The sequence below is a fragment of the Malaclemys terrapin genome, chromosome 2, assembly GCF_027887155.1.
Source record: "Malaclemys terrapin pileata isolate rMalTer1 chromosome 2, rMalTer1.hap1, whole genome shotgun sequence".
NCBI lineage: Eukaryota > Metazoa > Chordata > Testudines > Emydidae > Malaclemys > Malaclemys terrapin.
Window position 1 is genome coordinate 264,272,024 of NC_071506.1, and position 135,913 is coordinate 264,407,936.

Consider the following 135,913-nt stretch of genomic DNA (forward strand, 5'->3'; position numbering starts at 1 on the left):
CTAAGCTACATTCTCCTCTGCCAGAGGGAACAGAGCCTGCTCTACCTCCTCAGAAATACCCCAAAGCCCTGCCCCTCCATGCCAAGAGTGCTGCAATAGTGAGCGAGAGGGACAGTGTGTGTCTCTCTCTCACATGACTACCCTGCTCCCCTTGGTGATTTACATCTCTACCAGCTGCTCTGAGTGCCCAAACCAACCTGTCTGCATTGCCAGGGTGTAGGCACATGATAGCTCTTGCGGCTTCCCTTTGCTTCCCAGTCAGAAGTCACTTTTATGCAGGTACGGGAGCCATGAATTCTGAGCGCACGCAGTGACACAAAATTCCCCCAGAAGTAATGTATGGGAATTTCCAGCAGATGCTCTAAGGCAAGAGTATTAAAATCAGTAAGGATTAAAACAGATCCTTGGGGAATCTGGTCCCAGATATAAAAGTCAGGTAAAAAGATAGGTGGCAATGTAAAATATAGACAATTGCTGCCAGCTGGCTTTGAGGAGGGTTTGGCCTGTCTCACTTAGAAGGTAGATCACAAACTCAGGAATGGGAGTAAGAAAGAGTACAGGCAGGGAAAGTTGTAGATGAAGGGTTTGTCTAGCAGTTCTCCATGTCTTAGTGGAAAAGTTACGTTAGCTAACAAGAAATGTTCATGAATCTGTACGAAACCAGTCAAAGTAAAGGTGTTAGACAACTTGTTTTTTCTTAATTGGTATTTGGCCCAAGCTGTTTGTTGTTTTTGCGAGCTTAAGAGTTAAGTGCAATTCATATTCATATTAGAGCAGTGGTTTTTAATCTGCAGCCAATCAGCACACAACTGCAGCCCACATGACATCCTCAGGGCTGCACAAGTAGTATTTGATGTGGCCCACAAAACACAATATGGGCCACCTATGTGGCTTAGAATGGTAAAGAGGTTGAGAACCACTGTATGAAAGGTTACTTCCATCATGTGCAATTTAACTAAGTTATGGCTAACAAGAGAAATCCTATTTCCTTAATCAGTAAATTGAAGTCCAGGAGCAAGGGTCTTCTACTGCAAAAGGAATCTTATCAAGAAGAGATTAGACCTAGTGTGGAAAGCAGGAAACTAAACACAAGTGATGTGAAGAGGTGGTGGGGCTCTAGGTTGAGTGGGGGTGCCCCCCCGTTAAAGGGGAGGTGGTGGGGGGCTCTAGGTTGAATGGGGGTGGGCCCCCGTTAAGGGGGAGGTGGTGGTGGGGCTCTAGGTTGAATGGGGGCGGGCCCCCGTTAAAGGGGAGGTGGTGGGGGGCTCTAGGTTAAGTGGGGGTGGGCCCCCGTTAAAGGGGAGGTGGTGGGGGCTCTAGGTTGAGTGGGGGTAGCCCCCCCGTTAAAGGGGAGGTGGTGGGGGCTCTAGGTTGAGTGGGGGTAGCCCCCCCGTTAAAGGGGAGGTGGTGGGGGCTCTAGGTTGAGTGGGGGTAGCCCCCCCGTTAAAGGGGAGGTGGTGGGGGGCTCTAGGTTGAGTGGGGGTAGCCCCCCCGTTAAAGGGGAGGTGGTGGGGGGGCTCTAGGTTTAGTTAGTGTGGGGTGACCCCCATTAAGGGAACGTGGAGGCGTGGTTTAGAGCTCCCTTTTCCCACGGCTGGCCATGCTAGTGAAGGAGAGGTTAAGCGTGCCCGGCCTTTAGGAAGGAGATGGGGCTGGCAGCCGTTAGCTGCCATGGCCGCTCTCCCCAATTAAAGGGCGGTAGCGCGCCCCAGTGGGGAACACTATGACTAGTTCTCTGTCCATACCGGTCCCTTTAATTTTCTGGCTGCACCAGCAGCGAGTGAGGGCGAGGGAGCGATCACATTCCTCCGGTGGGCGTGCTCGCTGCGGGGGGGAGGGGGAAGAAGGGGAACTGCCCTCCCCCCTCCGCGCGCTCATTCAGGGCCGGTGACGGCACCTGGTCACGTGCCGAAACGCGTCATCCCGCGCGCGGGGTCCGTTCCGCCAATCATAGGCGGCTGTTGCGGGCTGGGGAACCTTTAGCGACGGCCAATATCTTCCGCTGGCGAAGGCGGGACTTCCGCCGGGAGCCGGAAGCGGGGCTGTGGGTCTCTCATGCGAGCGGGGTGTTGCTGCTTCTGGGATCAGAGACGTTTTGGGCCCCAAGTCCCGCCGCCGCCTCCTTCTCCACGCGCCCCCTTCCTCGCTGCTGCCGCCGCCTCCTCTCCCCCGGGCCCCGCTCTCCATCCTCCTCCTCCTCCTGGGATCCGGCAGCAGCGAGGCCCTGGTGGTGGCGGCGGCGGAGAGAGGCCCCGGCCCCCGCGGAGACCCCGGCAGGAGTGAGAGACCCCGCCCCCCGGAGACCCGGCAGCGAGCGGCGAGAGGCCCGGGCGGCAGTGGCTGTTGGTGACAGGTGAGTTCAAGGGGCCTCCCCGGGCCCACTCCCTCCCCTTGGCTGGCCTCGCTTCGGCTCCTCCCCGGGCTGCGACCCGCCACCTCCTCTCACCGGGGAGGCGGCCAGGGCCGCCATCTTCCTACCCGAAGATCCTGCTCCTGGGGGAGTTGGATCCCGGCACCGGGCACTATTGGTTGCGGCGAGTACGAGTTCCTCGGTGTGGGGCCGGGCCGGGCCCCCGAGCTGTGTCGGCTGCTCAGAGCCCCGCACTGCAGCTGCCCGGCCTCGCTGAGGAGCGCCCTGCGAACTCCCCTACCCGCGGGCTGGATCTCCCGGTCTGGAGCTGCAGCCAGTCCCTGCCTAAAGCGGCTCTGCCTCCCCGCCCTAGTCTGGCCTCCCTGACGGGGAGTCTCAGCGGAGATCCGGCCCCGCGGCAGAGTCGCTCCCTTCGAGGTCGGGATGGGGGCGGGGGTGTTGTGTAAAGACACGAATAGCTCCATAAAGCTTTTGCAAATCGTCACAGCCGTGCACTGCCCTTGGCGGGCGGAGAGGTGGGGTCCTTGCCCGCTCAGCCTGACTGGGACAAGGTACAGAAACAGCATTGCCCCACTCAGCTAGGCGCTGCTGCCTGGATTCCTGTAGGCAAATCTCCCCCCGGACACAAATGAGTTAACATGTCTAGGAGCTTCAAAGACATGTGTATGACCAGGCCAAAAGAAGCACCAGCAAAAACTATTGCTTTCCATCAAGAATGGCTGCTGTTGGTTCCTCCATTTGCTGCTTCAGCCAAGTTTTCCCCTCTTAATTTTAGTTTGTACGTATACTCAAAATTACTACTCAGTGTTACAATGCACATTATGTGTTCAGTACTTTCAATCACCATGTTGCACATAAGTCCTGTGAGGCAGAAGAGTAGCATTATTTCTACTTTGCGGGTGTGGAAATTGAGGCAAAGTGAAGTTGAGATTTGCCTGTGGTTACAGGGAGAGATGGTTTCAGAACCAGCTTGAGTCACAGGTGGGGTTAAAAATCAGGAATTCCGACTTCCAGTCCATTACTTGCTCTCCTAGATCATGTCTATGGTCTAGTTTTGCTGGCCTTCATCTGAAAGCCCCGTAACATTTGGCTAAGAATCTAACTTAAGTGAAGTCAGAGAAGGGGGTTGCATGTTAGAGCCCTTCATGCAACTTTTTCCAAACTTCACTTTGTGCTGTGAATCTGATTGGGTTTGTTAGAACTACTGTTATTTCCCAAATAATAATTTTTTCCAAACTTACCTGTGGAGTTCTATCTCCAGGACTCTAAATCTGACATGTCAGTTACTGTACACATCAAATCAGCTTTCTAAGAAAATGTGTTCTGAAATATAATCAACTTGCATTCATCAGTAGTTTCACATCTTTGCTATTAGAATAAGACTTTAGCTTTCTAAATGTTGAAAGAACTGGGATGATACCTCAGAGGTGTAAATGTAAATTGTGCTTTATTTTTCTATATAGTATATAAAAGTGGATATTTTTCTCCCCCAGGAATGCTGCAACTTGTATTGTGGTCTAGCTTTTAATAAAACAGAAATTTTTTAAACATTTTAATTGTTTTAATATATCTGGAATGATTACCCATATGGAAACTCCAGTAAAAAAGCTAGGTTAGTGTCTTTTTAAATCCATATTCGAACAAGAAAATGTTTGTGTTCCCACTTGTGCTAAAGTTAGTGTTTTCTTAATTAGTGGTATATTTTCAAGGTATATCGCAAGTGCATTACCACCTTAAAACTTCTAGTACCTTTCCCCTGGTTATTCTTGTCTTCATGTTTCCACACTTGTATATTGAAAAAGAAGGCTTGCATAGGAATGTTCTATAACTCGTATCGCTTGCTTTTAACTTCATACAAGAATACACATAAAAAGGTATGGTTTGATGTAAATATCGGGTTCATGCATCAGTTGAAATAAATTTGCTTCCATGGTTTTACAGTTGAGAAATTTATTTCTAACTGTGCTACAGAACAACATGGAGGTGTTAGATAGAGCAGGACCCTTTCTTCCTTTGAGACACTATAACTATTTAGGTCACTCTCAGAAGTTGTCTTTAAACTGATGAGAATAGAGTTAAATATTAACTACTTGCCTTCGTTACAGAAATGAAAAGTAAATACGTTTGTCTAAACTAAATGTTTTGTGAAGAACTGCAGTTCTTTGTCATCATTTTAAATCTCATAACTGGGAATAAGGTTTGGCTTTAAATCAGTTATGAGCTTAATGGGCATGGTAATTTAATGATAAACTTGTATAACTGTTCTATTAAATATTGAATATTTGGCTGGTAGTAACTCTGAAAATGCGATATGTTGAAAACACGGAGGGAAGGCATATTTACATAATCCACATAAAGTATATGCAAACCAATGACAATGAAAGGTGGCAGGGAAAGAGGTATAAAGTACAAGCAAGATGATCGGGTTTTGATTATACGTGTCTTATCAGTATCAATAACTAAGGGACCTTTAAACTGAACAGATTTCTCTCCTGTTATCCTTCCACCATTCATCACCTTTATCTCCCCAATTTTGATTCTAGTGTCCTTGTACCACATTCCCCACCTTAGACCCTTCCACTTTTCATAAATTAGCAGATTGACTTTTCTTGTAAGCTATCACATGATCAACTTGTTTCTTGTATTTGTCCTGGAAGAAATAGGTCTTGAGGAAGGATTTAAATGGAGAGGGTAGTGACCTTGCTGACCAGCTCAGGTAAAATATTCTGTGCTGTGGGGGGAGGACTCCACAAATCAAAGCAGAAAGGCGGTTGTAAGAAAAGCTAACAAATGGAGTATCAATGCTTGGCATCACTGGCAGAAAAAAGATGGTATAAGAGACACGGTTGGATAAGTAAAAGAAACATATTTTCAGGCTTGGGAAATATAAAGCCATACTTTTCAGGCATGACATGATGCATCATTATATCAGGGAGATGTGCTGTCAAAAATGATAGGCTCCAAATGGGAAGTTGTAGCATTTTGTTCTTTAAAATATATTTTTAAGTGTTTGCTGGTAGAATAGCTGGTACTAGTCAAATGTAAACAGATACAAATGGTCCTTGTGGTGTGTGTGTGTGTGTGTGTGTTTTTTTTTTCTTTTTTTAATTCCTATATATGCAGGCAGTAATGTTAAACTAACAAGTCTTGTAGCTGTCTTGCTGCCTGTACAGTCAGAACACAGACACAGGTCGGAAACTAAGGATATTACAAAATGGATAGAATTATAAGGAAGAACATTCCCTGGCCTCCCCTACAGTTTTGTAAGAGGTGATAAAATGGGTTGGCTAGGAGAATTGTGTAGAACAGCAATAAAAGAAATATTTGAAGTGAAAGCCTAAGAGGACGTCTTAACAGGAGAGCTTCCCAATGCAGGCCATGCTCATGCTCACACTAATGTCGTTTTTTAGTTAATAGGAACTAAACAAGGCATCACATTTCACAAAACAGGCAAAGTCAACAAAGGTGGTAGAATAAATGGAGGAAACTGACTTAAAACTTAAGCTTCCAAGTAACACAAAATTAATTAGCTGGTGTATTACTAATTTCACTTTGTCAAATTTAGCAGTTACAAAGTTCAAGAAGATACCTGTTCCTTCTCAGTTGAAACACTGAGGTCCTGTTGGAAAGGCTCCCTTTTCCTCTCTCCCACGCCATATTTCCCTAAAAGATAGTTTTATGTCAGAATTGTCTCAGCTAAATTCCAGGCAAGATGAAGTCCCATAACTTTCAAGCAACATGAAAAATTGAATTTTAACTTACTTACTATTCAAAACATAATTGCCCTCAAATATAAAATTGGATGGTATTTCAACTGGCTGGCTGGGTGATAAATTAGTTGTTGGATGGTTAATGGAGACCCAGATAATTCAGTACTTGGCAGGTCTTGCAGTGAAAAGCAGAATCTTTGTGATTTGTGATTAAAATTTTATCTGAGCCCCCAACAGTTAACGGGAATTGCTAGGAAGGGCTTATTTCTACTTTTACCGTAAGTTTAAATTATCTGCTTCCCTTGTAACCCATCACTTCTAGAGAGAGGCTACTAATTTACCTTAAACTTTGGTGACTTGTATAGATTTTAGCGGAAAGCCGTAGAATACTTCAGTGCAGTGCTATTATCTTCACCTCTTTTGTATCTCTACTTCCTCTTTCACTATCTTTCTTCCCCTCATCTCCTCTACACCTGTCAATGTTGTCTTCTTTCCTGTCTGATTTCTCCTTTTTAGGGGGTCTCCCACTTGGACAGCAGAAGCGCTCTGACTAGCGGAACTGTGTGATCCTAAAACAGTTTAATTATGAATTTAAAGTGTTCATGAGTACAGTTACTTTGTGATGTGTGCTGCTGCATGTTCTTCCATTTGATCTGTGTGGCAATTAACTACTAATTTGGATGCCAGACAGAGAACAGTTATTGTATGGTAAGCTTCTTACACTATTTAAGTGTACTGCACTATTACAGTGCATTGAGGAAGCAGTGTTTTGGCACTCTGCTTCATCAATCAGTTTCTCCCTTATCTTTGAGCCTTAATCTTTCCCACTATTCATCTGATTGTGGAGGGCTGGATTGTTCATGCTCTGGAGCCTGTCAATACAACTCAATGAATAGTTGAATGATTTCATATATAAGGAATCATGTGTTCATAAGATGAAGGGATTGCCATCTCAACATATCCAGACCCTGTTGTTGCTCACATAGCACTGTTGGTGCGCAAGGACCTGTAGTCTGTGGAAATGAAATCTAGAATAAGAATTTAACCTGGATTGTTCTCATGGCAACACAGGGTTCTGAAGACCTGGAAGTCAGGTACATTCATATCTGTAACTATTACTGTGGTAAACATCACTTTTGGGTTCTAGCCTGCTGCAGGTAACTTTTATGCTCAGAGTTGCTTATCCATTTTGAGCTGTGTTAAGGAGTGCTTTCTCTGATTTTTCTCAGATGAAAATAGTACATATAAAAATGGTGGTAAAACTAGGCTTTCTGTCTGGGGGAAGGGGTAAATAGAGGCACTTGAGTGCCAGGGGGCTTAAGCTGTTTCATGTACAGCTTGTTCAAGAACTGACTGACTTTGATAGTAGTTGTAGACCTCATAACCAAATTATTGTGTCCAGAGCATGTTGTTTGCTTTGGGGTCCTCCCTCCCCCCCACCCCCCGCAAATACTTAGTAGGTGCTAGACTTCTCAGGATTTTGTCTAGTATATTTAGTTGTTGGCTTTGTTGCATGTTGTTTGTTCAGGGAATGACACTATACTTGGATATATGTTCAAAACTGTTGAAGAAATGACAAGGTATTGCTTTTAAGAACATCAGTCATTAAAAGTGTTAATGGAACAAACTGGCTGAAACTGTATCCCTGACCAAATAGGGTCAAAGTTACTAACTGGTTTTTAAAGTAGAATTCAAAATGTAATTATTTATAATTGTAATAACTGTTTTATCATGGGTGTTGTAGGTCTTTAAAAGCCATTCATTTCTTCTCTCCGTGCCCAATCAATAACAAACATTTTAAACTAATTTTTCCCTTTTCTCTAGAGTCAAATTCTTCCCTCAGATGCTAACTCATAACTTTCATACCAGTAGAAGATCTGCACACGTATCACAGGGTGGAATTTGTTCCTTACTGCTTTTTTTCTCTCTCTCTCAATAATTCATCATGGTGTTCCCCCTAGCTACTATTAATACATCTTATCAATCTATTTTCTATGCCTTCTCAAGGTGAAGTGCTGCCATAAGGAAACAGTGATGAAAAGTAAATATTTTATCCAGTCAGCACATAATTGTATCTGTCCAGCTGTGCTGGGTGTGAACTCTGCTGCTGAAAAAAAAATTACTTGTGGATTTTATCATTCTAGGAAAGATAAGACTTTTATGAAACAGTGGTGCTTCCCTGGCGGTTCTAGTAATATAAGATATTTCCAAGCACTTTGTAAGCTTAGGATGTTGCTATTCTAGTAAAGTCCGGAGAAACAAGATATTAACTAAATAGTTATTTGTGGTGTTTAACCTTTTTTAACTAATTGCTTCATCAGACACTCCTATTACAAAGCTTAATCTAAAAATTGTCTCGGGAAACCTTATACTGAAGTCACAGTAAAACTAAAATCTTTAATCTTTGTTTAGTGTTGGTACTCATAATGATACTTTTACAGGTTATGGTGCTGTCTCAGGTTGCCCCACAACGGAGCTTTGCTAGTGCTGACCATTGTTCAAACAAGGAATGGATGAATCAACAGGCCAATGTCCAAAAGCAGTTTGCTTACTCATACCCAGTGGCTGGAGGGTTTTATGCTTAAATGAGTCAATACCGCCTTCTTATTTCAAAATGTCTCACTCTAAGAAATCAAAAGACGAATAGAGTAAAATTATACAGACGGTTAAAATAAGTGTCTCGAACTTCCTGAAACAAATTAATTATGGCTGTTAAATGGAGTTATGATATATATTGTGTTTTGCCATCTTCAAATGTTTTTGAGAATTACAAGCACTATGCCCACACTATGGCACTCTTTTCTCCATTATCACCAACAAAAATCAGCCATTAATTGATAGTCCTACTCAGCAGTTCAGAGACAGGAAGTGAACAGTAATTTTTCCAGTTAACACAGCAACAAAAGTGGGCAGATCCTAATTCCCCACAATGGAATTTGGCCAGGACACTGGGATGGGTGTCCTTAATCCTGTTTACATTGCCATCCAGTTTCTGATAATTAGTCATGTTATCCCTGAAGGGATGGCACAGTGAATTGCACTGTTCTTCCTACTCTTATTCTAGGTAGCTGAGAATAGCACTTCTTATTTTTCTGTCTAATCTAAGTATTCACCTGATAATCTTGTTAAATGTCACAAGCCAAAGTGTATCCAAAGTGTTATGGTTAGAGCTGGGTGAATAATTGATTTTTATTTTTTATTTTTTCAGTTCAGTGGCTGAACTGAAAAATCCCTGAAAAGGTTCATTTTGGTCAGACAAAAACTGCCATGTTTTGTTTTTTCTCACTGAAACAAGAAACAAAATTTTCAATTAGGGTTTTTTAGTTTGTTAGTGTTGTGGGGTGTACATTTTAAACAAATGCATCTAAATTTCAAAATGACGTTATTTTGAAACAAATATGTGTTTTATTAAAAATTGTAATGAACAGCTAAAACTTTTTTCAAATTTTTTCATTTGTTTATTGGGTTGAAAACTATTTGTGAATTCAACAAATAGTTTTGTCCAAATCAGAAACTCAGTGAGGAATTGGGGGAGGGGGGAGTGGGAGGAAATTGAAAACATTGAAGTGGTTCACTTCAGTTGCGCCAGAACCACATTTGTGGGTGAAAACTATTTGACCAAAAAATTCTGAGTTCTCATGCAGGTTGAGATTTTATCTTGCTCCATGATATCAATATATTGACAAGGTTTCAGAGCAGTATGGTAGTGTGCGTTGTGCCAAAGTATTTTCCCTTGTGGGGGAAGTTAAGAAGGGAGTATTAGATTTGAATCCAGGCTGAAATTTTGGAACAAGTCCATCCTTTAACAATGAGCCAAAAAACCTGAATTACCAGTAGCTCTGATTCCAACAATGCATCACAAGTGTGACTGTCAGACTAACTATAAATAAAAGTGCACTACAGAAGGTGTGTGTTTCGTGTACCAGTTTGCTTATTTTTAAAAGGTTGTGCATTATTGTTATATTTTTGGGCTGGAGCATGGATTAGTTGCAAAAAATAATGTTGAAGTGATCAACCTCTATTGAGCTATTTTTTTTTTTTTTTTTTGTCAAATATAAAATCTTACCTAATCATGGTCAATAATTTAAGGTAGAATGTCCGAAAAGTGAGGAAAATGACAAGTTTAATGAACATACATTTGTGACCACTTTAAATTAGTATGGTTTATGAAAACTTGGATCTTGCCTTTAGGACATTCGTAAGCATAAGCTAAAAGATTCTTAAGTTACATCGAAAAAGTTTTTAAAGTGACCTACAGGGAAACTGACTTCAGATTGTCCTGTAAAAGAAATGTAACCATTTTTTATTAAAAGAATTTGAGCTGACATTTTCATTGAAAGAAAACTGGTTCTTAAGAGCTTTTCCTTTCATTACCTTCACTATCAAATCTATTTGATCTGGCTCCTAGTATAACTCCCACTTGGGCGTTGAATGTGTCAGCACTTTTTTTTTTTTTTTTTTTGGGCTGTCATGCTCCAAAGATCTGCTCTGGCTGAGGAAAACATGTTGTGCCATTACTGCCATAGCTGCCCTGCTATATGCTCTGGTCAGTCCTAACTAGCAAATATCCCAGTGACTTTTTAAATCTTTTTGATTGCCCGTTTTAAAAACATTAAATATATACTTGGTCTTAAACTAAGCAGGCCTTCAAATTGGATGGATAACCTCACTTTCTTAGAAAACATGATGAATAGTGCAAACTGCATGTGTAGGTTAGAGACTATTTCTCAAAGCACTAAAATTCAAATGCTCTCCTAATGTCTTAAACTTCAGTGAAATGCTTTTACTTAGATAAGGAAACTGCTTGTTGTGGACTCAAAACATGCAGCTTTAGAATATATATTTCTATTGTTAAGAATATAAGCCAATGAATTAGACCAGACTTTTAACCTAAACCTTGGTAGTGCCCATTAAATTAACTTTATAGCTTCAAGATGAAACTTTCTGTCTTGTCTCTGGTTGCTAGCACAAGAGCCAGTGTTTCAATCAATACCTTGGTAGTATCTGGTTCATCAAGGGAAGGTACTATAGGCAAAATGTCAGCCCAGAGCAGACTTCTTTTTCTTTTCTTGTTGGGTTAACTCCATGCTTTTGTTTTAGTGGTTTATAGTTGTACTGCAATATGAAACTACAGTATCATAGACTAGAGGTTTTCATATTGGAGGGGCAGACCCCTCTGGGGTGTGTGGAATATACTTGGGGGTGAGGGGGGTGGGGTGAGGAGGAGGGCATGAGAAGCTTTGGGGGACAGGGGGAACTTACTGCACACATTTTACCCACAGTAATGAATAAGCTGAAAAGCTGATTCCTCCGGATCTCTCAGGTCCTCAGATGGTGCTGTGAATTTGACTTTAGATGGCGCTGGGCATTTTGACAGTTTTCTGTTAAGCTTGCATAGCATTGTACAAAGTCGTTGCTATCTGTAGTTGATCCGTTTGCTATGAGATGGTGTCCCCATTTAATTGTAAGCGTGGACCACAATCGCAGTTTTGCTTTTGCTCTTATTACAATGGATTGTTGGCTCATTTGTGCAACGAGGGAGAGGGGAGTGAAAATCAGAAACCGAAACTGATTTGACAGACGCACCGCCACACCCATTGGTATATGTATTTGTGTTGCTGGGGGGTGGTAGGCACTGTAAACTACTACAGACATGAAGACGGGGGGCATGATCATATAAGTTTGAGAACCACGGTCATAGACCCAACTAGAAGACTTGCGTTCTGAGAAGCTAAAGTATACTTCCAGTATACTCTCATTTCCATTTTAACTTAAAGCAAATTAGTGTTTTTGTGCTAATCTCAGTTCTCATGTGGATTTACCTTCTAAAAAACTAAAATTACAAAAAGTTACATTAATTCCTGTATATGTCTCCTTCATAGTATTGCTAAGCTCTCGAGCTTTAGAAAGTTAATGGTGTACTCCGTGGTTAATTTGGATCTGTTGGGTTCTTATGGATAGTTCTGATTCTGCTGCAGTCTCTGGTGTCCCCTTGAAGCTCTGGGTCACCCTCAGAGGTGGTGCTGGTGTTCTTGTCCCTGGGGCCCATGTCTGGGTGGAGAGAGCACCAGAGGGTGGTCTTGCATCAAACTAGCATATGTTAATTCCAAGGGGCAATGAGTACCTTAAACTTCAAGTTGAAAACTGTTTTTTTTTCCCCCCCTTAGAGTTTCTAGCAGAGTTCTCACTATTGCAATGAGTACATTACCAGCCTTCTTGGTGACAGGAAAGGGGAATGGTGAGGAATGTCATCTTTGTAAATAAGGAAAAGGAAGTAAGATATAGTGGTTACAGAACAGGGAATTACTGAGTTCACTGTTCTAGTCCCAGCTCTGCTAAATTGGCTGTGGCTCTGAGAAAGACACTCTATTATATATAAAATGGATAAACCACCTTGCCTCCTTCAAGGGTGTTGTAATGAATCACTGCATCTGTTAAAGGCTTTGAGTCCCTTCCAAGGAGCTCTAGAAGTGTAAATGAAATATTGGGTGATATTGGCACTGGCCTTAAACATTGCAGATCTACCATTTATTTTGAGGACTGAAGTGTAATTTCTAAAGTGACCCTATGTCAAAACCCTGTTTGCAATGATATTGGTAAATTAAGATGTGCTGCGTTGCTTAGCCCATAAAAACATTCAAATTTCATATGTTTTTCAGTTTCAAAAAACTGTGTGTTACTCAGAAATAGGAATAAAGGCTTGCATTACAAGTCAGCAAAAGTTTCAGCATTAACATGAAAGCTAACTCCCATGACTGAGTTGGTAAGAAACATAAGCTGCTTGCCTTGGCTATCTTTACTACTGTAAGGTGGGAGAGGTTTTCTTAAGTCTTGTTGATGCAGCAGCAGTCTAGATGAGCTACTTTAAGAAACAGTTGGGTTCTAGAGGGGGTCATAGACACACCTCTACCTCGATATAACGTGACGCGATATATCACAAATTTGGATATAATGCAGTAAAGCAGTGCTCCGGGGGGGCAGGGCTGTGCACTCTGGTGGATCAAAGCAAGTTCAATATAACGCAGTTTCACCTATAACGTGGTAAGATTTTTTTGGCTCCCAAGGACCGCGTTATACCGAGCTAGAGGTATAATTATTTCTACTGTCACAAGAAGCATAGAGTAGCATTAATTTTCTGGACTTCTGCATCCTTGAAAGGGATAAGTACTAAGAGTTGCAGAGGTGAGATGGAAGACAAATTGTGTAATCAGACAGTCCAATAAAAAAAGCAATCCCCCCCCTTTTTTTAATTTGGGTCATCAGTAAACCCCTTCAGTTGTCAATTATAGTTAAGTTTTCCACTACAAGTGGAAAAAGTGACTCAGCTCTCATGCCCAAATTTTCAGACTGTGGACACTTACTGCTGAAGGCAAATTTCAATCTTAAGATTCAATAGCTTTCTAGAAACTAACTACAACTTTTATCATACCCTATAAAAATCTGTCGTATATGCACTTAGCTGAATTTCCCTATCATAACGCTTTTTTTAGTCATGTGAATCTCTCATCACCTTCACGTGACCATTAGGAGTAATAGCCATGTGAAAAATGTAGAGAAACTTGTCAATTCCTTCCCGACACCCCCAATTCACTCTTAGATTTAGATTTATTTAGAATGCATTGTGGCTCACTATCTGGCACCTGGAATTTTCTAAAAACTATTTGGTATTTCATGCTATGGTTTTATAGTTTTGCATATGTAGTGACTGAGAAATAGAAGAGCAAAACTACCAATCCTGCTGCAAGTGTAGAATCTTTGAAATGTCCAAGTGTGGGTTTTTGTGTGTGGGTGTTTTTTTGGCCTTAAGTGGTGAACCTTGGTAAACCTCTTATTGAACCTTTTGTTAGGTCACAGGGTTAAGTGTGACCATGACTGTTACTTAAAACTGCTGACGAAGAGTCCTGTGGCACCTTATAGACTAAAACTGCTGACTAGCTTGGAGGGCAATACTGCAAAGCTGTGAGATTACTTAATGCTGTCTCCTTAAACTGTATTGTTTGGTGCACCATGTGTGTATGTGTATAAATAAATCAGCTCATACTTTCACTTAAATCATTAGTAAACCTGTAAAATCTTTTGATGTGACTGGAGGCTCTTGTTAGCTGTTTTCTGAACCACTTCTGCTTAGGAGTTTAAATCTTGTGATTTGGCCAGCTGAGGATCATCTACATGGATGTAACACAACCATAGCCCTCCAAGTCCAAGACGAGCTTTATTTTTTCTGTTCCTGGAACACATTTATTTGTTCCAGTCAGTGTGTGTTGATAACTTGTAATGCCTTTCTGTGTACATACGTAAAGGGATGGGGATGGAAATGTTATGCAGTTTGTAATCCAAATGGCCTTCATGGAGACTATGAAGGCCAAAATGTTGTAGCAATTGGGTGTTAGTGAATTAATCTATTCTCTTTAATGTGGTCTTGAACTTTCAGTAGAGCTGTAAAACCATTTTCTTTCCTCCTGTGTAAATGTGCTTTCTTTAGCTCTGCTTAAAAGCAGGACTTGTTTGTTGCTGTAGGAAGAGCTAGCATAGCCATTTGATGGTTGTAGGCTTCGAATGCTGGAGACTATAATCTCCCAGCCTGTTCTTTCTATCTAAAGATGGTGGAGAAGCTTTGTTTTAGATTTGAAATTTACAAAATTGCATTTTGACAGAGGATTTTGAAACGTGTAGACAACTACAGTGAAACTAGACAGCCTTTCAGGGCTCTAATCAAAGTGTTTACGGTTTTCTTCTTCGGAGTAGGTGAAACAATAATAAAACCGAGCAAAAAAGTTAATACTTATCTAGATCATTTTAATAAATGCAGAAAAGTCAATTGATTCCTCTCACCCGGTTCTGGTTTTTTAGTCCTTGACCACTGAATGTGTAGGCATTAATAAACTATGGCTTCGTCTTCAGCAAGTGACACCTATTTTCCACCCATCTCCAAACTTGTTGTCAACAGGTACTGAAGTATGTGATATAATATTTAGAGCTCTGCTTCTTCAAATGCTGTACAAACACCCCCTTAGCCTGTGAGGTAGGAATGGCAAGTAGTATGCCTGTTGTACAGAATGAAAACTGAGGCAGAGATTAACTGATAACTTAAACAGACCTGGGATTAGAACTCTAAAGCACCAGACTCCCCAACCAGAGGTTGACCCCACCATGTTGCATGACGGACACTTGACAAAATTACCGTACTTAATAATGGATATTGGGGGGGAGGGAGGGGTTATGTCATTCAATCATTTGTTACTTGAAAAATTATCAGACTTCAAAATTTTTACCACAGACACTTGTATCCATGTACGGATTGTTGCCGACCCCTGCTCCTATCCCTGTGGGTTGTTCCTAGACTATGTTGCCTTTTATTCAGACAACTATTCTGTTTCTGATTCAAGATGTAAGTGATCACTGACCAACCAGGTCACTTCCTTGGTTTCAATGCAGGAGTTCACTTGAGACTGTTGTGGGAATTCTGCATCTTACAATAAATGCACCCCCCTAACACGACTTTGTTGTCTGACAGTGGGACTCAGCATCTGCCCTGCTGTACATAGCCCTTCAGAAAACAGCAGAGCGGTAGCAGAGTGAAATGGAAGCTCTAGCACCCAAAGCAACATTCACAGAACTCTACTTACAGTACTCTGCTGCTGCTGAGGATGCTCCCTTGGGCTGGAGGAAGGAAGAAACAAACCCGTATCTCTTCCTCCCATCTTTTTTTTTTTTTTTTTTCCCTCCACCCTCACAAATGTTAATTTCGTTTGAGTTCTTCATTGTGCCCCCTAATAACAGAAGATAACACTTATGTGCCTGCAACTCCTGCACAGTTGCCTAGCTGACAGGAATTGCCTCAATTAACTCACTGCTGTTCTCATTGGTGAAATACTATTCGTAGGGGCAGCAGTAAAATTAGGGAGGGAGACAGTATGGGTGAATATATAGTCACAAATTGTGTTCAGACGAAAGTGACAGCATAGTGTTGTAGTGACTACTCTATTTTGGATGCTCTCCCATTTTGTCTGAGATAGCAGAGGCTGTGAACTCTTCTTCGTGAGAGAGGGAATTCCTGGTCTAGCTTTAGCTGGTGGTTGACCTAAAATTAAGACATTTGCCTAGGGTGTGAGAAGTCTAGATGTGAAACTTGAGCAACCCTCTGTCCTCATTTAGAGGACTATTTAATAATAATAATAATAATTAATAATTAATAAAAAGTCAGCCCTGAGGTGAAAGGATATTCCCTGTTGTGGAGGGACTCTGGGTGTGAGGGGCATATAGGGGACACTGACAGACACGCCCTTAATGTAGTATTTCAGATTCTAATATCTAAACTGTATTCTTAAATTTATTCACCTAATTTTAGGTTATTGCTGATTATGTACTCTATCATATGACTTTTTAAAACAAATATATTTGTAGATAATCTAAGCACTATACCCAGATGTACAGACTCTTTTTCTCAACCCGTGTATTATATAATTTTAACATTAGCTTTAATAATTTTTAAATCTGTTCTCTTCTGCAAAAAAGCAGGAAAGGGACAGGTTAATACAAACCATAGACCACAATACTCACTGGCAGAGTGAAGTCTGGTAGTAGTAAGGTGTGTACCCGTGGCTGGCAGGAGTTAAAGGGTGTGTGCTGTTAAATTGGCTTAAACTTGCATTGCCTTTGTCTTGCGGTTTTGTGTCAGGTATATTATGTATAGTAAACTTAATTGTTTAGCAGTTTTTGTGTGTATCATTATGTACATAGTCTTCCATGCTTTGTCAAGCTTGAAAATAGATTTAGCTGAAATAGCATGAGAAGCAAATCTAAAACTGCTTATTGCAGGTGTAGGTTTTCCTTATTGACTTCCAGGCACAGAGTGCTGTTACCAGACACCTTAAACAAGTATGTATATGGTCTCATCCAGGCAGTTCTTTCTCTGGCATAAACTTCTGGGTCTCCTCACCCAAAGGACCCAAGTGTGGCAGTATTTCTTGGATCTTGGAGTTGGAAATTCTGAGTGTGTTGCCCCCAGAGAAAGATGGGGTACACAGGTGTGCAATATAATTGAAATTAACATAATTCAATGCACTAACACCTTTCTCCTGCATTTTTTTGTTAAATGTGGCATGCAACAGAAAACCTAAAATTGATCTAACTACAGACATGCTGAATACGGCTGCAGGTGAGAATGGGTTTCACAACATAATTAACTTACTAGTATATCTTCTTCTTGGTCTTGTAAAGACTCCAGCTCGGCCTGTGTTTGCTGTTGGCACTTTAGAATGTATCCATTTGGGAAGTCAGGCACACTCAACTTGCTGCATCTCTGAGCTTAAAGGAGCAGGACAAGATGCACTTTTTTATTAATTTTTCCAAGTACTACAAATCTACCAAAATACCAGATTCTTCATAATATTCATAGTAAATAAAGGAGGTTGGGATAAAGGGAGAGGAAGCAACATATCTATCTTGAGGGTCTGCTTTGATCATAGACCTCTAAAGAGTCAGCCCAAATTGCTTTGAATTTTTCTGGCATTTCCTTTCTGTGGAGTGCCAGTTCATTAGCTGTGCAGTCAGCCATGGCACTGAGCCAGGCATCAGTATTTGGTGGGGACAGACTTCTCCATTTTTGCAGGATTAATCTTTTTAGTGACCAAAGCTGTGCAATTGGAACCAAGATGCCTTGTTAATGGGTAGCCTCCAGGTATCAGGAATGTATCCAAGAATGAAATTTAGCATCTAATATCAAATTTGGTATGAGGTGGGTCATAGGACAGACATTCTTGATACAGGGGCACTCCCAAAACATATGTACTAATGTAAAAGGAGTTGCATTTCTAACAGAGGTCCTCATTTATGAGGCCCATTACTATTCGCCTATGTGGGTGGGGAACCAGTATGTTCAAAAAAGCCATTTATGCTGAATAAGCTTTCCTCTCAGGTCTATAGTATTTCAATATTAGATACAATTATATTCCATTGGTTGGAGATAGTTCTGTATCCAAATATCTATTCCAATCAAATCTCAAATTGTCAATATTTAGCAGAGATTTTTTCAGGCCAGAAAATCATAAAAGGATACAGCTGGCTGAATAAATCCAAGAAGTTTTCTCCAAAAGTATGGAACTCCTGGTGCATACAAGCCAAAAACATCTGTCATTAAATGCTTTAGCTGGAGATATTTCCATGCTCCAGGGCAGGGCAAGCCTGATTGTTGCTGAAGATCTACAAGTGGCTTAAATTGATCATTGTTAAGGCTACATTTTAGTCACAGGTACTTTTAGTAAAAGTCCTGGGCAGGTCACTGGCAGTAAACAAAAACTCATGGCCTGTGACTTGTCCATGACTTGTACTATATATCCCCTAACTAAACTTGGGCTAGGGAGCCACGGGTGCTCTGGGGGAGGGGTGGCACTCTGGGGATGCCACTGGTGCAGGGGTGTGTGGTGGGGCTGGCAGGCACCCTATCTGGCTGTGTGCAGCAGCTGGCATGTTCCCGCAGCTCCTGGAGGGGGAGGTCGTGGGCTCCACACGCTGCCCCCACCATGAGTGCCGTCTCTGCAGCTCCCATTGGCTGGGAGCTGCAGGGGTGGTGCCTGCAGGCAGGGGCAGCTCGCAGAGCCCCCTGGCTGCTCTGCCTAGGAGCTGCAGGGACATGCCAGCTGCTTCCAGGGAGGCCCCCCGAGGTAAGTGCCACCCCAGCCATGAACCCCCTCCCACACCAAACTGCTGCTGGCCCAGGGGCTGCCTGAGCTGGTCAGGCAACCGTGGAGCCAGCTGCACAGGCTGCTGCAGAAGTCGTGGAAAGTCAAGGAATCTGACTTCCGTGACAGACGCACAGTCTTAATCGTTGTCAGTTATCTGCAACACAATCATAATTCCTCTCTCTCTCCAATCCTTCTGTATCAAGGTTTTGCAGTCGACTTTAAGGCTAGGATTGGTCCATAGGACTGCCTCTGCAAAGAAGAATGGATGGAAGCAGAACTTTGTAGCCAAGTTTGACCAACCTTGCCTTGCAGCTGCTATTGTGTGAGCTCTGGAGCTGCCAAATTTATAATTCAGTCCTACAATGCCTGAAGCAGGGGAGATTGAATAAATTATTCGTATGCTATCTGTGAGGTCCTATCTAATGGCGATAAAGATGCCTGGCTTAACAAAAGGAGAGAATTTGCCAGGTTGGAAAACAAAATCCTTTGAGATAGGGGGAGCTATAATTTATTCAGTCTAGATTTCTTACCTGCACCCCTGAAGAAACTTCCTTAAAATAAGTTTGAGGAATAGAAATAGGGAGACTGCTCAGGACATTCAAAATTCTGGGAAGGACATTGATTTTCAGTATATTAATTTTGCCCTACAAACTGAGCGTTTATGAACTCAATCTCCCTAAAGTGGGCAACACTTGGTTCTATATTTAACTTAGAGATGTCTTGAATATTACTGGGAATCAATATTCCTAAATTATTTAATGCAAGAGGATTACCATTGAAAGTCCAGATTTGATGAAAACCCTTTGGGCATCTATGTTAATGCCTCAGATTTCTCATTTACCCCCAATTAATTTTGTGTCCGGAATGGTGTCCAAACGTATTAATAGTGGTTAGAAGATTGGGAATAGCAGTATCAGGCTTAGAGACAAATACAGGAGCATCACCCACCGTAGCGCATCAACTTGTTCTCTCTTTGACCCATTGTATCAGGATGGGCATGTTGATTTGCCCAGATGGAAATGGCTAAACATTGTAAAGCTAAACAAACAGAATAGGAGAAAGGGGGCAGCCATGCCTCAGACCTCTCCGTAATGGGAATAAGGCAGAAATAATACAATCAGTATTACCCTGTAAGTCAGGCTAGAGCAGAAAAGCTCCATCCAAGCAATGAATTGGTTATCAAATCAAAATTTTGATATTACATGAAAAATTAGTCCCAGGTTATGCAGTCCAAGGCCTTATCGTCTTCTAAAGAAATGACAGCTAAGGATTCTTTAGAATCTCTCAAAGCGGCAATAATATCAATTGACACACATTATCTGAGCCATGTCCCTTACAAAGGAAGCCTACCTGATTTGTGTATTACATGAGAACTTTGTCCAACTGCATAACAAACTTTTGCTTAAAATCTTAGTATCACAGTTGATTAAAGAAATTGACCTATAATGACTGCATAGTCCAAGGTCTTTTCCAGGTCTAGAAATAACTGAAATTACAGCTTCTCTAGAGTGGTAGGAAAGTTTGCTCATTCCTGGCCTCCTTGACCATATTTGTTAATCTAGGAGTTGAAGTTTAAGAGAACTTTTGGTAAAATTCAATAGGGGACCAGTGTGTGCCAGTAGTCTTTCCCACCTTTTATTTCTTTTATAGCCTTGGTCAGTTCTGTGATTTCTAGTGGGGTGTCTAGAGGTTCCTTCTGAGAGTTAGAGATGAGTAGCATAGGCAATCCACTAAAATAGTTACTAAGTCATCTTTACCAATACCCTCTTCAGCTAAACATAGCTTTAAATAAAACTGTTTTAATTGTTTAATATCTGACTGTTGTATATAATTTGTTGCTATTCAGGACAGTAATCTCATTTCTGTTAGCCTGTGTGCCAATAGCTTGCCAGCTCTCTCACCAGATTCCCAGTAATTTTGCTTCAAACAAAATAATGTAAATTCAGCCTTTTGGGGCAGAAGTTTGTTGATTTCATACCTTTTTGATGAGGGTTCTGAGTTTCTTTAGGCAGAGGGCAGAAGCATAGTTTTCATCCAAGGTCTTAATTTCCTTTACTAAGGGTATCAATTCTGTGTTATTTCCACTCCTTTTTATAAAGGTCGCATAATAGTTGATACAGTCTCTGATGAAGGCTTTAATGGCTTCCCAAAATGTGGCAGCTGGTGAAGTAATGGCAACATTTGTTTAAAGGAAGGGGAAAAAAAAGTTCTTGCTCTCACTGGAGTTGCCAAATGATATATCAAATTTCAGAGGTATTCAATCTCCACATCTTAGTTGGAGTGTACATACCCTGTAGGCCTAAAAGACATGCATAGGGGGTATGGTCAACTATAACAACATAACAGTACTACAATAAGTAAGAAATAGTCCAATCTTGAATGTGTTGAATGAGCTGCTGCGGAAACAAACAAACAAAAAAAAACCAAAACACAACTGGGCAATCCTAAGGACAAAGACTATAATTGCCACATGTCTTGTAAGCCAGAATCAGCCATGTTATATATGAAGGACCTGACAGGTATTGGTGGTATATAGAGATGGAGAAATTTAACAGACTAGGTCTAGAGTTTCATTAAAGTCTCTAACTAATAATTGGATCTGACCCATGTAATTTATATTCATCAAAAAGTATCAAAAAATTTGGGATAATCTCTGTTTGGCCCATAGAGATTGGCAAAGATAATTACAGAATTGCCAATTTCAGCCTTCAGGACAGTGCATCTGCCCTTATTGTCAGCCCTTGTGCTCATTGAACTTTTTATGTATTAATATAGCAATGTCTCTCACTTTAAAATTAAAGCAACTAAAAAATGAGGCCTATCCAATCTCTGTTCAGATTACTATCTTCAAGTTCTGTCAAATTCTTCTGGAGCATAGCAATGTCAGCGTTAGCAATGAGTGCATTTTGTAATAGGGTTATTAAAACCCTTTATATTCCAGGAAACATTTTTAATTATGGGTGCCTTCACTGTTAAAATGTACCAGTTAAAGTATAAAGTCAGTTTGTGAATAAATGAGAAATTGCAAATTTTCTTGAGCAGTGTATGGTTCTTGCATAGCTAAATAGCAAAAGTTATATAATCCAGGGGTAGAGTGTTGCTTCCCAGTATATATTCAGCAGGAGTGGGAAGGAAATTTCCAGCATGGGAGGATAAAGGGAAGGGGGGAGAAAGAATTAAATAAGTTTAAAAAAACAAAATGGAAAAGAGAGTGGAGAGAGAAATAGTAGTAATTAGTACCATACAATCAAAAAAATCTGTTTAAACATCCAAAATACACACTTGACATGTCGGGGGTGAGGGGTTGCTGCATGAGGTGAAACTTGGAGATCCTCCGAGCCCCCGGGGCCCAAACATTACAACTATAGTAATCACCTTTTACCAACAGAGTCTTGATACATTAGTCTATAAAGAAGCACCATCTAATAAAGCAGTGATATTTGCTTTATTAGATGGTGCTTCCTTATGGACTACTTATTTACACAGTGCACAGTCAACCTGTGGAACTTGAGGGCCAAAAGTATAACTGAGTTCCAAAAAGAATTAGATAAGTTCATGAAGGATGGGTCCATCAGTGGCTACTAGCCAAGATGTAGTCCCTAAACCTCTGACTGCCTGAAGCTGGGCCTGCATGATGTGGGAGGAAACACTTGAAATTGCCCTGTTCTGTTCATTCCCTCCCTTCTGGCCACTGTCAGAAGATCCTGGGCTAGATGGACGATTGATCTAACTTGGTATGACTGTTATGTTCTTAACAGCTCCTCTTCCCCCCTCTGGATTTCTGCAATATGAGCTCCTTAGTGATAAATTTCAGGAACTTCAGCCAGTGCTCTAGGCTGACCTTCTGGAACTGGTTTGGGGGCAAGGAACTGGTGTGCCTGAGGCATATCAAAACAAAAATCTTAAGGCATGTTAGCAGTTTGGGAACAAATTCAGAAAGTTTACCTTTTTGTATTCCCCCAATCTGGATATTACATTGCCATGGATGGATGTCTTGATCAGATAGCTTGGTTTTAATAATCTTGATATCATTCCAGTTCTTCATAACGTGTAGTTGGTTGGTTTGAAAACATCATCCACTTCAGAAATTGTTCTGCTTCACTCATCCATCTGAATAGAGCTTGTAATGCACTATGAATCTCAGTCATGGTGGTCTGTTGGGTAGATGCAATTTCAACAGTATCTGTGGCCACCGCTTGCAGGATCGCCATCCACTTACGTTCCATCAGGCTCAGGCAACAGTTTGTAGAAGGTGAGAAGGTAGATCTCCTCAGGGGTGGGTGGCGGGGAAGGGGCGTGGTGTGCTTTCAGATTTTGGAGAGGAAAATGCTGAGCTAAAGGGCATCTTGGGGGTTTCAGTAGTTGGATGGTAGGTTTTAGGAGACAATGTTTGTGGATTTTCTGTGGACTGCTTCAGAACTCAAGCAACCTGTAACCACTTTGATCATAGTGCCCTCTGGTATTTAATTTATTATAAAAACTAAAACTTCCATATGCAAAATCTGTGGTCCTATGAGCTGGGCATCTTAATGTATTAGTAATGTTTTTTTGTTCTTCCTGGAAATGATGCAGTCCACAGTGAATCTGGAACTGGCTAGCAGTTCTGAAAGATCTAAAACTAAAAAAAATCAGTCTAAAATTATTTGTGTGCTGAATCCTGAGTCTGGTGAGTTCCAGGGTGTAAATCAGCCTAAATGCAGAACCCATTTTAAAAAGAACATTAAAGGCACACTGTCTCCTTAATTCCTAGATTCCAAGGCCAGAGGGACCATAGTGATCATCTAGTCTGACCTCCTGTATAACACAGGCCATAGAATAATTCCTAGAGAATATCTTTAGAAAAACATCCAATCTTGATTTAAAAATGGCCAGTGATGGTGAATCCACCATAACCCTTGGTAAGCTGTTCCATTGGTTAAAAAAATTAACAGCGAGGGTAATTAACACCTTCATCTGAATTTGTCTTGCTTCAACTTCCAGATGTTGGATCATGTTATACCTTTCTCTGCTAGATTGAAGAGCCCTTTATTAAATGTTTGTTCCCCATGTAGATGCTTAAGACTGTAATCAACTCCCCTCCCTTAACCTTCTTTGTTCAGCTAAATACTCAAGGAGCTCAGTCAAAATAAGGCATATTTTCTAATCGCTTAATTATTCTCAATGGAGTCCTGTGGCACCTTTAAGACTAACAGATGTATAGGAGCATAAGCTTTTGTGGGTGAATACTCACTTCGTCTGACCCACGAAAGTTTATGCTCCTATACATCTGTTAGTCTTAAAGGTGCCACAGGACTCTGTTGCTTTTTACAGATCCAGACTAACACAGCTACCCCTCTGATACTTAATCATTCTCGTGGTTCTTCTCTGAACTCTCTCCAGTTTATCAACATCCTTCTTGAATTGTACACACCTGAACTGGACACGGTATTCCAGCAGTGGTCGCATCAGTGCCAAAACCAGAGGTAAAATAACCTCTCTACTCATATTCGAGATTCCCCTGTATAGGCATCCAAGGATCGCATTAGCCCTTTTGGGTACAGTGTTGATTTGGGAGGTCATGGTCAGTTGGTTATCCACCAGACCCACAGATCTTTCTCAGTCACTGCTTCCTAGGGTAGAGTCCCCAATCTTGTAAGTATGGCTGACATTCTTTCTTCCTAGATGTATACATTTACATTAAAACAGTATTGTTTATTTGCACCCAGCTTTACCAAGCAAATCAGTTTGCTCTATATCAGTGACCTGTCCTCATTATTGACCATTCCCCTAATTTGTGTGTCATCTGCAAACTTGATCAGTGATGATCTTATGTTTTCTTCCAGGTTGCTGATAAAAATGTTAAATAGCAAAAGGGCCATGAGCGGTTGCCTCTGGGTCCTCACTAGAAACACTGCTGGTCATTGATGATTTCCTAGTCACAATTACATTTTGAGACCTGTCTGTTTAAAGCATGCCGTGTTAATTTTATATTCAATTTTTTAAAATAAAAATATTGTGAGGTACCAAGTTAAACACTCCCTCCTTTAATTGTTTATTAACAGAGTCCCGTGTCAGCTGCTCCAGAGTCAATGTCAGACTGACAGGCATATGATTACTAAGGTCATCCCATTTACCCTTTTTAAATATTGACACACCATTAGTTTTCTCCTAATCTTCTGGAACTGCCCCACTGTTCCAAGACTTAGTGAAAACCAATATTAATGATCCAACGAGCTCTTCAGACAATTCTTTTGAAACTCTTGGATCCACATTAGCTGGACCTGCTGATTTTAAAATGTTTAAGTTTAGTAGTTGTTTAAATCCTACTCAACTTTATCAGCAAGTAACATGCAAAGACTTATGGATGAAAAAGAATCTATCTTCCATTTATTTTGTGCATTTAAGACTTGCATATAGCATCCCTGTCTTTGCCTATATAGTTGGTTTTACTTTGCATGGCTCTTTTTTACCGCGATATAGAAAAGAAACCCTTTAAATCAGATGGGGAAAAAAGTAATTGTAAAACCACAAAATAACATGGGCTCAGGAGGAGGTCTAGTACCTGAACCACTTAAAAACAAAAAACAAATAAATGAGTAAACTTGAGCTGATGGCATCCCTTTAAATTAATCTCTGGCTAGTATGGGAAATGCACAAGTCACTACTATTGATTCCATCAGTAACTAAGCTTTCATCTGTTAGGTGAAGTGTGCAAGTCAGTTTAACCTGAAACCAGAAACTTTAACCTGCGGTCATTCATTTATTTTTAAAAATAACAAAATACTGTATTAAAAACTTTAGTGTGTGTGTGTGTGTATTTAAAAAAAAAAATCTGTTGAAATAACATTAAGGTTGCTCCAAAGTTAGAATTGAGGTTGCCTTTGTAACCTTAATCTGTCCCCTTTGTGTATGTGCATTATGATGTATTCTTGAATTACATGGTCAGACTATTTTTTTCCATGAGCCTCGTCTTCATCAATGCACAGGATGGCCAGTGCTTACTTAAGTTGCTGTTCAATATTTTTTGTTTCTCCTTATTCTGGATGTATCCCCCGTGCCTTATCTATTGCACGCTCTTCAAATTCTGCTCTTAAGATAGAATTATTTTTCTCATGGGCTCTTCTGTAGTGCACAATTATAGCATCTACCTACTTCATGCACCTTAATGAATGGTTGTCATCCTCTGAACCAGCTCTAAAGAGGATGTGACACAAATTTTGCTGGTGGGTTTCACAGTTATTTGCTGACAGTAGAAGACTAGTGAAACTTGGAGATCTTGGGTTCCATTCCAGGTTCTCGGGGGATGTGTACTCTATGGGCAGAAGTGTGTGTCCACTTTTCCTTAAGCATGACTCCTTTTGCCCTTTGCCTTACAACCTGTAGCTGTCCCAGTTCTCTCTTTTCCCCCACCCCTAGCTCTTTGTCCCAGTCCCATTCTCACCTAGCCAGTCCCAGTCTCCACTCTTTTGGCTTCTCATCCTAATCTCCTTGTCCAGCCAACCTCATTTTCCAGCACTCCTAGCTTCTATCTTGCCTCCCACCCAGGTCCTGCTCTTGTCCCTATGCTGTTGTCAAGCAGCATCCTGCTTCATGTTGCCTGGGAGAGAGGAGTGAATGATGGAGGTAGTCATCAAAAGCATAGGAGATCATAGTCTATCAGGTTTGGAAGGGACCTCAAGAGGTCATCTAGTCCAACCCCCTGCTCAAAGAAGGACTAATCCCCAACTATTTTTTTGCCCCAGGTCCCTAAATGGCCCTCTCAAGGATTGAACTCACAGCTCTGGTTTTAGCAGGCCAATGCTCAAACCACTGAGTTATCCCTCCCTCCCCCCCCAATTTTGCCTGTTTTCCCCCGTATGGGCGTAGCTCTGGCACCCCAGAGCTGCAGGGAAAGTTCTGTTTAGACCCAGCCTGGATTATGCCCATTGTGCACAGAATGTTTGGGAGAAATTTAGCTGCTGAAACTTGTCTCCACTCAGCACTTGCAAACTATTTGCCGCCCCCCCCCCCCCCCCCCCCGAAACTTGTATTTTGGCAGACTTTCACAGGGATGGCAAAGAACACATCCCTGGTGGGGCCTTTGCAAGATTAAGCTCTTGCTCCAAAGCATGGTGACTCTAGATGCTTTCAAGGTAAAGGTCTCAATCACTAGTACAGTAGAAAAAATGCATTGTTTTGCTTTGCTTCGTTGAAAAGTTTTGACTGAAATTTTCTAAAATTCTTCAGCCTAACACTGTCTGCACTAGCACTTACGTCGGCAAATCTTTTGTTGCTCACTGGTGTCCTCCTGTGGTGGAAGAAATAAGGCAGCCCTCCCCAGAAACCTTCTACAACAGATTTCAGAGTATTTCCACAAAAGTTTCCTGGAGATGTCTATAGTGGATTCCTGGGCCATCCCTGTGTATATGAAGAGTCTTTTCTATCTGTCTAGCTGGTGCGGCCACTGGGAAGCAGATAGGCACTGTACTGCACCTTGTTAACTTGAATAAAAAATATAATATAAGAACATGTCACCCCAGAATATAACTTGAAATTGCATACTCACCAGAGGTTCTTTCCCCAGCATCACACTTTACCACAATGCTGTTCTGTGACTGGCTGGACTGCTCTGGGGGTTATGAACAGCTCCTGGCTCTTGGAAAGAATGGGTACCCTGCTCACCTGTCTCCCATTATTTTTCTCCTCTTTCTTGTCCAAGACTACCACCTCAGTGTTGCCCATGCTGGCCTGGGACTGACTCCTCAGAGATATCCAAGCTGCTCTTGGGGGTCATGATGGGGTCGCTGCTGAGAATCGCATGCGGCTACTTGTAGAAGTGGCAGAGCAACTGTTCACCTCCCTTTCCTTCTGGTACACCTGCCGCAGTTCCTTGGTTATTTTTTTTCCTTCTTCTTTTTCTCTCTTCCCCCCCCCCCCCTCACCCGGCACTGGTGTGTAGCCCTTGGCCCTCATGCCCTGCACAATCTGCTCTTGGATGTCTACATTTCTGTGGCTGAACAGCCTCTTCTTCTCATAGACCAATAAGATCCATCACCTCCTGTGTACTCCAGTTTTGGAGATTGGAGCTGCCATGATAAGCTGTGCAATTGTGCTCCCCACCGAAAAAACAGGAAATGGAAATTCAAAAGTTCCTGGTCCTTTAACCAGGATGGGCTTTTTTTCTGTGTACCTGGCTACTGTGCAGCAGAGTTGAACATGTTTACCAGAGCAGTCACAGTGGAGCATTGTGGGACATCTTCTGGAGGCCAGTTAGGTCAACATAAGCAATGCTACGCTGCCTCTATGTTGACCTAACAACATTGAATTAAGTTCCAAGTCTCTTGTGGAGGTGGAGTAATTAAGGCTATGTCTACACTAGCACTTTTGTCAGTTAGCGGTATGGGGGGGGGGGGAACCCTGACCAACAAAAGCACTGGAGTGGACAGCTCTATGTTGACGGGAGACGCTGTCCTGCCGACATAGCTACTGCCGGTTGTTAGCAGTGGAAACTAACATTAAAGCTAGATAACAATTCTGGACAAAAGCATGCTCAGTGGAGAGAATGACGCGCACTTGAAAATAATATTTTGAGATGAGTAATCATTTCTTCTTATTCCCAAAATAGTCTTCCCAAGCGTGTGTAACTCTCTGCTGTTTTTAAATGTAGTATACTTAAGTCCCACTCAGAGTATTGCCAACCTGAAGAGATCCCAAGAAATCAGTATTGGCCCCCAAAACGTGGTTATTTATTTACAAAGATGCTTTTTTTTTTTTTCTCCCCAGTTTAACGATTGGTTAACTGCCCAGCCTATCTTTGGTGTGTTTAGTGCTGCCTATGTTCTCAAATGTATTGGGAATGAGGATTTTGGCCCCTGCTGCAGGTGTTCTCACCCCTACATCTGCCCACCCCCTGCCTAGCAATGAATTCTGCCCCACAATCTCCAAGTCAATTCTGCTCTCTGGCCCCCATCAGTTCTATCTCCACCCAGACGGGTTGTGCCTCCCTAATTCCTCCACCTCACAACCAGCACCCAGTTCAACTCCTCTGCTTCTCCTAGGGTTCTTCCCCTTTCCCAGCCCTGGGGGGCTGCAGCAGGTTCTCTGCTCCCCTTCCAGGTTGGCGTTCAGGACCTCTTCCCCACGGCTGGTGGCTGCAGGAAGGGGGTGGGGGGCAGAGGACAGGACCTGTTGATCACAGAAGGGGAGGGGAGAAAGATTGAGTATGATTGGTTGCTCTTCCCCTGGAGGAGGCAGGGCAGTGAGGCAGATTGCTGATCAGAAGGCAGCTTCCCCCTCCCGTGCCTCCACTCCACAGGACTCAGATTTGCTATCTTACACTCCGTTCCCCAAAGTGAGGTTGACTCATGCATAATAATGAAAGGGGTCTTGTCCCAGAGAGCAAAAGCACAGAATGTGATCCAGCTCCCATACTAATTAAAATACAAGAAGGCTTTTTGGTTCTCGCATGTAGTTTTTCAAAAAATTCCATGGCACACTTGTTTGGTTCTGATAGCACATTAGTGTGCCACAGCACACTGGTTGGGAAACACTGCTGTAGACACTGCACTACGACTAACTTCCTAGAGTGCAGTACAGTGTGCTTTCACAGGAGATGGAGAAGCTCCTGCAGCCATGGTCCCCAAACTTTTCATGCTGTGCTTCTCGTGCCACCTCCCCACCCCTCGGTCCAGGAGTCGGTCTGCAGCTCCTGGGTAGGTCTGGGGTGACAAGTGGATTTGGGGCTGGGAGCAGATCTGCAGCCAGGGCTGGGTGGCACCCCCTCCCCATTGTGGGGGCTGGCCCGGGAGCAGAGCTGCAGCTGGGGGCAGAGTGAGGCTGGGTGGCACTCCCTGCCCCACCCCCCTGAATGATCTTCCATGCCCACCCAGGATGTGCACCCCACAGTTTGGGGACCACTGACCTAGCTGCTAATGCAGTGGTCTAGTGCAGAAGCAAAGGCATGTGAGTGAATATAGTGTCTGTGATACATACTGTAGTGGGAATGTAGTAAGGGCTTTCTGACTTGCAGGTGGGAAGGTAGGAGGAAATCTGGGGACAGTTTTCTGGTGGTAAAAAAAAAAAAAAATTAACACATGCACCTCTTGAAAGGTCTCAGCTAGAGCATTCTTATATTAAGGTAACTAATGGAAGTGTGCTTCTATGTTGAAGGCTTCTTTTGAAAAATTTCCCTTAACCTGGTTTCAGACTAGTTTGTGAAGAAAGGGATTTATGCAAAGAGCTAAATTCAAATATATATTTGTTTACCTTTGCTGGAAGAGCAATGAAAAGATCTTTTATTCTAGTGAGCTTTTTTGTTTTATGGTGTTGCTGTTTGCAGTGCTAAAGTTAGTTGTCAGCATTTGCATTATAAATTTTTTTTTAAGGGCTGATTACTCTGGTCTGAAAACTGGCATGCAAGATTTCAGCCTTGGAGCATTGTTTTGCGGTTTGCATGTTTTTTAAATAACAAATCTATCTGACCTGATTGTGCACATGTTAAACTCTTACACATCCATGCTCATGTTTACTCCAGATAGTAAAACTGACTACATACAAGTAAAGTTTACAGCAAAGATTAGAGGGGAAAAAGTAGGTTCAAGTTTTCAAGTTAATGGTAGTTCAGTGTTAAGGGTCATATTCTGAAATCTGTAAGTAGTTCATTCAGCATTATTCAGTCCTTGCCTTCCTGCAAAGACTGCTAATAATGTAGCTGACCTTTTGCACGTGTTATGTTGACTTGCAGTTCTTGAGTAGTAAAAACTATAGATGGTTGAAACTCAAGTTTTATTACCACCCATGTTTTCACTTTGTACTTGGGTTCTCTTTTTCAGGTGAAATGCCTGCTTTGGTTCATCCCAAAGGTGAATTGTTTAAACTTAAGCAAAATCCATTTAGCTGTTCTTGGGTTAGGATAGTGGAGATTAACATGAAAAGAGCGGGCTTATTTTGAAGATACAAAATTAATGTCACTATTTAATTTTAGCATTTAACTAATGTCTAGTTTTTGCTAAAATAAGCCCTTGATAAATCTGAAGAAAGTTAGATAACTACGTAAGTACTTACAAGATTTATAACCTTTTCTAATTTGACCTTCAATTATTAAAATTAAGGCACAAAACAAGATTAAACTAGTTAGGGACATCAAGAGTAAAAAAAACATTTTACACATACATTAGAAGCAAGAGGAAGACTGAGGACAAGGTAGGCCCATTAATCAAATGAGGAGGGATAGCCAATATTGGAAGATACAGCAATGGCCAAAGTGTTGAATGGTTGGGGATGTTTTGGTTTTCATTGAAAAGGTTATGAGTGATCAGATAACTAACACAGTGAAAAACAGCATAAATAGGGTAGGCTCTGAGACTGAAATAGTGAAGGAACAAGCTAAGAATTACATAGGGCTTGTCTACACTTGAAATGCTGCAACGGTGCTGCTGTTGCACTTCAGTGCGGACACTACCTACACCAACGGGAGAGGCTTTCTCATTGGTGTAGCTAATCCACCTCCCAGAGAGGTGGAAGCTAGGTCAGTAGAAGAATTTTTCCATTGACCTAGCACTGTCTACATGGGGACTTAGGGCAGCTTATCTGTATCACTCAAGAAGTTTAGATTTTCTACACTAGAGATGTAGCTGGGTTGATCTAACTTTCTAGAGTAGACCAGTCCTTAGTAGACCCCTTCCAGTCAGCAGGGCCTGACTACATACATCCTAGAATACTTAAGCAACTGGCTGAGAAGATCTGAGCCATTAGCAATTATCTTTGAGAACTTGAGGATGGGAGAGATTCCAGAGGACTTGCAAAGGGCAAATACAGTAGCCATTTACTAAAAGGGGAATAAGCTCAACCCAGGGACTTGCAGACCAGTCAACTTAACTTGAGTACCTGAAAAGATAATGGAGCAAATCAAGCAACCAGTTTATAACCACCTAGAGGATAATAATGTGATGTGACAGTTGGCATGGATTTATCAAGCACAAATCATATCAAACCAACCTAAAATCCTTCTTTGATAGGGTAACAAGCCTTGTGGATGTGGGGAAGCAGTAGATGTGATATATCCTGACTTCAGTAAAGCTTTTGGTACTGTCTCCTATGACCTTCTCAAACAAACTAGGGAAATATAGCTTAGATGTACCCACTGTAAGGTGGGTGCACATCTTGTTATCAGTGGTTCACAGTCAAAGTGGAAGAGCATATCAAGTCGGGTCCCACAGGTATTGGTCCTGTGTCCGTTTCTGTTCAATATCGTGTTAAGTGATTTGGGTAATAACATAGAGAATACACTTACAAAGCTTTGAACAACACCAAGCTGGGAGATGCTGCAAGCCCTTTGGAGGACAGGATTAGAATTCGAAATGGCCTGAGATAAATAGGGTGAATTTTAGTAAGGACAAATGCAAAGTACTGCACTTAAGAAGGAATAATCAATTGCACAAAAACAAAATGGGAAATTACTGTCTAGGGAGGAGTACTGCAGAAAAGGATTTGGACATTATAGTGGACCACAAACCCAATAAGAGTCAGCAATGTAATACTGTTGCAAAAAAGGTGAACAACACTTTGGGACGCATTAGCAGGAGTGTTGTAAGTAAGACATGAGAGGTAATTCTCTTACTCTACTCAGTACTGATAAGGCCTCAACTGAAGTACAGTGCTGTGTCCAGTTCTAGGCAACACACTTCAGGAAAGATGTGGACAAATTGTAGTAAGTCCACAGGAGAGCAACAAAAGTTATTTAAGGTATAAAAAAACATGACTTGCGAGGGAAAATTGAAAATAATTGGGTTTGTTTAGCCTGGAGAAGGGAAGACTGAGGGGGGTATGTAAATGGTTAAGAAGAGGTAGGTGATAAATTGTTCTCCCTAACCACTGAGGACGGGACAAGAAGTAATGGGCTTAAATTGCAGCAAGGGAGATTTAGGTTTGACATGAGGGAAAAACTTCCTAACTGTAAGGGTAGTTACGCACTCAGTATAACTAAGTTGCTCAGGGGTGTGAAAAATCCACACCGCGGAGTGACACAAGTATACTGACCTAACCCCCATTGTAAACAGCGCTATTTTGACGGAAGGGCTGCCCTCTCAACACAGTTACTGCTTCTCAGGGAGATGAAGTGCCTATGCCAACCGGAGAAGCTTTCCTGGCAACATAGCATCTTTGCTAAGCACTATAGAGGCACCGCACCTCCAGTGCAGCTGTGCTGTTGCAGTATTTTAAGTGTGGACAAGCCCTGGTCAGAGATGATCTAGATAATACTTAGTCCTGCCTGAGTGCAGGGGACTGGACTAGATGACCTATCAAGGTCCCTTACAGGTCTACAGTTCTGTGATTCCATTGTCTTGTAGTACTAGAGTGCAAAACTGCATGATGCATTAGCTAAGTGTTTGCTACTGAGTAGGATGTCTGTGGAGTTGTGGAAAAATCATCCAGCTTTATAGTTTGTGATAGGGCATGGTTTTTTTTATATCTTATTCCTGCAGTCTATGGAATTGAATTCTGTGACACCCTTGTGCTATGGCTGGCTATCTGTGTTTTAAATGCAAAAAATTACATTACAATATTAACCTGTAAATTTAAAGAGCAATGGTCCAAATGCTGATGTGCCTTCAGGGCTTCTATTGACTTGAGTAGAGCCCATAGGGACACTTGTATGTAGCAATAACTTGGCCACACTGTATTTATGCGATTGTTATGATCACTCATCAGTTTAAGATGCACAATTAACAATGGATATTCCAACATTGCTATGAGAATCTTAAATATTTAATTAAAATGTGTTAATGCTACATGAGCATAGAAATTTATATATTTATTATATTGAGCATTAACTATTTTACCTATTAAATTGATACTATAAGGCAGGGGTCGGCAACCTTTGAGAAATGGCGTTCCAAGTCTTCAGTAATTTAAGGTTTCACGTACCAGTAATAAATTTTACATTTACAGGGGCCCCCGACAGAACCCCAGACTGGCAGTGGGCTGAGTGGGGCCGGCGGCTGGGACCCCAGCTGGCAGGGGCCAGCGGATGGAACCCCAGACTCGCAGAGGGCTGAGCGGCTCATCCCGCTGCCGGTCTGGGTTCTGTCTGCCACCCGTGCTGCCAGTTGGGGTCCTGGCTGTTGGCTTCGCTTGGTCCGCTGCCGGCCTAGGATTCCGTTCACCCAGGCCGGCAGCGGACTGAGCGGAGCCAGTGGCCAGGATCCCGGGCCAGCAGGGCAGAGAGCAGTCAGCGCGCTACTGGTCTGGGGTTCTGAGTCGCTCAGTCCGCTGCTGGTCTGGGGTTCCATCCGCCAGCCTCTGTTAGCTGGGGTCCTGGCTGCCGGCCCCGCTCAGCCTGCTGCTGCCCGGGGATTCCGTCCATTCAGGCCGGCAGCGGGCTGAGCAGGGCCGGGACCCCCGGCTTGCAAGGGGCCAGCAGCCAGAACCCTACACCGGCCGCTGGCTGAGCGGGGCTGGTGGATGGAATCTCAGAACGGCGGCGGGCTGACCCAGCTGACTGTCTGGAGTTCCAGTTGCCGGCTCCTGCCAGCCGGGGTCCTGGCCGTTGGCCCCACTCAACCCGCTGCCGGCCTAGGATTCCGTTCACCCAGGCAGGCAGTAGGCTGAGCGGGACCGGGACCCCGGCTGGCAGAAGCGTGCCAGTAAAAATCGGCTCGCGTGCCACCTTTGGCACACGTGCCGTAGGTTGCCGACCCCTGCTATAAGGTGATTAACTTACTTTCAATAGGTCACATTGAGTGGTCAAATTGTCATCTAGAGTATTGTATGCAGTGTGGTTGCTACTATGTTGGTCCCAGGATATTAGAGAGTCAGAGTGGGTGAGGTAATATCTTTTATTGGAACAACTTTTGTTGGTGACAGACAACCTTTGAAGTTTACACAAACCTGAAGAGCTCTGTATAAAGTCGAAACCTTCTCTATCACCAACAGAAGTTGGTCCAATAAAGATATCTCCCCCACCTTGCCTATCTACAGTATTGTCATTCTTAGCAAGGTTGTTGATACCAGTACGTAGCATAATTAATAAGAAATCTTTAAATCTACAAATGTAGCAAATTTCACTTTATAGTCTTCCACAAAAGTACTAAGGGGGCATTTGACACTTAACTCGCTTATAATTTTCATTTAGCTTGTCCTGAAGTACCTGTGTTCCACTAAGGTGTATCCAAATGCATTATTCTGTGACATGGCTAATATGGAACCCTACCAGAATACAGAGTTGGACTACAAGGTACTGGTAAGTGGGGACTTTATTATAATGGTGTGGTTTTGAAAAGTTCATTATAAAGTAAGTAACTTTCCAAAACGGTGCTTTATAATAATAAAGCCACTTGACCCTGTATCTTAGCTCTGTAGTCAAGTTCAGTAGTATCTGTGATGTCGTAACACAATTTGGGATGTTTCAGCAGAGCTCTCAGGAAACATGAAATGACCTTATAATTTTAAATCGTGTCAAGTGGCTGTGGCATTCAGCACATGCGAATATGGTTTACTTAATTGTAAAATTCTTACCCAAATGAGTGGCTGGTATGAATAACTCGTAGTATGTATTGATGCAACAAATAATGGAAATGGCAAGAATATTTATATGGCTGAGTACAGAAGCTTTCCTACCTGTCCTCTGAAACCCTGCAGAAGCTCCCAGACTTAACGCAAGCGTTCCGTTGCAGAATGTCTTGCGTAAGTCGGGAATGTATCTCTGACAATTACGGATACAAAAAAAGCTTATGGAACTTTTTCCGTAAGTTGGGTTTGTGTAACCCGGGGAGCGTCTGTATTCCAAATGAAATTGTCACCGGTTAGTTCTTGACAAAAGTTTTACGTAAGATCCAACATGACACATCAACTAAGGGCATATTTAAACTACAACCACTACAGTGGCACAGCTGTGGTGCTGCATTTGTGCTGCTGTAACATCATAGTGTAGATGCTTCCTGCATTGATAAGGGGTTTTTCCTTTGGTGTATTTAATTCATCTTTTTGAGAGGCAGTAGCTAGGTCAACAGAAGAATTTTTCTGGAAACCTAGTTGTTTCCTCTAGGGGTGAGGTCCACTAACTACGGCTCTCAGCACGCAAAATATTTCGCATCCCTGAACGACATAGCTAGGTCGATCTAACATCTACATGTAGATCAGGCCTTAGTGTTGGAGGTTGAACACTGATTAGTTATGCTATTTTTAATTGCTTGTATGGCCATTGCATTTCATTATATTGTTCATGACGTTGTTAGCCATCTAAGAAGTTTACTACTAACTTGTCTAATGTCACCCTAGAATAATCAATTAGCTGACTACTGTGTGATTGATAACAGGTAGTCAGGAAGTGCCAAAAGGGAACCTCAGTGCAGTGGCGCTTTACTCATGGTTGTTAAAATCGTGTCATCCTACTTGTTTTTCCTCCACAGGGCTTTACATGTATGAAGTACTAGTGCTAACCCTTCATGTTCTAGAAAGAACAAGGTGGGCGAAGGGGGGTAATAGAGAGATTAGAGGGAAGGGTGAAAAAGCTCCAAGGTGGAAGGAAAATAGACAAGAAGATGCATAGGCAGAATGGGGAGGTATTGCATACCTCATGTGCAATAATTTTTTTAAAAAAACTAGCTGTCTGTTGTGAATGAGCATGTGCCCTCTGCCTCCTTGTGCCCTCATTTGAGTGCTTAAAGGGTAGGGCATCTGCAACTGTCCCCAAGTTCCTTCTAGCTGGTCCACCCCACTAGATTTTACCTCAAGCTAAACTTCTCCAAATTCTTCTCGGAATCTTCAGATCAAAGTTACTTTTATTTTGGCACCTTAGTCTGTACTAGTGCTTGTCAGATTGAAAGCTGCTGATCCAGACCCCTTTGTCCTATCCTAGACCACAGGAGACTTAACACATATATGGTGTCTATTTTAGGATGGCAATGCTTGCCTCCGTTGCTTCAAGCTCATGACTGCTTCATGGCTCTCAACTTGCATGGTGTCTACAGTACTTCCAGGTCACCATCCGCCTGGCCCACAAGAAGTCCTGGAAGCAGCAGCATATCCCCTCTCCCGCTCCTATGCCTAGGTGTGGCCAGGTGGCTCTGTGCACTGCCCTGTCCACAGGTGCTGCCCTGAAGCTCCCATTGGCCACAGTTCCTGGCCAATGGGAGCTCCGGGGGCGGCGCTTGGGCTGGGGCAGAGCATGGATCTCCCTAGCTGCCCCCACATAGGAGCCGGAGGGGGGTCCTGCTGCTGCTTCTGGGAGCCGCAGCATGCGGAACAGCCCCTGACCCTGCTCCCTGGCTGGAGCACAGGAACGGGGCAAGCCCCAGAGTGATAACTGTTGGAAATAGTTGGCTGGCATATTTCTACCTTTCTACCCCCCTCCCCCATGAGATTTAGTCAGGGGAATATAGTAAAAGTCAAGGACAGGTCACAGGCCATGCATTTTTGTTTACTTCCCGTGACCTGTCCGTGACTTACTAAAAATACCTAGCCTTAATTATTCACTTGGTTATGTCTGGGCAGATGCCAAGTTCAGAAGAATGGTACTCCAACCTGGTTGATATAGCCAAGACTCCTCATGCCCACAGTCCAAGGCAGATTCTGCTTTGCAGTCACCTAGAATGGGATCCACACTGAATTGGAGAGAAGTTACTTACCTACATTAACTGTGGGTCCTCAAGATGATGTAGCCAGTGTGGATCCCATGACCTGCCCTCCATGCCCGATTTTCAAAGTCCTCGGCTACCCGAGCTTTGAATTGCAAAAGAAGTGAGGGACAGTTGTGGCCTTCCAGTCCTTACTACCCTTGTACAGGATTACAAGGAACCACAAGATGCATGTGTGGCCCCACTGGACTCTGCTAATAAAACAAACAAACAAAGCACTGTGCCTGAGGCATATGCACATTTAGTGAGATCTACCCTGACTACAGCATCTCAAAGAAGCCCATTAACTATAGCATAAGTAACCATTCATTGTTCGTTTCCTGTCATGTTCTGTGAGAAATCAAAATATATATTATCTGAATGTACTTTAGTAGCCTACATGCTACCTTATTTTTTTTTATAAAAATCTTCAGTTAATTAGTGTGGGTGCATGTTTTTAAAGAATACTTTCAGGAATATTTCCCAGGTACCTAGATATCTTTACTCTGTTAGTGTTTCGACAAATTCTTCCCACCTTTGAATTCTGGGGGAGAAATGTAGAGAGAGAGCAGTTAGGAATACCTAATGTATTCAAACAGTTGCATTTTGAAGTAACTGGTGGTGAAACTGTTTAGACTGTATAAAATCTTAATATATAAATAACAATGTTTTCTGACACCTCCATGTGCCAACACTTTATTTGACTGTTATGGTTCTTAAGTCCTTGACCACCACAATTTATTTTCTCTATCCTTCTGCTTCCTCGTGTATTTATTTATTTATTTTAAAGGCGCTACTTGTCAAGAACTGGATGGGTAGAAGCAGTACGCTGGTTTTCCAAAAGAATGTGCCCAAAATATTTTTCATGCTGTCTGGTCAAACCACCACTTTTGCATACTTAGTATGATAAAATAAACCAGGGTTCTTTTAAACTAAATGCTTAGTCTTGATGGGGACTTAAATTTTGGTTCATTGAACAATGCCAGTAAAATGACAGATCTGTTGAATGAGCTAATGAGTCAGATAATTGAACCTAGATCTTGTAATTTTGAGTTCTTTGGTTACTTGTCGATTTGAAAGGATTTAGTCTTTTTTATTGGTAAACATCAATTTCACCATATGTACACAAACTGATGAAGAAAAATTTCCATTGATAAAAATGTACATGTAGGTAAAGTAAGAAAAATGCTGCTTGAGAATGTAAGGATATTTACTTTGTATATTTTGACATGTGATGTTGACAACTTGTGTTTTAATGAGCAACAGAGAGTCCTGTGGCACCTTTAAGACTAACAGATGTATTGGAGCATAAGCTTTCGTGGGACAATGCTTTAATTTTATGAATCTCAATATTTATCATTGTCTGATCCCCATAACTTTGCAAAATTGTGAATGTAAATAGATGATAAATTAGAGAAAAGCTTTAAAATAAACATTGATATTTATTGAAATTATTTTTAAAAAATGATTCTCCCTAGCCTGTTTACTTGGATCTGCCATAGCTATATACGAATATCTGGGATATTTCACATGTAGAACACCTCACATTGTGGGCTCCAAAATTTACTTTCTGTATTTGCAATACATTACTCTAGTAATATTTTAAAGTTTCACTTTCAGTTCTAACTGTAGTTTCTCTAGCTACTGGCAAAACCTCTTGATTGAGTTCTTGAATACTTGTGTCCCTTTATGCTGAGTGAAAGGGCTAAAGTGTCCTAAATGTGTCCTAAAAACCCCAGTCCTATCTGGGGGAAAAACTTCCCCACAGCAGGTACTGAGGTAATGGCAGTAAGGGTGCCTCATTGGACCCCCTTGCCAAGCCCTAGTTCAGTGGTGCATGTGCCTGGACAGGTCTGCAGTGCTGTGGGGATTCCAGGCAGTCCTGGGACAGGGCTGTAACTTACAAAGGCCACAGGGGCTCTGAGTTAGGCTGGCGACTGCTCCATCCTCCAGAGCAGCCCAGGGTTTGGAGAGTGCAAAGATGACTTAAAGCTATCCTAGTACAGACCCCAATCTCTTCATTTCCCTGGGATGCGTGTCTGTGCTTCCTCTTACAGGCACAACACTACATCTCACCCCTTGGATTTAGGGGTAAATCTGATATGTTCAAGGTGATATCTCCCACATACTGCACAATTTGTGTGCGTGTGTGGTACTCTAGGGCTAACAGTGGGATTAAAAAAAATACTAACAATTAAAAAACCTCCATTTGTACTCAAGGACTTTAAGGCCAGAAGGCACCATCATGATCATCTAGTCTGACCTCCTGCACATTGCAGGCCATAGAACCCTACCTATCCACTCCTGTAGTAGACCCATAACCTCTGGCTGAGTTTCTGAAGTCCTCAAATCATGATTTAAATACTCCAAGTTACAGAAAATCCACCATTTACACTACTTTAAACCTGCAAGTGACCTGTACCCAATGCTGTGAAAGAGAGGCGAAAACCCCCAGTCTGTGCCAGTCTGACCTGGGGGGAAATTCCTTCCCAACTCCAAATACGGCAGTCAGTTAGACCCTGAGCACGTGCACAAGACCCATTAGCCAGACACATGGGAAAGAATTCTCTGTAGTATCTGGGAGCCCTCCCCATCTAGTGTCCTATCTCTGGCCATTGAGAATACTTGCTACTAGCAGTCGCAGATTGGCTACATACCATTGTAGGCAGTCTCATCATCCCATTCTATCCATAAACTTACCAAGCTCTGGCTTGAAGCCAATTAGGTTTTTTGCACCCACTGATACCCTTAGAAGGCTGGTCCAGAGCTTCACTCCTCTGATGGTTAGAAACCTTTGTCTAATTTCAAGCCTAAACTTGTTGATGGCCATTTTATGTCCATTTATTCTTGTGCCAACATTGGTGCTTCACTTAAATAACTCCTCTCCCTCCCTGGTATTTATCTCTTCGGTGTATTTATAGAGAGCAATCGGATCTCCCCTCAGCCTTCTTGGTTAGGCTAAACTAGCCAAGCTCTTTGAGCCTTCTCTCCAGGAGGTAGGTTTTCTGGCCATCCTAGGTGGCCCTTCTCTGAACTTGTTCCAGTTTGAATTCATCTTTCATACACATGGGAGACCAGAATTGTACAGAATATTCCAGATGAGGTTCTGCCCCTCCACCCAAAAAATTCTCATTTACATTCCAGTCCTCTTTTTAAAAATGATGTGATGTATACAATGACTTCGTCTTTTTTATGAAACACCAACTGCTTACTAAGATAGAGGTAGTTTAATAGCTGTAAAATTTGAAGACATACATGTCCTGCAGATTTTCACCCCCCCCCCCCCATTCTGCGTTCTGCCCATCTGGTTGGATAAAGTAACTTTCAAGCATGACCAAATAGAATGACTTACTAAGCCCTGCTAACGTAGAAAAGCAATTGTGATGTGACATCTTTTAAAAATTAAGATGAGATGTTAGAACACTTGGGAGCCTGAAAATCCATTTGTACTGAAACTTGGAATCTTTTTAATCAAATGGGGGAATAATTAGCTGCAGTGGTGGCAAAAAGAGGTGCTGCATTGTTGGAAACCAACCTGAACGCGTCTCAAGGTGGATCAATGTAAACTGTGCTTATATCTGTTTTCCACTGGAAAACCCATAGTAGAAACAGTTGTAGCTGTTCCTTTTGCCATTGTTCTACAAAACAAAATTGCTTATGAATTCTTGAACTATTTTAAGTCACTTTTATAACACCTGTATCTCCTTGTTTGCAGCTTACCAAGGTGGCCAGTAAAGTTCTCTCTGAGGAGCCAAAAAGCAGACAGCTCATGACTTCTGATCAGGACACTAAAGTTGTGGCTGAACCGCAGGTGCAGCAAGTACAAGAAGTTAAAGACAGTTCTCACCTAGTAAGTATTCTAGTAAAAAAAAAAAAAAAAAAAAAAACCCAAACATTTCACTTAGTTTGAGGTAACTATCTAGTGTAGTCTTTGTTTTGTATATTGAACAAATACGCACTTTTGTTTGGTAGTCTTCAATACAAATTGTATCCCAGAACACTCTAATACAGGACATGGGCAGTACATGGCACCGCCACCAAAACTCCTGAGAAGTAGCTGTCTAGGTGGCTGCATTTCCACAACTCCTGGAAATTCACCTTCATAGTACAAAGTTATTTCTCTGTCTTGAAGTAGTATGCGTCTTTAGTTAACATGTTAGGCACTTACTAGTATGCGAAAGCCAATTGGAGAAGTGTTTAATTTTATTAAAAAAAAAAAAAAAAGCTGCTAACCCTCAAGTTAGTCAATAGAGAGTGCTAGAACCTACACATGAGTAGAGATTTTGCGGGAATAAATCTTGGCATGGATAGCTTTAGATTAAGTGTTGATAACTTGTGTAAAATGGGAATTTGCATCCCATGTAATGAATTTTGCATAGTCAAAACACTCTGGCAGACGGCACAAAATACATGTTGCTGTGCAGGATCTAATAAATTGCATTATGGGGTTCTTGTGGCTTTTGGCAAAATGCATGGTAAATGCAACTTGTGTACAGATTTAGTAATAGTAGCAAATGTTCCAAATAACTTAGACAATTGGGTTTGAATTTTTTATTAACTAATGGAAAATTTAACTTCTTGCATAAACGGTACTTAAATGATTTGAGACTAAAATGAAATAATGCTTTAAGGAAAATATTGCCTTTGGGACTGGGTGGGGGGTGAGTGGGGTAGGATGGGGGAGGGGGAGCTGCACTTGGGGCAGGAGCAGGGAGCCATCAATACCTCTCTCGACTGAGCTGTCCCAGAGTGCTCCTCCAGGCTCCAGCAGCAGCTGGTCTTCCCCTCCCCTTCTGTATAACAAACAGTTCACTAGGCCACTTTAAACTCTGCTTTTCTCACTTACACTAATTAAACACATGTATTCTCCAGGTTGTCCTAAAACATGGGTATATGTGGAGGTTGGGGACCTTGTTTTTTTTTTTTTGTTTTTTTTAAGTTGAGTGACTTCCCTGCCTCAATTCGGTTCTGCTTCAAACTCAAATGTGGATGTTTCTCTTCTCTTTAAAATCAGACAGGAATATGTTGAGCCAAATTCAGAGTGGCATTATTTCAGATGTGCAGAGTTTTTGTTCCATGCTAAAGTTGCCTCTCTTCAGAATATCTGACTCTAGGGAACAGTCAAAATACCAGTAATTTTCAGTGCTACATCTGGACCTAATAGGTATATCAGTTGTTCTAAAGAAAAGGGTGCCAGCTTATTTGCATTAGTTTCCCACTCTCACAGAGAAGCCACTCACTATGCTTTTTGTCTAATGCTAGTTCTTCTAAACTTAAGTAAAATATCCTTAATTAAAACGCGTAATGCTAGATGCTGTCTGGGAAAAACTGGACGTATGGTAACTCTACTCTAGTTTTCAGCTTTTCTCCCTATAAAGTGTCATTATTTTTCAAGCTTTTCATGAACTATACCAGTATCGTGGTTCTTAGGATACTGCTCATGTAGAGCACCTGTCAGTGACTTAATATATTGACCTATGCTTCTAAAGGGGTTTCTTTAAAAGCCATATGTTCCCTCTCATACAAAATGGCTGAATATTTTATTAGTAATTATTTTATGCTCCTGTACAAAATCTGGCAATATGGCTGTAGATTCATGAGCAAAACTTGTCTCTTCAGTAGAATTCAAGAAACATACAAAGAAGTAGGTAATCTAATTTTTAATCTAATTCCCGCTGAGGTCCTGGCTAAAACATGATTAACAAGAAAGCACTGTTTTCCCCAGTTTATTTGAATTACTTTTTAAAGGTTATAAGGCCATATTTCTGCAAACTGGTGCAGAAATGTGCAGATTACTTCTCTGGACCTCTGTGCACTGGGGGTATTCAGCAAAACGTGTTACTGCTTGTGGAGGCCCTACCAGAAACCCTGAGAGCACAAGAGCCCTTCTGCCAGGAGCTTATTCGAATGCGTTGAATCGTATTCCCTAGCCATCCTGGCAGTGCACCTCGAATGAAGGTTAGGCTGTCTGCTTTCTGCCAGTTCCGCCACCCCTTCACAGAATGTCTGTTGGGAGGCTTCTGGAATAGATATAGACCTTGGCAAATGTAACTCCTTGGGTATTTGTCTGGAGCCTTGAATGAACCAGTGAACCCACAGAAGTGTGTGGATTTTTGGGGGGGTTTTTTGGGGGGGGGAGGGTGTTTTTTGTTTTTTAAATTTTTGTAAAGGATTAATCTTTTTCTCAATAAAATGTAGTGTCAGTCTTCCTCTGCGAACATAGTAAGATCAAACTTACAACACACATTTAGCCATTCCATAGTTTGAGCAGCTAGTAGTCCGCCTAGCAGTAAGCAAATTAAGACTAATTTTTTTTGTTAGGACTCCTTTGTCCCTACCTAGAAATCTGGCTGTGTAGACAATGGCTAAGGGTATGTCTACATGAAGGGTTTAATGCAACTTTTTAGCTGCACATTTGGTAACTCACAGTATGCAAGTGCCACCAATAATATGCACCCAATATGCTTGTTCTGTTTTCAATTTCAACATGGTGTGAAAACATTGGTAGTTTGCTGCAAACTGATGGAGTATCATTCTCAAGAGGATGTGGAATATCCCGTGGTCCTTTGCTGTGTGGCTGAGCAATGTATATTATGGGATAGTTTTCACTGTGAATTGTGGGATGCGAAGTGGAAGTTAGGAGGATTCAGATTTTTAAAACCCCATATTCTTGCTGTTTCACGTCATGCTTCCTTTTTGGATGAGCATTTTTGCCATTTTGCTTTCTGCCAGCATAGACCCAGAAATACACTATGCTGCTGTGGTGGCAAGTGAGAGTATGCAGAGGCTGACTGGGCTGTATTACAGTGCACAGAGCCACACATTCAGCTTTGGACTTCACCCACCTTACCACCAAGCAGAAGGAAGGAACATGTTAACTGAGTAGTTGCAGGAAGGTGATTGAGTGCATTTGGCTGCCTTGAAATGCAGATCGTGCTGCTTATGGAATCATTTGGATGCAGCAGAAAGAGTCTATTATTGTAGTTGTGTTCTGCACGATATTTGTGAGACCCAGGGGGGTAAGCCTTATCAATGGGTGGAACCAAGCTGCAGAGACTTGCTTAGCAGTTCGAGCAGCCAGCAAGGCATCCTGTAGAGAATATTAACACAAAGGAGAATACTTTTAGGGATGCCTGTTGCTCATATTTTGAATCTCCTGGTTGAATGTGTCTGTGTATCTCACTGCTAATCCATGGGGGGCAAACTGGGATAGGTTTGAGCAGTGCAGTTTAAGGCTGGTGGAGGTGGGGATATTGCCTATATACTTCTGTAAAACTTTGAATTATTTTAGCTTTATTTAAAGAATTTTGTGTTACATTAGTGATGATTGAGAATGGACCAAAATGGATCTCACAATTTTTATTATGAAACAGTAACAAAGCTAAAAAAAAATTAAATAATACATAAATAATATACCTTTTTTATTTGAAAATACATTTTCCAAAACACTGTTTTATTTACAGTTTTTCTTTTTGTTGGTCAATGTGAACCAAACTAAAAGTGCAACAGTGTAAACAGAGCAAATATAACAAGTTTGCAGGGGGAAGGAGCTTAAAGTTAGTGTGCATAGGTCTTGCCTCTTGTACTCAGTTGTTCTGGTGCCCGGGCTCCAAAGTTCTGGACTTCTGGAGCCGGTGTTCCTGGTGGGCAGATGTTGGACCTGAGAGGGGAGTGGCCTCTCCAAGTACTACATGTCTATGGCATGGAGGAATTGCTGCTGGTGCCAGTAGCCAGTATTGTGGCCTAGCAGTAGCATGTTTTGTAGGAGAGCATTCTGTCTCAGGATTGTGTTCGTGCATTGCCTCTCTCTATTTCTGTCTTTTTCAGTGCTCTCCTTAGCCACTGTGATGCTTTCCTTCATCATTGCCACAATCTCCTGGGAGAGCTGGATTTCTTTCTTCCTCTGAGTCCTCATGTACAGCTTCCACCTATCAGCCAGTGTGGTCTTCATTTGGGACTCTGCCATGAGTTCGCCAAACATTTTGTCCTGAATCTTCCTTTTTTGCTCCTTCTGGTTGGCCAGCCTCTCAACAGTAGCTAGAGGCCCTGTTCTTGATGGTCTGGCTGTTGCAGGTGCTGTGGTTGTGGGAGTATTGGAAGTGGGGAGGGGACATTGAGTCACTTATTGTTAATATTTCAGACTGGCCATGGTAGCATTTTCATTTATTATGCGTATGTGACTTTACCTCCTTAAGATACTTGCCGTCTTGGAGAACCGCAGAGATGGTAAGTGGCCTGCATGTGAGGTGGTGCTGCGTGCACTAGGATTTCTATATGCTATGTTTGCTGCTGTACTTTAGTAGGTCGGTGGGGTGGGTTGGGTTGAGTTGGAATTCTGTTCCCATTTTGGTTTTGCAGTTTTGTTTTAGGCCCTCTGGTGTTGGAGGGATTGGGGATGCATTAGAGGCCGAACAGAGAGTAATCCCCTGTGGATCCCCATTAGGCTGTCCTCCCTCTCAGTGATGATGCACTGAGGCAGGTGACTAGGAAGCAGAGAAGAGTATTACTTAAAGGAAAGGCCAGACCAGCGGGAGATTCTGTGAAGTTATTCACCAGAGTGGGCCACTTCAGAAGTACTGCAGGAGAGGAAAGGGCTTGAACGCTATACTGGGAGGGCAGCAGAGGGGAGAATGGGTTTGCTATACTGGGGACAGATGGGCATGTAGCTATTCCCTACAGTGTGGAAACTAAAATCGAATAATTCCTCAGTCTTAAATTCTGTGTTACCTCCTTTGCAAACATGGAGAGGGTGCAGATGGGGTCCTGCTGTGATTGTCAGTGGACCCTGTATGTTACAGGACATTGAAACCTCATTAGGGAACAGTACTGTTTGTACCTTTTTCTGGGCATGCAATGTCCATTTATTCCTTATGTAAACTCTGAACAATAACCAAATTTATTTTCCTGTAACCACGGTCTCAAAAAATAGTAGCATTTTGCAATAATAAATTGTTTTCATTGATCAAATGTGCTCTGGGGTGGGGTAGATGCTGTGGCTGCACCATGCAGCCAGATGACATTTTGGGCTGGTGAATGGGTGGCATTTTCTAGGTAGGACAGATGAGGGAAGGAGAAATGAAGATTGACAAATGGCCTCTGTGCCACAATCCTAAAGGTTGTTGATAGCTGTGGCTTGCAAGAGATAGAGGATAGTCACCTGGGCGGAGCAGCTGCCATTTTGGAAACTCATATGGGGAGGCTAACAGGTCAGCATGGACTGATGGACAGAGGGAGGCAGGGGCTAGCTTCTGGCTCACATCTGTCTAAAATGGCTGTGGGGCACCCAGAATAAAATCATAGACTTTACTGTCATAAGGGACCATTATGATCATCTAGTCTGACCTCCTGTATAACACCGGCCACAGAATCTCACCTATCCAGAAGACAAAAGGCATTATATTATATAGCACAACAATAATAAATTGTAAAGATAGGTACTTACATGCTGAAATTCCCTTCAGGGAATTTGACACTTCGGTTGCAGCATGGCTTTCTAGCAGGGACTGAGCCTCTGTGACTGCAGCTGGCTTTCCAGCTGGATAGCATTAGTGTTCGGGGTCCCAAAAAGATCTTGACTCTCTCAGGAATCAGCTCTTTTCCAGCATCCTCCCAGTCATCCTCCAGTGAGTCTTGCTGGTCATCTGTGGTGGTGGGGAGAGCAGGTTCCACATGGTGTCTTGGATGAGTTGTGCAATAATTGTGTAGGACCCTGTCCAGTTCATCATAAAATGGACAGATCACATGTCCTCTGCCAGATTATCATTGTCCCTCATTTCAGTGTACGTCCTCTTAAAATGCTTGCTCTTTTTCCTGTATTTCTCCTTGTCCCAGTCTTGGGTCCAAAAGGTCTTTATTCTAGTGGCCAGCCACAAGAGCGTCCTGTGCCAATACTTTTCTCCAGATGGTGATGGAGATCCAGGGTCTCAGTATGGCTCCAAGAATAATGATACTGTGGGATTCAGGAGCAAATGAGAATATTTTGTCTCTGTTCCAGCTTTAAAGGGAGAAGGGATTATGGGAACTTGACACCATAGCAGGAGGATGACACACATGTGAACAGACAAGTCAGTAATGGGCAACCTGCAGAGCACTGTGGGATAGCCTTTGGAAGCATGGAGGCAAATGCATGCACGTGAACAATAGACTGCACTAATTTAATTTTGCAGGATTCCTAGTCCACTTGGCAAGAGGATTCCAGAGTTTATGGCAAATGAGGAGTTTGTGTGCAGCAATGGAATGAATCATGTATACATCCATTTTCAAACAGGATTAACTTGGTTTGATCCACTTTAAAACTCCCATGTAGACAAGCTCTAAGTGAGGCAGAGGGATTTCTTCAATCTTGTATCTAGGAAACCTCAGTGAATGGACACCATATAACATTTAATGACCAATCAAACTACTTACTGTGTTAGGCTCTCTGAAATAGCTTGGAAACCCCATTGTTGGATGCTATTAAAACTAGACAAAGCACATGCAAATTGGCTGTAAGAAACAATCCTACTTTGGCAGAAAACTGAACTAGACTGAACATTTGCCATCTTTAATGTCAGCAACTTTGAGAAACTCCCATATCTAAAATAATTTGTTTTTAAAACCTCAATATACCCTCATTTAAAAAGTAATAAAATTGCAGTGGTGGAGTCAAGTGATTCTTATCTTCTGGGATCCTTATTGTCCAGTCCCAAAGTTTTCTTTGTTCCTCTAGTACTAAATTACTATCAGTTCTTGATGTCACTTTTTTGATTTTGTATTGTTTCTGTCTGTCATCGTACTTGGGCCATATCCCCATTTTACAGATGAGGAACTGAGGCACAGTAAGAGAAAGTGACTTGCCCAAGATCTCACAAGCTTAGACAACTGTGAATTGAATTTTCATCTCCTAAGTAATTTCATTCTTCAACCACAAAAGAGGCTGCTTTCGATAGTGGGGAGTGTGTGGTTTTTTTTTTTAGGTGTTCTAATAGCAGCCCTATGACAATACATTTTACCATTCCTAATTTGATTATTCTGTTGCTCACTGTAGAGAAGATCTTTAACTTGGGCACAGTTTGTCTGGTTCATCTACTGCTCAGATAATGCGTCCCTGTCCGCCAGAGTTACGTGGGTGTACCTGGTTCATACGTGGACTGTCAATCTGACAAACAAGCAGTTGAAAATTGCAAAGAACTTGCTTTCATAGCAGCTGGCTGAGACAAGGACCAGTTTTAGAACTTGCTGATGGAAGCTTAACTTGAGATGAATGAGGTCCTTGTTACCAAGTGAAGGCAACTTGAGGAATAGACTGGGATTGCAACTGTTGCATCTATTGGTGCAGCAGGTTCATCCCTTACTGAAGATTCAGGGTTTACTTCCAGACCCTCCCATGTGCTCCTGCGATGCAGTGGTGGCTCTACTGCTTTTTCATTTACACTTGAGCTTAACTGAGGTTGCATTTCCTCAGTGTAGACCTTTCCAGTCATTCATGCCTTGCTCATCTTTAGGTTGGACTTGAGTGGTATACTGTTCTTGGGTCTACCTTTTTGAGTCTACCACTCAGAAGCCTCACCTGATGGTGAATGATATCCAACCTAATTAATGGGGTTGGGGCAGTGTGAGCACATTAGCAGTGCTCCATGAACTGCCCTGGTTTCTTTCAAAGTGCAATTAAAGCAGTTGATTTGGTAATACTAGGAGATATGGCTATTTTATTGTAAACCCTTGTGGGTTCCTTTTCCGGGTTATTCATGGTCTGGTTGCCCCAGGTGACCTGTCCTACCATATTTGTCCATCTAGATGACACTAAATAGTAATTATTACAAGATTCCCAGAAAAAGGTAGGGTGAATAGATTGGAGAAGAGACATTAGGAAGATTAGAGAAGGAAATGCATGAGGGAAAGGATCTTGCGGAATAGTTGTTAATCAGACCATTCCTCGACTGATAAGGCCTCACTGACTTGTTTCAAAGGCTGGCCTCTAGTCTAGAATCAGGTATAGCCAAAACCTCCATTTCTGGCATCACTCTGATGGATAGAAGTGTCTGAGTCATCCTCAGCAAAGGTTTGTTATGAGCAGCTACTGGGCCGGACCAACAGACTTCTCGCATATAGTTATTACCCATACTTCTCGCATTTGTATGTAGGCATCTAAGATACTGGTTCGATCTTGCCTCCCAGTTTTGCCCTGACCCTCCTTTCTCTCTGCCATTATAGCCCACACTCCCTCTTGTTTCCGACCCATCTCCCAGGTCTCCATGTTCCCCACTTACCTGTGGGCTTTGCTCACCTGTCCTCATCAGATGGTGCCTGTCTTTTCTTCCCCCACCACCTTGATGGTTGAGGTCACTAGCAAACTATTGCCCTTGAAATAGTCAAGTCATTTTAAAGGCTACAGTTTTTTTAAATCATGGTTTAAATCACTCTTTAAAAATATCAATTACTTAAATCAGGTTGAAGCTTTGTAAACCTAATATTCTTGAGCTAATGTAACTTGAAATTTATAATGCTGGTTCTGTTTTGTTTTTGTTCAAGTAGTGACATTATCTTATTTGTGTGGTGTAGGCAGAAAATAAACTCTGTTCCTGCAAAGACTAAGTAGATACTTGAGTCTTCTCACATAGTTAATCCCATTCACTTCAGTGGGAATGCCCATGCCGAAGTGTTTGCAGGAACTAAACCTGAATTTATTAAATTTTTGTTAATGGTATTAAAAATTTTGTCACTTTGAAACAAAATTGCTTCACTGGCAATGCAAATGTACTTAGATTTTTCAAAACCGTAGCACAGATATTGTGAACTCTCTTGTATACACAGACCAAAACTTTCAAAAATAGGAGGCTAAATTTAGGCTCCTTTGCTTTTAATAAAAGCCCCTGAGTGACCTAAGAGACAAATCCTTTTGATTTCAAAGTGAAAACCATGATGGAGGGATACAACCTGGTCAAAGTACATCAGCTTTATCGGTTTGCGAAAATTCGGTGTATCAGAAGGTGGTGGTGGTTGCAAATATAGCATGGTTATTTGCTTATTAGTGTTCTCCACAGGGTGGATTTGATTTAAATCACTAGTCAGGGAGACTTGATTTAATCATGGTTTTCTACATAAAAGTGCATTCTTGTGGGTTGCTGTAACCTTAATACATATTCTTTACAACTCAGAGAGATGTAGGTTTCATTTTTAGAAGGTACACGCTATACGTTTTTAAACAGTGATTTATTTTGAAAACTTTTCCGATTTAGTTTTACAGCTATATCGGAAAATGAAAGATTGGTTATTTCATTTACCAAAGGTAATTGAAGCAGATAGTTCACCTCCCAATGACTTCATAAATATCTCCAATTCAACAGGTTAATTATTAATATTTGGAGGATTTTCTTGCCATGCTGTATTAGGAGGAGAACCTCACCAGACAGACATTTAAATTGTTTTATTTAACTTCAACAATGTTATGTATTCTGGATTTTTCTTCAACAGCAAACATATAATATTTTAACAAAACAAGCATATGTCCCTCACTTCTCACATTTATCTCCAAACTTCTTCTCCTTGTCCAGATCTATTCTGCCCCCAACCATCTTCTATTCATTTAATTTTTTGAAACTTTGCATTTTTAGAGAGAGGTAAGGGATTAACTCTGTGAACACAAATTTGCAGAGACCGCAGTCCTCAACTCTATTGTATTGCTCACCTCTATATATTATTTATTTATTTAAAAACATTTTTTGCTGCTAACAAGCATGTTATGTCTGGAGACACAAATCCACAGTTTGAGAACTGCAAAACTAAGCATCTCTGATGGTATCTTCTAGACTGAGCACTAAGTCCCATTGGGTAGATAGAAAGATGAACCTAAATAATCTATACAGAAGCGGGTGGGACCCCATAAGATTGGGTCCTTAATCCATGAACTATTGGAACTCATTTACAAAACTTTGCTTAAAAATTACATGACTATATTGTCTCATACTATAGAATTTATAATCCCTATTCCATGATGAGATATCTTTGAACTATAATATGTCTTAATTAAAAATATCTTTAGATAAAATGCTTTTTGAGGAAAAAATCAGAAATCAAAAAATCAGATTTAAATAAAATCCGTTGTTTTTTTTAATCATCAATTTTTATCCACCCTGGTTCTCCCAGTAAGCATCTCAATGAGGCCTGTCCGTCTTTTCTTTTGTTTTTCCCTTCCTCCCCGTCCCAGTGTAAATGAGCATTTTGAGAGAGATTTCTTAGCAGGAAAAAAATCTCTGTAAAATCTGAATTTTATTAAGTAGGAAATTTAAAGAAAGTACAAAACGTTCTGTTTAGCAACTTAAGACTAAATATGGGCAAGAACTAAACTTGCATCCTATCAATAAAGTTATTTTTCATATTTTTTCTCCATCCTGTCTTAGAATCACCAGAACATATATAAAGAAAATGGTATGGTAAAGCCACAGCAAGTTACTTCTTGGCCACAGAATTTTCCATTTTGTTTTCCTGTTAATGTAAATAGTAGAATTGCTTGCCTGTGAGAGCACTAAATGAAAACTTTCAGATCAGTAGGCAAACTCTAGTTTTAATGGTACTTTGCTCTGTTGTAGCAAGCTTTCTCTTCACATTTCATTATGTCTGTGACATCGTTTCATATTCTGTATGAAAATATGCTTATAATATGAATGACATAACTGAGATATACTTTATGCAAGATGGCTCATGTGAAATATCCTTGGAAAGGTTACTACTTACTGAATGCGATTATAGGTCTGTCGCATCTTACGCTGGGGTTACGTTCCGCAGTCAGTGCGTAAAGCGAAAATCGCGTATAGTCAAAATTACATTGAGTGTAATGGCGGGCAGAATCACCCGCACTACAGGTACAGTATTAAAATTGTTTTTCCTCTTTTTGTTTTGTTTTTTTGTTTTTGCCGATCGCATAAAGCTGAAATCACACATGTTAAATGTGCATAAGATGCGACAGACCTGTATCCAATTTGTATGCCTGTATCATTTCTGTATCTAAAGTTAGGAATATTGACTATGTATCTGTATTTCAACTATGCTGCTCTGGGTGATGCCAAAGGCTAATACTTCAGGTACAACAATGGAAAAGCCAGACTGGGGGGATGACCTATCTCCGAAGACAATGAGCTGTGAAAAACGTGGCCTTCCTGTGGACGCTCCATGCTGCCTCTGACTCATGGATGCTGTGATGCTACAGAGTCAGGTGGTCTTGTCACCTGATACTAAACATTACCTGGGACTTCTTGTAACTTTCCACTGTAAAGGAAGGGGGGGGTCAAGTTTGGGAAACAAAGGATTCCCACCTCATGTAAATCCTATTTAAGGATGGCGAGGAAGGCAAACAGGAGTCCTCTTCATGGCCGGTCTGCCCAAGAGGAAAGACTGCAAAAGGGAAGGCAAGGGGGGAGTCCAGACTGAGACAGGGGTCCAGTCTGAAAAGGAATATGACTGGAACTCTGAGCCACAGAAACTTTGCAAACTGCCTGCAACAATATCTAGGGTGAGAAATACTATTTGACCTTACAAATTTTTGGATCATTCACACATGTCATATATTCAATGAAATGTATTCTAAATGGGGAGGAGAGACCACCAGTTCTCCTTTCCAGGAAATGTAGTGGAAAAATGACTCAGAATTAAATCTGAGTCAAGTTAGACACAAGAATGTTGAGAAACCCTGTCCTAGGAGAGAATTTAGGGGGGGACAGAAGAGGGGTGGGCAGCAGATGGTACCAATGATGCATCAGACTTCCTGTGCTTAAGAACAGTTCAGCTATAGGGACTTGTGACATTGTTCCCAGATTTGGTAACTTGGGCCAAGATAGTCTCCATCTTCTCTGTTGCTGTGAGTCTCAAGGCAAATCTCTTGGAGATTTATGCCTTCTGCCAATTCAGCAATGGTGAGAGGCTTAGTGTTGAATAGTTTCTTCTGAAAATTGGCCAGCTTAACTCTTTAGCATGTGCATGTTTGAGGTTAGAGAGTTGGCTGTCCGTTTGACTTAATGTATTTTAGCCTTTAAGAACTTGAGGCAATGAGTAGCACTTCCCAAATTCAGGTGTTGTTTTTGTTCTGTGGATAGAACAAATTTTAGTCTGCAACAGACTAGTACAGTGGCATACGAAAAATCAGTTGCAAAAAGTTGCTACAGAGAAAACTCTCTTCAAACAAATACACACTGTGTACAAAATATGGGTAGGGAACCATTGGATATGAAATCACTTGAAACACTTCCTACAAGGTTTGTGGAATTTTATGAGAACTGGGGACTTTAGACAGCTGATGAACATTGATTTTTGGCCTATAAGTCTTGCTGCAACCACTTCACAGTGCTGCTCCTCAAGGTAAAAAGAAATCAAACTGGCAGAGTTGGTGTTTGTTCCTACTGTATCTCTGCAGAGAGATTCTGTCCCAGGAATTGCAAATAGATGCGTGTCGAATTTCTGTGCATACACACTAGTTAATGCAAGGACTGGCTCACTTGATACTTATTCTTCTAGGAATACTTTCTCCCACAATGGCTCACCTGCAAATTCTTGAAATGTTTTTTAAAAAAATCATCTGCATGCTCAATTTTTATAGTACGATTTCTCTCCCCAAGTACAAACACAAGCTCCTGATCCACCTTGGGGTAATTAAGATTTGTTCTGATATCCTTTTGTACCTTTTCCACTTAGTCTCATCTATAGGATGTCTCTAGATAGTGTGGTTAAATGTAACCCCTGCTCCTTTATTGTTATGGCACTGGTATGTTCATGTTTCCTACATTTGAAACCTGCATGTTGCAATTTTTCCTTGTAAATTTCTTACTAATAAATAGCATATTACAAAGGGATTGAAATGTTTAGTTTTTGGAGATGGGACTTTTTACTTTTTTGTATTGTCTTTTTCTTGAAAGCAGTCTGTGTCTCCAGGTGTTTGTAGGTCTTATGCTGGCCACTGCTGATAAAGTGCATCTCACTGGTGAGTCATCTTCTCTTTAGAGTTCTGAAGATTAAAGCTTTCATGTTAGTCACAGTCTGGAAGTGCAGGCTCAGTAGTGGGAATCCGGTAGAAAACATTTTACCAAAATAAAAGGATTATAGGTAATTCTCCATACTGACAGTCTTTCCAAAAGTTTACTTGGGGAGAGGGATAGCTCAGTGGTTTGAGCATTGGCCTGCTAAACCCAGGGTTGAGTTCAATCTTTGAGGGGGGCACTTAGGGATCTGGGGCAAGATCAGTACTTGGTCCTGCTAGTGAAGGCAGGGGGCTGGACTTGATGACCTGTCAAGGTCCTTTCCAGTTCTAGGAGATAGGATATCTCCATTAATTTATTTTATACTCCTTGTTTGGCACACATTAAATTCAATGAAAAATAGAGCAGAAATTAATAGCAAGATATTTGCACAAAGATCTAGTGGAACACCTGGAAGACTGTTGTACAATTTTGTACCCCATAGTACACTAAATAGACTGGAAAAACTTACCATCTTCTTTGCCTTTGCCACAAAGATAAAGAAATAGCTCAGGCAATAGTAAGGTGGGGAAGTTGTAAAGAAAAAAAAAATGAATCTGAGCTGTATAAAATTGGGAATAGACAAGGTAGAGATAGTTGAGTAATCTGAGAGAAATGTGATTGTGGCCTTGTTTAAACTGAAGCTGAAGGATTGTGTATTTAATACAATTTTGGAAACTTCTTTCAGAACTTGAAAACTGTTTGCCCAAGACAAGTAAGAATCTTTCCTAGACAAGTGTCGTCAACTTAAGCAGCTTGTATTCTTTGCTTTATTTATTGATTTGATTGATAGTGCTCAGGTTCCAGTCTCTATGGTTGCACGGAGAATCTTCTAAACCTGAACTAAGTGTGAAATAATACAGGGTCATCTTCCTGAGTCTGCAGGCATGGGACCATCACCTGTGCTGCTGTTCAGAACTTGTTACGCAGCAGCAGAATAAATGTTAATTGCAGCAGTTGAATTGACAAGACTTGACTTACAATCTCCTAGGTGGCAATGAAACTTCTGAATAGGTGACTTTCATGCTGATGCTTCTTGGGAAAGGTCTGAGCAACAGCAGAATAAGACACTGTCTGTTTTCCAAGTAAAACTGAAAAGATGCTGGGAGATGGGTAACTTGGTTAGACTCTCACTACCCCTTTTGGAGAATCTTGGAATTTATGAAGTGGATGAGAGGAATACACACTGTTCCTTTCAGTATCCAGAGGAATTTTTGTGGTAACAGTGGAGGCACGTTTCACATTAGTCTCCCATACTAGCCACAGGCTATAAAAGATAGGCATTCCCTAGGCTGTACCAAGAGTATTTTGGTTGTAAGCCAAGCCCTGATGATGGGAGGTTGGTTCTGTTCATTATTCCTGGACAATTAGACCTGGAACACTTAATCCTGGTAAATGTGTCAAGCCTTATGGAAAGGATAAATGGGAGAATGGGCAGATAGAAGAACGCCTAGTTGTGGATGGGAAGTAGGGGAATTATTGTTGGGGTAGATAGAAAAGATAAGTAGAATGAGTGAGCAAGCGATTTTTGGCAAAAATGGCATAGACAAATAGAGAAGGAGGTAGAACTACCATGTAGGTAAAGGGGGTGGGGGGGAAAACAGGAAATAGACACTGAAAACAGTGCAGGAAAAATTCTCTCGTAGGAAAGAAGAGTGAAGTGAAGTCCAAGAAGGGAAAGCAAGAGACTATTTAAAATTAAATAAACAAACCTACTCCTTTAAATTACAGTGGTGTGGTGACAGAGGCAATTTTGCTTTATGATGAGGACAACTAAGCTTTGTCAGAATTTGAAAGCCCTGAAGAATGGAAGTAAAAATTATGTAGATAAGACTAGAACAGATATCTAGATATGTTGCAGGGCTTTTTGTTTTAGAAAATTAATGCATTTAGTAGAGCACTTAGAGTGAACTACAGTAACAATGAAGCATGCTGTGGTATTGGTTCATTAAATCTATTTCCCTTTAAACCTGCAAGCCCGTCAGATATATTGGAGTTGTACAAGGGGGAATAACAAGTTGCCTGAGTAACTACTATATTTATTTCTACTTTTGGACAAGCGATTGTTTTGTATTGATACATTAATTTAAAAAAAATTGTTTGGAGGAGAGGAATTTTGGATAGCTTATGACTCTTGATTACAAGAGTTGTGACCTTTAATTCGCTTTTCTAAAAAGTAGTAACTTAGTATATATTCACCTTTATAGAAACACTTTTGGAATATAGTAATGTGCACAACAGCTTCAGTAATACTTTTTCTCTTTTTTTTAATTTGAATCAAACTTACATGTAGCTCTGCTTTAGATACTCTTGTACAAATATTGATGGTAATCATCTGCAACTTGAAGGAAAACCAGTTTAGGGCACGCTTGCACTTTGGTAAAGACATAGTTAAAATAGTTTTGGTTTAAGGTAGGTTGACCAGATGTCCAGATTTTATAGGGACAGTCCTGATATTTGGGGCTTTTTTTAATATGGGCTCCTATTACCTCCCACTCCCTGTCCCGATTTTTCATGCTTGCTATCTGGTGATACTAGTTTAAGGAAATCTCAGGAAATGTAACAATTCAGTGGTCACAGGTCTTAAAATATTAGCCAAGTCTGCTATGTTTTGGTTAGGAAAACTCTTTGACTAGATATTACAGTGCATATAATGAAACATTAAAACATTGCTCTGTAACTGGGATTTGGACTTTGAGTGGCAATGGCATATGAGCTCCCTGTACTATTTTTGGCATCTGGGTGTTGGCTTGTCTTTTCAGAAGCAGTAGAAAGTTAGTTTAGATGTGCAAGAAGGCAATTTGCAATGTGAGCTCTCCTGTAGTACAACTTCTTGAAACATGGGTTGCTGCTTCAGTAAAGAACTAACTACCAGCAAAAATAATGAAAAAACTGGCCTGTTACAAAAATCGGTGGAAGAGGAGGCACCAGAAAACAGGATAAGTAAAACTTTACCTTCAATTTTAGAAACTGTGGAAAGTAAGGAGCTGCACGCAGCAGAAAAGACAGCTAATGGGACAGCTGCTTTAGTCAGCATTGAGTGCATTCATACCGATAATTGCATGGAGTCAAATCCTAAACGTGGGTTCTGGGGTAGAAAAACAAAGTATCGTTCATACAGAAGTGTGGAGAACACTGACAGTAAGCAAGTCACTAAAAGAAAGTATAACAGACCTTTTAACTTTTTTCTTTCATTTAGTCATATCCTAAAGGTCTTTAAAAGATATGAAAATTTGGAAAAGAGTAAAGAAAAGGAAGACTGGGATGGCAGTGAAAGAATAATTGAGAATACCAATAGGAATACTCAGTGTGTGAACAATACAGAAATCTCTCAATGTAATAGTCATAATGGAAATAAATATATTCTAGCCAGAGAGCCATGTTCATTGGATTGTATTTCTCCTTCATGGGAACCGGTGACTCTAGACCAAGGCTCACAGGAAGAAAATTTGGTAAATATGAGTTATCTGGAATATTACCCAGTTAAATGTGAACATTCACAAACACAGAATGAAATAGTGGAGAATGTTCAAGACAACAGTCATGACAGCCATAGAAAGATTTCAGATACATCATGCAGACAAACAGCAGTTCCAGCTTTTACCTATATTGATATAGACCATAGACAACGTAGACGAGAGGAGTTTTATAGTATTTGTATTGTAGATGCTGAAGATCTGAAAATGGATGAAGAGATGCCAGCTACTGAGCATGGAGCAATTGCAGCAGACGTAGATAATTCAGCTGTTACAGTTGAAGGAATGTGCAATGTGGTATGCCCTCTAGATACTAGAAAAGAATTTGCAATCCTGCAGTCAGCACAAGTAGAAGCAGAGTTTAATACACAGAAAGAACCCTCTGTAGGTGAAGAGGAGCATAGGTCAAACCTGCAAAAAAATGAAACAAAGGAGTGTCGTCATATGGACGTCCAATCATCTTATAACGACTTACTGGCTAGCAGCTGTCAGACATATAAGCTAAATATGGACAATATAGCAACAGATGGTTTAAGAGCACTGGTATATGATGAGTTTCCTGAAAATAGAATTCAAGGATTGGATACACTAGATAGTAGTGTCAGTTTAAATGAATCAATTAATAGAAACAATAAGTCTGTAAAATTTGTGAATGCTCTTGGAGAAGAACGATATTCTTATTCAAAAAGTGTGAAATGTGTTGACGGCTCCACTTCTGACATCTTATTGGCTTTAAATGCTAAAGAATATAATTCAGGAAAGACTAAGAGAAATTGTAACACTGAGACCACACCATTTCATTTAAGTGAACCTTTACTGAAAACTGAAAAGGAAGCAAATACTAAACAAAAGTTAGATGATACAGGTAACTTATGTTTCCACTTAGAATGTCACAAAATAGACAGTGATTCCTTTTCAGTGAAACAAGATCTGGAAAACCTTAGCCAAGAGGATTCCCTACTAAAGCCAGAAAGTCAACTAAATTCTAGTGAGAAAACAAACAAATTTCAGACAATGTACTGTGAATTTAGAAAAGAGGCCCCTTTTACTATTTGTCAACGTGACAGTAAATTGGAACAGCTCCTGGAAGATGAAGAGAAATACGCAGATGAAATTTTGTGTAACTTGGAAAATGCTTTGGTTGCAAACATGATTAAAGTACCCTCAAAATTGAAGAGTGTGTTAGATTTTCAAACTGATATGAAAGGCAGCACTGAAACAAAAATGTCAAATGTTTTAAGTTCTAATACCATGGAAGATGACAATCATGTGAGCATCATTGGGCAAACTCCCTCATATCAAGCAGATAACATTCGTGTGGAAACTGGTTGTCTGAGGACTTCATTAAGGGTAAGAAATCATACTTTAGCTTCTTGCAAACCACATAACATAAATACACATGCAATAATACAAAAGGAAAACTGTCTAGAATGTCAGCTTTCACCAGCACTGCCAGAAAATAAAAGTAAATTATATGACTATTCCAGTTCATTTAACAAAAACAGTATTTCCTCTGTATCTTTTCTGGCATATTCAAATGTGAATCAAATGGACTTTAATTATAAACAAGATGAACTATGGGATAAATGTTCATTCCATGCAATGGAAAATGAATTGAGTGCTGGGACTGACCCTGCCAGATTAACAGGTGGTGGTGTAGAAATGGTAAAACAGCCAAAACTAGAAATGCTTCAACGGGAGACCGTTAATAATGAAACAGAAAATAGTGAGCCAGATTCTGAAGTTACCATTTTTGATCGTGACAGTAATACACTAAGTCTCAATAGAGACTTAATGCACAATCAGAATGTTTTCTCAGTTATGCATGATAGACCTGTAACTTTGGAAGACTGTACAGATGATAGATTAAAAATGGGGAACAGTTTCAGAAATCATGAAAGAGCTAGTGATCAGATATTTGAATCTCAGAGCTGTCTGTCTCCATCAAGTCAAAGATCCTATTCAGACGTTCTTCAGAAACAAGTGAGAAAGTGTGATGTGATAGGTAACTGTGAGGACACAGAATTAGGATCAGTTTACGTTAAAAGGCCTCCTGAACCTTCAGCTGCAGAACTTTCAGAAACTTATGAAAAATGTGTTTCAGATCTACAGGAACCAGAATTTCAAAGGGGTGAAGAAAATCTGTTTCTCAATCCATCAAAGGAAGAAAATGTTGATGTTTCTAATACATCAACTGACCATGAAGAAGCACAAACCAGTGAGAATATAAAGTGGTTGGGAACAAAGAACACTGAATCTGAAAACAGCAGTTACATTCTAGATGCTGAGATGAAAAGTGTGAAAACTATTTCCACCGCAAATCACGAACAGACTGAAACTTGTGATCTGAACACAACTGATAAAGATTTTTGTGGGGTTTTTACTGACCCAGGGCAGGTAGATAGATATGCTGCTACTCCTTCATATGAATTACCTAATGTCCCAGTTGGTGCTAGAGAACTTCAGCAAGGCAATGAGAGGTGTGTTTTAGATCTGATGGAAGATATTTTGAATGAATCAGAAAATACCTGTAAACTAGATACACAAAATTCCCAAGATGAAATGGGTTCACAGTTCTTAACTCTGCAGACTGATGATGTTGATTTAACAAGTCAGATTTTTTCTGACACCATTTTTAGTGGTAATAGTGAATATCTGATGGGCTATTTATGGAATACTGCTACTTCTAATACAGTTATGGAGAATGACAGACAACACGTAACTAATGAGAATTTCCAGAACCACCCTCAAGATTTGACAGTTTCTTCATTCTCTATAGAAAGAGATCCTTATCAGTTACTAGTAGCAAAAAATGGTGGTATTTGGGGATGGCAAGATGAAGAATTGGTAAGTATTTTTATAAGTATGATTTCATCATTTACAGTATATTAGATTTTAAAATATGGCTGTTGAAATTGGGAGTTGGAGTAAATCTAAGTCCAATTTATGATTTGACTAAACAGCACAAGTTTCATATACTCTTTCAAAAAGCATATTGATCAGTTTTGGCTCGATAAAATGAAGCTTACGTCATGCTGATTTAGTCCAAAAATGTTACTGAACATTGTCAAATCTAAATCAATGCTGTATTTTGCTGTTTAGAAGTTTAATCCTTGCCAAAGTATGTGAATTTCCAGAATTGAGAATTGCTGTACACATGAGATCTTGCTACATTTGTTCATCACAAGTAAGGAAAGCTATCTGAAGATTGTCAGTAGTCCCCTTCAGTGTGGTATCTAAGAACTATATTTATAAACACAAAATAAAATGACATTTTCTATTTTAATGTATTCTACATCAAGTATATTAAAAACTGGTGAGAGCCTGCATCACTTAGTTTTAAATCTTAAATCAAACTTTTTCAGAGTAGTTCAGATCAGCCATGCAAGGCGTCCATTTATTTCAGTGGGAATGCCTCATGTATGTCAATATTAATTAGATTTTTAGAACCAAGTAAATCTTGTGCCTGCACACTTCACACCAAGTACTCCTTCTCACGAGGAAGGATGGTACAGTGGGTAGGGGCACTAGGCTAGGACATGGGAAATTAGAGTTCAGTTTCCTGCTCTGCCACAGACTTGCTATATGAACTTGGAGAGGTCACTTAGACCCATACTTGAAAAGGTAGTTAGGCATTGCAGTGCTGAGTGGAGCAACATCTAAATACATGTAAAAACTCTGCGCCTTAGTCTCTGTTTCCTATCTGCAAAATGTGATATTAGCACTTCCCTTCCAGAGTTGTTGAGGATAAATACATGGAGAAATTGACAGAGGTACAATAGTGATGGGGATAGATACATGTGCTATGCATCAATCTTGCTAATTTACCCCATCCTCCCCACATAAATCTCTTGTAGCATGAATCATTCCCACCATTCCATCACTCACTTCAGCTCATCAGTTCTCCACACCCCTCATTTAATCACTTTTTCTCTTCCACCAACCCAACCCTAAAATTAATCACCTTCCTCTCCTACCAAATCTGTTAAATTATGAGTTCATTGGTGGCAATGGCAACAACATCCCACCCAGGCGGCTCTAGCCTTTTTTGCCACCCCAAGCATGGCAGGCAGGCTGCATTCGGCGGCATGCCTGTGGGAGGCCCGCTGGTCCCGCGGATTCGGCATACCCGCCGCCGAATCTGTGGGACTGGCGGACCTCCCACAGGCAAGCCACCGAAGGCTGCCTGACTGCCGCCCTCGCAGGACCGACAGGGCGCCCCCCGCGGCTTGCCACCCAAGGCACGCGCTTGGAGCGCTGGTGCCTGGAGTTGCCGTTGATCACACCCAACCTGGGTAGGCTTCAAGTCCTCCCTGATGGCAAATGCCTCTCCCTTTCCTTGCTGCTCCACTTCTGCTGTTCCTGAGGCATGGGGGTTCTGCTTTGCCCCCTCCTTTATTTAGGGAGGAGGCATGTGGCCTGAAATCTTTAGTTCCTTCCTAGAAAGGGATTAGAAACTTGGGTAACTTCTGCTCACCTTTGAGGAGGGCATCGTGGAAGTGAGGGGGAAAGGAAGAGGCTGCAGTGGAGCTAAATAGCAATGTTCTGCGTTAGGTCTTGGCCAACTGGGGGAGAGAAAGGAACAAACTTGACTTGCAGCTGCTTCTCCAACTCTGCCTTGGTTCGCTAGCAAAGCAAATGGAGTTACACTGGGCCTGTATGTGGATCAGTAGCAGCTGCTCTCACCTTGCCCAGCAATTTCAGCATCGGCACCTGATTCACATTTTTAAGGCCCTTTGCAATCATAAGGGCTGGGAATTTACTTTGTTTTAAAGACGGAAGCTGATGGCATTGGTCATAATCACTTGGGAAAGCTTCCTGTGCAAGCAGGCAAATGGGATTTTGCAAATCTGTTTTAGGTTAACTAAAAATACTTACTCTACCACTTTCTTTTGCCTTTTTAAATGTTGCAAGCCAGAGGAAAACAGTGGTTTAATTTTTTCACATCTATTTACCCTTTGGGGAGAAGGGTGTACTAGCACAATACTGCAATGTTTGGGTTGCAGGCAGCTCAGAATATAAACTGTTCACTGTATACCATCTAGAATACTTTTTTAATCAACTAAAATTTGAAACAGTTAAACTTAATTTTGTGAACTTAAGTCTAGTAGCTGGTGTCAAATAGCAAGTAAACCAATTGGAAAAATGTGAGTAGTCTTCAGAAAATGAAAAATTCTTAACTTTTTTGTGCTTGAAAGATAATGAAATAAGATGTGCCATAATGGAAAATGCTTGGAGTGCCCTGTCTATATTGAAGTGCAATGTGCTGACATTAGCTGGCTCTGTGATCATTCAGCAGTATAGTGCCATAATATTTGTTTTTTTGGAAAAGCTGGACAATAAGTAACGCAGCATGCCTGAGTTCAGCAGCATTTATAAGTGTATTACCTGCCACACACACTCATCACCCTTTTAAACTAGTATTGACCTGGTTGTAAAAATGGATGAATTGGGAGTCTAAATGGAACAAAATTGTCTTCAGCACTATTGCCATTTTAGTGATTTCTATAATGATTCTGGAAACAGTGTTGTCCTATCCTATTTATACTAATTGTTTCCAGTGCTGGTTAAGGGAGGGGGCATATGCTGTCAGCAGCAGCAATTCGGTGTGCTTGTATAGGTGGTGCTAAAGGAAAATGCCGAATTATCATATTTTACTACCAACTTTTTGGCCGCCTTCTTGCCAAATGGTATTACCCAAGTTTTGTCCTACATACTTCATATGGTGCTATTTTTCTCCTCTGTTCTGTTTCAGAGGAACAGGCAGGGAACAAATCTATTGAAGTAGAAATGTAACATAAATATTTGTTAATACATCTTTTCCATTGCTTACTAACAAATTTACAGGTGACAGATCCATGGAAGCTACAAACATTAGTCTTTGTAGCCTGCAGAAATGTTAAGTTCTACACAATGGTATCGTCCTTGCACCAGTAGTTCTATTACTGTTTCTCCTTTTTCCTCAATGCGATCATGTGGTGAAGAAACTGGGGATGCCCTCTAGCATTATATGTCCGGTTTCTTTTATGTCACATATATAAATGTGACTCATCTACAAAGTACATAATCCAAAATTTCTTTTGTAGGAGTCAACCAAGGTTTCTGAGTTAAATCCTAATGCAAAGGTATGGGGGAATCATATGTTACATTTGGAAGCTAGTGGTGCCACTGATGGTAGCGTGAACAAAACCTGGGAAGAAATACCTGACCATCCTCCAGATTCCTGCAAAGAAGGTATGAATAATAGTTTTAAAAGCTTCCGTTCTGGCTGAAGTAAACCCAGTCCAGAACTTCTGAGTAATGTCACAAATTTTCTGATGTAAGACCTAAACATGAAAATGATTAAGAAAACAAGGGTATTCTCAGATTTCTTCCAGAATACAATTCTTTACTGAGGTTTATTTATATAAATCAGTTGTTGCAAATGAAAGTTTAGACCTCCTTAATGAAAAATCCACTTCAGACATTTTCTTGTAATCCTTGCTACAGGACTGGATGCCAATGGTGATGGTGACAAAAAGCAGCAAAATGCAGTGTTAACAGAACTGCAAGAGCCAACGCTAACAGTTCCAGGGTCGGACCAAAGAGATATGAACCCTTTGGCTCTAGATAATTCTGAGTATGAATCAATACATGAAACCACCCAGACAGGTAGGAAAAGCAACTTTGTTTATGCTTCGATAGAAATTAATTGTAAACTCTTTATCTTGTAACTGAATAATGAACATATACAGTAGAACCTCAGTTGCAAATACCTCGGGAATGGAGGTTGTTTGTAACTCTGAAATGTTTGTAACTCTGAACAAAACATTATGGTAGTTCTTTCAAAAGTTTACATCTGAACATTGACTTAATACAGCTTTGAAACTTCACTATACAGAAGAAGAAGAATGCTGCTTTTAACCATCTTAATTTAAATAAAACAAGCACAGAAACAATTGCCTTGTCATCCTTTTTTTAACTTTCCCTTTATTTGTTTAGTAGTTCACGTTTAACACACTACTGTACTGTAGTTGCTTTTTTGTCTCCGCTGCTGCCTGATTGCATACTTCCAGTTCCAAATGAGGTGTGTGGTCAGTTCATAACTCTGGTGTTCATAAATCTGAGATTCTACTGTACTATATACAAACATCACAGGAAATAATCACTCTCGCTCGTCAAACTAAACATCTTACAGAATGTTTTCAAAATCTAAATTCTGTCAAAGTACAGTATTTTCCCTTAAAAATTAACATGCTAATATAAACATAGTCGGTTCTTGTACAATACTGCATTTTGTGGGTGTTAAATATCTACAATAAGTGTAGGTAGGTGAGCTAATAAGTGTCTAATACTTGTGTGAAGCAAAAGACAATATTAGTCGGTATAAAGACTTTTTTTAAAATATGAATTTTTCACTTATCCTAATGTGTTGCTTATCCTCTCTTTCGTTTGTCTTATGAAACTGTTTCACACAAACTCTTCTGAGTCCCCCTTGTTACAAGCTTCTTAATGAAGCTGTAAATTACCAAACTTTGTAGTGGTCTGTTTTAGTAAAGTTTTCAGACTACTGCAGCAGGGTCTTGCTATACTTACTGTTAACTAACTCTTTTTTTTTTAAGTATATATTATGATTATATAGCATAGTGTCAGGAATAGTCCAGTTCTGCTTAGTGGCATAACAACTAACAGCTTCAGGGATGGGGGGAAGGAAAGTGAAGAGAAATGGGTAAAGGTGAAGGAAGAAAAACAAGACTAATAATGGTGGTGGGTTCTAGAGATGAGCATATTTTTCCGCTGAATAGAAGAGATTACTAAACAGGCAGTAAACAGTAACTGAGCATTTAATTTATAGCATGTTTGGTCTTTGTACATACCTGCCATTGACCTCATTGGGAGTCTTCACTCTAGAGTGATTGTTGTATGTAGTCCTAAACTTGTACACTAGCCAAAAGGCAATAATTAGAAATGGAATTTGATCTTCTTGACACAGAGTTCGACATTCCTGGTCTAGGAGACACAAACTTAACCTTTTACAACGAGGGGGAAAATATATTGGCTGATCCGATGTGGCTGTAACCATTTGTACATCAATTACGTTTACAAAAATGGTACTATAAAATTGTGGTTTGAGTTACAACAACTACATCTTTCCTTCGGAGTTGTAGTGTTTGTGAATTTGGAACACGGTGGTGAGGGCATTGAGAACTGATCCATTTTCACCAAACTTCATTGGACTTCGGCCCCCTTCTGACAACAAAAAATACTACATGATCTCAGGAGAGGGCACCAAAACCTGAGCCGGCCCGAGCCCTGCCACCCCGATGGGGAGGGAGGGGAAAAGTCAAAGGCCAAGAGCTTCACCCCGGGCAGGGCACCTGTAACTTGAGCCCCGCTGCCCAGGGCTGAAGCTCTCAGGCTTTGGCTTTACCATGGGGCTTGGGCTTCAGCTCTGGGCGGCTGGGTTCGGGTTACAGGCCCCCCGCCCGGGGGTGGTAGGGCTTGGTCTTTGGCTTCGGGCCTGGGCCCCAGCAAGTCTAACACCCTCCCTGGCAATCCCATTGAAACAGTGTCATGACCCACCTTGGGGTCCCAACCCACAGTTTGAGAACTGCTGATACTTCACTGCACTGCTTTCTTCCTATTTGCAAGGGGTTACTCAACCTTGAATTTACTTAAGTTTCTTTTCAGATGTGTAAGTGTGATAGAGGGAAAAACATAAAACCAAATCCAACTCAAGTATTTACATACCTTACCATCAAAAAAAAAAAAACAACCAGGAGTCCTTGTGGCACCTTAGACTAACAAATTTATTTGGGCATAAGATTTCATGGGCTAGAACCTACTTCATCTAGCGAAAGCTCATGCCCAAATTGGTTAGTCTCGAAGGTGCCACTCCTCGTTGTTTTTGCTGATACAGACTAACACGGCTACCACTCTGAAACCTGATACCTTACCATATGCTTCCAGCTCTTCTCTAAAGCTCTTCCAACTGCTTGTGTGCACAATGAGAGACTTAGATGACATCCAGACACGTTGCCTTATTAATCTTTTATATTCCTGATGTAGGGATTATTTATTCCTTACTTTTCTGATTGGTAGTCTTTTTTTTTTTTTTTTTTTTTTAAGTATTTAGCATTCGAGTCTTATTAATGTTGAAAGTGTAGGCTACAGCTGACCCTGGGTATGACATTTTGAAGAAGTTACTTTTAGTACTTTCCAGCAGAATTCACTTTTTAGATTTCACTGTTTCTATTCGATTTAATCATACAACTGTACATCTTCCATACTTAGGAGGAAATGACCAATTACAGCCAGAAGGTCAGGAAGACCTACGAGAAGTGCTTAAAAAAACACTGGAGTTCTGCTTATCTAGGTATGTATAATAATACGTAAATATGGGACATCATAAGATAGGTAGGATCCTATTATATATTTCTGTCCCAAAGACGTGATGGGATCTCTATCTTCCAAAAGTAAAACTTAGTGGAAAGGAATAGCAATATTAGAGGAAATGATCCATAGAAAAAGTCCAGCATGTAATGCTACTGATACATTCTGTAGCTCAAATGGAAACAATGGATCCAGTGCAGAAATTACTGGATCAGGTGCTGCGGCCTGTGTTTTATATAGGAGGTCAACAGTAGTTGCTTCTGGCTTCTAAAATTCATGAATCTACTGTTCTAAAATTCATAACCCAGTTTTATTCATCATATCTTTGTACTACTTAACCTAAATTCACAAAAAAGGTAGTGAAGAGGATAGTGAAACTACTATGAAATAAATCAAATACAATTCATAAGATGGTTTGTTTCTGTACCAGAGGGCTTTGATATGCTTGTGCATTCTGCCTATGCATCTGTATTTGAGATGAAGTAAATAATTCCTTTCATCCTACATGGTTACAAAACTAATACAAGATGTTAACCTTTGAATTCCTGTGTTACCACTTAAAGTTAACATCCACTTACAATTGACCGTCCATTGAAATAGTGGAATTTTCAGGACCTTCCATGTTCAGGAAGATGGATCACTTGCCTCTTCCAAGTATACCAGCACAATTTGTAGCAGTGAAATGGCTAATGGCTGGTGGTAATTCTAAAAATTTGTTTGAAGTGGAACAGCAAAATAATGGTGCTGAGTGGTTCTGATGGGAAAATGAGTGAAAATGTTCTCTCAAGATAAAGGATGCTGTAAGAATCTGGTACTTCCTACTTTATGGAGATGGCTATAACATTCCACTGTGGGAGTTTGTTGTCTTTGCAAATAATCCTTTTTGCCCATGATGAATTTAATGGGAAACCGGGATTAACCACTTATTTTTCCTTCCAACAGAGAGAATCTTGCCAGTGATATGTACCTTATATCACAGATGGACAGTGATCAGTATGTGCCAATAATGACAGTAGCAAACCTTGATCATGTCAAGAAACTCAGTACTGATATGGATTTGATTGTGGAAGTGCTGAGATGTAAGTAAATGGTGTATTTTGACAGCATTTTGTAGTTCATACTAAATGCTTTAGTACATACTAAATATTTGCAACTTAAATAAGGTCACTTAAAACTATTGAACATTAAGAATGTTCAGCCTTTCATCTAATGCTAACACATGCATATTTCAGTGCCTTAAACAGAATTTCATGGTTGCTAGTGTAGTTTTAATTAGATTAAGGGTCTATCTATACTGTGACAATGAGCATGTTTAAGATGTTTGGAAAGTAACCACATTTTACACTATGACCCTTTACACAAACAGGATCAAAATTGTTTAAAAACAGGTTTATGTAAACAGTGCAGGCAGATCTTAAGTGACTAGCACTTTCAGAGTGTAAAACTGCTTCACTTACTGTTTTTCTAAAACCAGACTTTTTTCCCTTTCCTCTTAGCATTGCCTTTAGTCCAAGTGGATGAGAAGGGAGAGAAAGTCAGGCCAAATCAGAATCGTTGCATTGTGATTTTACGTGAAGTACCAGAATCTACACCCATTGAAGTAAGGATATTGTAGTTCCATAAAACAAATAATGCTTCACCCTCTTGACTCAGGAATTAGCATTTTCCAGTTGATAAGAATATGGGATTTAACCTACTTTTTAACATTCCTAATGAGATTGCTAGACTTTGGTTTATAAAGTCCATTAGAATGATCTGTGGTGTTTCTCTGTAGAAATGCATGGTTTCAAGAACATTACAGTAAGACGTATTTCACATGAACTTTTGTAAAGGGCTAAAGCACTCAAACTGCTATTGAGACCATACAGAAATGCTTATAAATAGGTTTAAATGCTGGTCTCCCTCTATAGAACCATGTAGGTCCCTTACACAAGGGACCTATTCAGGTTAGGCAGGTGACCATGCCTCCGCAATAGATCAGCAGAGTACTTCTCTATGGCCTTCCTCAGCTTAGAATCTCCCTCCCTTAAAATACTCTCTGCTTGCCTTCTTTACAATATGTTCCAGCCTCTTTGCTCTGGGGCAAAACTAGTAAATGGATGAAATTGTGAAAAGGAAAAACTTCTAACAGAAAAAGTCACTGGTGAAGCTGGAAGCCCGTCCTTGTGAATGACTTCAAGCGTCAAAGCTTTTCTGTAGCACTGAGGCAATCAGCTTAATATACACTAGTTTGTTGGAAGGAGTGTTAGTGGTCCAGTGGATCTCTAATTATGGAACATGAAGAAAAACACTGGAGGGAGGGGGAACAAGGGGAGGGAATGTTTCCCTATGCCTGAATAGTGAAGGAATTCAGTGCGTATCTTTGAAGCAGATTGGACTTGAGATAGTAGAAAGAAGATGGAGCAGCAGAGGGATCCTTAACTACTTCATTTTGGGGAGCAAGAAGGAGGCAGAGAGACTTAACACAGGATGGGAAAGCATAGGAATGAAAATGTACAAGAAAAATTCATGTTGAAAGGAATGAAATGTATTATTACTGAAGGAAAAAGTAATAGGAAATAACAATGGACTTTAAAATAAACAGAAGATATGGCAAGTCTTCCTTTCAATAGGCCAGCTATTTTAACTTTCAAAGTAGTTAGCGAAGAGAGACATTTCATGTGCGTACAAAGTCCTTACATGGATGTTTTCCCCCTGTCACCCATTTGCAGATTATCATAAGATGTATTGATGCTGGAACTGTGTAGCTGATCTGCCTTGAACACTTGCAAAATAGCTGTGTGAACCACTGGCTTTAAAACCGGCCAAGACCTGTCAGAAGCCAAGTGCATAGTGTAGCTAAACACACTAGAAACTACAGTAGATGTTAATTGCATACATTTTCTAGCGTAATGGAAAATTGTACAAAGTCTGACCAAAATGTTCAAAGCTGCAGTCAGGTCTTCAGAGTCGCATCATGGTTCTGATATTGGCTTTTGGCTCTATAAAAAAGAGAATGGAATATTCTGTACCTTAGGCAGTACAATTGTAAATTGACATTGAAAAGTATTTTCGCTTCTGTGCTGCCAAAATCCGCTATTTTGAGACAACAGAAATCCTGCATTTATTCTCAAATGAAAGCCCTCTAAATAGCTTTGTGCTCCTGTTTTTAAACACTACTTAGAAGAAAAATTCCAGTATGGCCTTGGTAATGCAACATTTCATATTCCTTTATATTAAAAGTAAACTTCAAGATTAAGCATTACTGCGGGTATTTTAATCTCTCTCAGTTCTTAGTCTAGCAAGCTGAAAAGCATTTTTATTCTTTTTGTTTCTTACCAGTAGTTCACATTCAAAGTTCTACACTTCACCTTTCTTTTCATCCATTTCCCCCCCAACCTTTTCTTAGGAGGTTGAAGCGCTCTTCAGGGGAGATAATTTGCCTAAATTTATCAACTGTGAGTTTGCCTATAATGACAATTGGTTCATTACATTTGAGTCAGAAGCTGATGCACAGCAGGTAACAACTTTTTTTTTCTCAGATGTAAAATAGTTACACAGTCTTTAGGATGTTTCAGGGTAATAGCAAATCCGGGTGGGCAAAAATCCATACGTAATAGAAATTTTTTGTGAATATTTCTAGTCAAAGAAGTACTGCTAAACCTCCAGTTAAGTCTGATGTTAGGTAAACATAACCAGTAAGAACTTTATCCTGTGTGCATATGTTCTGGTTTCCTGTGAAATACTTTAACTTTACTACAAATGGTGATATTCTGTAGCATAATAATCTTGAAGCATCACCCTATCTTAAGAAATAAAATATTGATTTAGACTTTCTAAATGCCTTTTTAAAAAGCTGTGTAATTCTATATCAAATTTAACTTCAATGACTGAAGTGTTCTCACTTGCATTGACTGTTTATGCAATTACTTACCTCCATTTAGTACTGGTGATACTTCAAATATAGCAATAGTTCTTGGTTTATCAAAACTCCTTTAATACTAGTTGTTGTGTTAAATTAATATTCATAATGGATATTTGACCACTTTTTTTTACAAATGTCAATTTTATAAGGCTTACAGATACCTTAGAGAAGAAGTGAAAACTTTCCAAGGAAAACCAATTAAGGTAAATAAAGCTGTTTGTACTGTTTTATTTACTATTAACATAATAGGTTGGTATACTTAAGTAATCTAACTCTATCTTGCAGGCAAGGATAAAAGCAAAGGCAATAGCTATAAATACATTTTTGCCAAAGAATGGATATAGACCTCTGGACATGAACCTCTACACACAACAGCGTTATACAGCATCCTTTTATTTACCTCCAGTATATAGTCCCCAACAGCAGTTTCCTCTGTACAGCTTAATTGCTCCACAGACCTGGTCTACGACACACAGCTATCTTGATCCAACATTGGTAAGTGTTTAGGAGTATGAGAAGCATTTGTCTACAGCTGCTGCATGTTTAATTGTTTCAGGAAGAGTGTTTAGCATTCAGTTTGAAGGACTGCATGTGGGAGGTCACAATCTAAGTTCCACTCTTCTGATTGTATGTGGTGTGGGTTTTTCTTGAAAGTGGACATTGGCAGTCCATATTTTGGAGTATGAGAGCCTCTCTTTGAAAGAGGCATCTGGTTTCTTCTATTTTAAATAAAGAAAGGGAGGCTTCAGAAGTTACTTTCCTCATGCTTTAAATTCAAATAGGGTTTTTTGTTTTAAAGGTTAGACACTTATGAATCCTCTTCTCAGTAATAGTATTAAATACTTTTTTAAAAGTAATCTTCATAGCATATGTGTATGAGTGTATTTATAAATTCACTTCAATATTATGTGTGGAAAGCACCTAACAGGGCTAGCTGAGAGGGGATAATCTAGCGCATCAGTTTAAAATTTAAGTTTTTTCTCTTGCAAGGTTAATGTGCCCTATTTGACATATCCTGACAGTTGCAAAACTAACATCTTTATCAACAATTCTTAAACCTAATAATCTCTAAGGAAGTACAGATTTAAAGAAATCTTACATTTTCTATATTCAAAACTAGCAGCAGCCTTAGGTCTACGTTGCTAGTGCAGTCACATTAGCTACTTGACAGACCCCACATTCTATGTACTCTACTGTCTTTCTTCCCCCCACTTACTCTTGCATCAGCATTCATGTCACACTCCCTGGCAGTACCCAGCCCAAGTCAGGGAAGCTAATGATCCAACCAGCAGACCAAATTTGGTGATGAATCCTGGTTATGGGCCACCTGGGGCATGTTGTACATAGGTGAAGAAGAATGTGTGACTTAGTGCCATATCAGAATTACTTCAGCAAGCTCCGTTCTCCACTTGTGCTTCTTGTTTGGGCAGTTGTATTCATGCATGCAGCTTTTTGTGCACTCACTGGCTATGGAGTGTCATTGATTGGTCGGGGCCAGGGTTGTCACAAGTGGAACCATCCTTCCACCCTCATATCTATCTTTAATTGAGGTTAAAATAAACTAGGGTAGCAGTGCTCAAAATTAGAAAGACTATTTAGAAATCTTGGCAAACGATTAAAGTCTCCTTGAACGAACTCCCTGTGTATTGAAAGGCAAGATAATTAGGAAGTTGTGGTGAACACATTTGACACAGGGAAAGCAGCCAGAACCCTTTGCAGTTGGTGTTTAAAAGGAGCTATAGAATGGGGAGGAGACTTGATGGGTGTCCAGAGATGAATGTGCACTCCATGTCCTGATTAAGTAACACCTAGAAACTTGTTTGTTTGTGGGTTGTTGTTTTTCGTGTGTGTGTGTTTTTTGTTTTTGTTTTGGAGATGTGGACAAATGAAGACTCAGTAACGGCAGTAAGTGTACCACTTTTAAGCACGGTCACATTCTTGGTGTCCAACAGTATCAACGGTTATGTCAAAGTCAATAAAAGCATGTTGAGGGTTCCATTAGAATTGGAAGGAAAAGACATTCCATGAATGGAAAACGATGATCATAATGAAATGTTTTCAAACTAAGGGCCCTTCTGAGGAAAGGGTATTGATCATTTAAAAGACTATCTCTTAAAGATTTGATTTGAACTAACCTGAATAACCATTTATTTACCTCGTGCATTTCACTCAGTTTGGACAACAAAAAATACTTGACTTTCTGGTTCTTCACAACTAGTGCCATGTTGCAGTGTTTGGATTACAAACGCTGTAACTTCAGAGCAAGCCTTTTTCACTGAATCTTCACTTGTATTAATAGACTTTGTAAAATCTTTAATTACCTAAATTTGAAGCCTAAAGTATTGAACAGTGTCACTTTTTTAATCCCTTGGTGATGATGGCCTGTTTGCTGGCATTTTATTTTATGCTAACAGTAAGTTGTGGTGTGAAAATTGCACTGTTAAATTTCAATTGTCAGTGTTTTGTGATGCTCTTCGCATTTCCAGACAATGCTTTTTCTGTTTATATATAATTTTCAGTTGACATAATGTAGCCTCCAATTCTTTGAGAAGGACTTGGCACTGTTAAGCATTTATGTAGTACTCTTTTCATAGCTGTTTGAAAGTTAATTCTCAAATCATCTCGCTGATGCAAGTATTAATTGAGACTATGGTCGTACTGTTACCACATTCAGTGGTGGGTTGTTGGGGGTTTTTTTTGTTTTCTTGAGCAACAAACTTTATTTTGAACTAATTAGGCAGAAAAGACAATTTTCTTGATGCTTGTGCCATTGTAAGAAGTAACCTTAAATTTGGGTTTAAATTTTTAACTAAAACTATTATTAGTATGCTCAATGATAGAGGGAACATTAGAAGGTGGACAGGAATAGTAAAAAGGAAGTCTAAAATTTAAGAGTCGCACTTTGACTTTGGTAGCTCCCATTCAATAAGCATTCTATTATGTCCTCATTTTCATATTGGGAGCAAGACCAACAGTAATACACCTGTAGAGTGGTGCCGTACAACATGAAAAATTAGCGGGTTCCTGTAGCAGACTTTTGGTAAGATTTTCTCAGCAAGCTCCTCAGAAGATGAGGAAGAGATCTAACATATGGAGAAACCTGTAAGCAAAAGGTTGCTAGCCTTGACAGTCAACATGTTTTGTATACATTTGTAATATTGTATTTGACTAAACGTACTTTAAGAGATCGTGTCTGAAGTATTGATATGTGATTACTATTGTTGAATGCTTGTAGTATTAAATAGGTCAATGTATATTAACTGATTAAATAGTAGTTTCCTTGGCATACTGAATAAATTTAACTTACCTGTTTTACTGTCTTTTGCATATTCAATGAAGATTTGTGCCCACTTCTTAAAAGTTGTACTAACGAGCTAACTGACCATTCCAATAGTTACTGTGAACTCTGAACAAAAGTTTTTTTTACACCGTCCATAATTTTCAAATATGGATGTCAGCGCTGTTCAAAATCATTTGTGCGTCAACATAGCAATCACAACTATTTTTACCTTCAAACGGCTAAAACGTGAGATGTGATTGTATCCTCCTATTTGGCATACTTGAAAATGAGTATTGGAAAGTGAGCTTATTTTACCACCACCAAAAAATGTAACATGAATCTATAATGTATTGTGCAGTGGGATGGAGTAACAAGGTACTAGAAATACCAAATTGGGATGTTGGGGCATAATATTATCCGTTTTGTTTCCTATTACCTTTTTACACTGTGCTACCTAATACTATTCCTCTTCCAAAGCTAAATGGCTTCATGTCCTCCTTCCACACATCTCATTCTTCTCTGTGGCTGTTCACTCCTGGAACTCCCTTCCTGACCCTGTCTGTCATGCATCCAGCCTTGCCTTAAACGTCTTTATCAAAATGCACTTATTCCATGGGGCTAACATTTTAATCTCCCTCGAGTTATCTTTGAATCCAAACCAGTAAGGGGGGAAACTCCTAATCTTCGTGAAGCATGAATTAGTTACTTAAATAGCCGTGTAAGCCTATTGCTGTAGTCTTCTTCCTACCCCAGCTGAATGTTGTCGCCGTCTTGACGTAAACTCTTTGGGACATGGACACCGTTTTACTAGTCTGTAAAGCTCCATGCATGTTCTAATGCTTTAGAATTTCGGAAACATATCTTAGACCACATAAGGGAGAAAATTATATTAATATTACAAATAAATTTTACTGTGGTCTCCAGTTGTCATCTTTTGAGCATGCGTAATGGCTGTTTATAAACTTCCTCTTGAATGAGTTTGTCATGCATGCACTGGCCAAAAAATGTTCTCTTGTTACACAATCTTAAACTAAAATGAAAAAATAAAATCCTTTTTGGAATACTGCCCTGCGTAGAATGACATGGGATATAGGTTTAAAAAATAACTTTAGACATTCAGAACAAGCAAAGAGGACTAGATCTTAGAAATAAAGGGAATTAACCTCCAAATTTATCTTTCTTTAAAGAATATCATAGTTGCTATTTTGACAAACCCGTGGAGGTTCAAGACCTTTAGTATAAGCAAGTATTTAATTTTCCACTCTGAAAATAAACAGTCAATTTGGCTATATAGTATGTAATCTACAAATGTATGTCCACACAATGTTTTTATTCTCTAGGTAACGCCATTTCCCAATGCTGGATTTATCAATGGCTTTACATCACCAACCTTCAAGCCCCCTGCTTCTCCATTGACTTCACTCAGACAGTATCCTCCCAGAAGCAGGCAAGTTCAACCAAATAAAAATGTATATAATCATTTTTTAAAGTATCTGTATTCCAGGAGTTCTGCAAGTTACTTTATTCTTCATAGCTTAACAAAAATCTTTAACTTGCAAAGTGCACACTAAATTAAACTTGCTGTAAGATTAAATATGGCCAGATGATACTTACTGATATCAACATAAAGACACAGCAATATTAAAAGTGATTGATTGCACTGCTGTCTCATAGCTCTGAACTGGTCTGCTATGTGCATGATCAGAGTTTGGCTTCTTAACTTTGTAACATTTTCAGTGGCAGCTTGGATCTTTCTGTAATGCAGATTACTAAAATTGTTTTTCTGGACTGGTTTGCCACTTCAGCTCTGAGAATACTCTATTTGGAATGTCTTTCATGAAGTCCTTGGTTGCAATTACACTATTTGAAATATAATTATCAGCAGATTTATTCATTATATATTTAAGTTTAGAATAGTTTTAATCAAGCACTAAGTTAGAATAGAAATTCCAAGGTTTAATTTTGCTAAAAATACTTTACATGTATCCAAATGAAAATCCATCTCTATTTTTAAGAGGATGATCAATTTATAATAATTATATAAATATACAATAAAGTGCTAAGCCGTTCATGTAACCATTTTTTTAATACAATGTATTCCTGATTTGTAGGAATCCTAGCAAATCACATCTACGGCACACCATACCCAATGCAGAAAGGGGACCTGGGCTTCTAGACAGTCCTACAATATTCAACTTTTCTGCTGATCGTTTAATTAATGGTGTCAGGAGTCCACAGACAAGGCAGCCGGGGCAAAACAGGACACGGATGCAAAATACTACTACAAGTTATACCAAGAGGGATATAGGAACTGGACGAATGGAACAGACTAATATTGACTCTTCCCCTGGTTTAGGAAGAGGAAGGTGAGAGATTTTAACAGTTCATATAAATAAAATGTGGTCTGCTTCTGAGTATTTATTTGTATACACAAGAGTAAACACTTGTAAAAACAGGAGTAACATTAAAAGAGCAATATTTAATTATAGCTATGTCTTTTCAATATAATTCAGGCTCTGACAGAGAATTTTTTCTCTGACCATGTTCAGTTGATTAACTAATACATTAATGTTAAATAACAGAGGTAACCTGTTGTGGCTGTAAAATGTCGAAGTTCTAACCTCTTTTGTGTTCGTTTTTGATTTGTGCTAAAATCATCTGTTTACTAAAATTATATAAGTGTTCTATGGCTTATAGAATCTCCAGGAAATATTTAAATGGGAGCCCAGTTTAAGTGCATTGGTTTTCTTAAGTGACTGTTTAAAAATGGCACTTTCAGTTGGTCCTGCTTACTGTGTTCAGTCGTAACTGCAAGATTGGGTGAAATAGTTAACACTTTGCACTCAGTCTAGTACTGTAGATAATTCACCTAGGAATATGTGAGCGGGATTGTATCCCAGCTAACACATAATATAGTTACCTTATATACTCGTTCCTAAGCCAAATATTTTTGGTTAAAAAGTGACGCATCAAAGAGGGGATTGGCTTATAAATGGGTCTACACCAAAATTTGATTTTAAACTCTATGGCAGGGATCGGCAACCTTTGGCACGCAGCTCGCCAGGGTAAGCCCTGGTGGGCCGGGCTGGTTTGTTTATCTGCCCTGTCCACAGGTTCGGCCAATCGCGGCTCCCGCTGGGCGCGGTTCGCCACTCCAGGCCAATGGGGGTGGCAGGAAGTGGCGGCCAGCACATCTCTTGGCCTGCGCCGCTTCCCGCCGCCCCCATTGGCCTGGAGCAGTGAACTGCACCCAGTGGGAGCCGTGATCGGGTGAACCTGCGGACACGGCAGGTAAACAAACCCACCTGGCCTGCCAGGGTACCTACCCCGGCAAGCCGCATGCCAAAGGTTGCCAATCCCTGCTCTATGGAATCATTGAATTGAATCTCTAATACATTGTCATTTTGTTTACCTGGGGCATCTGCCGGCATGGAGCCCCTCAACTCCCTGTGGCCATGGTTCTCTGCTCCCAGCCAATGGGAGCTGCAGGAAGTGGCGCGTGCCCTTGTTTATTGGATGATTTTGGGTGTCCCTGAGACTTCCTGATAGTTTTAGATAGTTGTACTTTGAACAGGGGAATTCTTTGATTTTAAAAAAAAAAGGGGGGGGAGAGTAGTTTTGTCTTGGGTAAACTTCGTGCTTTTTTCTAGTGTTTTGTATGAAGCTTTTCTTCAATCATGTTTCCTCTTAATTCTTACTAGTCACGGTCTTTAAAACAATGACTTGTATAATAAGCCTTTAGCATGAGGGTGACTGTACTAAGGTAATTCAAAAATAAATTATTTTTATATCACATCTAGGCAAAGTTCTGATGTTAATTGTATGTTCTCTCTTCTAGGAAAAATTCATATGGCTATCGAAAGAAAAGGGAGGACAAGTTTACAGTGAGTGTTGTGAAATATGGGTAACAAAAAAGAACTTGATATCAAGATTACCATGAAGAATAACTGATAAGGCTTAAATAAGATGTTGCACAAGAAAGCATGCATTCTAATAGTAAACTAAAGATAACTGCCTGTTTTTGTTAAGGAAAATACATCTAAATCCACATTAGAATACACCACGTAATGAACACCAAATACCTGGGGGGAGGGAGGGGGGCCATCTGATTATTAATGCATAAGGTTTGAGAGAATTTGAAATGCCACGTTTTTTAATGATACATTACTCGCATTCTTACTACTTGTGATGATACTTCGTCTGAATGCCTGTATATTTAAACTTCCAGGGAGAGTTGACAAAGTACGTACAAGGATTCCTTGAGATTCAGACATGCCTCATTTGGAACTTGAAAATCACTAATGCACCATAGTAGAATTAAGAGTTAAAGAATGTTATCTTACAGTGATTAATTCATATGCAATATCAATGGTATAACTGGAACACCTGTTAAAATGATTGTAGTATGATTCAGCTCTAAAAACATCTTTGTAGAGAAGAAGCTGTTAAAGTGCTTCTAAAGTTGGCAAGGGGTGAAATCAGATGGATTTCAGAGGGAACACCACACAAAACACCTCATTTCAGACACTAGTGAGCTCCTTTTATGATGGGTGGTTTATGAGCATAGTTGCCATTTACATAAAACTCAAGGAGTGGGATTTGAATGTGGCCTGCACTAACAGTATTGAAAGTTACCAAAAAATGCTGTTAATCTGTAACTTAATACAACTTTAATTTTAGGCATAAATAAAACATCAGACTTGAAGTTTGAAAAGCTTGGGCTTACACCAAAAAATAATTTTACAGTCAGTATCTGTAATTCTGTTGTGGGACCTGAGATTTGATTTAACTTTATACCCACAGCCTTTCCCTCAATTCACTAATTTAAAACTTCATTGCCATACCCCATTTGACCACTGTTGCAACACAGTTTCTTGGTAGATGACTTCATGAAGTTTTACCTTTTTTTTTTTTTTTTTTTTTTTTTTTTTTTTCTCGTGACATTATTACTGCAGAACTTTACTGAAGGAGGTGGCCTCTGCATAGTCCCACTTGTGGGATTAGTGCCTCGTGGCATTGAGCTGTGGAATCTTCTAGACAGCAGGGTCTGTTAGTTAAAGCCCCTCCCAGAAATTCAAATGGTATAAAAGAGAGAATGGGCCCAGCTGCCCTTCAGTTGTTTTTAGCAGACAAATGTGCAATGGTCTTGGATTACACTTGGTGTCCTTGGTGCTTCCCTTTCTTTTTCTTCTGTCCTTTCAGTTGCTGCTTACATTTTAGATTGACAGGTTGGTACAGGTTTGTTTAGTTAGCAGAACAAAGGAGAAATGGTACCCATTAGGCACAGGTACTGTCTGGACGACCTCAGGAGAGCCACCTCATTCACTCCTGCTCATGGCAGTGAATCTTCAGGCCCAGTTGACTAATTCTGGCATCAGATGTCCAGCATCAGCTTTACTAGCTAAGGTAGTGTTTCTGACACCAACTCCCCAGTAGGACCTGGGCCTTTTTCAGCTCTGAAACTGTTCAGCTGAGTTCCCTAACCAACATGTCTGGATAACACCACTGAAACCTTGTAAGCTGTTTTTGGGCCCAGATTTGACGTGGCTGTTGTACCTATTAAGTCTCATTCAAAGTCCTGCACCACTTAATGGCTCTGAAAATGTCTGATTTCTAATCATGTGCTGGTGCCGTGACTTTGAAACTGTCCAAGACCATTATTGCTTGGAGACATCTAGTTTACAAACACTATGGCCTGTCTCAGAAACAAAGCAGCAACACTTCAGACCTTTTCTGAAGTAGTCTTTGCTATCAGCCATTGCTGGATCACTGTAGCTGTATGTTTGTCTTGCTTATATGCAGTCAGCCGCACACGGACAATCCTGCGAGCTTCTAGAAGAAAGCAATTTAAATATATTATTTTAAAAAAAAAAAAAAAAAGATGGCAACTGTTCTTCAGACCCCACTGCTTCGGCATCAAAAATCTTGATTCTGACTGGATTGGTCTCTTGGGTGCTGCATTGCCAGTGCTTTAGTCCTGGAATCTCTGCTGCTGCCTTCATCTGCTAAGTATAGCAGGCAATCTATTTCAAGTACAGATGCAGTATCAGTGGTATAACTGGAACACCTATTAAAATGAGTCAGAACTCAGATTGTAATTTGTCTCAGCTCTAAAAACATTTTTGAAGAGAAAAAGCCTCTAAGGTACATCGAAAGTCGGCCCGGGGTGAAATGAGATGGATTTCAGAGGGAACACCACACCAAAAAACAACCCTGATTTCAGATCTTTCTATGCTAGATAGAGCACAGTGGCAGTATCATGCTGTCATACTGTGTTAAATTTACCAGAATCTGAGTGCTCAGGTAGTGACAGTGTCCAGTGGGAAAACTCTTAATGTGTAAATCTGGGATTCCCAGTTGAGATTAGTAACACCAGTTCCTTGGAGTTACTGGTGTGTAGTGCTATACCTCAGCCATACAGCACATGGACATGGCCACCTGTAAGGCGATGTTGGCATATATTTCACATATTTTCACAAGACAGACTTCAGCCCTGCTGTATTCACCCAACTAACCACAAGCATCCATGGGATATTTCTTTTTAAATCAAGAAAGAGTACTCTGCTGTCCTGACCCTATCGGTCTCAGACATCAGTCATTCAATGTCAGTACTTAAACTGGTCCACAGACTGGCTCCTTAGCTAGGTACCTGCTACCTTTATCCAGACTACATCTGGGACCTGCATTGGGGCCAGGGTGCTCCCTGATTATAAAGAGGCTACCCCTTCTTGATACTTACTCCAGAGTCACTCAGGTCATTCCAGATGCATAAAATGATGGTAACATGCTCATCAGGAAAATGTTTAGATTTCCCTGATCTACAATAATATTTCCAAATGGTGAACTTGGTGGTTTGCCTTTTTATCCAGCCTCTTCGAGGTTTGTGAACTTTATAGAAGGTGAAAGTTCCACACTAGCATTCTGGAGTTAAAAGCTGTTTCTTTAGGTTGGGAGTAAGAATATCCACTTGAGTCCATAAGTTAGGCTGCTGATAATGAAAGGAAATACAGGGCGGATGGGGCCATTTCCTCTCTTATACACCTGGAAGCCTCCTGAGAGAAGGTGAAATGAGGGGTGAGGGGCCCACCCTTCACAGTTCAATACCAGGAGATGCCAGTGCCACAAGTGTGACTCTATAGAGATGACTCTTAAACTGTTACTGCTTAAGCAACTCTCCTGTCAGAGTAGGTAACCATTATGGGCATGTCTCAGTTCCTGTCCTGAAACAGGACTGAGCAGTCACAAAACAATTACTTCCTTGTTTACAAGGTACATACCAGAATTCAAGGAGGAGATAAGTACAATGTAGTGTAAAACAGTTGTTACTCCTCAATCTAGATACAATTTATAAACGCATTAAAAATTACCCCCCCCCACACACACACACACAAAAATGTGAAGGAGATTTCTTTTGTTACTTTTTCTGTCTCTGAAATTGTACTCTGCTTGAGTATAATCCAAACTTCAGTTACTCCTGTGGTGTGTTTTTGGTGGTGGTGGTGTTTGTTTGTTTTGTTTTTTTACTGAAACCTGGACAAATAGTAAAGTTTTGCTGTGTAACTTTTACTTTTTTGTATTAAGTCCTATTTCTAAAATAGTGACTCGATGGGGAGAAATAAGCTTCAGTTTCTACAGTGCAGTGTGACAGACCATGCGTAAGTAAGCTGTTCAGCAAATGGCCTGGTCTACCAGTAGACTTTGTACCGGTATAACTATTTTGGATAGGGAAGGTGATTTTTATTTATCAAAATAGTTGCACCAGTGTAACCACTAGTGTAGAGACAGTTCTCTGTACAAAGGTGCTCTATAGTGATACAGCTTATTTCCCTTCCTCTACAGGCATAAGTTATACTGGAATAACTACATCCACACTTGTAACTCAGTAACTATTCAAGTATAGTTAAAGCAGTACAGCTTGTGTGTGTAAATAGGGCTTATATTCCTCACTTCCCATTGTACCTTTTAGTCAGATTTAAATCTTGTTAGGGATCCGATGGGGAGTAACATTGAGGCCCTGGTCTTTCCTATTTTTGGTGCTTAATAGTTTTGTATCAGAGTCCCATAATCTTCCTTAACTATAGTCTGATTTCATAATATGTCACACTTCTGTTACAGAGAGGTCAAACGCAGTCTCCGCCACCTCCAAAGCCTCCATCTCCTAGTTTTGAATTGGGATTATCCAGCTTCCCTCCATTACCTGGGGCTGCAGGCAATTTGAAGACTGAAGACTTGTTTGAAAACAGACTGTCCAGTGTCATAATGGGAACGTCAAAGGAAAGAGTGAGTAGTTTGAGTTTACTGCTTTACATACCTCCTTGTTTCAAATTCAGTGGTTTATGCAGTAAAAACATAATTCAAGTAGAACTTAACTATGCTTTTATGTAGGTCATGGAAAACTGTAGTTTTGTGTATAACTCCTTTGCTGTCATCTCCATTCTCATCCTAGCAGTTGGTTGGCAAGAATGTACCCTCCTTGTTGAAGGATAACTGAGGTGGTGTGGAGTATTAGTGCCCCAGAGTAACTATTTTTAATTAGTTGCTAGTGATAAAAACAGAGATCACCTTTTTCAGTGTTTCCAGCTGAGTCAGGTTACTACTTGTTACCTTTTTGATCGCATTAAGTGAAAAATAATCTTACACCGCAATTTGTTCATAGTTTGATTTGTCAGGTTTTTTTTTCCTTCCCCTTAAACACCTAGAAAACAAATGCAGGTGGGGAAGACACATTTTCAAACTCTGAAATATAAGGAAAGAGCCCAGAAACTCTCTCTAAACACTAGGCTTGTTAGTTAAAATAAGAAGTATTGCTAAACCAATTGAATCCGGGAGCTGATATGTGAGATCAGTTGGAGAATGTAAAAATACACCAAAATGACTTGGCAGACTGTGCTTTCAGGATGCAGCTAGAGATATAATTCAGAGTTGATGCTATCTCTAGCTGCTCATAGTGCAGAGGACAGAATCCTAAAGAATGCAATCTATGGGTCCAGGGTGCTCTCCAAGAGAAATTTAATTCCACAGTGAGTATCAAAGAGTCTGGGTTGTGGAAGTCTGTTCCACCAACCCTTCAGTTTAAATTTGGTTGCTTTATTTTTGTTGCAACTTTATCAACATTGTGTATGTTGATTCCCAGTTATAATATAACCAGATCCTCTGGTGCAGGAGGGTTGCTGTGGACTATTTACAAAATTGGTTTAACTGGCTCAGGGGTGATCACCTTCCTCAGTGTAAAGGTGACCCACTAGTGGTAAAGAGCATCATAAAGGGGCTTACACAACATTCCCTCTCTTCCACTATATCCTCTTTACTACCACCATATCAGGGTGGGTGGGAAAGGGGTTGGGGAAGTGCCCTATGTTGTAGCAATCTCTGGTTACGTTTTCTGTCCACTGATGCTGGTAATGGTGTCCATTGAAGCCCTAAGGTTGTTCTAACGAGGTTTGCATTTACAGAACAGTGCAACAGTGGTTTCTAAACCACCTTCACCCATTTTCCTCATCCTTCTTCTCCTCCCCACCGCCCCACACACACTTTTCCACCAACTTGTAGTCTGTGCATTTGGGCCATATTTAAGGATATTTAAGACCGGCCCACAGTCTCTTGAAAATTGTATCTGTTTTAACTCTTACAGATTCATATCTTCTTTACTCAAATATAACAAGTCTCCACTCGTCTACAAAGGCAGCTCTAATTTGGTTAGGCCAGGGTGGTCTCGCGGCAGCACAGTCTATTGCCACATTGGGTGCAGTGTTTGCCTTGGACTCTGAACTCCTGTTTCTGGTTTCTGCTACGTTGTGCATGTGCTCATATTTGGAAAGGATTGGCCTCCAAGGGAGTTTGATTCCACCCTGTAGGGTGTTGTAGGCATGCTCAACAGAGTTTAAAGTGGGAATTCCTAGATGATGCTTTTCATCTCAAGATTTCATATCCTTTTTTGCCAAGCTTCACAATAGCCCTCTGAAGTAGGCAAGTATTACTAACCTTATTTTACAGATGAGCGACCAGATGCAGAGGTTTATTCAAACCAGGTTACACAAATCAGTTGAAAAGAGAGGTAAATAGTGGTGTCCCCCGGGGTCTGTATTGGGACCAGTCCTATTCAAGGTATTCATAAGTGATCTGGAAATGGGGTAAACAGAGAAGTGGCAAAATTTGCAGATGATACAAAACTACCCAAGATAGTTAAGTCCCAGGCAGACTGCGAAGAGCTACAAAAGGATCTCACAAAACTGTGTGATTGGGCAACAAAATGGCAGATGAAATTTAATGTTGATAAATGCAAAGTAATGCACGTGGGAAAACATAATCCTAACTATACATAGTTAATTTAGACCCCATCATTTTATGTTACCACTCAAGAAAGAGATCTTGGAGTCCTTCTGGATAGTTCTCTGAAAACATCCACTCAATGTGCAGCAGCAGTCAAAGCCAACAGAATGTTGGGAATCATTAAGAAAGGGATAGATAATAAGACAGAAAATATCATATTGCCTCTAAATTCATGGTATGCCCACATCTTGAATACTGCATGCAGATGTGGTTGCCCCATCTCAAAAAAGATGTATTGGACTTGGAAAAGGTTCAGAAAAGGGCAATAAAAACGATTAGAGGTATGGAACGACTTCTGTATGAGGAGAGATTAATAAGACTGGAACTTTTCAGCTTGGAAAAGAGACAACGGGGGGGATATGATTGAAGTCATAAAATCATGACTGGTGTAAGAGTAAGTAATGCTTCCTTATTTACTTTCTCTTCTCCTAACACAAGAACTGGGGTCACCATATGAAATTAATAGGCAGCTGGTTTAAAACTAACAAAAGGAAGTATTTTTTTCACACAACGCACAGTCAGTCTGTGGAACTCTTTTCCAGAGGATGTGAAGGCCAAGACTATAACAGGGTTCAAAAAAGAGCTAGGTAAATTCATGGAGGATAGATCCATCCATGGCTGATAGCCAGAATGGGCAGGGATGGTGTCCCAGCTTCTGTTTGCCAGAAGCTGGGAATGGGCGAGAGGGGATGGATCACTTGATTGCCTGTTCTGTTCATTCCCTCTAGGGCACCTGGCATTGGCCACTGTCGGAAGATAGGATACTAGGCTAGATGGACCTTTGGTCTGACCCAGTATGGCCGCTCTTATGTAAAAGACAGGAATAGAACCTAGATATCCAGTCCTTTGTTCATCATGCACCATACTCCCCCTCTAAGAATAGCTTGGGAAACTGTTTCAAAAGAGCTCTGCATAAGCCTGAAAGCTTGTGTCTCGCACCACCAGAAGTTGGGCCAATAAAAGATATTACCTCACCCACATTGTCTCTGTTCTCTAACCATGAAATTTTAGGGCTCAATCACGTAAGGAGTTGAGCACTCAGGCCCAAATCCATCATATGCTTCTATTGAGACTACTCATATAATTATAGTTAAGTATGTGCATAAGTGCTGTGCTGGATTTGGGCCAGGATGTTCAGTACCTTGCAGGATCAAGCCTTTACCCACTTAATTGTGGGTGCAGAGTAGTACTCTTTTTTTTTTTTTTCTCTAGTTAATTCCTAAACACCAGCTATGTACGTGCTGCATGCAGCTGCTCGTGATTTCGTTTTCACTAAAGTGTAAGTCTCTGATTTTGTTCAGAGAAACTGCATAGTCAGTATGTGGTCTCATAGTCAGTATCATAACCACCTCACGGATTACTGTTCACCTTCATGGAATTGCCTATCTACAGACCCCACTGTAGGGATCTCATGCTTAGCCACATGAACATGGAACCAATGCTGAGTGGTAGTTGGAGAACAAAAAAATCCCCTGTACACACACACACTCTGCTCACCTTACTTCCCTTCTCTGCTTGCCAAAGTGGTGTCAGAGCCAACCTCTCCCTTCTGTCTCTCTTGATGGACAAATCTAATATTTTAAATTGGTTATGTTATTAGAGCTGGTTTTAGGATGGGTAAATTTTTTTTACTTTTGCAGCTATTTGGATTTTAATCTGTCTAGATCCTCTTAGGCCTTGCCCAGGAGGAAGGATCAGTCCTCTGAGCAGTGGAAAATTTTAAGGTGTTTATCATATTCATTGGTCAGTCCCACTTCAGATGAGCATGAAAAGGGCCTTTTAGGGCTTGGGTAAGAGCACTTCTCTAAAGGCTGTGATGCCACACACTCTTCTTAAAGTACCAAAGTCCATGAGACACTTACCGAGAACTTGCCTTTGTAAAATACCAAGTTGAAAGAAGTGATCCTGTTGTCAAGGCGCTCCATTAAGAGGCATTGAAACAAGCTTCGCCAGCTAAAAAAATCAGGCTTTTGGGACAGAGCCCAAGAACAGCATCTCTTCATGGTGTCATTGGTTCCAAATGGCTACACAAGGTACTTCAGTAAGGATCCTACTGTTGGATCCCAAGTATTGCTGTGCCCATTGGATCTATCTGACCAAAGCCCCAGGAGTAAACACTTTTTTGAAGGTGAAAAGGATGTTGGGAGACTCTGAACTATCTTCATGGTCAAACCGTTGCTGCTCCCCCCCCTCCCCCCCCCCCCTCCGAGTTAACTTAGCTTCCTTTATTTTCAGCATTAGCCTGTTGATCTGTGGCTGTTCACTGTACATTAATTTGTAAATCATGTAGTTTTCTTGTTACTTTGCAAGTAAATAACCTACAAGAACAAGGGCAGTCCTAACACTTCTGCTTAAACATACTGTTTTGTTTTTTTTAGAACCTAAATGTGGATGCAAGTACAAACACTATTCCATCAGGAATTCCTCGAGAGCCATTGTTGCCAGCGTCTCCTGCTCTGTCTGGGACGTTTGAAAGGTCTCCTTCCCCATCCCAGTCTCCTGAGTAAGGATTTAATTACATGCCTATAATTCTTTTCTGAATCAAGAGTTTGCATTTTCAAAAGTTTAGGTACACTGTGTAACTAGCTATTGAATCCTTAATCAAAGAATGGAGTAACAATATCTCATGTGAACTATGCATAAAGCAGAAGGCATTAGCTTGTTTATCATGTAATAAATGTGCACACTTTATAGGTGCTAATGAATTGCTTAGTCTTGATTCTTAATATCTGTAAATGTTTAATAAAATGGCATAAAGAATACTTTAAGCCAGGGGTGAGGAATCTACGGGCTGTGGGCCAAATCCTGCCGCTGCTTCATTTCGTTCAATCTGCAGCAAGTTTCCACACCGTGGGCCAGAAGCCCTAAGCCTCGGCACCCTCTTTCTCACATCTTCCCCTCCTTCCCCCCCCCCCCCCAACCTGGGGGGCTGGAGCCGCGAATGCTGGGTTGCCCCACTGTGGGGGAAGCTAGGGTTGCCAGGCTGTTAGAAGTCCAATCGGCTCCATGCAGTTCCCAGAAGTGACCAGCATGTCCCAGCGGCCCCTTGGTGCAGGTGTGATCAGGGAAGTGCCTCACGCTGCCCCCACCAGTGCCAGCTCTGCAGCTCCCATTGGCCGGGAACCGCAGCCAATGGGAATTGCAGGGAGGGCACATGTGGTTAGTGTGCACCCTGCAGAGCCACCTGGCCCCGCTGCTCACTGTGGAGCCAGGGCAGGCAGAGAGGCTGCCTTAGTCCCACTGCGCTGCCGACAGGGAACTGCCTGAGGTAAGCGTCCCCTGGCTGGAGCCTGCACCCCAAGTCCTTATCCCAGCCCTGAACCCCCTCCTGAACCCTAACTCCCTGCCAGAGCCCACACCCCAACCACCTGCCCCAACCTTGAGCCCACTCCCACACACCAAACCCCTCATCCCCAGCCCAGCACTTCCTCCCACACCTTGAACCCCTCCTTTCTGGCCCCACCCCAGAACCTAGGGCAGGAGTAGGCAAACTGCGGTCTACAGACTAGATCTGGCCCGTGAGGGCTTTGGATCCAGCCCATGGGATTGCCACCCCCGTGGCACCGCGGGCCCTGCGCCGCTCCCAGAAGAAGCTGGCACCGTATACCTGCGTCTCCTGGGGGGAGCGGGGGGAAGGACCGAGGATTCTGCATGCTGCCCTCACCTGCAGGCACCGCCCTCTGCAGCTCCCATTGGCCAGGAACAGGGAACTGTGGCCAATGGGAGCTTCAGAGGAAGTACCCACAGGCGAGGGCAATGCGCAGAGCCCTCTGCCCTGCCCCCACGCGCCCCCCTCTCCCCCCCAGGGGCCACAGGGACATGGTGTCATCCACTTATGGGAGCGGCGCAGGGTCAGGGCAGGCAGGGAGCCTGCCTTAAGCCCCGCTGCGTGCCGCTGCCACCCCGGAGCTGTTCAAGGAAAGTGGCACCTGGCTGAAACCCGCACCCTGAACCCCCTCCTGCACCTCAACCCCCTCTCCTGAGTCCCTTGCGGCACCCTGCACCCCTCTTGCACCCCAATCCCCTGCCCTGAGCCCCCTCCCACACTCCACACATCCTCCTGCACCCCAACCCCCTGCACTGAGCCCCCTCGTGCACCCCTCCTCTGCCCCAACCCCTTGCCCTGAGCCCCTTCCTGCACTCGAGTCCCCTGCCCTGAGCCCCCTCCTGCACCTGAGCCTGCACATGCGCCCCTCTGCATGGCTGTGTGGCCCGCGACTGTTTTTTTGTTTTGTTTTGTTTTTTTCTGTGGGTCAGTAGCGCCTGATAGAAAAAAGGTTCCCCATCCCTGCTTTAAACCATCGTACAAGGAATGTCTACCCTGAAATGTATGCCCCATTTTAGTAGAACTTGAGTTAGCATTCCCTGGCTTTGTTAACCTAGAGCTTCAAAATCATTTGTAACTTGGCTCACCCCAGTACTGCTCCTCCAGCAGGTGGCGCTACTCCCAGTCATTCGCCTACCAGGGTCAGTAAGCAGACTCTGGCCTTGACGGCCCCACCATGGTCTCCGGAGGGGCAGTGGTCAGGATCGGACTGCGACTTCAGCCCCGAGGTGGGACAACTCCCCTCCCACGCGGAAGACTGAGGGGAGTGCCAACGCAGCAGGGGCCGTGGTCGTGCCCCCCACCCCCCCCCACCCCAGTGGCAGTACTGGAATCCATGAGGGATGCCAGTGATGCTGGTCCAGCACTCCTAGCCCTCCCTGAACACATCAGACAAGCTGGGTCTGATGCCATCGGTGCCACTGCGAGCTGTAGGCAGCCCTGCTTGTGGACGGTCAATGTAAATAAACTGTGTCGCGGGCTGCAGGTTGCCCACTACTGCCCTAAACTGTAAGCTGGACGTCGAAAAAACTTTTCTCCCAAATAAGTTGAATCTCTTGGCCTCCTTAGTTTTGGCTGTTCCGCTGGGGTGGCCCTTGTCTGTCCCTTTCATTTGCTGCGGGGGGGATAAATATACAGATACTCTAAACCCTTTGCAGGGACATAGTATTTCCTTTCCACTTTGTTGGATGTTGGTGGAATAGATGAGGACGTTTGCCACACCAGCTTGGCTATTTTGATCACCCCTGGGTGGATGGGCAATGCAATTTTTGCCCGTGTGGTGGCCGAGATGACATTGAAGAGGTTGTCTGCCTCCTCAGCGACCTCTGAGATTTGCAAGCCCAGATTCTCTGCAACCCATTTAAGGAGGGCCTGGTGCTCCTTAAAGTTGTCCAGGGGGCTGCTGGTGTTGGAGGTCCAGCCATCGCCGCCTCCGCAGATGACTGACAGTTGAGTGGCCTGAGGGATGGTATCACCCCCTTCTTTGCCAGGGGAGGGCTCCCTTGGCACCTGAGTACGGAGACCACTGGTTTAGGGTCTCTAACCCCCAAGCCCTGCTGGGACTTTATAATTTTAACCTGTGGAACTTCCTCAGTAAGTTTACAGAAGCCCTCCCACAGGATGGTGCCCAAGAGTTTGCCGCGTTGGTGAGCGAAGGCACAGTGGTGGCCGGTGGAGTCCTCCAGATGGCCTGGAACGCGATGGACTCGGCTGCCATGGTGGTTGCATCGGCGGTGGCCATGCAACGTAGCTCCTGGTTGCAGGCTTCTGGGCTGTTCCGGGAGATGCAGACCACAATACATGGGGATTCGGGGCTCTTTTCTGAGCTGACTCTAGGCTCCATGCGTTCAAGGACTCCCGAATCACTCTCCAATCCCTGGGTTTGCACACCCCTCAGCAGTCTACAAAGCTGTTCCACCCTCTGCCGCCTCCTCCGCCACAGTCTAGGTCCTGGAGGGCTCCCAGGTCTGGCTCCTATGGAAGAAAGAACAAGGACAAAGGGCTTAAGAGACGCTACCCGTCCTCTTCCCACCCAGCTGCCCAACCTGACCCTCCCAGAAGTCAGGGAGGCCAGAAGCAGTCATTTTGAGGGTGTGCTCGAGGACAGTGCCCCAGCCATCGTACTGGATTCAACCCTTCCTTTCCTCAACTGCCTCTGCCCTTTCTGGTTGGCCTGGTCCTGTGTCACCTTGGACTGCTGGGTGCTAGACACAGTTTCTTCGGGCTACACCTTGCAGTTGACAGCTGACCACCCCTCCTACCCCCTTCTCCGTCCCTCTTTAGGGACCCTTCTCATGAGCAACTCCTAGTTCAGGAGGTCAGAGGGGCAGTGGAAAAGTTTCCTCAAAACATGGAAGGCAGAAGATTCTACTCCCGCTAATTCCGAAGGCAAAGGGGGGCCTCAGACCCTTCCTAGACCTGCATCGCCTCAACAAGTTACTCCAGAAGTTGAAGTTTTGCATGGTCTCCCTGGCCTCCATAATTCCCTCCCTGGATCCAGGAGACTGGTTTGCCACCCTCGATTTAAAAGACTCATACTTCCATATTTCCATCTTCCCAGGGTCTATGGATCAGGTGCAGACATCTCAACCTGGTCTGTTCGACCTGTCGAGACCTGGGGTTGATAATAAACCAGAAAAAATTAACCTTAACCCTGGTACAATGCGTAGAGTTCATCGGAGTGGTCTTCGACTCCACTCAGGCCCACAATGAGGTCCACACTATGGCCTGGAATTAAGATTTGGGGAGTAAGGCCATGGCCTATGAGCCCACCTGCTCACCACTCCCCACACCTGCCTGTGGCTGCTGGGCCACATGGCAGCATGTACTTACATAGTCTAGCATGCACAACTCCACCTCAGATCTCTCCAGGCGTGGCTGGCATCGGTCTATGTCCCCAACCAGCACAGCAGGGACCAGGTGGTCAGGATTCCAGACAGCGTACTGCCGTCCCTCATCTGGTAGCAGGATCCCTTGTCAGTGTTGGAAGGTGTTTCCTTCACGGCCCCGTATTCGTTGGTGACCCTTGTCTCGGATGCTTCAGACCTAGGCTGGGGAACCTCAAAACCATTGGTCCAGTCACAATCGTTCTCTTCATATCAATGTCAGGGAACCCAGGGCCGTTCGACTGGCCTGCCATCCTTTCTACCTTGTATAGAAGACAGGGTGGTCCAGGTCCTGACAGACAACACAGCTACGGTTTTCTGTATCAACAGGCCGGGCAGAACCAGGTTGTCTGTCCTTTGCCAGGAAGCAGTCTGTCTACAGTACAATGTCCAACTCGTAGCCACTCACTTTCCAGGGTCCAAGAACACATTGGCAATCACCTCAGCAGGACATTATCATCTTTCCACAAGTGTCCCTTCATATGCAGGTGGTCAGCTCCATCTTCTGCAGGTGGGGAACTCCCCGGGTGGACTTGTTCGCATCCAGGCAGAATAGGAAGTGCCACATCTTCTGCTCGATTGGAGGAGGAGCCCTGCCTGATGCCTTTATCCTCCCATGGTCAGAGGATCTGATGTACGCCTTCCCTCCAGTACCGTTGCTGCTTAGGGTCCTCATGAAGATCAAACAGGACAGGGCGAGGATCATCCTCATAGCGTCAGCGTGGCCACCGCCAACACTGGTAGCCTCTTGATAGCAACCCCATTCCAGCTACTGCTCAGATCGGACCTGTTGTCCCAGAACCATGGCAGTCTTCTGCACCGCAACCTGTCAGCGATATAACTGATGGCTTGGCAGCTGCATTGTTAAACGCACAGGAGCAGCAGTGCTTGGCAGTGGTTCAGTGCGTTCTGTTGGGAAGCAGGAAGCCCTCCACCAGAGCAACCTACCTGGCCAAGTAGAGACCGTTCACCTGTTGGATTGTGGACAAAGATGTTTGTCCTGAGCAGGCTTCGTTGCAGCTTATTCTGGACTACCTCCTGCATCTCAAGATCCAGTAATTGTCTCTCCCCCCCACCCCCCCATCGATCAAGGTCCATCTAGCGGCCATCTCAGCCTTTCACCCACCATTTTAGGGAAGGTCTGTTTTTTGCTCAGGATGTCCCAGCCAGATTTCTTAAGGGCCTGGAGTGGCCTCTACCCGCAAGTCAAAAACCCTGTTCCTCCATGGGACTTGAATCTGGTGCTGTCTCAGCTCACGGGTCCTCCCTTTGAGCCCCTGGCTTCCTGGTCTCTCTTACTCTCTTGGAAGGTTGTGTTCCTGGTTACAGTGTCCACCCGGTATCCAAGATTCAGGAGCTCACCTCGGATCACCGTACACATCTTCTACAAGGACAAGGTCAGCTAAGGCCGCACCTGGCTCTTCTTCCTAAAGTAGTATCTCAGTTTCATTTGAGCCAGGACATTTACTTACCAGTCTTCTTTCCAAAGCCGCATAAGTCAGAAGAGGTGTGCAGGACGTCAGGAAGGCTCTGTCCTTCTGTGTAAATAGGACCAAGTCATTCCGTAAGTCAATGCAATTGTTCATCGCTGTGGCCGACGGGATGAAAGGTCACCCGGTATCCACTCAAAGAATTTTTTCTTGGATCGCTGCCTGCATTTGCTTCTGCTACAACCAAGCGAAGGTGCCGCACCTGGTGATCGTGACCACCAACTCTACCAGGTCACAGGCCTCCTTGGCAGCGTTTCTGGCCCATGTGCCTATCCAGGACATCTGTAGGGCAGCCACCTGGTCGTCTATCCACACTTTTACATCCCACTATGCTCTTAGCCAGCAGGCCCGGGACAATGTTGGCTTCGGTAGGGCAGTACTGCAAGCTGCTAAGATGTGAACTCCGAGCCCACCTCCGTGGATACTGCTTGTGAGTCACCTAATGTGGAATTGCCATGAGTAAGCTCTCTCGAAAAATGGTTACCTACCTTTCGTAACTGTTGTTCTTCAAGATGTGTTGCTCATGTCCATTCCATTACTTGCTCTCCTACCCTTCTGTCAGAGTTGCCTGCACAAATGAACTGAGAGGGTGCAGGGCTGGCGGCTCTTGATATACCTCCGCATGGGAGCACCACTCCAGGGGGTGCCACAGCCGGCCCTACGGATACCGCTAAGGCAGAAATCTCCAACTGTGCACGTGGGCACATGCACACTTAAAATGGAATGGACATGAGCAATACATCTCGAAGAACAAGTTACAGAAGGTAGGTAACCATTTTTCGTCAAGATTGACTGTCCAGTGGACAAAGAAAGTCGGCCCTTGGGATTGTGGGTTGCTTTTGGCAGATTCCCAGAGCAGGAGTCCAGTGGCGCCTACACTGCAAAGCAATAGGGTTTGAACCATGAGTCCTGGCTTGACTCAGGCTTGAACTTCCACTCCCATGGGGTCCTGGGACCCTGGGTCTGAGCCCTACGTTAGTGCAATATGTGTGTAGACAGAAGGGGATTAAGATTGAGTCTGAGTTCAAACCCTGGGCATACATTAATTGTAGACATACCCACACTTACAGAACAAAGGAGTGCATAGACTAACTCCCAAATCAATATTCAATATCGCTTTGTGCATACAATAAAAGAATTGTTTCCAAGTACTGTGTGCTACAACCTGTTTTACTTGAGACTTCAGAATCAGACATTAGGATTATAGCAAGATAAAATGTGAGCTTTAATGTCCTGGTCTATCTCCATTTTCAAACAAATACAAACTTAATTAGAATTTGTAACATGTTCCTTTTTTTAAATTATGTATTAAAGTGTAATATGCTTCTTAAAAAGATAGGGTTTAAAATGTATAGCGAATTAACTTTTAAAAGGCTGTTTTATTTATTTTTTTTATTAATGGAGATATCCTATCTCCTAGAACTGGAAGGGACATTGAAAGGTCATCAAGTCCAGCCCCCTGTCTTCACTAGCAGGACCAAGTACTGATTTTGCCCCAGATCCCTAAGTGGCCTCCCCCTCCCCCTCCCCGGATTGAACACACAACCCTGGGTTTAGCAGGCCAGTGCTCAAACCACTGAACTATCCCTCCCCCGCTCCCCCCCCCCCCCCCCCCAACAACTGTTATAGTTGTCAGTTCAGATAGCTGTAACTTTCTTGCAGTCCAAATCAGTCTGATTTAAAAGTACTCTTAGATGCGTAATCTGCTCACATGACTTTTCAAGTTCCAAACATAAGATAGCTTTTCATGAGATTCATTTTCTGATATGTGCTTGCAGTGACTCCAAGGTTGTCGACAAGCAGCAGAGAGAGACACAAAGTATGGAAAGACTTTCTTCCACGCTCAGTACTGCATGTAAATCAGTACAAGTCAATGGGGCTGCCATAGTAAGTGATATACTAGGTGTCTTTTATAAGTGTTATCACTTGATGTATTTTATTAACAGTACAGCATTTCCATTGTTTGTCTATAGGTACCTACGGCTTCTTTACCCTTGCCTCAGGTCTCTTCTGATTACTGGCAATAATATAGCTGTATAACATCTTGAAGGAAAATGGCAAGAGTATTTTTGTATTTCCATGATTAAAATTCAGCTCACTGGAAAAATTAGAAGGAACAGTTAGTCATAGTTGGAGTGACTTTTTTTTCCTGATCCCCAGTAAGAGCAATTTTGGCGTTGGGAAGGAGAAAAAACATCGATTTAGGCAATTGTCATCTTTTTATGTTCATAGTGGAGAGTTTTGATATGGGAGCACCATTTAACTAACACGTTTCCTCGTCTCATGATTTGCTAACCCACTTCCCATAGTTTAGTTTCACTCCATCCCCTCTCTGCTGCCTCTCCTTCCTCTCTGTTACTTCCCCAGATCCCCCAACACTACCTCTATCCATTATCCCACCAAACCTTTTTGGAGGTCACTCAGACCTTCATATATTTATCAGTGAGACTGAAACCTGCACTGCACTGCCTGTGTACTCCAGGCACAGCAAGGTGTGTAATGGTGAACTTTACTGATCACAAAAAAGGATGTTTTGTAGGTGTTGGCAGAGCCTGTGTAATAAACCCTTAAGCACATGTGTAAATAATGTCTGCAGTGAAAGCCCAGGGTTGGTTAGAACTCAAGTTAGTAGACCCTGAGTTTGTTAACCTCGAGCTAGAGCATCTCCACTTATTTGTAACCTCAGGTTGCTAATTATTGAAACCTGGATCCCAATCTAGGGCTCTATCTACATTGCATTCTGTGGGCCTAAGTCCAACCACGCATAGCTCAGACTTCCTAGCACCTTCCCAAAATGTGGCCACTCTGATCCTTTGTTAATGGTGCAGTTTGTGTGTAAACTTGACTGTCCACCAAACTTGACAGTCCAGAGGACAAAAAGTCAGCCCGTGGGGTTGTGGGATACTTTTGGCAGTCTCCCAGAACATAAATCGGTTGGGCTGCATCTACATTGCAAACCAGTAGGGCTTGAACCAGGGGTCCTGGCTTGACTCAGGCTGGAACCCTCTACCCCCAGGAGTCCTGGAAACTGGGGTCCAAGTGCTGGATCAGCAGGATTTATGTGTAGATGGAAGTGAGGGGGGGGGGCGGGTTAGGTTTGAGCCTGAGTTTAAACCCTGGACTTACATTGCTGTGTAGACATACCCTTAAAGGAAACATTGCTTGAGGCACTTATTTTATCCAGAACTCCAAATCATCTGATGACTTGTGAGCTTTGTCAACAATTGGATGGCTTGTCAATGACTCAGACAGTATGGTTAGTTTCAAATATTTAACTGCTTTTTTGCCTATGTCTGTGGTGCTGTATGCAAGTATCCATGTTTTCTTTTGATTTATCTATTTGTCCTTTCTGCTTTGGACAATATGCTAATTTGACCTCCCTGGTGTGACCACCACCACTACCTCCTCCTCCATACTTAGATATTTTATTTGGCAAAATTTTTTCCCTTTTAATGAATAACATTTTTTTCAAACTCCCTTCTTTCTTGGTACTGCTGCCCTTTTCTGTCATAATCCAAGAAGAGGGAAGAGAACTGGTTACATGGAAAGTTTTTCTTAGAGTGCTTGCCCGTGTCCATTCCATGTTAGGTGCATGATGTTTGGAAATTTTTCCCTTAGCGGTATGCAGAGCAACAGTTTTGGTACCTCCTGGAGTCTTCTGCTCATGCACCAGTATATTGGCTGCCGCCAGCCCCACACCCTCTCAGTTCCTACTTACCGCCTGTGATGGTTGTTGGAATGCTCCTAGCTCTCTCAAGTTCCCTAATGTTGTTTGTTCTTAGATTCTTCGAGTTTTTCCTTCTATATAGTTTAAAAATCGTCAAAGCACTGTGACAAATGCCATCCTCTTAAGCCCCCAACATCTAAAAGGGCAGAGAAAAAACTATGTCCCTGCCCAAGGCTTTGAATACATGTCCTCCCACCCATACACCCCCATGGTCACTGGTGGTCTCACCTGCCAACAAACAGGCCAGACAGGCAATCTAGCGCAACCCCTAAAAATAAAGACCCTAAGAAACTTGACCTTTTTGGTATTCTACTGCCAGTGTAAAAGTGTATTCTTCTACCAGTCTGCAGCTACGTATCACCAATCAGCAAGCATTGCTGGAGTGATATAATTACAACACTTGGCATTCAATGGTCAGGGTCTCTGCCCAGGAGTCAAGAAGAGTTTTTCCTCTTCTTGGAAGAGGGCAAGGCAGTGGCCAAGGCCTCTCTTCAAGCAGCGTTAGATGCAGCCATCGATGGACTCTGCTGTCTCCATGCAACACAGTTCGTGGCTGCAGTCCTCAGAGCTCTTGAACAAGGTCCAGCTGTCATCCAGGACCTCCCATTCGAGAGTAATGCCCTGTTTTTGCAGCAGACGGACACCAGGCTGCATGGGCTGAAGGACTCGAGGGCCACCCTGTGCTCCTCTGGGCTCTAAACATCTCCAACCTCAAGGAGGCACTTCCGGCCGCCGCTGCCCAGATAGTCAGGTCCATCTTGACAAAGCTCCTATATAAGGAAAGAGACTTTTTTAATGCCACCAATCTTCCCCATTCTCCTCGACCCCACAGTCGGGTCCTACACGCCACTTGGGTGGCCCATGGCAAACATTTTGAGTGTGCGCCCTAGGGCAACACACCACACTAACCCCAGGATCCAGTCCCCCCTTCTATTTTTGCACTGGTTGTCCCCATTCCTTTCTGCATGGGCCTGAATTATCTCAGACCTTTGGGTGCTCAACACCACAACATCTGGTTACACCCTGAAGTTCTCTTCCCCCCCCACCCCTCTCCGTCCCCTCCCCTCCCCTCCTTCAGTGACCCTTCTCACAAGAGTCTTCTCATCCAGGAGGTGGAAACCCTCTTATGGGTAGGGGCCGTAGAGGAAATTTCTCAAGATTTGAGGGGAAAGGGATTTTATTCCTGCTATTTTCTAATCCCAAAGGCCAAGGGGGGGCCTCAGACCCATCCTAGACCTACGTCACCTCAACAGATATCTCAAGAAGTTGAAGTTCCATGTGGTCTCCCTGGCCTTCATCATCCCCTCTCTGGGTCCAGGAGACCGGTATCTCTAGATTAAAGGATGCCTCTTTCCATACTTTTATTTCCATGGTCACACAAGATTCCTCAGATTCATAGTAGGCCAGTGCCATTACCAATTCACGGCACTGCCCATCTGCCTTTTGTCTGCTCTGAGGGTCTTCACAAAGTGTATGGCAGTAGTGGCCGCTTACCTGGGGCATTGAGGGATGCAGATCTACCAAAACATAGACAACTGGCTTGTCAGAGGCAAGTCATCAGCCCAGGTTCAGCACAGCCTTGATCTGTTGTGGGCCACCTGTCAAGAACTATGTCTGCTTATGAATGAGCAGAAATCAACTCTGGCCCCGGTTCAGCGAACAGTTTATAGGAGCAGTACTCGATTCTACCCAGGCCAAGGCCTTTCTGCTGGAGTCCTGATTCCGAGCCATGTCGGACCTCATCATGCTTTTAAGAGCCACACCCGCTCACAAGCGCTTGGATATTCCTCAAGCTGCTGGGCCACATGGTAGCATGTACTTGGTCCAACTTGCATGTCTACGCCTTAAACCCCTGCAGATATGGCTGTTATCAGTCTATGCTCCCAGCAGACATGATTTGGACCTACTGGTCACAGTCCTATCGCACATCCTATCATCTCTATCTTGATGGACAGACCCTTGACTGGTGTTGGAATAGATTCCCTTCACAGCCCCATCTCTATCAATGATGTTGGTCTCTGAGTTGAATCTGGGGTGACACCTCGATGTCCTCCACACACAAGGTCTCTGGTCATAGGATTGTTCCCTCCATATAAATGTCGGGGAACTCGGAGTGATACGCTTGGCCTGCCAGGCGTTTCTTCCCTACCTGATGGACAGAGTTGTTCAAATCCTGACAGACGATACCGCCACGATGTTCTATATCCACAAACAAGATGGAGCTTGCTCATCAGCCCTGTGCCAAGAGGCTCTCCAGTTATGAGACTTCTTTTGTGCAGCACGCCATTCATCTTGTGGCTTTGCACGTCCCGGGGACCAGGAATTCACTGTCAGATCTCCTCAGCAGGTCCTTCTTGTCTTGCCTCAAGTGGTCACTCCACCCACAGGGGACTCCCCAGGTGGACTTGTTTGCGTCCAGACTGAACAGGAAGTGTCAGCAGTTTTGTTAAATTGACAGGCTCGACAGAGGTTCCCTGTTGGACACCTTTCTGTTCCCATGGACAGGTATTTCTATACACTTGCCTGCCAAATACCCCTGCTGCACGAGATCCTCTTGAAGATCAAGAGGCAAGGCAAAAATCACGATGGCTCCAGCATGGCCTCGACAGCATTGGTTCGGCACGTGTGTGGATCTCTCCATAGCTTGAACCCGGCTTGAACTCCTGTTCCAAACGGACCTACTCTCGCGGAACCAGGGCCATCTGCTCCACCCAAACCTAGTGTCCCTTTGTCTGACAGTGTGGCTTCTGCGTGGCTGTATGCTGAGGAACGGGCCTGCTCGGCTCAAGTGCAACACATCCTGCTGGATAGCAGGAAGACCTCCAGCAGGGTGATCTACCTGGCCAAATGGAAACGCTTTACCAGTTGGGTCTTCCCCTCCAAGTCCATGCTTCAATCCATCCCGGACTACCTGCTTCACCTCAAACTCCAGGGCTTGGCCCTTTCATCAATCAGGGTGCGTTTGGCAGCTATCTCCGCTTTTCATCCTCTGATCCAGGGCAGATCAGTCTTCTCTCACAAAATTATGCTCCAGTTCTTGAAAGGCTTAGAGAGGCTCTACCCTCAGATCCGCGATCCAATCTTTCCGTGGGACTTGAATCTGGTTCTCTCTCAGCTCACAGGTCCTCCTTTCAAGCCATTGGCATCCTGCTCTCTGCTGCTTCTCTCGTGGAAGGTCGCCTTCCTGGTAGCAATCGCTTTGGCCCGACAGTTCTCCAAGATCAGAGCTTCCATGTCAGAACACCCCTTCACGGTTTTCTATAAGGATAAAGTCCAGCTACCCCCATCCAGCGTTCGCAGTGTCCTCCCCCCCCGATCCCCCCATCCAGCATTCGCAGTGTCCTATAATCAGGGCATCTTCCTATTGGTCTTCTTCCTGAAGCTTCACCAGTCTAACAGTTACACTCTTTGGATGTTAGACGGGCTTTAGCCTTCTACATCAAGAGAACTAAACCCTTCCATAAGTTGATGCAGCTTTTCATCACAGAGGTAGATAGAATGAAGGGCCTGCCCGTTTCCTCTCAGAAGATCTCCTTGTGTATAACAGCCTGCATCAGGTTCTGCTATGAACAAGCCGGGGTGTCACCACCGGCTATCGTGACTGCCCATTCCACTAGAGCGCAAGTTTCTTCAGCAGCTTTCTTCGTGCAGGTACCAATTCAAGATATCTGTAGAGCCGATACCTGGTCTTTAAGTTCATACCTTCGCGTCCAAACACACCATCACCCAGCAGGCCTGGAACGACACCAGCTTTGGCAAAGCAGTGTTGCAAGCCGCACAACCATGAACTGCGAGCCCACCTCCAGGGTTGCTGCTTGTGAGTCACCTAACATGGAATCGACGTGAGCAAGTACTTGAAGAAAACTGTTATCTACCTTTTGTAACTGTTCTTGAAATGTCGCTCATGTCCATTCCATGACCCGCCCTCCTTCCCCACTGTCTCAGTTGACAGCAAGAAGGAACTGAGAGGGTGCGGGGCTGGTGGCATCCATTATACTGGCACGTGAGCATGGGACTAGAGGGGGCGCCAGAGCCAGCCCTATGGATACCGCTAAAGGAAAAATTTCTGACAACCATGCATGTGGGTGTGCACACACACCTAACATGGAGTGTACATGAGCATGCCATCTCAAAGAACAACAGTTATGAAAGGTGGGTAACACTTATTCCAAAGTAGGCACTCTTAGTATTAGCAAATATATCTGTTAAAGTTTAAAAGGAGGTAATTCTTTACCCCTGTTCCCACTGTCTTGTTCAGGTTCAGATGGGAGGTCATACTCTGCTGTTCGGAGATAAACCTGTTACTCAAAGATTACTCTCTTGCTTACAGCCAGCCTTGGCTGTAATGCTACTTGCATGAACTTCACATGCTAGATTGTGCTAAATCTTCCCTGTAGTTGCCTATATTATCATGCATAATTGCTGTGTTATGTAGTCACAACGAAGACTAATACTGTTTTAACTTCAGTGTCTTGTGTTTACCTTCCATTTCACAGGAACTGCGAAAACCTAGTTATGCAGAGATTTGCCAGAGAACAACTAAGGATCCACCTACGTTGCAGCCCCAGAAAGAACAGAAGCCAAACACTGTAGCTTGTGGGAAAGATGAAAGAAAACCCACAGAAACGATAGAGAAAAACAGAGAACCCCCTCCCACAAAGTCAAATCCAGGACAGCCCAAAGACCAGAGGAGACAGTCAGGGCGCAGATCGCCCCCTCCAGCCGTTGGGAAACGTTTAAATAAAGAACAGAACACCCCCCCAAAGTCTCCTCAGTGAAACTAATGCTTGGGAGGGGGTTGAAAAGAGTTCTACTTCCCACAAATTAAAACCCATGTTCCCACTCAGAGTACAGAGAATGAGTTGCTGGCTAGGGAGCTTGCAGTGCTGCTAGGCATATAGAATGCCTGCAAGTTTTTTCTTCTATGAAATAATTTTTTACCCTCTTGAGCAAACGTTCTATTTTTCCAGGATTTAATTGATCTAAACCTTATATTTAGGTTGGTGCTTAACTGGAGGTGATGCTTAGTCTGATTATTTTCAAGATAGAAAATGTGTTGTCTTAAAAAAATCAATTTTTTTATCAAGCCTCCTTATGGCAATATGAATACAAGCTCAATATAGTGAGTATTCCTGAACTATTAAGCAGAACTGTGCTGCTGCAATTTTTAATAAACTAGTCTGCAAGTAACTATATCTCTAAAATGTCCAAAAGACTGATAATGGCAGCTAGCGTAGAGCATGAAAAAAAGTATATCGTACAAAATAGTATGAATATGACCTTGAGGATTTTTTTATTGGGCTGCTGTTCCAAGTATCAGTTAATAAACTTGCACTTTTAGGTTAAACTAATAGTTGATTATAGCATTTTTTTAAAACTAATCTTTTTTTGATGTCTTCTGCAAAAAAAAAAAAAGTAAGTCCTCCAGAGAGCACCAATAGAGATTTTCTAAAATATTTATGTTTGGATGTACTGCAAGCAAGTAACCAGCTTCTCACTCCAGAATAAAATGAATACTATAATTTACAAATACAAAGCACATTGTGAATAGAAAAAAAATTGTGAGGTCGTGAGCTTCTATAGTGGTGAAGCCTGCTAATGGCTGTTATCACAAGAAAGCACAGTAGTGTTCTTGTGATGATCTAAACTTCCCCCTCACCAGGATGGAGTTAACTAGTCATTACTGTACTTTCTAGTTTATCCCTGTGCTCAGTGTAGACTTTTTTTTAACTTGGCCCCAAGTGCTCTTTGAAAGAGTTCATATCTTAGTCAGCCTAGTGTTGACGTCTTCCTGTAACTACAAGCATTGGCATGTGGATTTAAATTTTTCTAACCTTGAGAGAATGGTATTTGTTTTTTGTGGTGGAGGAAGAGATCCCTGCTATTTACCTCTGGGATGAGGTTTCTCACACTTGTATTTACTTTAGAAGTGATGCGCTTTCTGAAGGACAAGGATGCACTAAATTAGCAAGCTTCTAATAAAGTTGAATATAAATTATTTTTGTTTTAAAATGCCTAAAAATTTTCTTTAAGTGTTTAAATAGCAGGCAGTTCAGATAAACCTCTTTCCTGCTGAATATAACAGTACAGTTTATTCCACAAAAATGTTTGTTTAAACAACTGATTTTTTTTAAAGAATTATTTCCATCCAATATTTAAAGACTTGAATTTTATTTAAACTTGAAAATGACTTTGCCTTAACTTTTGTATAAGACAGCTTAGAGTTAATGAAGTCTGACCCCCTTAAGGGTTAGCATGAGTTAATTACAGAATTACTCAGTTACAGTATGTATCTATTGTCACTGGTCTTACTGGGTAAACATACTGTAGTACAGGAACTAGCAGCAGTTTTTGTAATATACCTTAAAGATCTTAAACAGTTGATCTTTTTCAGATTGTTGAAAAATCTGTAAATGCAAATAGTCAATACTGTATTAAATATGTGCACTTGGAAGTGTGTGCTTTGCTTGTACAGTTGTAAATAATCAGAACATATAAAAAGGTACCCTAAAGAAAAAAAATCTGATAAAAATTATTGATATATTATAAATGTTGCTGTTGAGCTGGATGTAGATAAACTAAATGTTGTGGTTTGAATATTACTTTAATTTGTTGTTTTTTGTTTTTTATTTTATTCTGGTGTGCTGAACTGACTCTGCCTCTTCACTGCAAAAGGGAAATGGAAAGAAAGTCTTATTTCAAAGCCCTCAAATGTTTTCATAATAGTCTCTCTAAAAGTGTGCATTTCAACCAATAGGTGTTCCGTAACATAATGTAAATAGCAAACTCTGGCAGTCTAGCAGTTCAGCTGAAATTTTAAAAATCCCAGTCATAAAATCAAATAAATTCATTGGGATAATAGTTCAAATCACCAGGAAAAAACACCCTGAAGCTTATTTGACCACCTCTTCCAGGGAGAGTATCCATGCTTACGTAGATGGATAATGACATTGACTATGGCTGTGTGTAAAAATAAATTAAAAAAAAAATAAAGTAAAGTAGCAGTTAATTTCCTAGCAATTTTTATACTGCAGACATCTGATGGCAATGAATTGACCTTTTAAATCCAGCCTGCCGCTGCAGAGTTGGTTAACATGGGCAAGATGGGATTTGTTTGTTCCTTGGTTAAAAAGCACACTTTGAATTCCGTTGGAGGAGATAGGACTCTGACAATAGTGAACATCACCAAAATTTAGAAACCAGTTCTGTCATTGGATTTTAATACTTATCCTTTCCCCAGTGGGCAGTGAAAATGGCAGCTAGACTTGTATATGGTTTAGGCCAGCTGTGTGATTTGTTGTTTGCCTGCTGAAAGTATAAATCTCAACAGCTGCAAACAATACAAAATGGTCACTTACAGCACCAGTGTACAGCTAATCATAATAGCCAACTGGGACATAAGGTAATATATTGAGACCAGCGGATTGTGTTGTGCTGTTCTAATGTATTCTGCTGCCATTTGTACTAGGTCAATACACTGTAATTACTGCTTACCCAGCAACAGTCTGTTGCAACAGGAGTTTAAACCTTGCTCTGATGTGGTTTTATAGCTTTTTAAAAATAAGCAAAAGTGACCTGCCAAGTAGCTGTATATAATATACAAAAACTTATCTTTGCTGCATTTACTTTGAGATTTTTCCACTCAGTGACAAAATGGACTTTCAGAGTAGAAAGTTGTGATGTTGCATGCAGACTGTTGCTATGGTTCCTATAGCTATTAACATGTGGCTTTTAAAAAGTTAAAAGGAAAAATTCCTCCCAGAAAGCAGTATCTGAGTTACAGGTTCAGAGATAAAGTAATTAAAATTGGCATTTTAACTTGTAGGATTGTGTGGTGATGCTTTTCATTTGGAAGTATAAAACAAGTTAACACAGGATCTGCGACTTTTGTTCCAGGAATGTATTTGAAACAAAGGTTGGTTTTGAGACATAATGTGAATTTCATTTCAGATCAGTCCCCACCATGACATCATAATTTGCCACTTAGAAATCAGTGGAAAGTGGCAAACTTTTATGTTGCTGCATTATCTTCTGAAGATTCAGCAGTTAATATGGAAAGGCCCTTGTTTGTGGGTGCGATGCAGTGTATCACAAGCAACAGCTGACTGTAATGGTGCATACCTATCTCTATATCTCCTTCAGCTAGCGACGGTTAGGGATTTTTATGTGCTTTGTAACCTATTACACTAATAGCAGCAGACAATCGAAGACTTTCAAGGAGAGCTAACAGCTGCCAATTCATGACATAGAAGTGTAATATGGAAGCTTTTTTGAGGGTTTTTGTTTTTGTTCTACTTCTTCCATTAAGACTGGAATCAAGCTTACATGTAAACTATTGGTAATTTAAGTTTCCTTTTGTGTCATAAAATGTAAAACTGTCTAATTTGAAAAATATGTAGGTTATGAAAAATAAAGATTTAGGCACTGTTGAATTCTTGATTTTTTTTTTTTAATTAAAATGTTCAACGGTATCGGTCACTACCTTTGTTTTTGCTCACATTTGTATGAGAGAGTATGTTGCTTCAACATTGCTTTATATTATGGATGTTTCTCTGCTGTGAATAGACTTGAAATGAGCATTTATAAACTATGGTGTAAAGATTAAGCCTCGTAAAAATGTCTTCACAATTTAAAAAGACAAACAATTCACGCCTTCATTAGGAAAAGTTAATGTAGAAGTGATGCTTGTCCCAATGTACATTGATCTTTTTATGAACGCTTCCATTGCAACCCCTTTTGGGGAATTTATGACTGTCTCAATATTTTGGGTTTCAATTTTGGATTGAAACTTAGTGTTCTGGTGCATGACTTTTCAGTCTTGTATAGGTTTTGTCTTTTTTAATGTATAGTAGCTGTAGAATCTTTAAAATTAAACTTCTTACCCTATTGACTAGCATAAGGTTTGGTCTACACTGAAAAGCTTTATCAGTTCAGTTAAGGATGAGACTTTTAGTTAAAAATAGCTATACTGGTACAAGCCCTAGTCTGGATACTTGTTTTCCTTTCTGTATGTGAATAGGCTGTACCAATATAGCTGCATCCACACTGGAGCAGGGGTTCTCAAACTGGGGATCAGGACCCCTGAGGGGCTTGCAAGGTTGTTACATGGGGGGGGGGGGTAGCGAGCTGTCAGCCTCCACCCCAAACCCCACTTTGCCTCCAGCATTTATAATAGTGTTAAATATATTTAAAAGTTTTTAATGTATAAGGGTGTCTTACTCAGTGGCTTGCTATGTGAAAGGGATCACTAGTACAAAAGTTTGAGAACCACTGCACTAGAGGGATTGTACTGCTATACTAGCATAGTTTAAAGCAGAACAACTTTCAGACACTCCCTACAGTGCCACCTTTTGAAAATATTTTTGATAAAACAGAAACCATACTTACTTTGGGTGGTAGTTTTATCAGTTCTGTGTTGGGAGAAGCTTGCTAACTTTCTTTCCCCCTCCCCCCAAAATGTTGTAAGACTACAGTTTATAGAAAAACTTCAATTTGAGGAGATTTGTGTGCCCTTATTAGGTTGATTTGAATACTAACACTCTCCTCCATTTCAGTAGCTTTATGTTCACATTTACTGTGGGTAGACAGTTGTCTGTAGAGCAGTAAATCTATTATGGTGAAGAGCACTCTGAGGGAAGAAAGGATAGCTGGATAAACTTGGAGTCGTAAAACATGATAGCGAGGCTTAAATGTACGTAATTATCAAAACAGATGGAATTATAGGTGCCTAATAAAAATGCCTCTTAAATTTTATGCCATTATGGCTCCAGTTCTGGGCATGTGCCATGCACAAACTCCCACTCCTTCCTGCAAAGGAAGGGGTCCTGTTGTGACCTGCTCTTCAGATCCCAGGAGGATTTCTGCCCTACCTACACCCACATCTGCCTCTCCACTCTAACAGCTCTTAAAGCTTATCACTACTTCTAGAAGTCTCTGCCCTTCTCCCCTACTACTAATATCCTTCCCTCATGCTCCACCACTTTCCCCACCTGCTCTAGCAATTTAATCTTGTAATTATTTGCTATAAAATCACCCATGACAGAATATGCTTTTGATGTTTGCTGATCCTCACACGTGAATAGCAAGGTGTTTTCATAGATCAATATGCTCTGTGCATTGTAACACTTTTAATGTATGTTGAACTTAATTTTTCCTTTGCCCCCCTACACACACTCACTCACACTCACATTGTTGATGTGGTATGTTTAAAAGTCCATGGATTAAAATCAGTTTTAGAATAAATGTATCAGATTTGGTTTTTTAGATTTTTGGATCCCAGACTAGTTTTTAGTGCAAATTAAACAAGTGTGGTCTCTCTCTCTGAATATTTATAGTTATTGCTGGCTTTCCTGTGTGTGTGTGTGTGTATATGTATATATGTGTGTGTGTGTGTGTGTGTGTGTGTGTGTGTGTAATATATATATATATATATAAATAAATAAAATAGTTGTTCAGTTCTATCATGCTAAAATCTTAGCATGCTTCCTACATTCCATGTTGTGTGGAACAAGTCCTAGCTGTGCTGAAGGAAACTTTGTTTATGAATAAGTGGAAAGTGCTGGTTAGAGGTGCTACTCCAAGTGATAGGCACCATATTGATTCTATTTTTTGCTGTGAAGCATGTGTTCTTATTCATTGAACTGGCTGCTTCCCTAGTAGTGAATCTTGAAAAAATGCAAAGGCTTTCTCTAGTTGTGTTAGGCAGCTCTCACTGAGATAGATGTTCTGGAGATCCTGGTCAGTATCCTGCATAATAGTGGACATGTCCCTTCCTCTGACTGGTAAAATTTAGTGTGGGAAGTTATTGAAACCTTTGAAGGATCATTCATTACATGACAGCATGATGACATCTTGTATGTGAGTGTTTGAGACTGGAAGCCAAGCCAAAAGGGAACAGTCGAAGCTTGCTTATGTGAACTTGGAAATAGCGATTCCTTTCCTGTTAAAATCCTGGCATTGGGGGAGGGACTAATTTGCTAAATTCAAGTTCCACTTCCCACTGTTGATAGGCAGTGTGCGCACCCAGCGTATTACCTAGCTTGACTACGCTACTGTGCATACCATTCTTTCATTGCTTTTTGACATAACTGGAAGGTTGAGCAGCACTCATCAACTTCCTCTGTTGGAAATTTTTTTTTTCATATTTCAGCATCTGCAGTTTGCTCAGTTCAGTCATTGTGGGAGAAGTGGGTTTTGTTGCCATCTTACCACCCATGGAAAAGATGAGGGACTAGTAAAACCACAGGAGCATGCGAATGTTCAAGAGCTGGTCCCTATATGCCTGAGATCAGAGATTTCTAGCAAATAGTGTCTGTCTGTGCAGTTGCCCTCATGCTTCAAACCAAGGGTATAAAGGTCAGTATGGACAGATGCCTCTCTAGTTCCCAGTTACCACCAAATGGCCTGAGTCAGAATCCTCTGTGTCCATAGATACCTCCATGTTTCCTCTTCAGAAGCTGTAAATATATTGTACATAGTTTTTAGTATTTTAGTGTTTATACTGTAAGACTAAAACACTAATTAGCGTAGCTTAGCTTTTTCCCCTCCTTGGGGAGTCTCTCCCTGTGGACAAAGACAAGGCCCAGGCTTAAGAGCTGACTCTCCTGCCCCTGCTCCTTCTCTATGACCGACTAACACAGGCACTGCCTCTATAGCCTGGGAGAGGTTTCATATCTCAGCATTTGCCACTCCTTCCCTCCACTAACCCATGAGGGGTGAAAGCACTATCTAAGAAAACATTTTGTGGAGATGGCCAGGAGCCCTCAGTCGGATCTGGTCCAGGGAGACCTCCCTTGCATACATCGGCCTCAATCAATGAGCATCACCCCTCGGCACACAAGTTCAGGAGTGAAAGCCAGAGCTAAGCAAGCCCAAGGCATCATCAACTGGGGCTTCTCATAAGAGTAAGAGCCACTCTTATAAACACAAGGTGAGATCTCTTTCCAGGTCTGCCTCCAAAAGAATGGATCCTTCTCCGACTGTCAGTCAAGTGAGTCCTTGCACCTGGGTCCTAAGGATTTCAGCCTGTTTAAACACTAAACATGAGGATAAGTCACAAAGCAGAAAGGATCAACCAGTACCAGTGACAGCTCTGACTCAAGCCTAAGAATCGGCACCACAACCACCATCTAAGAGTTCCCAGTTAGACACTTTGACAGTACTCACCCATACCTGGAAGGACCAGCCATCCAGTTTGACCACGGTTGTGCTGTATCTGTCCATTCTAATTAATGGAATACCCTCTGCTCTGGGACTGACTGAAACCTACAGTTCCCTGAAGGATATCTTCACCCTTCTCTATCCTCAATCTCTTCTTCTTTCAGGACCAATCCTCCTGAGACACACTTTGACAGCAGAAAAGGAAAAGATGAGATGGGGATGCTTCCCTCTCCCACCCATAGCCAGGAGCTTTCACCCACCGGTATTGACAGCTCCACCAGTCGAACAGGAACCAGCCTTGTCTCTGAACGAATCAGAAGCTCTAGCTGAACCATTCTCCCCTCTTTCCCTCCTCCCCCCCACCCCGTCCCCACAGAGGGAGGCGAGTTCAGACAAGGACTTGATCTGGAGTCCATCTTCCACCCTGATATGACTGTCCGAGGGAACAATAGTATCTGATGCTGTGGGATCCGCCTGACCGGTCAGTCCTTCATATTGACCCTATTGAGGTCCATGGAATCCCTGCGTTAGACGTGCTGGATCTGTCCATGAGTCCCATTGACCATCTCCTACACAACACCAACTGGCTCTGCCTGAGTATGAGGGAGAGGAAATTGAGCCAGATCCACAGGCAATGGTGATGGCAGGTGTTTCATCATCCTCACCAGGTGAGGCAATAGCCCCATATTTGCCATCTCTGCCTGACAACCACAAGTTCTGCTAAAGATTTGTTGTGACAAAATTCAGGTCATTGTCCTAGCACCCTACTGGCCCAGATAATTCTGATTTCTGGACCTTCTGCGAATGTCATCCCATCCTCTCCTCAACATCTGACCCTTCCCAAATCTTTTAAATCACAAGAACAGCAAGACCACTTGTCCCAATCCAGGCCCCCTTCACCTCACGGCCTAGTATTTGGATGGGCATCAGATTTAAGATGTGCAAGCTGTTCAGTCTACTGTCAATGAAAGTAGAAAAGACTCCACCAGAAAATGTTTCCTGTCTAAATGGAGACATTACCTTGTTTCCAGGTAGAGAAATCAGTCGTTTCCAGAATCTGCAGATATCTCTATTCGAGACTCTCTCCTGTCCCTGAAGACTTCAGGGCTTTCTATTAGCTCCCTGTGGGTCTGTCTAAGAACAATCAGTGCCTTCTATCCTCTGTAGGACACTCCTCCATTTTTATTTGCCCAACAATAATTAGATTTGTGAAAGGTCTAGCTAGGACCTTCCCACCAGTGTGAAATCTGCACCACAATGGAACCTCAACCTCATACTATCCGTACTTACCAGACCACCCTGTGAACCACTGGCCACATTTGTGTCCCACCTTTATATGCAGGCCACTGTTTTTAGTCCCTATCACATTGGTCAGAAGAGTAAGTGAACAGGGAGCACTCATGACTGACCTGCCATACACCGTTTTTCATAAGGAGACTGTTCAAAATTCGTAATGAAGGTAACTTCACAAATCAATCTGACTTACCAGTATTCTTTCAAAAACCTCATGCTTCCAGTGAGAGGAGGAGACTTCACTCGCTGGATGTCAGGCAAGTTTTGGCACTGCCTGCAAACAACTGAATCCATTAGAAAATCATGAGGGTTATTTGTTGCATTAGTGATAGCAAGGACAAGCATTAGCTGCTTTAGAGACTCCCTAAATTCATCTTACCCTGTGTCATTCTTTATCCATTGGCATGTATTCCTCCCCTGGATGAGGTGGGAGTCCATTCCACTATAGCATAAGCAACCGTAACATCATCCCTTTTGAGAGGTACCTATATGCACATCTGTAGGGCAGCTACCTGGAGTTCCATCCATACATTATGAAACATTACACATTAGTTAAAGCCTATTCTGGAGATGCAGCTGTTGGGCCAGCAGTATTACAAACGTCATACCAACTACATTTTTGCACCCTCCTCCTATTTAAGTATTGCTTGCCAATTGCCTATGGGGAATACTCAGGGACCAGCATTCAAAGAAATGGAAATTACTTACCTGCAACTGGAAGGTCTTCAAAATGTGAGGTCCATATTTGCAAATCACTATCCACCATCTTTTTCCTCTGATTCGATCCTTATGATTCATGGTAACAGCGGAACTGGAGAGGCGTCCATCAGGAGAGCAACTATGCAGGCACAGACCAAAAGTTGTTAGAAATCTCTGATCTCAGTTACACGGTATGCATGTGTGGAATACAGGTAGGGACCATCTGCTTTGAAGAACCTCCAACTACAAGTAAGAAACTTCAATTTATTAGTCTTAATTTTATTGGTCAGGCAAAAGATGTAAGGAAAGCAAAATTATTCCCTGTAGGTTTGGTGTCTCAGTGAAAGAATGTTAACTTTCTGTTTTTAAAATGACCTTTTACTGGTCTACAGAGAATTTAGTAGAAGGTACATCTGTGAAAGAAACTTTGCCTTATCTGTTCAAGGTTGTCCTACTGTCTGTGAACCTGCTGTCCTTGGACATCTCTGGCACTTTAGGCCTAGAATTGGATTGAGGAGTTCAGTCTGTAGAGCTATCTTTTCTTAACAGGTTTCAGAGTGGTAGCCGTATTTAGTCTGTATCAGCAAAAACAAGGAGTACTTGTGGCACCTTATAGACTAACACATTTATTTGGGCATAAGCTTTTGTGGGCTAAAACCCACTTCATCAGATGCATGGAGTGGAAAATACAGTAGGAAGATGTATAGCAGTACATGAAAAGATGGGAGTTGCATTATTCGGGGGAGGGGGTAGAGACAAATCAATTAAAGTGGGCTATTAACAGGATGAAAAAGCATTTTTGTAGTGATAATCAGGGTGGTTCATTTTGAACAGTTAATGTGTGAGTAACAGTAGGGGGAAATTAGCATGGGGAAATTAGGTTTTTTTTTTAGTTCTTGTAGTGACTCATCCATTCCCAACTTTTCATGTACTGATACATATCTTCCTACTGTATTTTCCACTCCATACATCTGATGAAGTGGATTTTAGCCCACGAAAGCTTATGCTGAAATAAATTGGTTAGTCTATAAGGTGCCACAAGTACTCCTTGTTGTTTTTATCTTTTCTTAACTAGATCTGTTGCATCTTTCTCTGCAAAAGTTTTCAGTTTTTACTCTGGTATCTTGGGTTTCCTAGCGTCTTTCTGAGACTAAATGTCTAGCAGGCTGAACTCTTGTATGTGATGCTAAAATATTTGAGGGAAAACAATCTGCCATGTGCATGGTTTGCTGAACCTTTTAGGCCTGGAATCAGGAATTGGCCTTGCAAGGTGAAGAAGTGTTCTTGGAGAAGAAAGCATTGTGCTATGTTGCTTTGAATTTTTAGAGATTCTTCCTGGGTACCTAAAGAGCCAGGTCTGGCTGAAAATTTTCTATTAAAATTGGTTTTTAATGGAAAATTAAGTTTGACTAAACGAAATTTGTTTCCCAAAAATGTCTGGCTCCTGCAGAAAACTTTGTTTGTAGAAAAACATCAGAAAACCAAAATGTTTCAGCTGCAGTGCCTTATGCTCCCTTTCTCATCTCTGGGACAGGTTCCCCAGACTTAGTCTTCTATGATGAATCACAGCAGCATTTCAGAGTCAAAATATTTCAGTTTTCACTCCAAAGCTCAATTTTCTGGGGGAATAATCCTTTTTCCCCACTAGTCCTTGTATTGTCTCTTTTACAGGGATTTACAGGGTAGCAGGATGGATTGATTTTTTTTTTTTTAAATCAAGATGATTTAAATCACCACGTGGAAAACTTTGACCAATCATTAATTTTAATCAACTTTTTTCCATTTTTCATTGTTTTCTAAAGAGAGGTGCATTCTCATTAGTTGATATAGCCATTAAAACATGTTGCTTTACAACTAGAGAGCTTTCACAGTAGCTTTGGTACATCCTTCCTGCCTAGGAGAGTACACTATAACACATTTATTTAAGCAATTATATGGTTTAATATTTTGATTCTTATTGACTAATTGCACATTTTAGTATGTTAGAAAATGGTGAATGATATATCGCTTATTTAGGGGAGAATTTTTTGCTCAGGATTTGTCAAGCTGCATTAGGGTAACTGGAATTTAAGCACACAAAACCGCATACAACATTTATCGAACAAAACAAGCCTTAGTAGAGTACATGACCTACTGTGCCATGTTTGTAAAGCTTGACTTCAAAAGCTAGATGTTCCCCCCCGGATTCTTTCTTTATATAGAAAAGCAGTCCAGGACTCAAAGTTTTTGATAGAGGCTCATGGATTCATCATATTTTTTTTTATTTTACTAGATTTGGGGATTATAAGTAGTTTAGGCCTTAAAATATTTTGTATTAAATTCAGAATTATTTTAAATGATTTAAAAAGAAACTGATTACAATTTAAATAATCAAAAACTGATTTTTCTCCATTTGGTGTGGTAGAGCTCTGTCTACTTTTAGGGACTTGTGTTGGCTCCATTACCATAATATTTGAATGCCTCATAGTCTTCCTGGTATTTAAACTCTCAACCCCCATGTAAGGGAGAGATGTACTAGTAGCCTGATTTTACAGGTAGGGAATAGAGGGTAGAGAGATTAAGCCTCACACTGGAAGAATATTGTGGAGCAGGGAATTGAACCTGGCTCTCCTGTGTAGTACCCTGATTACTGGACCATATTATTGCTCTTACTCTAGTGAAGTAAAGAAACTAAATGGAGGATGCAGGGTATCGCATCTCTTTACTTAAATCTCTAATTAAAGAAGGGATGGGCTGACTCTATGAAAAGACTTCTGCGTGCGTGGGCTATAAATTGCTCTTCCTAAGTGCTGAGGAACACACATTTTTGAGGATATAAAGTTACAGGGATTGGAGATTTGAATGGCGGTGCACAGTGGCCCTCCACCTTTTTAGGGAGCTCAATTCAAATAGATTCCTTAAGGATAACACCAAGGAAGGCATTCGTGACCTGCTTTGTTTGTGACCACTAGAGATTCAAGAAGTGGGACATAAGTTCTCACCAGGGTACAAATGCCACCTGTGTTCTCACGATAAGTACCAGCCAGCTTAACACTATGGTGGAATTGTGGAGCCTGAAGAGAGTTGTGACATCCCTGGCTGAGGAAAAATGGAGGTAAACTGAAATATAACCAAGGGAGCGGACAAGATGTGCACTGGTTTGCTTTTATTTCACTTTTTAGCTATCTCCGTCCTTCCTCTTGTCTTTAGCTTTTAAGCGCTTCAGAGCAGGGACCATACATTGACGCTGTGTGTGGCCTGTTGTAGATTCTACCTCAATATTGTGAATTTCCCCAGGCAGTTCAGATGGCAACAGCAATCTGGAATGGCTGATTACTTGAAGCTTTTATTTCAAGTAACTTAACTGCTGCTTTTAGCACTTAATGGGGCCCATTGACTTCCTCATGAATGTGAGGGAGGTGGGGTCTGAGGTATTCATTATATTGCTGACTTGGACGTGTAGAACACTCAAATTTTATCTTCCTAGTTGGCAGTGATCTGGCCTAACTGCTGTCTGGAAGGGACACTGATCTGGTTTGGCTGCTCTAGTTGATAGCAGTTATTCAACTCCTAAATTCCACCTGTGTGAACCAAATAGTCAAATCCCCCCTCAGTACAGGGTTGATTCAAGCTGAACTCCTCACAGATGATTTTTTTGCACTGAAAATCAGCCCTTTAAGTACCTTTTTCCTGCATGAGGTGGTCCATTGAAGTACTGCAGAAAACTGCTAATTACGTCAGACTCCTGTGAGCCAGTTTAGAAACTTAAGAGCAAAACTGGCAATTCTTGGGCAAAACTGCAGTTGATTGACTATAATATCAGAAGCCCAGAGCTGTCTTTGTGCTGCTGATAGAGACAGAATCAGCTTGGGCGGCTCCCAAAAGCAACTGGCACATCTCTTTGGCAGCCGCTCCTAGGCGGGGGGGTCTCTGCCCCTGCTCACAGTTCCCGGCCGATGGGAGCTATGGAGTCTGCGCTCGGGTCGGGGGCAGCGTGCAGAGACCCCCTGCCCCCCCCCCAGGGGCTGCAGGAACATGCCAGCCACTTCCAGGGGTGGCACGGAGCCAGGGCAGGTAGGGAGCCTGCCTTAGCCCCACTTCCGGAGGGGGAGGAGTTGATCAGCGGGGCATGTGGACCCCCAAGGGTTTGAGAAACACTGCTGTAGATAATAGATTGCTCGGTGTGTATGTGGTGGTTGCTGGATCTGTGAAGATAAGTGTGATCCAGGGGTTTCTTGTCTAGATTTGCAGGGCTCCATTGCTGTCACTGATCGTAGTGACTAGCAAGTTGATGCTGGTATGGGAGTCTTCTAGAGAGTTTGACGGGTGGGTGGTGGTTCTTGAAGTTTGTGCAAATCTGTGAGAGTGTTTAGGTCACCTATCCAAAGGATGAAAATATCATTGGTGTATCAAAACACATGACAATGGTTAGCTAGATGATGAGTTGTGACTCTTGCATATTACACTGATTAGTGTTGCCTTGTGCTCCCCAATCTTCTCGTATCCACTTGTCGTCTTACACTTAGATTATAATCTTTTTATGGGCAAGGACTGTCATCTTACGTATGTACGGTGCCAAGCACAATGGGAGTCTTAATCCATGATCCCTGGGCATTACCTCTACACTACTAGGTTTTAAAGGCAAGTATTTATGTAGGGTGCATGATGCTTCAGACATAGAAGTAAGAGGAGAACCCTTCCACATGGAATTTAAAATCCACTTTATAAAGATAAAATATAGGCTCATTCTGCAGTTTAATTCTTCCGGTCTATTGGGTTCAATAAGAGCTTGTCAAATATGGTTAGTAAGGCCTCTGGAGTTTTGGCAATTAAATATTGCAAGGTGGGAGGGGTGTTAGAGAAACCCAAGAGTGTATTTTAAAAAACTTAATAGTGTTTAAGAGCTACAATTCCACCTCATACAAAGAGGTATGATAGTAAACTGGATACTTTGACCCAATGTCTATTTGTTGCAGATTTACCACGCCCCTTGGAAACAGCCTTATTTTGCGTAGGTGGTGTTCCAAAAGCTGAGCTGGCTAAAGCACAATCCTAATAAGATGGAGGAAATGCTCGTTGACAGCGGGAAATCCCTTTAGGAACTGGCTGCCCAAGTGGTTTATCTTTTTCCTTCTATAGAAGACTTCTGTGCTTGGCTTGTTAAAATGGTGCACAGTCTAGGCTCATTCCTGCTCTTCCACACAACTAGCCTGAAATTCTGCTTTCCATTTTCAGAAAGCAAGTAGCCTATAGAGTTTGTTCTCAGGTAGAGACCTAGCTACAGCCATGCAAAAGCTTTCACTTCCAGTCCATGCACTATACCTGGGGCTGATGAAGGACACCATGTGAAGTTTCATCTGGCACCTTCTAAGTAGGACAGACTGAGAGCACATTGCTGTAGTACTCTATGCTGTACATTAGTCCTATCAGATTCCAGCCCTGTTTCTAATCTCCAAAGCCCTCAACAGGCTAAGCTCTGTAACCCTACCAGAAACCAGTGAAATTGGTCAGCAAAATGCCACAGCACTCCCTGGAGACGCAGCAGCCACCAGTAACCCCTCCTTCTGTCAGTGTGGGGCAGATGCCCCATCACACACACTCCCCCTTAAGACCACACCCCCTGGGATGATGGAGGGTCTCTACCTTCCCAGCTTCCCTCGCAGCTGGGCCCGCAGGCTGTCCCTCTCTTGCCTCAGGCTCTCTATCAAGAGGAGCAACCTGCTTCCCTCTTCAGGGTCTGGGTCCCTACCATAGCCTGTCCTGCTCTTGTGTGGGTTCCCCTGTTTGTCTGGGTCTCTTCTGTCCAGTCATCCTATTCATCACCTCCCTATCTCCCCCTGCTGAGTGTGGGAGATGGTGTTCTTCCAGGACCTCAGTCCTCACTGCCCCCCACTGTGGGCAGTCTCCAACCAAGCCCGGCTCTCAGGCATCCCCCTACTTCTCTTCTGGGGGCAATGCCTTTTTATATGGCCCTCCTTATGGCACTGGAAGCATGTCCTTTACCTCCCTGTGGCCATGGACCTCCTATAGTCTTTCTCTGGCTCAGCCCCGTACTCTGGGCTAGCCTGGGCCCTACAGTTATGGGTCGGGCATTCCCTCTTCAGGTGCCCCTGTTGCCCATAGGCCCAACATGCAAGTTGCCTCCCTGTTCTCATCACAGGGACTCTCTTGGGCTATTTCTCCCATCCATTCTCCGAATAAGGCCACTGTTCTCTCCAGCAGACACACTCCTGCTTAAAGTGTCCTTGCTGCCCACAGGTGAAACATTCTCCCGGCCTCCTGGTCCTGGTGCCAGAATTCCCCTCTTGTTTCCTGTGATTCTTATCTTACAGACTCACGCTCGCAGCGACTTAAACAGGTACAACTGCTGCTTTGGTAGTCTGGCCATACAGGTCTGCAGGTACTCATGTGCCTCCCATTGTCTGTTAACTCCGTTGGTATTGGACATTAAGATGAAAGATAGTGCCCTTCTGTGAAAGGAATAGCAGTGTGTAGGAGAATTACAGACTATCAGGGTTGGAAGGGACTTCAGGAGATCATCTAGTCCAACCCCCTGCTCAAAGCAGGACCAATCCCCAGACAGATTTTTACCCCAGATCCCTAAGTGGCGCCCTCAAGGATTGAACTCACAACCCTGGGTTTAGCAGGCCAATGCTCAAACCACTGAGCTATCCCTCCCCGTATTCTCCATTGCTGTATTCCCTCTTTCTTGATTTTCCTCCTTGTCAAAATTAGAATCAGGTGTGGTGGTTACAAGAGCATCTCCACTGAGTTCCTAGTTTAAAGCTCTTCTAATCAGTTTTTTCAACGTCCAGCCCAGAATTGTTTCTCTCCCTACTCAGGTGGAGTCCATGCCCTGACAACAGCCCTCTGTCCATGAATGCCTCCCAGTGGTCAAACATCTCTAAGCCCTCTTTATAGCACCACTGCCTATAGTACCGTCTGTTGATCACCGTAATCTTGTCTCACCTTCGTTCCCCTTCTCTAGGGACAGGTAGAATCTGGATTCTGAGTAGCAGCCGTGTTAGTCTGTATCCGCAAAGAGAAGAACAGGAGTACTTATGGCACCTTAGAGACTAACAAATTTATTAGAGCATAAGCTTTCGTGGACTACAGCCCACTTCTTCGGATGCATATAGTAGAATCCGGAGGTGCACTGGGGTCCGGCCAGGGGGCTGAGAGGAGCAGGGGATGGGTTTTATTAGCTGGGGTTGAGAAGAAAGGACTATAGAAATATGGCAGAGGGGTTTGACCTGGATGTGAAGCTAAGTTAATTCCAAGACACTGAGTGGCAGGTCAGATCATACCATTCTTCAAAAATATGTACTCTCACAACTTGTATCCTTCTTGAGCACTTTAAAGCCAGCCCCAGTAATGAACACTGCAGCACTGACTTCATACCAATAAACAGCATAATAGAGAGAGATGATCATTTATCTGTTCCCCTTCTCACTCAGTCTAAGGCAATAAGCTATTTAGAATGAAGAGTGGGTGGTTCATGATATCAGAATGATGAAATGAATGAAAAGGTCTTACTCATTCCATATCCTAAAAGATACACCACCCTAAAAGAACAAATGTTGTCTCATGCTGAGAGGCTCTTATGGGGCCAGCGGTCAGTTCTTCACTGCCTCTCTTTTACCAAGCTTGCTTGTCACTACTTAGAACATCTGATCCACTGTTCTGCTTCTGAAACATCTGACTCACTGTAAATTGGGCTAGGGGGCATCTGATATGATGTAAGGGACTGGATGAATCAGGGGATGAGTAATAGAATACTGGAACTGGTTATCCGTTCAAATCCCTCTCAAGTCAGCAGTGACTGGGGAACATCTTCACTGCAGAGTGCACCTGGATTAGCCTAGCTCAGGTGTGTGTGGCCACACTGCAAAGCTATACTCAGTTACTTCTCAGAGCATATCCCATGGTTCTTGGTGCTGCACTGAACTGTGCTACTCTGAGTTGTTTCACAGTGTATTGTGTGAGAACTTGACTCTTCTCCTGGGCCCCCTTGTGGAAGAGTTCTTAGTCCACTAGCTCAGGCATGCTCTAGACCAGGGTTGGCCAACCTGTCACTCCGGAGCCACATGTGGCTCTTCAGAAGTTAATATGCGGCTCCTTGTATAGGCGCTGACTCCGGGGCTGGTGCTACAGGCACCAACTTTCCAATGTGCTGGGGGGTGCTCACTGCTCAGCCCCTGGCTCTGCCACAGGCCCTTCCCACCCCCTCCCCTGAGCCTGCTGTGCCCTCACTCCTCCACCCATCCCCCCAGAGCCTCCTGCACACCACAAAACAGCTGATCCAGATGTGCAGAAGGGAGGGGGAGCAGTGCTCAGTTTACAATGGCTCCATGGAGCCGGGCTCATGCTCAGAAGGGGCCCTGGTCTGCTCCCCTTCCACTGGACCCCGAGACGCCACTGGCTCCCCCCACCCACCACTTGCTCCTCTGGGCCTGCCTGCGGGCTGGCCGAGAGCTCCTTTCCACTCCCTGGCCCCACACCCTGCCCCTCTCAGCCCCCTGGCCGGACCCCAGTGCACCTCCAGCTCCAGGCAGTCTCTACTTCCCACCACCTGTGGTGCCCCACGTGCCTCCCTAGAGCTGAGCCGCCTGGGACTGGTGCAGAAGTCTGGCCAGTCTCAGCTGGGGGCGGGGGGTAGAAAGACGGAGAAAGACAATGAGGGAGGCTTGACTGGGCCCCTTCAGGCAAGTGCATCTTGAGGGAGCCTGGCCTGGCTGATCGTGCCATTCCCAAGGGGCCGGAGCCATTCCCGGTCCTGGGACCAGCCTTGGCTGTGCTGCTGGCTCAGCCCAGAAGACAGCCGCCTCCCAGCAGGCCACTGAGTTCAGCCAAGAGACAGGGTGTGTGGGAGTGGGTCTCTTGGGGAAATGGGGGTGGGGGTGTGCTGGGCTGTGAGGGGGTGGGTAAGGTGTGTGTGTGTGTGTGTGTTGGGGCACTAAGGAGAAGGGTTCTGTGGGGGGTGCTGGGCAGTTGTAGGGGGCTGTGGGTGGTGGTGGGCAGGGCGCTGTGAATTTGTGGGTGGGTCTGGGGGGGCTCTGGCCATAGGGAGTTGGGCAGGGGGGCTGTGTGGTGTGGCATGGGCCCGCCCCCAAGGGGAAGGGGCATGCTGGCAGCACAGGGCCGGGCAGGCCACTGTGCATCTGGCAACTGCTGGTTTGTAAAGAGTGCCCTCGCATTGGGCAGAGTGGGGCTGCCTCTGCCATGCCATGCCCCATTGCCTCTGGCTGGCCCCTCACTCTGGGAACTGACCTCCCACACCATGCTCCATTGCCTCCATGGGGGCCCACAAATATGTTTGGTGCCAGGCCCACAAAAGGTTAATCCGGCCCTGAGGGGGGAGGCACTAATTGGCAGGGCTGCCGGTGGGTGGGAGGCGCTTGGAGCTGGGGAGAGCTGTTGGGGGGGTCTGCTGACGTATTACTGTGGCTCTTCGGCAATGTACATTGGTAAATTCTGACTCCTTCTCAGGCTCAGGTTGGCCACCCCTGCTCTAGACAAGGACAAGTGCAGAGTCCTGCACTTAGGATGGAAGAATCCCATTCACTGCTACAGACTAGGGATCGAATGGCTAGGAAGCAGTTCTGCAGAAAAGGACCTAGGGGTTACAATGGACGAGAAGCTGGATATGAGTCGACAGTGTGCCCCTGTTGCCAAGAAGGCTAATGGTCTTTTGGGCTGTATAAGTAGGGGCATTGCCAGCAGATCGAGGGACGTGATCATTCCCCTCTATTCGACATTGGTGAGGCCTCATCTGGAGTAGTGTGTCCAGTTTTGGGCCCCACACTACAAGAAGGATGTGGAAAAATTGGAAAGAGTCCAGCGGAGGGCAACAAAAATGATTAGGGGGATGGAGCACATGACTATGAGGAGAGGCTGAGGGAACTGGGATTGTTTAGTCTGCAGAAGAGAAGAATGAGGAGGGATTTGATAGCTGCTTTCAACAACCTGAAAGGGGATTCCAAAGAGGATGGATCTAGACTGTTCTCAGTGGTACCTGATGACAGAACAAGGAGTCATGGTCTCAAGTTGCAGTGGGGGAGGTTTAGGTTGGATATTAGGAAAAACGTTTTCACTAGGAGGGTGGTGAAGCACTGGAATGGATTACCTAGGGAGGTGGTGGAATCTCCTTCCTCAGAGGTTTTTAAGGTCAGGCTTGACAAAGCCCTGGCTGGGATGATTTAGTTGGGGATTGGTCCTGCTTTGAGCAGAGAGTTGGACTAGATGACCTCCTCACATCCCTTCCAACCCTGATATTCTATGATAGACTTGCCCTTTATCATGCTCTAGACTTCCGTCTGTGGCTTCTGTTCCCACCAGGGGCCAACGCATGGATCCAGCTCAGGACAATGACTATTTCAGCTGTTGCCATTAATGCAACTCTGATTTTGGCAACAGAAGGCAGGTATACAGATCATAAGACATGGTGGAAGGCATTTTGACAGTGTCTTACCCTGCGAAGGTGGTGGCACGCATTGCTAAGAAGATAACAGACTGCATACAGACTCAGCAGGGTGGAGACTGCTGAAGCAGGTTTGAATAGGTGTGGATTCCCCCTATGCTGGCAGCAGTTCTGGAGCAGGACCACAAACCTAGTGGTGGGAGTACATTATCCTACAGGCCTGGGATGGCCAGTAGTGGGTCCAGAAGTTCTGCATGAGGAGGATCATCTATTTGGAGCTGTGTGGGATCTTGCTCTGGCCCTTCAGCACTAGGACGTGCAGATAAAAGAGATCAGACAAGTCCACAAGTAGATGGCAATAGCAATCTGGAAGTTGGCTACCACAGACCGATACAGGTCTGTGGCTAATCAGTTTGGTGTTTGCGAGTTAATGGTCAGTGCTGTGGTGATGGAGGTTTGTGAGGCGATTGCTGCTGTAGATTATCCATGGGTAGTGAAGATTGCTAATATCCCAAAATAATAGCAGACTCTGGGGGAATGAACTTCCCAAACTGTTTGGGGACCCTTGATAGCACACAGGTGCCCATTGTCTGCCTTCCCACCCCCACAAGGTTCACACACATGCATAAACCAGAAAGGATACTATCTGCTCATTACTCAGGCCTTACTTGACTACAGAAGGAGGTTTAGGAGCATCAAAGTGGGCTGCACCGGCAGGGTGGAAGATGACTCAGTTTTGGCCTCCCTGTGTCACCGCTCAGGGCGGGGGTGTGACCCTGCACCTGGATGAGACAGGCTGGAAGGTGGAGGCCGAGCATAGCACTCAGTTGGCAGGTGAGTCGCTGGGCCAGTGTCTGCAGTGGGGATGGCTCCACAGGGATTAACCGTGTGTGCCATGGAAACAAATTTCCGGGGGTGCCCCTGCATGATGCTGAGGTGTCCCAGGGATCTGGGGTTTTCAAATATGGACAAGATGGGGCTTAATTCCTGACCAATAATATGGATATCAACAGGGTGTCTATGCCCAATGTTAGGCTGGGTCTCTCAAGATATCCTTTCTGTCCTGGCTCATGAAGCCCTGCTCTGATATGAGTGTATGTGGAAGAAGGAGGTTTATATATCCCTGACCGGGTGCAGATGGTGATGGAATGTGCATTCCACCCACTGAAGGCAAGATCGTGCTGCCTATAAAACCATCTGGATGCCCGTGTGTACAAGGCCATTCATGTGGTTATGGCCTCTGGGCCCCACACAACAGATATGAGGAGAAGGCAGAGTGCTTTGGCTAGGAGTGGGTCGATGCCTGTGCTGGTACAAGCAGCCAGTAAATGTGCCTCTGATCTTTGGGGTTGGCTCTAGAAGTACTGGATACCTTGTATACCCACCTCCTTGGTTTGGATGGGAAAATGAGGGAAGGGATAATGTGAGCACAACACTTGTGCGCTATATCAATCTACCTGTATTATCCTTATCAATATACATATGGTTAATCTGAGACGTCAAGAAAAGCTTTGCTTTGAACTTCCTGTCTTTCTCTAAGCACTCACGCTCTGAGAGATTGAACAGCAAAATAATTTATTAAGTCAACACCGGTAGATCAGCTGCCACTAACTAAAGAAAGGGCAAACAAAATGGAGTGCAAAGAAAACAAAACATAAAACCCAGGAGTGCAATGTCCCGTGGAATAGAATTTCACATAATCAGTGCACCTATTCTCCTTTCCCCATGGATGCAAGGGGTGGAAAGCCTTGGGTACATCTACCCATGTGCACGTCCATTCATGGACTGCATTCACTGGCTCATTTCGCACCCAGATTTGTCCAGTGGCTGCAGCACGTGGTAGCATGGCGGGAATGAGATTGGAGCAAGCTGGACTCAGGCTGGAGCAAGATGTGGGGTCCGGGCTGGCATATTCTACTGCCTGCTGGCCATCGTGTCAAGCAGCCACTCAGACAGTTCCCTCTGCTGCTGGCAGTCCTGTTCCCTCGTCGCCCAGTCATGCTTTGAGGTAGTGAGCTGCCATCTTTTTCTCTCTCTCCAGCATGGCCAGTGCTGCAGCCTGGTTCTGCCAGTCCTGCTCCAGCATCTCCTTCTGCATTTCCAGGAGCTGCTCTGACCTGTTGGCAAAGTCTTTCTGTATCTCTCCTGCAGCAGGTCATTCCTGGCCTTTGTTCTTTTCCCCTGGAGGGTCTAGACCCTTTCTCTGACAGTCAGCGCCACACGGGTACCTTAGCTCCACTGAATGAAACCACTTGTTACTTTTCCATTCAGGTGGGGGTGGAAGTTTCTCCTCTTTAACTTTTTGCATCACAGCAAGGGAAAAGTTTCAATTTTGGGATTTAGTTTCCTACATTTCTCTGTTCCGATGCTGCTGTGTCCTAGGTTTCCTCCCCTCCCATCCCCCTACCTCCCACCCTTCAAGAATGGCAAGTAATTAATTTTTATTTAAAAAATAAATATAGGCTTTTGTGGACAGGGACTGGCCAGATCTTTTTTTTTTTTTTTTTTTTTTTTTTTTTTAACTAGTAATGGAGTTAAGATTATCACAGGCTGCAGGGGCATTGGAAAATGTCAGCTTGCTGGAGATCCCTGAGTGGAAGAGGTGTTTCAGGCCTCTGGTAGAAAGCCATCCATCTATGCCATGGAGCTTTTTGTCACTTGGTGACTGATAGGCAGATAAATGTCTGGAGGGGACTAATGAGCTACAAGGGCAAGTGTGGAAAGTTGGCTCTTCCTAGAAACCAGACAGACAATTTGGTGTTTCTGATGTACGATAAGTTCTCCTGCATCATTACCCAAAGGGGACTAAAATTCAGGCAGTACTAACAGGATGCTGAACTAGGATAGAGTAGCACAGAACCACCACAGATGTGCCTTTGCAATCTCCCCCACTTCCACCTGGGGCAGCCAGACACCAGACCTGCAGTACTGAAAGTCTTTGCAGGTGCTCTTGATTTAATACCAGCACATCTCATGCAATGAGACTTAATACCCAGGCTGCCTCTGAAAATGCTTCAGTGCTAGTGTCAGTGAGAGAAAACAGCACAAATATGTTGATGCCGCCAGTGTCACTGCATTTGCAGGCATTGGTCCGCTTGTACTAATCATCCCTGCTTTGCATGCACACAGCACTGCGTGCCACAGTAAATCACTGGCTGCATGACTGGATTTTACACCCCCCCCCCCCCCAATTTGGAATCGAACTTGGATTTTAAGTGGCCAGGAAGGGGGTGGAAGGAGGAAAAGGGGGAGCAGGATTAAAGTCCTGATGCTGAGAGGGCCCCAACCATCCACAATTTACATTGACTTCATTGGGGTGTATAGGTCCTCAGCCCCTCTCAAGATCATACTCATTTCATTGCTTTCTCCAGGTCAATCTTGAATCCCATTTGCAGGGGGATTTGGAGAAGCTGCCCATGTTGTAACTGTGGCTTTAATCTTACACCTTTGGCAAGCATGAGATCTCAAATGTCAAAATCAACCAGAAACCAATGCCCACTAGATTGTTTGATTAACAGCACTTAGCACCTTCTATTCAAAGACCTCCATTCTTTTTTGCAAATGCTAATATAACCTCTTAATGCAAAGGTACACATTAAACCAATGAGAAAAATGAGGTAGAGAGAGATCAAGAGCCTGAAATGTGACTTCTGTGCTTTACCAAATTGGGGCGTAACTGTCTCATCCCTGAGCAGGATCTGCTTAGGACTGCTATTTTATAGGGAGTCAAAGACATCTTTCTTTTGTTGCACCTGAACTTACCAGAAGAATATTTACATAATTTAGATCAGAGCTTCAAGGGAGTTTTAAATGAAGAAAAGCTTTGAAAAGCTTAACTGTCCCCCTGTAGACCAGCTGAACTTTCCTGCTGCATTGCTGGAGAGAGAGGTTTCATCTAGCTAACAGATCTCACATGGAGGGATGAGATATCGCTCAGAGACAGAGTTTAAGAACAAGTGCAAATTAAATGAAGTGCAAAGTGTTAAACAGAGAACTCTTCCCTACTGTAAATATTGTGTCAGAACTTTGTGTTGTAATCTGACTAAGGCAGTGAGAGTGGAATGGTTTCCTCCTCATGACCTTACAAGCGACCATTGCTGATGTGAAATGGTAGAAAGCCTGTGTTGCTCAGTGAGTTTACCACGCCTGCTATTTTGACGGGTAGACGAGGCCTAAATTTACCCTACAAGGACCAACAAATCACAGCCCCATGCCCAGGCAAGCCAAAGAGCTGCCCGTAAAAGTGCTCATAACCTTCTAGCTCTCTGCCCTGCCTATGCTATCTCGTAGACTGACTCAGACTTTAAGGCTAGAAGGGACCATCATGATCATCTAGTCTGTCCTCTTGCACATTACAGGCCACTGTTCCTTGCCCACCCACTCCTATAATAGACCTATAACCTCCGGCTGTGTTACTGAAGTCCTCAAAGCATGCCTGTGCCCAGACCCCATTGAAGGCACCAGCATTGTCTAGCCGTGGCCCCACCTCCTCCAATCCAAATTTTCTGGGTCCATTGGGTCCATCCTAATGCAGAACTTGGATCTGCAGATCCATGAATTTTCTGAATCTATTCCAGCCACATCTATTACTGACCTTAATGAACTAAGCCATATGGTGCTAAACTGTTTAAACTACATCTGAATGAAATAATTTAGGTGTCAGCAGTGTTCTCTCCCTACCACCAGTGCTTCCTCTTTTAATGTAGCGTTCGGGCTAGCATTAGAGGGCAGAAGAAAGGAACCTGGTGCATTGTAATCTAGAACCTGTCACTCTTTAAGCAGTAATCTGTAAATTTGTAGAAATAAATCTGGCCCAAAAGGCAACCGATTGTGTCCAGTGGAGACACACAGCAAGGTCTCCAGATCCAGCCATTTCAGCATTATTTCAATATTTAAAGTTATATTTCAGCTGCAATACAATACAGAGCAGCTTTGCAATTCTTTAGGAACTGTGCACAAGACTGAAAAAGCCTGCACCTCTCTTTGCTGTGCGTATGTGCAGCTTTGTACAGTGGAGGTTTCTGGAGCTAATATAAGCAATAAGAAATTAGTTTCTTCTTCGAGTGATTGTTCACGTCCATTACACATTAGGTGTACGCGCGCTGCGTGCACGGACGTCGGAAACTTTTTCCCTTAGCGGCTCCCGTCGGGCCAGCGGGCCCCCCCCTTCCCGCCAGAGCGGCGCCCCGCTCCAGGGATATATATCCCTGCCGACCTGACCACTCCAGTTCCTTCTTACCGTCCGTGGCGGCGTTGGAACAACTCTGTCTCTCGTCTGAGAGTGTCCCTTAGCAATAGTCAATTAGAGTTCTAACAGTTATCAGTTAGTTGTTGTAGACTTTAGTCAGTAGTTAACAGCTCATTAGAGTACTTAAAGTTCCTGCCGGGGTTGTTTGTTCAGCCCCGGCACCGGCCCCGGGCGGTGGGGTATGCCACACGCCCAAGGCTTCAAGGCTTGTGCCACGTGCCATAGGTCCATGCCATTGAGCGACCCCCACGCTTCGTGTCTTCGTTGCCTGGGGGAGGCTCACCAGAAAGAGCGCTGCAAGATCTGTAAGGCCTTTAAGCCCAGAACTAAAAAAGAGAGGGACTTCCGCCTTAAGCAGCTGCTCATGGAGACGGCGTTACAGCCCTCCACTTCGACGGCACCGTCTACCTCCATGCGGAGTGCCCCTGCCTCGGTGCGTGACCCGGCGCCGGTGGGTCATCCAAAGACCGCGGCACCGACACAGCGGGGAAATACACGACGCCGGTCGTCTTCGCCGGCAAAAGTGAAGGGCCAACCTAAGGCCCGAGGTCGCTCCCCGCACAAGAGGGCGCACCGGTAAAGACCTCGAGTGCCCCTAAGGCCGATACGGCCCCAACACGGACCCCGGTAGTGGCTCCGGCGCCGAAGGGCCCGTCGAGCCCCGGGATGGGCGCGTCGAGCGAGGAGGAAGGGCTGGAGGAACTCGTGGGACAGCCCTCCACTCCGGACACGTATGAGGCAGCCAAGGACCTCATTGCCTTGTCCGTCGAGGCCCCGGCACGCGCTGAAGGCGCCCCGCCTATGCTGCCGCGCAGAGGCAAGCCGGCGATGGTGCGCCCATCATGGTCGCCGTCCCGGCACCGTTCCAGGGACCGGTCCCGGTCGAGCTCCGCCTTGGTGGACTCCCGGTTGCCCTCGGTGCAGGAAGCACCGCAGCAGTCGGGCTTCAGCAAGCGGTCAGCACCGACTCAGCAACCAAGCACGAGTCGGCACTGCGAAGCATCAGCGGTTCGTTACCCGAGGCCGACCAGCCGTAGCCGTTCCCGGTCCCGAGATCACCGGTACCGTTCCCGGTCCAGGTCTGCAAGGCACCGTTCCAGATCCTGGTCGCGGAGGCGCTACTCCCCAAGACCAGACCGGCACCATCCGCCGGCGCCACCGTGGCCTTCCAGATCACAGTCAGTGGTCTCGGGGGCTGACTCAGACCGATACGGCGGGTATGCCCATAGGTCACAGGACAGCAGGGACTACGGTCAGTCCCAATGGGGCCAGTCGAGCCAATGGCCATTCTGGACACCCTGGGCCTACCACCAACAAGGGCCCCCATCGAGAGCCTCGAGATCCGGGCCATCCCGGTACCGATCCCGCTCCCCGCGGCACCGCCCGCAATCGTATAGGGAGGCAACGGTTTCTAGACCACCGGAGCGGGAAGGAGTGGACTCGGCACCGAGTACGGTACCGTCCCAATCACACGCTGCGGGTCAGGCCGCAGAGGAACAATTGACTGACGCAGGTTTACAGGACAATGATGATGGGCAGAAGGCCCTGACCTCTTCCTCCTCGCCAGATGAGGCGGTAGCGGGCACACTGGTGTCCGGCCCTCCCCCGATTGACCACCGGGCACACCAAGACCTGCTTCACCGGGTAGCCCTCAATCTGGGCTTGCAAGCGGAGGAGACTGTAGAGCAGGATGAACCCATGGTCGATATCCTGAGCCCAGAGGGCCCCTCCAGAGTCGCACTCCCCATTATACGGACAGTACAGTCCAACTATAAGACGGTGTGGCAAACACCGGCCTCCAGTGCTCCAACTGCAAAGGGAGTGGAGAGGAAATACTTCGCCCCATCTAAAGGGTTTGACTTCCTCTTCCTGCATCCATCCCCCTGTTCGTTGGTGGTCTCGGTGGTCAATGAAAAGGAGCGACATGGCCAGCAAGCTCCTGCCCCCAAGGGCAAGGAAGCCAAGAGATTGGACTTGTTCGGGAGAAAAGTCTATTCTTCGGGGGGCCTTCAACTGAGGATCGCCAATCAGCAGGCGATTCTAAACAGACACAATTTTAACTCTTGGGCATCAGTCGCCAAGTTTAAGGACTCCCTCCCATCTGACGTGCATCAGGAGTTCAAGGCCCTGGTGGATGAGGGAATGGCAGTGGCCAAGACCTCTTTACAGGGCGCGCTAGACTCAGCAGACGCTGCGGCTAGAACAATTGCGTCGGGAGTCGTGATGAGGCGTTCGGCGTGGTTGCAGGCTTCAGGTCTCCCGCCAGAGGTGCAAACCACACTGCAGGACCTCCCGTTTGAAGGTTCGGGCTTGTTTTCCGACCAAACGGACGCCAGGCTACATAGCCTTAAGGACTTGCGTGCGACCCTTAAGTCGTTGGGTATGCACACCCCGGTAACGCAGCGTAAACCCTTTAAGCCACAGCCACCACAGAGGCAATATCACCCTCACCCCCGGCACGAGCCTTACCGCCGTCGAGGCAGGGATAACAGGCGGAGACATAACAATATGCCTAACCAAGGCCAGAGTCACGGCCAGGGCAAGCCGCAGCCGGGAAATCAGGCTTTTGAAGCTACGCCCGAGGACAGCGTGCCACTTCATATACCGGATCCTCCTCTGGGTTTCAAGGACCGTCTGTCCCATTTCTACCGGGCCTGGTTGCGCATAACATCGGACCGCTGGGTCCTGCGCACAGTGAAGGCGGGCTATACCCTCCAGTTTTCCTCGCCCCCTCCCTGCCATCCCCCTTCCCCGTCCCTCTTCAGGGACCCTTCTCACGAGCAACTCCTCATACAGGAGGTACAGACCCTTCTCACAGGAGCAGTAGAAGAGGTCCCTCTAGACCTAAGGGGAAAAGGATTCTATTCCAGATACTTCCTGATTCCCAAGGCGAAAGGGGGCCTCCGTCCTATTTTGGACAAGTTTCTGATCAAAGCGCGCTTCCGTATGGTCTCCCTTGGAACTATTATCCCATCCCTGGATCCGGGGGATTGGTATGCTGCCTTCGATATGAAAGATGCCTATTTTCACATCGCAATCAACCCGGCCCACAGATGTTTTCTGCGCTTCGTTGTCGACCAGCGCCATTTCCAATTTACGGTCCTGCCCTTCGGCCTGGCGTCAGCACCACGGGTGTTTACGAAGTGCATGTCCGTGGTAGCAGCCTTCCTTCGAAAAAGAAGGATGCGTGTGTTCCCGTACCTGGACGATTGGCTACTCGCGGGCAGGTCGGAGGACGAGGTCCGATCTCATGTGACACTGGCCTTGCAGACGTTCGACAAGCTCGGCCTCCGGGTCAATGTGCCAAAATCCACGCTAGTCCCCACACAGAGGCTGGACTTCATAGGTGCTACCCTGGACTCGGTAACCGCGCAAGCGAGCCTACCAGAGGCACGGTTCATGTCAATTCACAGAGCCGTAAGCTCGGTCCAAAAATTCCCCACGACAACGGCAAGGTGTTGCATGCAGCTTCTGGGGCATATGGCAGCCTGCACACACGTGGTCAGACATGCCCGCCTGAGGCTCCGGCCTTTACAGTTGTGGTTCGCCCACACGCATCGCCCCAACAGAGACCCATTGGATCAAGTAGTCACGATCCCGAACCAGGTGCTCAGCTCGCTACGCTGGTGGCTCGATCGCCAACAGGTATGCGAAGGGATTCCCTTCGCTGCCCCACAGCCCACTCTGACGTTGGTAACAGATGCATCGGACCTGGGTTGGGGGGCGCACCTGGGGGAACTGCGGACCCAAGGGCTGTGGTCCAGAGACGACAAGCTGCTTCACATCAACCTGAAGGAGCTAAGAGCGGTTCGCCTCGCCTGTCAGACCTTCCGCGCCACCATAAAAGGTCACAGCGTGGTAGTCCTGACGGACAACACTACCGCCATGTTCTATATAAACAAGCAGGGCGGGTCCCGGTCTTCTCCTCTCTGTCACGAGGCACTCCAATTATGGAACTTCTGTATAGCCCATGCGATACACCTCATCGCGACGTATCTTCCGGGGATTCAAAATGGCTTAGCAGACCGCCTCAGCCGATCCTACCGAATGCACGAATGGACGTTGAGGCGAGACGTCCTGCATTCGATCTTCCGAAGGTGGGGCTTTCCCCGGGTGGACCTATTCGCCACCAGGGACAACAGCCAATGCCCTCAGTTCTGCTCGTTCCAGAACCTCAGCCGGGGATCATTAGCAGATGCTTTCATGATCCCATGGGGAGGGAGCCTAAGATATGCCTTCCCTCCGTTCCCACTCATACACAAGGTTCTCCTCAAGACCCGCAGGGACAGGGCAACGATCATACTTATTGCCCCGGCCTGGCCACGCCAGCATTGGTTCACGTCCCTGCTGGAACTGTCCATAGCCGATCCAATCACCCTCCCCCTCCATCGCGACCTAGTCACGCAAGACAAAGGCCGCCTACTCCACCCGAACCTGTCTTCGCTACATCTCACGGCATGGTATCTCTCTGGCTGAATGATGCAGAACACAGGTGCTCTCACCAAGTTCAGCGAATCCTCCTTAATAGTAGGAAGCCCTCTACAAGAGCGACCTACCTGGCAAAATGGAAAAGGTTCTCCCACTGGTGTGAGCCTCAAAGCATACAGCCTTTACAAGCCTCAATTCCGTCAATCTTGGACTACCTACTGCACCTCAAGAATCAAGGGCTTGCGCCCGCCTCAATTAGAGTTCACTTAGCCGCTATTTCGGCTTTCCATCCGGGAGAGTTGGGAATGTCCGTGTTCTCCAACCCCACAGTGGCCCGAGTCCTCAAGGGGCTGGAAAGGGTGTTTCCCTACTCGCGCCCGCCTGTTCCAGCATGGAACCTGAACCTAGTCCTAACAAGACTCATGAGTCCTCCCTTTGAGCCCCTAGCCACTTGCTCCCTCACGCACCTCTCGTGGAAGGTGGCGTTTCTCGTGGCCATCACGTCGGCCAGGAGGGTATCTGAATTGAGGGCCCTCTCTTCGGAACCACCCTATACAGTGTTCCATAAAGATAAGGTGCAACTGAGGTCGCACCCCAAATTCCTCCCAAAGGTGGTATCACAGTTTCACGTGGGGCAAGACATTTGCCTACCGGTGTTTTTTCCTAAACCCCACACGGACCCTCACCACCGCAGCCTACATACCCTGGATGTCCGAAGGGCGTTGGCATTTTACCTGGAACGGACCAGGTCGTTCCGCAGAACACCCCAGCTGTTAATTGCTATTGCGGAACGTATGAAAGGCTTGCCTATCTCGACACAGCGCTTGTCGGCATGGATTGTGCATTGTATACGCACTTGTTATGAGCTCGCCAATGTTCCGGCCCCGGAGATCCGGGCCCATTCGACTAGAGCCCAAGGGTCCTCAATGGCCTACTTGGCTCAGGTCCCTATCCAGGAGATCTGTAAGGCAGCCACCTGGTCGTCCGTACATACGTTCACAGCCCACTACGCGATCCATCATCAGACCAGAGAGGACGCGATGGTCGGGCGGGCCGTGCTACAGTCAGTTGTATCTTGACTCCTACCCATCTCCAATGGTAAGCTTGGGAATCACCTAATGTGTAATGGATGTGAACAATCACTCGAAGAAGAAAGAACGGTTACTTACCTTCTGTAACTGTTGTTCTTCGAGATGTGTTGTTCACGTCCATTACACTTCCCACCCTCCTTCCCCTCTGTCGGAGTCTCCGGCAAGAAGGAACCGGAGTGGTCGGGTCGGCAGGGATATATATACCCTGGAGTGGGGCGCCGCTCTGGCGGGAAGGGGGGGGCCCGCCGGCCCGACGGGAGCCGCTAAGGGAAAAAGTTTCCGACGTCCAGGCACGCGGCGCACGTACACCTAATGTGTAATGGACGTGAACAACACATCTCGAAGAACAACAGTTACAGAAGGTAAGTAACCGTTCTTTTCACTGTGTCAAATTGTTAAGCCAACATCCTTTTTATTTTTTTAAACAGTTTTGTTCTCAGAAAACAGTGGACTGCATAAGAGGTCAAGGAGCAATACAGCACCTTGGAAAATAGATGTGTTTTTGCAAACTACATTATACAGACTAGGTAAATAGAGGCACAAAGATTGTGATTTGCCCAATTCAGTGACTAACCCATGATTCGAACAGAGAAATCCTGACTCCTGATTCTTTGCTTTAGCCACTTGTGATGGGGCGTCTGTCCCACACTGGCCTGTAAGGGATCAATGGAGCCCTAGGGAGGCTGTGCAGAAAGCAGACAGTAGGAGAGGGGCTGAGAGGAGCAGCCAATCAGGGCCTGGCAGGCCCATAAAAGAGCAGCTGCAGGGTAGAGGCGGTTCAGTTGCTCCTTGGAGCTCAAGGTGGGAGCACTGGCTACCTTGCAGATTGAAGAAAGCTAGGACCCTGGACAGAGCAGTGCTGCTAGCAGGGACCAGGAGAGCTAGGGAAGAGCTCCTGGATGGGAGTTTCAGGCTGAGGTCCTGAGGCAAGGGCGAAGAAGGTACTGGGGCTGTGGGGATATGGCCTATGGAAATAGACTGAGAGGTTAGAGGGGACGCAGCAAGTGGCTGCCATCTACAGGGTCACTGGGCCAGGACCCAGAGTAGTGGACGGGTCTGAGACCCTGCCTTCCCGCCCCCCCTCCCCACTTGCCACCTGTTGGACTGCGGTACTGTCCCCTAGAAGGGGGGAGCACAGAGTGAGGCACAGCCGAAGGGTTGTGACCTGAAGGACACTGCGGTCTTTGGAGCGACACAGGTCCAGGAACAGAAGTGATGGTGGCCCAGACACTACTGAGCGTCAGCATACCGACCTGTGGAGCTGATCTGCAAGATGACCAACAGAAGGTGCTAACATGGCAAGTCCCATCCCGTTACCCCCCCCCCCCCGCCTATATTGCCAGCTAGCCTTCATCTTAGCAGGGTATTCTTGCATCCTTAATAGTGAGCCCTGTCAGTAGTGCAGGAATTTGCCTTTTGCAGAGTGTTTTTTAGAACAATAGTTTGTACTTGATAGAAGCAAAGACAATTTGTCTGAGAATGTAGTATGATCGACTCTGAGACAGCCTTTCCCCCCCAACCCCAGCCACAACCCCACTTCTGGCCCCAGCCCCACTCCCAGCCGCAGCCCTGCTGCAGCGCCGGCCTCAGCCCCTGGTGCCAGATACAGCTCCACTCCTGGCCTCGGCTCCCGGTCCCCACCACAGCTCGGGTCCCAGCCACAGCCTCAGCCCCTGGCTCCCAACTGCAGCTCCTAGGAGGTGCAGACAGATTCCATTAGGGTAAGAGGGGCATTATTGAAACAGGTTGGGGACCACTGATGTTAAAGACTTCAAGTCAGAGAATCCATCATTTACAGTAGTTTAAACTTGCAAGTGACCCATGCCCCATGCTGCAGAGGAAGGCTAAAAAAACCCAGGGTCTCTTCCAATTTGACCTGGGGGGAAATTCCTTTCTGACCTCAAATATGGCAATCAATTAGACCCTGAACATTTAGGCAAGACCCAGCAGCCAGACACCTGGAAAAGAATTCTCTGTAGTAACTCAGAGCCCTCCTCAAGTAGTGTCCCATCACCAGCCATTGGAGATATTTGCTGCTAGCGACCACAGATCGGCTACATGCCATTGTAGGCGGTCCCCTCATATCATGCCCTCCATAAACTTATCAAACTCAGTCTTGAAGCCAGTTAGGTTTTTTGCCCCCACTATTTCCCTTGGAAGGCTGTTCCAGATCTTCACTCCACTTTATATCTAGGGAAGCTTACATGGATGAAGTAGAAAAAGAACCTGATATAAATTTTCTATTAGTTTCTTACTTGGGTGAAAGTTTAAGTAGCTGCTTGAACTAATTGGGATAGTTGTCTTTCTAAATCCTAGCTGTTATTTATCATGTTTGCTTAACTCTGGGGATATTTACTGGACTCTCCTATGCCCAGACCCTGGTTAAGATTTCCTCTGATTTTGTGATGTTTTATGGGACTAGCATGTACAGCCAGAAAACTGGTAGTGATTTGTCTGCCAAATAAGATTGAAAATACCATCTTCAATAATTTTGATGTTTAAACTGCGCAGTGTCATCTCCAGCAGCTGCTACGTGCTACTCACTCTGATGGAATTATCTTCCTGTCATTTTAGGGGGTTATTTTAAGTTTCACTTAGTAGGGATTATGATACGACAACAGGATATAGTAGAGATGGGCCTGAATGAAAACCAATCCCTAGATCAAAACACCTCCAGAACACTGGAAAAGGCTGGATCCAGAAATGAATTCTGTACCTGATCCTTATTTCTCCAATGGAACAAACCACTTATTACAGTGCCTAAGAGCCCCGGTCAGGGACCAAGAACCTCCACCGTGCTGGGCACTGAACAAAAAGATGGTCCCTGCCCCCAGGAACATACAATCAAACGTTCCTGAATATTGAAGCTTGGATCCAGAATCTAACTGGGTAGCTCAGCCTTGTATTTAGTATGTGGTATGGGTATAAAAAGCTCTAGTTATTGATCTTCAGGGCACAATGCATAGTCCACCTCTTGTCGCCGGCTCTTGAGTTAGAGGGGATTACTCAAAGGTTAGTAGCCAGGGAAGGTGGCTTGTGTTTGCCTGGTTCACTCTTGTTCTGCAATAAGGACTGGCTGCTGGATTTGACTTTCCTAGCAAATTGGTTGACCCTATTTGTCTGGGTATTTACCACTTGTGATATGTGATTGGTCACTTAAGTCACATGACATTGCTGTTCCAAAGGGATGATGAAAGCTTTTTTTAAATAGAATAGCGAATAATGAATAAGACACATTTTCAGGTATGAATTTTCTGGTAAATGAACCAGAAAGTGATTTGTGTGGACTATGCAGCAGATAAATTACTACTGGTAGAAATTGGAATCCATTCTCAAAAAATGTGCAAAAAGAAAAAATTGGGGAAAAAATGGTCATAAATTGTGCACAATGAGTAATTAAACCACGTGTGTGCAATATGTATCTATCCTTCAGGACTCAGTGTAACCTTGATCAACGAGCAGAAAGCATTCGAGCAGTGGGTGTAAATTACACTGTTGTATTGCTCTGGAAAGTACTTGGATGCCAAAGTGATGGTGGGAACGTAAGAACCCAAATAAAATAGGCATATAACTATTCTAGACTAGCCTTGCTCATGTAGCCTGATGTGGGAGGAGGTTAGGGCATCAGATTCATCTTGATATTCCCCCTGCAGTGAGAGTAACCCACTCCAGGCAGCCCCAGTTTGCATTAAACAAAAGCTATTACTTGTTGTGCGTTTCTTTTCCCTTTACCAACATAGTAGACCTGCTCCCTCATGCACGGAGCATGAAAAACGAGGCGCCCAACATACATTACATCTGTCTTAGGGTTTTATACTGCTGTAGTACCATAGTATCTGAGCACTTTCCATGTATAATCAATAGCAATAGTGAAGTCCCTAGTGCACTCATAGAGCCTCTGGTTTCCCTTTCTTTTTAATGAAGTAAAAATTTTGCTTGGGATATTCTCTTCATTGTTTGGGGTTTTTCATTGGTTGATTTGTTTACAA

General features: G+C 43.3%; 1 protein-coding gene across 2 annotated transcripts; it reads left to right on the plus strand.

The window, feature by feature from the left end:
• The first annotated feature begins 2,036 nt into the window (after window positions 1-2,036).
• Window positions 2,037-105,039, plus strand: LARP4B (La ribonucleoprotein 4B). Of its 2 annotated transcripts, XM_054021036.1 has the most exons (17): window positions 2,037-2,353; window positions 41,052-41,186; window positions 63,881-64,028; window positions 64,284-64,445; window positions 67,068-67,149; window positions 68,109-68,245; window positions 68,663-68,766; window positions 70,555-70,665; window positions 71,220-71,273; window positions 71,356-71,565; window positions 75,691-75,797; window positions 76,462-76,716; window positions 78,189-78,234; window positions 82,466-82,630; window positions 87,058-87,182; window positions 94,659-94,767; window positions 101,104-105,039. In XM_054021036.1, the coding sequence occupies exons 2-17, from the start codon at window positions 41,106-41,108 to the stop codon at window positions 101,383-101,385; spliced, it is 2,178 nt and encodes a 725-aa protein (XP_053877011.1). In that variant the 5' UTR covers window positions 2,037-2,353; window positions 41,052-41,105; the 3' UTR covers window positions 101,386-105,039. The 2 variants fall into 2 exon arrangements, with proteins under 2 accessions (XP_053877011.1, XP_053877010.1); XM_054021035.1 differs by lacking the exons at window positions 2,037-2,353; window positions 41,052-41,186 and adding an exon at window positions 57,128-60,641.
• Window positions 105,040-135,913: the final 30,874 nt, after the last annotated feature.

Bases quoted from the DNA above. Each gene is read 5' to 3' on its own strand.
- LARP4B (XM_054021035.1), top strand. From the start codon at position 57,159: ATGGGTTGCTGCTTCAGTAAAGAACTAACTACCAGCAAAAATAATGAA. The intron at 67,150-68,108 runs GTATGTATAATA...TCCTTCCAACAG, and splicing joins CTGGAGTTCTGCTTATCTAG to AGAGAATCTTGCCAGTGATA. The intron at 68,246-68,662 runs GTAAGTAAATGG...CTTTCCTCTTAG, and splicing joins GATTGTGGAAGTGCTGAGAT to CATTGCCTTTAGTCCAAGTG.